The following is a 144,179-nucleotide window of genomic DNA, read 5'->3' as shown; positions in this document are numbered from 1 at the left end:
AAACAGTTCATACTGGTTCATGTGTTCCTTAGGCATTTCAGCCGCCACCTCAGCTAAGGGTCCACTGAGCTGTGGCCTCAGCTCTACCATGTATTATTCTGTAGAGATGCTGTACCCAAGGCAGGCCCTTTCGAAGTTTTCTGAGAAGGCCTCGGTATCATCGCCTGCCTTGTAGGTGGGGAACTTTCTGGGATGGGAAGTGGTACCTGGAGAAGGATTGCTAGGGTTTGTTGGTATATTCTGCTGAGCCTTTGCCTTCTCCATTTCCAGTGCATGCTTCCTCTCTTTTTCCTTTTCCTCCTCCACATGCTTCCTCTCTTTTTCCTTCTCCTCCAGTTCTTTGTCCCTTGCCTCCATTTCTTTTTCCTTTGCCTCCATTTCTCTCCTCTGGGCAGCCTCCATTTCTTTTTCTTTGGCCGCTTGTGCATCCATCTCCATCCGTCTGAGTTCTACCCATCTTTCATGTTCCTTTTGTCTTTTCTCAGCCTCAAATCTGGCTAATTCCAGCTTCTGTTGAACAGTGCAGTCTGTCATCCTAACCTCTCTGTTTTTAACTAACTTTACACTCGAGAGTTAGAAAAAAAACCAAAACAACTTGGCTTGTAAAATTTTGCTGTGCTGTCTGGATATCTTTGTTCTCTGATAGTGATTGTCAGCCTACAGAAAAATCTTTTAAAAAAACCCCTAACACCTTTTTCTCCAGGCAAATAGGCAGAAAATCCCTCTAGTTGCTCTTAGGTAAAAAACAACTTCAGGTCTGTGAAGACTTGTGAATTTCCCTGCAGGAGGTTAACTACCCTGCCTTGAGGTAGAGAAAACTCCAGCTCACAAAAGACAATCCCCTTTTGTCTCTGCTCTGGCTCCCAAGCAGAGAAAAAAACCTCTAACTGCTTTGAGCTTAAAACCTGCTTTCCGGCAGCCCAAAGGAAAAAAAAATATTTCTTTTTAAAATCTGTGCTTCTGGTTCAAAAAATCTTAAATTGATCTCAAAATGATTTCAAGTTAATTCTATTGCTCTGCCACCATGTCAAGGTTCCTTCCCCACTCTGAACTCTAGGGTACAGATGTGGGGACCTGCACGAAAATGCCCTAAGCTTATTTTTTCCAGGTTAGGTTAAAACTTCCCCAAGGTACAAACTATTTTACCTTTCGCCCTTGGACTTTATCGCTGCCACCACCGAACATCTAACAGATATATAACCGGGAAAGAGCCCGCTTGGAAACGTCTTTTTCCCAAAATCCTCCCCAAACCCTACACCCCCTTTCCTGGGGAAGGTTTGATAAAAATCCAATTTGCATAGGTGAACACAGACTCAAACCCTTGGATCTTATGAACAATGAAAAAGCAATCAGGTTCTTAAAAGAAGAATTTTAATAGAAGAAAAAGTAAAAGAATCACCTCTGTAAAATCAGGATGGTAAATACCTTACAGGGTAATTAGATTCAAAACATAGAGAATCCCTCTAGGCAAAACCTTAAGTTACAAAACGACACAAAAACAGGAATATACATTCCATTCAGCACAATTTATTTTATCAGCCATTTAAACAAACAGAATCTAATGCATATCTAGCTAGATTACTTACTAAGTTCTAAGACTCCATTCCTGTTCTGTTCCCGCAAAAGCATCACCCACACAGACAGAGAGAGACTTTGTTTCTCTCTCGCTCCAGCTTTTGAAAGTATCTTGTCTCCTCATTGGACATTTTGGTCAGGTACCAGCGAGGTTATCCTAGCTTCTTAATCCTTTACATGTGAAAGGGTTTTTCCTCTGGCCAGGAGGGATTTTAAAGGAGTTTACCCTTCCCTTTATATTTATGACAGGTACCAATACCTAAATGCCACATCTGTGCAATGGGGCTAATAAACTTTAATTTGTCTGTCTTGTTTTATTCAGACTGTATGTACAATCCACTGCCAAGTATTGCATGTTCCTTTCTGTGCCCAGTCCACAGAGGGTATAAATCTATTATGCTGCAACTTAAAGTGTCTTGGCTCTTTAGCTCAAGCTGCAGCAGTTCATGTGTCTAGCTCTGGAACCCCCAATGCATCACCCAGAATGGTGGCTTTTCAGGGAAAAACTTGTTTCTTGCTATGCATTTGTATAGCAGCCAGGACAATGGGGTCCCAATCTCAGTAGAAACCTGTAGCCACTACGGTAATGATAATTAAAGCTGAGTGCATAATTGATTTCCTTGTTTGGTTGGGGATTGAACCAAAACATTGGAAAATAAATTTGGTTCAGTTCAAACGAAAACTGATTTATTTTTTTTTTAGTTTTTTTTCTGCCCAAACAAAAAACAAAGAAAAAATTTCATATTGGGTCCACCGAAACGTTTTGTTGTAAAGTTTTCATATCATTTGTGGTTGTTTTTCGCCTTTTCCCCTTTTGTTAAAAAAATAGTGAAATTTCAAAACAAAAAGCCACCTTGAAATGAAGTCTAATTTTTGTTTCCATTTTTTTCAGCTGAAAATATTTGCCGAATTCAGCCTGAATTTGTGAATAGTTTTGGTGCTCCCCAAAATGCATTCTTCAGTGAATTTACTAATTAAAGAAAAAATTCACCCAGCTCTAATGACAATCCCCTCATTTAATGCTGTGACTGGGGTCTAACAGTTTTCTGAGAGATAGGGGCACAGGACAACTGCCCATCTATTACATTAGGAAAGGGATCACGTTTCACACACATTGTGAAGAGGAATAGAATGATCACCACTATCCCTAATTTCATTCCCATCATCCTGCATCGTCTTATCTTCCCCTGTATTTATCACTGCTCAGGCTGAACATAGGACAGTTTGGGTTCAGCCTAGAGCTGTAGTCATTCAAGATCAAGATTTCCCTTTTCTTAAATAAACAGCTCTAAATGTTGAAGAACTCCCAAGATAGTAAATAAAATCACTTACCTTTCCAGGAAGGCTCTGTTCCAGAATCACTGTCATTAGACTGGAAGATTTTTATGTGAATTTGATACATGACAGATCATTCATAAATTACTGAACATAAGAACATAAGTGTGGCTATACTCAGTCAGACCAAAGGTTCATCTGGCCCAGTCTTCTGACAGTGGCCAATGCCTGGTGCCCCAGAGAGAATGAACAGAACAGGTAATCATCAAGTGTTCCATCCCCTGTCTCCCATTCCCAGCTTCTGGCCAACAGAGGCTAGGGACACCATCCCTGCCCATCCTGGCTACTAGCCATTGATGGACCTATCCTCCATGAACTTATCTAGTTCTTTTTTTGAACCCTGTTATAGTCTTGGCCTGCACAGAATCATTGGAAATCCATATATACATAGACTTTAATATCTGGCTGTTACATAACACTTTTTTCCGTAGCTCAAAGCATTCCACACAGGAGATAACCCATGTAGGGAAACTAAGGCACAGAAAGGATAAGTTGCTTTCCAAAGATCACCCATCTCTGAAATCATTACAAGAATGAAAGCCTCCAGCTGGATATGCTTATTGAGAAATTTCAAATGGTTTGCATTGGGCTTGGAATTCTCTTTGGTGAATTTGCTTGTTTGATATTGGACACTGTTGTTTTCCATAGATCTGTAACTCTCTTGTGCTTTTTTAAGAGTAAGAAGTGTGTGGATAAGAAATTCCTTTGCTAAGCCTGTGTCTCCTTACTCTACTGACATGTTATTACTGAAGGGTGTGACTAGAAACCAGAGTTCCCACAGCCAGGTGGGCTCTAGGGGGAACATTCTAAGCAATTGGGAACTCAGGGGATCTGTGGCACTGCTTCTGGGGTGTAGTTGATCAGACTGCAAGGTCTCATTGTTCCATCCAGTGGTTGGATTCCATCGCAACAGACTGGTGTCCAGAGAGTAGTACTGGACCAGGCTGTGACTAGAGCTGAGCCAGTAATGGATTTTTCAGTTCAGGGGCTGAACTGGAAAAAAAAATCTCATTTGCTTCAAACCAAAGCACTTCTTTTTAAAATTTTTTTCATTGACTCAAAAAAACTAAAAAATACCCCAAAGTTCATATTGAATCAATCAAAACATTTTGGTCATTTTGAAATAATGTTTTTTTTCCCCCTGAGTTATTCATTACATTGGTCATTCTAGGTGTTTTCGCATTTTTTTTAAACTGGCTAAATTTGAAATCAAAAGGCCATTTTGAATTGAAAAGTCAAAACAGTTTAACTTTTACTCAAAAACATTTCAAAATAAAACATTCATAAAAGACAGTTTTGATTTTTTCTTATTTGACCGGAAGTTGGTAAATAGTTTTGGACTCTGAAAATGCATTTTTCTGCAAAAAAATAAACAATTCATCAAACAATTTTACCCAGCTCTAGTTGTGACAGCCACTTCCATTGTTAATTTCACCTTCAGTGTAAAAACTTCAAGGGTATGAAATCAACAGTCTCCTAATTAGCTCTTGCAGGTTTCCAAATTTCTCCATGCCCCTCTTCCCCACAGCCTCTTTTGTATTGGTGTCCGCGTGCCATGTAGATATGCTAGTAAGATGTTTGACACAGCAAAAAATCTATTTATCGTCTGGTGATGCCTAAAACTTTTCTTTTCTATGGAACTTAGTGCTGATCAAAACAGTTCTTTTAATAAGATCTCTTAAATTTTGTTAGTGTTTTTTAAAATGTTTGGAGACATTTGTATTGAAAAAAATAGGACTTGATCATGCAAAGATTTATGCCTATGTTTAGCTTCTCTTCTGTGAGTAGGCCCCATGATATCACAGTAGGAAAGTTAAACATGTGAGTAAGAACCAGGTGCCTTGAGGAGAAATTTATCATTTACTATCTATTGTTTCCCATTTTTGCAATAAGAAATTCTCAAGTCTGTTTTTTTGGTAAGAAAATTGTATTTTTTCTTTAAATTCACATAGGGTGACCAAAAAACCCCAAACCCATTTCTTATTGCAAAAATGGGAAAACATAAATGAAACATCAAAAATCTCAATGCATTAAAAAATTGTGAAAATTTCAAACTACCCTTCAACTAGTCCAAAACTATCAAAATGAAGCAAAATGGAGAACAATCTAGTTAGTTGATCAGAGAAGATTAAAGTTTGTCTTGATCAGAGAGTCTACTTGGGGAGAAGATTTCTGAGGGAGCTTCAATCAGGTAGGTGATGGTACAAATCCAATGGCTGGATGCTGAAGTTAGACAAATACAAACAGGAAATGAGGAGCAAAATTTTAACAGTGAAGGGAATGAACTATTTGTACAACTAAGGTTCCAATCCTGTCAATAGATCCCACTCATGAGAGTCTGTATTATAGGATCCTGTCTGTGCAGATTTACACTCGGTATGAATTAGTACAGTATCAAGCTGTAGCAGCCCCAGTGTTTAGATCTGGAAGTTCTTGGTTCAATCCCTGCTGTGCCACCTAATGGGACTACTCATGATAGTAAAGTCAACCATATACACTAGTGTTTGCAGAACTGGGATCTCACATGGGGATGCAGCAGATACTTCATCATTTGGAGTCTTTAAACAGAGATTGGACATCTTTGTAACAGGTACAGTCTAGCTCATTGTTACAGGAATAGCCAAGGAACGGCTGGCATTCTAGAGACTGCTACAGAAGCTAGCTGGTCGCATTGATCCCATATGGCCTTGGAATCTGTGATAATGATTGTTAGGATATAGATATTCAGGTCTGTCTGCAAAGGCCTGTACTTTAAGAATTTAGGTGTATTCTTATCACTTGGCTAGTTAGAGGTATAAAAGAAAGAATCAAAATCACTCTCTGGCAGTGTAAGGTCCTTCTCTTCCTGTGACAGTCTGAGGCCCTGTTCTTAGGTTAAGGCCTTTGGCTAAGCAACAGAGGCAGCCATAAGCTGGGAAGCGACCGGTCACATCCTCACATTCCAAACTAGTCACATTGAAAGAAGGTGCTATTGGGCTGTTAGGAATACAATCCTGTCCTGATAATGCCTGTCACCTCCAGAGAAAGGGAAGTGCCTAGAAAATGTAAAAGGAAACTTAGTTTGATAGCATCCTGTCTGGCAAGAACTCACTTATCAATAGCTGGGATGTGAAATCCTCACTTCTGTATTGTTTTGTCATTATAGTTCCCACTTTGCTATTGTTTGTCTGTGTAATCTCTGTCTGGTTCTGTGATTGTTTCTGTCAGCTGTATAATTAATTTTGCTGGGTGTAAACTACTTAAGGTGGTGGGATATAATTGGTTAGCTAATCATGTTACAATATGTTAGGACTGGTTAGTTAAATTTCAGGAAAATGATTGGTTAAGGTATAGCTAAGCGAACTCAAGTTTTACTATATAGTCTGCAGTCAATCAGGAAGTGAGTGGGTGGGTGTGGGGAGGGGAAATGGGAACAGGGAATGGGGGTAAGGAAATTGGAATCATGTTTGGCTAAGGGCAGGAATGGGAACAAGAACACAGGTGTAAGGCTCTGTGGCGTCAGAGCTGGGAAGGGGGACACTAAGGAAGGAAACTAGAATCATGCTTGCTGGAAGTTCACCCCAATAAACATTGAATTGTTTGCACCTTTGGACTTCGGGTATTGTTGCTCTCTGTTCATGCAAGAAGGACCAGGGAAGTAAGTGGGTGAAGGAGTAAGCCCCCTAACAATGATTTTCAATTTTTTTCACCAAATATGGTTTCATTTTCTGTGGCCAGCTCTGTGAATAACAAATATTTTTTCCCTTAAGCAAGGTGAGTTCAGTTTCTTACCTGTGACATTCAGGTACCAGTCTGCACTGAGAAATGAATTCTTCATCTGGACATCTGTCAAGGTTCCTTCCCCACTCTGAACTCGAGGGTACAGATGTGGGGACCTGCATGAAAACCTCCTAAGCTTATTTTTACCAGCTTAGGTTAAAACTTCCCCAAGGTACAAACTATTTTACCTTATTGCCCTTGGACTTTATTGCTGCCACCACCAAGCGTCTAACAGATATATAACCGGGAAAGAGCCCGCTTGGAAACATCTTTCCCCCCAAAATCCTCCCCAAACCCTACACCCCCTTTCCTGGGGAAGGTTTGATAAAAATCCTCACCAATTTGCATATTTCTCAACATGGTGTCCAGTCACCCAGGAGACTGTTTTGCTTAAATGTAAAGTACCTGCCTTGTCCCATTTTACCTATGTTATCTTCTGTAAAGATGGGCAGGATCTTACAGTCCAGCCGAAGAAGGAAAGCAGATATGGATTCACCAAGGGAAAGTCATGCCTGACTAATCTAATTGCCTTCTATGATGAGATAACTGGTTCTGTGGATGAAGGGAAAGCAGTGGACGTGTTATTCCTTGACTTTAGCAAAGCATTTGACACGGTCTCCCACAGTATTCTTGTCAGCAAGTTAGGGAAGTATGGGCTGGATGAATGGACTATAAGGTGGATAGAAAGCTGGCTAGATTGTCGGGCTCCACGGGTAGTGATCAATGGCTCCATGTCTAGTTGGCAGCTGGTATCAAATGGAGTGCCCCAGGGGTCGGTCCTGGTGCCGGTTTTGTTCAATATCTTCAAAAATGATCTGGAGGATGGTGTGGATTGCACCCTCAGCAAGTTTGCAGGTGACACTAAACTGGGAGGAGAGGTAGATATGCTGGAGGGTAGGGATAGGATACAGAGGGCCCTAGACAAATTAGAGGATTGGGCCAAAAGAAATCTGATGTGGTTCAACAAGGACAAGTGCAGAGTCCTGCACTTAGGATGGAAGAATCCCATGCACAGCTACAGACTAGGGACCGAATGGCTAGGCAGCAGTTCTGCAGAAAAGGACCTAGGGGTTACAGTGGACGAGAAGCTGGATATGAGTCAGCAGTGTGCCCTTGTTGCCAAGAAGGCCAATGGCATTTTGGGATGTATAAGTAGGGGCATTGCCAGCAGATCGACTTATGTGATCGTTCCCCTCTATTCGACACTGGTGAGGCATCGTCTGGAGTACTGTGTCCAGTTTTGGCCCCACACTACAAAAAGGATGTGGAAAAATTGGAGAGAGTCCAGCAAAGGGGAACAAAAATGATTAGGGGACTGGAACACATGACTTATGAGGAGAGGCTGAGAGAACTGGGGATGTTTAGTCTTTGGAAGAGAAGAATGAGGGGGGATTTGATAGCTGCTTTCAACTACCTGAAAGGGGGTTCCAAAGAGGATGGCTCTAGACTGTTCTCAGTGGTAGCAGATGACAGAACAAGGAGTAATGGTCTCAAGTTGCAGTGGAGGAGATTTAGGTTGGATATTATGAAAAACTTTTTCACTAGGAGGGTGGTGAAACACTGGAATGCGTTACCTAGGGAGGTGGTGGAATCTCCTTCCTTAGAAGTTTTTAAGGTCAGGCTTGACAAAGCCCTGGCTGGGATGATTTAATCGGTGTTCTGTCCTGCTTTGAGCAGGGGGTTGGACTAGATGACCTCCTGAGGTCCCTTCCAACCCTGATATTCTATGATTTTATGATTTATGACCTCCTGAGGTCCCTTCCAACCCTGATATTCTATGATTCTATGATTCTGTGATCTGTCACCACTTGCCATGTTCAAGCATTCACACTATTCTGCTCTACCCCACCCCTGAGCCTGAACTTGATGCATGAAAAGCTAAGGAGATATCCTTATCGGTGAACCTTGCTCTGTGCTGCAAGCGATGGAGGAGCATGGCCCAGCTTTAATTGTTTCCACTGAGCAGCCAAAAAAAGAACACTGGGCCCCCAGCCAAAAGATGCGTTTAGAGCAGAGAGCATGTGGTAATTTGATGTTTATCCCAAGACAAAAGAGAAGCCACCAGAAAAATATCAGGTCTCTTGTGTTAGACAGGAAAGTATCGGAGCTGCTTGAAAAGCACCAATTCTTTTTTCATGGGAAGTTTAGAAAAAGTGTCATTTTTTTCTAAATGTCCTCCAAAATTTTGTTGGTCTTTGAATGAAAAGCCAAAGACAAAGCTGCTTATTTATTTATTTATTTATTTATTCATTCATTGGCTTTTGAAAACCATTTTCAGTTTTTGGTTAAAACAATAGTTTGTTTTTAGAATATTGAAAATAATAATTAAAAAATCTTGAAACCTGAAAACTTACTGAAAATCAATCAAGTGATCAATCAATCAATAACCAAATATTATTTGGTTTCTGTTTTTTTGTCAAAATGAAAATTTTTCATTTATATTTTGGTTTCAAAGGTATTTTTCCTCAAAAAAATATGTTTCAATAAAAATATTTGAACTGACTAGAAAACAGGTTTGCAGGATGTCTCACCACAGCTGTAAGAGGATTTCACCTGGGAAGGAAACATGAGTGGCTGGGATATTGGATAACCAATCTACATAAGACGAGTCCAGGATTGTCAATCTGTCTGTGTGTCGCTCTGTTGAGTCAGTGTGACGCAATGGGAACAGCTACAAGAATGGTGGTGGGCTCCTTCTGTTCAGAATATCATCAGGTTCAATCATCACAGGGATTCGCATCTGTTCCTGTCCAGTTTTTTTAAGTTGTCAGCCATTTTTGATTTTACAAGTTACAGCCGTGTAACAGTACAGGCTTTCACCCAGTAGATGAATGAACAGGCTAACACCCAGAGCTTCTCTGAAAACCGAAGTGTTAGGAAATGCAATATTCCCTACAAACTATTGCATCCATATGACTCCCCCGCACACACATCCACCACTGTTTTATCTGAGCCTTCAAAAGCTTGAATGCTTTTATCCTCATCACACCCCTGTGAGGCAGGGTAAAGCTGTTATCCCCTGCACAGAAGCACAGAGAGGCTATGGGTATCTGTACACAGCCATAGCACCGAACATCCAAACCCAGGTTGACAGACTCAGGCTACCATGCTAAAGCTAGCTGTGTAGTCATTGCAGCTCAGGCTAGAGCTCAGGATCTGAAGCCCGCCCTGTCCCTAGGCTTCAGAGCCCAAGCTCCAGCCCGAGCCACAATGTTTAAAAAGCTAGTTTTAGCAAGATAGAGCCCCACAAACCGTAGTCTGTCAGCCCAGCTTGGAGGCTCACGGGCTGCCACTTCCTCTGTGGATGTACCCTAAGTGACGTGCTCGAGGCCATACAGGGAACCTATGGCAGGGCATGAACCCACGACTCCCAAGTGCTTGGCTACTCCCCTAAGCACCGGGTTGTCCTTCCGCCACATATTTCTAGCAACTGGGCAGATGCTCCAAGCTCCAGGATGAAAATGTCCAGGCTGCAATTGTTATTAGCAGCTGTGCGTGCTCAACCAGTCTGAGGATCAGGCCCCTAGGGGTCCTATTGCAGCTCACCTCCTCTTCAGATACTTAGTTAAGGATGTTTGCCTGTCTATATCTGGTGTCTCCCATCTGATTGTTAGGTTGTAAACTCTTTGGGGCAGGGACTGTCTTTTTGTTCTGTGTTTGTACAATGCCGGGCGCAGTGGGCTCCTGGGCCATGACTGGGGCTCCTAGGCATTACCGTAATACACCTAATAAATAATGTACAGCACCTAGCACAATGATGCACTCAGCCATGACTGTGGCTCCTAATGCAACCATAATACTAATAAATAGCATTCAGCACCTAGCACAATGGGGTCCTGGGCCATGACTGGGGATCCTGGGCCCTACTGTAATACACGTAATAAATAATGTACAGTGCCTGGGCCCTATAGTAGTAGAAATTATAATAATGAGTACAGAGCATTTCTGAAAATCTGTGCCTGATTAGGTGCTTAAATGGGTGCTGAGCATGTGAAAATCTAGACGTGCACATGATGAATATCTGTCCTCATGTTCCAGAAGCTGGGCTCCCAAAATCAGCGGACCCTTGTGAAAGTGCTGGGCTGATCGGTCTCTGTGCTTCCGTTCCCCCTCTGTACAGTGGGGGTAACAGTGCTTCCTCACAGGGGAGCTGGGAAGGTAAATACACGAGTGTGTGCCTCTGTTTTGCATGTCTCCGCAATGTGCCCAGACAGGATGGTTTTGATGGTCACATAAACAGTTTGTGCCTTGCCCCAAAGATGCCCAGGGAGTTTGTGGCAGAGCCAGAAACAGAATCCAGAATGCATGACTCCCAGCCACAAGCAAACTTGTCCTCCCTTATGAGCCTACAGAGTTCCACCAAACTCTTTCATTCAGTATCTTCAGCCATCAACAACAACAAAAAAATGTTTGTTTTGAAAATAGGATTTTTTTTAAAGAAACCCAAACATTTTTGCCTATAAATTTTCAGTCTCCGTCATTTTGCTGTAAAACCAGAAAATTTAGACAAGAATGAAAATTTTCTCCAAAAAGGATTGTTGTTTTGGTCAAAATGCATTTTTCAATTTAAAAAAAAGACTTGGCAAAATAATTTAATCATCCTACTAATTATGCTGCTTGTACCTCACTGAAAAACACAGGGCTGCACTGGAATTTTCCATGATTGGGTTCAAGCCAAAAGATGCTTTTTCTTTATCCTTTGTTTTGTTAGGACGTTCCTAGCAAAATCTCTTCAGCTGCTTTTATGTTCCACAATGGGGAAAAAAAGTAAGTTTCCTAATTGTGAACAATGACCTTATTGAGAACATTTGTCCTTATTGAGCAGTACTGTATGCTCATGGTCATTGTCTAAGGCTTCTCTACACATGAAAGTGATTCTGGAATAAGGTAAAGTGTGAATTTACAGTGGCTTTGCTATTTCGGAATAACTGCACATGTAGACCCTTTTCTTCCAAAAGAAGAATTCCTTTTTCTGTACTAGCTTAATCCAGACATTTCACTAATTTGGAAAAAGGCATTCATTCTGGAATAAAAGTGTCCACACATGGAGTTATTCTGCAACAGTTACAGTCCCTGTGTGGACAATGTGAACAATGACCTTATTGAGAACATTTGTCCTTATTGAGCAGTACTGTATGCTCATGGTCATTGTCTAAGGCTTCTCTACACATGAAAGTGATTCTGGAATAAGGTAAAGTGTGAATTTACAGTGGCTTTGCTATTTCGGAATAACTGCATGTGTAGACCCTTTTCTTCCAAAAGAAGAATTCCTTTTTCTGTACTAGCTTAATCCAGACATTTCACTAATTTGGAAAAAGGCATTCATTCTGGAATAAAAGTGTCCACACATGGAGTTATTCTGCAACAGTTACAGTCCCTGTGTGGACAAGCCCTTTCTTCAATACTGAAGAGAAGCCACTTTTTCTTCAAATCCCTCCTTAAACACACCTTTGCCAGAACCCTTTAAAACGTTGACTCCTATCAAGAGCAGGCTGAATTAAATAACCACTAGAGGATATATACAGAACCACTCCTCCCCCAGACAAGCAAACTTCACTGCCCCATCACTCTGGTATTTGTGCCAATCACCCATCCTTGATCCTTTGCCTCTCCATGGGGGTCCAGATCCTTAGCTAGTGTAAATGGCTGTAGCTCCACAGAAGTCCATAGAGCTAACCTGGATTTACACCAGCTAAATCTCCTCTCTGCTTAGTCTCCAATCTGGCAAATGTGCTTCATTTGATTTCAGTGGAAATATTTGCAGTGGTAAAGCTAAGCATGAACTGGTTAGGTGGTGTGTTTGCAGGATCAGGGCCTTACATCTTAACTGCAAACCTTTTTGTTTCATTTACTTTTGAATTGAAAGTTTGTTTTTGTTTCAGTTTTGGAAAGCAGAACTATTTTTGAAATTTCAGAGTTTAGAATTTTTTTCCTTCTCCCTTTTTAGCAACTGAATAAAAAACCAAATGATGTCTTGTTCCTCCCCCGCTCCCCACAGTTTTTCCTTTTTTTCACCATTCCAACTTTTCAATACTTCTCTAATTTTCGAAAAGTTAAGAAGTGGTAGAATCAGAGTTTCATTTTCTCTTTTGCTTCTGTAACTTTTCAAAAGTTGGAGATATTTTGAAAACCTAAGAGTGGAAGAAGGAAAAAAAATAGAAAAATAGGGGGAAAAACAACTGAGGAAAGGTTTCATTTTATTGCATTTTGTTGGGGTAAAATGGAGAGAGAGGAAAAAATAAAAATTTAAAAATTTGAAAACTTTCCAGGGTTTGGAGACCGAAATGAAATTTTTGATTCAAAACAAATTTAAAAAATATTCAAAATGGATTGAAACAAGTATTTCTGTTTGACTTGAAATGAAAATTTTATTTTGTTTAATTTTGAAAATTTCCCATGAAATATTTCAAATTAAAAATTTCAGATGATCATTTTTAGTTTGAATTTTTTTTGTGGTGGAAAAAAACAGCTTTTTCTACCATTTCTAACCCCTGGTCTGATATGATCTGGCAATTCCCATTAGTCTATGAAGCAAAGACATTTGTAACATTAACATGTAGATTACATGTTTTACATATTGGATTAATGTATTATTTCAAATGAACTGAGAGCGTCCTTCATGTATGCTATAGTCCTTTTATACCTACCATAGATTTTTTTTTGGAACTTACATTAGCTATGCATATGAACCAACATGTCCTTTCCACGTGGTCTGGAATCTCACTGCTATTGAAGAAATCAGACAGGTTAAATCTGTGTCACTCTTTATTTCTCCGTTCAATCAACAAATGGACAAGTTCTATTGTTCTGTATATTTTTAAGTTTCTTAAACATTTCTCCATCATCTCTGTGTCCTCTTTCCTATGGTTCAGGGGCCCACATACTTTCCTCAATCTCTAAAACACTTTTCCTCTAAACTCTTCATTTAAGCACATGTTGATCTGTGGGAAAATGAGAGGGAATCAGCCAACCCAATGCCAGTTGCCTTTAGCATCTCATAATGAAGCCTATACAGATATCTCAGGCAATTTATTGTTGAAAGTGAGGCATGAATTTGAGGGACACTGGCTAGACTTTCAGATCTCAGGCTGAGTTTGCTAGGTTGGAAGAGAAATTAAAACAAACGAATGACCTGCTCACAGATTTCAGATATTTGACATTTCAGCTGGGTTAGTTCATGTTGATTGGACACATAGTATATGAGTAATCCCATTGATATTAATGGAACTATCAATGTGCTTTAATCCAAGCACATGCTTAAGAGTTTTGCTAATCCAAGGCCTAAATAAGTGGTATTTTTTAAATCGAGTTTCTGGTTCAAATACTTGCATTGATTCCAAAATTTGTTTTCTTTGCCATTCCCTGATAGTAGCTGAAAATTCTCCAGTTTTGCAAACAGGAAGGTTGGGATTTTCAAAAGAGTTTAAAGAAGTTAAGTGCCCAAATCCCATTGAATTTCACTGCAGAACTCCCCTAAAGTCCTTTGAATGTCCCGCCCTAAATGCATTCTCTGCAATGTTAGCGAAAAGGCACTCAGGCACTGGCACTGTGATGAAGTGGGAATTTGGAACTGGCTGGAACCCATATCTGTGGAGAATCTGAAAAGGACAATGGGAACCCCACAATGACCAGAACATTCACACCTAGTGACCCAGAGGAAGGCGGTTTTCTCCCCATCTCTTGGCAGGGAAACAGAGAATGACCCAGGCTTGGGAACAAAGGGAAAAGTGTCCAGCCATGGGGTGAGTGCTGCTCATGGGAGAGAGACAGGGCTCTCACCTTGGACTGAAAAAGGAACAGAGACAGAGACTGAAATGGAGTCCATAGCAGCTTGACTGGCGGATGGCACTGGTTTGGCCAGATGGACTATATCTTAACCTGGGTTGCTGTGTGCTAACCTAAAGACTTCCAATGCGATGATCCAGCTGAGTAATAGACACTGCTTTGCAAACACGCCTGAGGTGCATTAGTCCCCAGGCGAGTACATCAGGGCCAGGAATCTATCTCAGTTGGACTCGCTGGGCAGAGCTAATGGTGTGAAACAGGAGTACTTCAGCCCAAGGGCTCAGGCTCACAGGCAGTGAGGCTGTGTGGCCTACCCTGAGGGAAAAGTGGACCGTTTGAGGGCCTGGAACACTGAAGGGATTCCTCCAAGGGACTGTTTAAAAGCAGGGGTGTAACATAGAGCCTGTGGATCTGTAACAGGCATAAATTAGAGTAGCCTTAGGGCTGCTCTAACTTACACTGGACTGTCACATAGTGCTGGCTGGGAAATGTTTCTTTTTCTTCTCTGCAGAAAAATGTTGGTTCTAACCGAAAACCTGAAAACTGAAAAATGACTCGGTTTTGAACAATACCCCCAAAATTTGTCATAAAAAAGAAGAAAATTTTCGCGAGTTTTTTCCCTCCATTTTTTGACACAAACATTTTGTAGCGAAAAAGTGTTGACTGGCTGCAGTGTCCTGCCCCCAGGAGATGTCCTGGCCCACATCCTCTTTTCACCGGGAATGTTTCTCTACAATTTATGCCCAATTTGCACTGGCTGTAAGTGATTAGACAAGGTGCCAGGCAGGGACTAGTATGGTTACAACCATGTACACTCAGGAATGTTAGACAGTAACCCGAATGCGTAGCTGCTTTCTGGAAGGAGACTCTCTGGAGCGTAGGAGAATTGGTCAGGGCATGGGACAGAGTTGAATGCAACTGAAATGATCCCCATTCCTCAAATGCCCACCTTGCTCCTGCCCCCCATCCCTGCCCTGACCCCTGACTCAATTACTCAAGCCTTGGCCAGGAGGGGGAAATTCAGCCCAGAGAAAGCTCCAGCATCAATAGGATTTGCTGAGAAAGCTTCTTTCCAGAGGGGAGTAACTCACTTACCATGCTCAGACGGGGATAAGATAGCAGCATCTCACTCTTTGTGATGAAGTGTAGAATAAAGCACATTCTGCACTGACTTGGGGTTTAACATTTCGTACCTCTCACCTGCTACTTCTTTGTCTGCTGGTTCCTTTAAACAGAACATGTACGTGTTAACAGAAAGCAACTGGGGCTGATCTCCTTCTGAGAACCGGTTTGAAAGCTGATGATTAGAGACACAGCCAAGCAGCCCTCTGGAAATTGATAACAAGTAATACAAGCAGTAGGTGGATGCCATACATTGGAATAACACTTACAGCCTATGTATAGTTAAGGATCCCAGAGCACTATGCACATTATAGTTCATGCAACTTCCACAGACTTGTCATTAGTAGAGACACTTTAACACTAGTGGTATGTCCCAGGCTATGCAGCAAGTTAATCCCCAAGATCTTAACTTCTGCTCTAACAACATCACTTTCCTGAGCTGAGACTAGAACCAGGAACCCTGACTCCCCATTCACCTTTTGCTAACCCCAAGATCACAGCCACCAATCAGAGCAAGAGAGAGAACTCAGGAATCCTGATTCCTAGACCACCTTGTTTTAGCTCCTGATCTGCACTCCCCTCCCCGAACCAGGAACAGACCCCTGGAGTCCTGACTCCCAGTCCCCTGTGACTCCAGATAGTAAGGGTAGGTAAGTCCCTATTCCAAAGAGCTCATTCTGCAAAATCACACATTGTGTCATGTAGTGCTAGGCGCTGTACAAACACAGAACAGAAAAGCAGTCTCTGTCTCCAAAGACATTCTAAACAAAATACAATCAGGGTCTATTTTTTTACAATAATGTTTTATGACTAAGCTATCATAGGTAGGGGTGAAGTGGGTGCTGGAGCTATGTTAGGTTTGAAACTTCTCAAAGTTCTACAATATGGGAAGAGCTATTGATGGAGGAACTATTAAGAAACTGGATTTTAATCTTTACATTAACACAAATATCCCCAGGAATATCCTCCCAAGATTAGAAATGCTCTAAATTAGGGATGAGACAGACAACACATGGAGGGAGGGACTTTCACAGGCACTGAAAGGGGTTAGGCCCAGATCATCAAAAGTATTTTCAAAGATTCATAGATTCCAAGGCCCGAGACCATTGTGCTCAGTCTGGCCTCCGATATAATGCAGGCCAGAAAACTGCCCCAAACTAATTCCCAGAGCAGATCTTCCCACTGATCTGAGTGGAAATTAGGAGCCTAAATATGTTTGAGGATTAGGATAAGGGCCTTAGCCAGTCCACTCCCCTTGAAATTGACTCCCAAAGGGAGCAGTGTGTCTAATTCATACAGCCAAGGGCCTGGCTGTGTTGTGTAGAAGCACAGCCTTCTTTTGCAGTAATTAAGGGCCAGTTTCTCTGATACCCTCACCCACGCTGAGTTGTTCTTTACACCATGAATCATCTCTTTGAAATCAAGGGGCTAGCTGCGGATCACAGCACTGCTCAGTGTGAGCAAGGGGACGGGAGGAATCTGTGCCTAAGACTCTGGCAGCTGCCCTCATGGTTGTGATGCTCGCTTTTTTGTGGTGTTGTCAACCCTTTCTCCATCCTTTCCTTGCAGACTTGCATTTCCCGGAGCAGCTTGAGAGAGTGATGTGTTACTAACATCATTTACCGGAACTGGCAAAGGGGCAGAGAAGGGCAACGGAAATGATGAAGGGTCTGGAGCAGCTTCCATACAAGGAGAGATTTAAAAAAACTGGTACTGTTCAGCTTCAAAAAGAGACGACATAGCGGGAATAGGATGGGGGTCTATAAAATCATGACTGGCGCGGAGACAGTGAATGGGGATGTGTTATTTACCTTTCACATAACACAAGAACTAGGGATCACCTGGTGAAATTAATGGGCAGCAGGTTTAAAACAAACAAAAGGAAGTATTTCCTCACAAAGCACACAGTCAACCTGTGGAACTCTTTGCCAGAGGATGTTGTGAAGGCCAAAAGTGTAAACGGGTTCAGAAAAGAATTAGATAAGTTCCTGGAGGATAGGTCCATAAATGACTATTAGCCGAGATGGTTATGGATGTAACCCCATATTCCAGATGTTTCTAAACCTCCAACTGCCCTGTTCTGTTCATTTCTTCTGAAGCATCTGGCATTGGCCACTGTGAGAAGACATAATTTTGGGCTAGATGGACAATTAGTCTGACCTAATATGGCCATTCTTAGATACTTACCATCTCATGGAAACATCCAGTAGATGAAGCATCTGGAAAAAGAATACTGTATTTGTAAACAATTTTAGTAGCTATGATACCTGTAAGTTAAAACTTGTCACAGCTTTACAAGTTTATTTAGTCCCAATTGTTGGCAATGGGCCACATCCACCATGACTGAATTGGCCTTGTTAGCACTACAAAAAGTAATTTTCCCTCTGTTGATATTCACCCCTTCTTGTCAGCTGTTGGGAATGGGCCACATCCACCCTAATTGAATTGGCCTTGTTAGCATTGACTGCCCACTTGGTAAGGCAACTCCCATCTTTTCATGTGCTGTAATATATATACTACTTACTATATTTTTTACTCCATGCATCTGATGAAGTGGGTTATAGCCCACAAAAGCTTCTGCTCAAATAAATTTGTTAGTCTGTAAGGTGCCACAAGGACTCCTCATTGTTTTTGCTGATACAGACTAACACGGCTACCCCTCTGAAAGGGCCCGATCCCCAGCTGGAAATAAAACGTGTGCATATTAACATGAAGCAAAGGGGCTGGTGTCTTTCTGAGAAAGCTGAGATTTAATGGCAGAACCCAGCTGTTCTGTGGAGAGGCCAATAATAATTCATCATTAATAAATACAACAGGTGACTTTCTAAACTGCTTTAATAAATAACGAGCACACTGTACAGTAGAGCAGGGCAAATCGTATCTGCCCAATACATTTTTGGCTTTTCTTTCTGTGCTTAGCAGAGTGATCACAAACTACTCCTGTCATTTACAAATTGACTCAATTTTCCAAAACATTAAGGAGATTTCGCAGGGGAGTCAAGGGCAGTCTTTGGATGCTGGCAAGAGCTGTCCAGGGTTGGGGTTTGGCCTTCAACTTCACAACTGGTCACACACATCACTGCTAGGTTGAATGCACAGACTTCCTCTGTGACCCGGGTCTGCCCTTGGTTTCCCTAAGCATCTGACTGCCAGATGCTGGGACTGGACAACAAGAGATGGATCACTTGGAAATTGCCCTGTTCTGTTGATTCCCTCGAAAGCATCTGGCATTGGCCAGTGTCAGGAGACAGAATACTGGACTAGATGGACCTTTCGTCTGACTCAGTGTGGCCATTCTTATGTTCTAATGATCTTGGGCAAGTTGCTTAGTGTCTCCGCGCTTCAGATGCCCATCTATACAATGGAGATATCAGCATTGCCCTACCTCACAGGGGGCTTTATCAGGACAAACACATCAAAGACTGTGAAGCACATTAAGAGCTACTGGGGAAAAGCGCAATATAAGAGCTACAAATTGTTATTATTGTTATAATCCACATTCAGCATCCAACATGAGTATTCAACATCGAACCTGCGTATTTGTGACTTTATCCACAGTCTGAGAGACTCATGCAGGCCAGCGTCAGAGCTGTGGGATTCAGGGATATAAAATGACATGAACATAGTGAAAATGAACCAAACCCCTGACACATTCATCTCTTTTTTTAAGTATTTGTCCAGCTCTAGTTTATATTGCAATTTCTTTCTGATAATTTCACAGCTTTATCCAAACCAGAATTAATTGAGTCCAAATATCCCTGTGGTTATTATCAGATGCTGGAGTATATTATTATACACACTATAAAAATGAACTGAGACATAGAAAGGTGACATGTCCCATATCACACAGCAATTTAATCGCAGAGCCATAAATAGGACATATCCCCAATCCCTGTAGTAGCTGTTAGACCAAATTTCCATGCAGAATCCTGCCCCCTTTGGTCTAATCGCTAGATCCCATGAGTCCTGAATCCCTGCTCCTCCCCACTAGACCCCACTCCCTTCTAGAGGTGGGGATAGAACTGCACCCTTTATGCTCTAACCATTGACACCACTCCCCTCCCAGAGCTAGAAACAGATGCCAGGAGGAGAGTTGGGTGAATAATGGATTTTTCACTTCATTGGTAATTTTGAAAAACAAAAAAGACAAGTAGTTTTGAGTGGAACCAAAACCACCATTTTTGGGGGGACTGTTTTTTTGGCAACTTTAAAGTTGAAAAAATTTCCATGCCAAAACATTTTGTTCATGTCTACCTTGCTCTGACCATTACAGCCCACTCCCGTCTCAGAGCTGGGCAGAGAACCCAGGAGTTCTGTCTCTCTGGCTCTACCCCTGCTGTAGCCACTAGACCCCACTCTAGTGAACCTATGGGACAAGGACTTCTTATGTAAAGCCCTGGTCAATAGCCCATTGAGGTCAATGGAAGTCTTTCTCCATTGGACTTTGGATCAGACCCTAAGTCACAAATGATACAATAAGGGGCCAATTTAAATATTTTTCTTTTACTAGCACTAAGGTAGTATAAGCAGAGGGTCGGGTGTTGGACATTTGCTAGGTCTTCCCAAGTTTGTAGTATGTGGGAACAGATATTGGGCGAGGACTTTTAATAAACAAAAATTTACTCAGTAACTCCCCCCCCCCATTTTTTTCATAATCACTGATACTAAACCCCCTCTAAATTAGCTGGACAAAACATTTAGGTCCTGATCCTGCAACTCTGACGCATGTTGGAGTTTTACCATGAATTTCAATGGGAGCAGGGTTACTTTAGCCAGGTAAATGTTTGCAGGGTTGTTGTAGCTGTATTAGCTCACCCACCTAGTCTCTCTTAGGCAGGTAAAATCATTGACCTGTGAATGCACAGTTTGTATCGTGATCATGAGCCTGTGGGAGGAGAAAACGCTTGTGAAATCCCCCACATTATTCTTTTTATTTTATTTTATTTTATTTTTAGTTAGTTAGTTAGTTAGTTTGTTTTTTTTGTGGGGTGTTACCCACCGACAAAATGAGCTCCAGACCCAACCCAAAATCCTGAAGATTCCTACCTGGGACCAGAGGCTATTATGGGAGAAGAACATAAGTACTGCGGTCCAGGGTCAGACCAAGGGTCCATCTAGCCCAGTATCCTGTCTTGGATGGTGGCCAGTACCAGAGCTTCAAGGGGAGTGTACAGAACAGGGCAATTTTTCATAGAATCATAGAATCAGAGAATATCAGGGTTGGAAGGGACCCCAGAAGGTCATCTAGTCCAACCCCCTGCTCAAAGCAGGACCAAGTCCCAGTTAAATCATCCCAGCCAGGGCTTTGTCAAGCCTGACCTTAAAAACCTCTAAGGAAGGAGATTCTACCACCTCCCTAGGTAACGCATTCCAGTGTTTCACCACCCTCTTAGTGAAAAAGTTTTTCCTAATATCCAATCTAAACCTCCCCCACTGCAACTTGAGACCATTACTCCTCGTTCTGTCATCTGCTACCATTGAGAACAGTCTAGAGCCATCCTCTTTGGAACCCCCTTTCAGGTAGTTGAAAGCAGCTATCAAATCCCCCCTCATTCTTCTCTTCTGCAGACTAAACAATCCCAGTTCCCTCAGCCTCTCCTCATAAGTCATGTGCTCTAGACCCCTAATCATTTTTGTTGCCCTTCGCTGGACTCTTTCCAATTTATCCACATCCTTCTTGTAGTGTGGGGCCCAAAACTGGACACAGTACTCCAGATGAGGCCTCACCAGTGTCGAATAGAGGGGAACGATCACGTCCCTCGATCTGCTCGCTATGCCCCTACTTATACATCCCAAAATGCCATTGGCCTTCTTGGCAACAAGGGCACACTGCTGACTCATATCCAGCTTCTCGTCTACTGTCACCCCTAGGTCCTTTTCCGCAGAACTGCTGCCTAGCCATTCGGTCCCTAGTCTGTAGCGGTGCATTGGATTCTTCCATCCTAAGTGCAGGACCCTGCACTTATCCTTATTGAACCTCATCAGATTTCTTTTGGCCCAATCCTCCAATTGGTCTAGGTCCTTCTGTATCCTATCCCTCCCCTCCAGCGTATCTACCACTCCTCCCAGTTTAGTATCATCCGCAAATTTGCTGAGAGTGCAATCCACACCATCCTCCAGATCATTTATGAAGATATTGAACAAAAAGGGCCCCAGGACCGACCCCTGGGGCACGCCACTTGACACCGGCTGCCAACTAGACATGGAGCCATTGATCACTACCCGTTGAGCCCGACAATCTAGCCAGCTTTCTACCCACCTTATAGTGCATTCATCCAGCCCATACTTCCTTAACTTGCTGACAAGAATGCTGTGGGAGACCGTGTCAAAAGCTTTGCTAAAGTCAAGAAACAATACATCCACTGCTTTCCCTTCATCCACAGAACCAGTAATCTCATCATAAAAGGCGATTAGATTAGTCAGGCATGACCTTCCCTTGGTGAATCCATGCTGACTGTTCCTGATCACTTTCCTCTCCTCTAAGTGCTTCAGGATTGATTCTTTGAGGACCTGCTCCATGATTTTTCCAGGGACTGAGGTGAGGCTGACTGGCCTGTAGTTCCCAGGATCCTCCTTCTTCCCTTTTTTAAAGATGGGCACTACATTAGCCTTTTTCCAGTCATCCGGGACTTCCCCCGTTCGCCACGAGTTTTCAAAGATAATGGCCAAGGGCTCTGCAATCACAGCCGCCAATTCCTTCAGCACTCTCGGATGCAATTCGTCCGGCCCCATGGACTTGTGCACGTCCAGCTTTTCTAAATAGTCCCTAACCACCTCTATCTCTACAGAGGGCTGGCCATCTCTTCCCCATTTTGTGATGCCCAGCACAGCAGTCTGGGAGCTGACCTTGTTAGTGAAAACAGAGGCAAAAAAAGCATTGAGTACATTAGCTTTTTCCACATCCTCTGTCACTAGGTTGCCTCCCTCATTCAGTAAGGGGCCCACACTTTCCTTGGCTTTCTTCTTGTTGCCAACATACCTGAAGAAACCCTTCTTGTTACTCTTGACATCTCTTTTTGATTTTTTGATTTTTGATAGCTCCTTCCCTGTCATCCCCTCCTGGTTTTTGGCAGTCAGAGGGTTAGTGTCGACCCAAGCATGTGTTTGCATCCTTGATCATCTTGACGAATAGCCATTGATGGGCCTATCCTCCATGGACTTATCAAGTTCATTTTTGAACCTGGTTATATTTTTGGCAATCACAACATCCCATGGTAATGAGTTCCATGGGTAAATTGTGCGTTGTGTGGAAAAATACTTCCTGCTTGTATTAAACCTGCTGCCTATTAATTTCATCAGGTGATCTCTGGTTTTTGTATTGTGGGGAAGGGTGAATAACAGTTCCCTATTCTCTTTTCCCACCTCATTCATTATTTTATAGATCTCTATCCTATTCCCCCTCTTAATCTTGTCTTTTTACTTACTGTGTAATTGGAACATCCAGCAGATGAGGCATCTGAAAAATAAATACTGCATTTATAGCCATTTTATTAGTAATTTTTCAGGTCAAATAGCATCTGAATTTTAAACATCTTGTCAATCCCTGTTATACGTGTGAGTAGTGCTGAAGGATTCAGACACCGTGGGGATGATATTTATAAAAAACTGCTTTTCAGTTCTTAAGCTCTGAGAGGAATAAATAGCAATTCAAACAATAAATCTACCATTTGAAGCATACATATGGGAGAGGTGATTTGGGGTCACTTTGGTATCTTTACTAGGAGGGCATCCAGTTCATGAAAAATGGAACCTAGGATCATGGATTTGGATTTGGCTCATGGAGGATTCTCCATCACCGACAATTTTAAAATCAAGTTTGGTAGTTTTTTCCTAAATGATCCACTCTAGGAATTACTTCAGCGCAGTTTTCTGGCTTGTGTTATACAGGAGGTCAGACTAGATGGTCACAATGGTCCCTTCTGGCTTTGGAATCTATGAATCTGTGACACATTGCAATGGAACAGAATAGGCCTAGGTAATGAGCTATTGTGCCATCTGCTTTTCAGCAGAAATCCCAGCCTCCAGCCACTGCTCCTAGACATGCATTATACCATGACTCGCAGAACATATTCATCCTCCAATCAAGGGTTAGAAATTTATTGATGATGAGAAAAAAAGTTTATACTGCAGGCTGATATTACAGTGTCCTGGACCTGTGAATTAATTAACAGACTGTACTCATTTTCTCAATGCTTTGCCTTGAAAATCCGAATATACCAGATAAATGGGTAGATCAAAGGAGTAAATTAATATGTTTGAACTTCATACTAATAAGCTTCCCTGCTGCAGTTTTGTCTGTGCTCTTATATGGATTTTGCTCCCTGTAGAAAATGAGAGAAAGGCTATATGAGTGAATGTAGAAAGTTACTTGTATTTACTGAGTTAAAACAAGAGAGGCCTGAGGTAAAGTCCCAGCTACCAATGTGATGCTTTGGCTTAGCAAATGTGATTGTGTCTCCCTCTACTGGCTGCTCCCAGTTTTTCCTTTAGCTCAACTGGACAGAATTATTCCACTGGCATTGCAGGGTGCAAACCTCAATGGTGTGTCTACAGTAGGTTACACAAATGCCTCTGATCTTCGGTGGAAGATGGACCTGGAATCCAAACCCAGGGCTGGACCTCAGTTTCACAAATGGCTCATATATTTTTAATAGATCTAAGCAAAGCCCTGGATTCAAACACATCCAGAACTTGGGGTGATCCAGATCTGAATTTTGAGGGCTGGACCTGTTTTGCTTTAAAATCTTTAAAATTGGATTTAAGAACATGCCAAAAAAATTAACTGACTGGGCCAAGTTTGTGGCCACATATGGTAATTCTAACCCAGTTGTCCCTTTTAGCAGCTGGATCATGACACAAGTTCTGAGGCCTTATTCTCCCCCAATTACCAGTGGGACTGAAAAGGAACTGCCTTGCACAGTCAGTTTTGTGGCTTATTTACCTCCTGGAAACCCTGGAAATTTTAGAGCTAGCTTCCCAAACAGGTAATAACACCTAGTGCTTATAAAGTGCTTTTCTTCAGGAGATCTCAAAGTGCTTTACAAAGAAAGACAGCATCTTTAGCCCCATTGTATAGATAGGGAAACTGAGGCACAGAGAGAGGAATGACTCACCCATGGTCACCCAGCAGCAGAACCAGGAACAGACCCTACAGCGTCTAAGTCCCAGGCTAGTGTGCTATCCACTAGGCAACACTGCCTCTCACTAGCTCAGAGCTACATGAGCAAAGACCACTATATCTGAGGGCGCTTTAGCTGGGAAAGGATCTTCACAGAGGGATTCATTTGTCATGGCCACCAGATTTCTAGTGGGGTTAATCCCTGACTTGAGTCATAATCTATCTTCTTTATTTTTCAGTTGTAATCAGTGTTTGCATGAAACAGCACCTTCAACTTTAGGGCAGGGTAATTCTAAATCAAATACTGTATTCCTGTAGCTACTGTGGGATGTGTTAAGAGATAGTATCCTCTTACCTTTGGTTTTTACATTGACATGAAGCTGAAAAGACAGAAAATGTTGGTGAAATGGCCTAAATGACTCGCTACAACATTAGTAAAGAAAAAGGGCAGAGGTGAAAGTAAGCCGGTACGCCCCGGTACGGTGTACCGGTAAGATCTGGTGCACCGTACTGGGGCAGCCCGGCTTTCCCAGGGGGCAATTTAAAGAGCCTGGGACTCCCAGCAGTGGCTGGAGCCCCAGGCCCTTTAAATTGCCTCCAGAGCCCCACTGCTGGAGCCCTGGGGTAGTGGCTGCAGGGCTCCGACAGCTATTTAAAGGGCCTGGGACTCCCCTGCTTCTACCGCCTGGGCCCTTTAAATAGCCGCCAGAGCCCCGCCGCCGCTACTCCAGGACTCCGGCGGCTATTTAAAGGGCCAGGGCGGTAGAAGAGGGGAGCCCCGGGCCCTTTAAATAGCCCCCGGAGCCCTGGGCTGCTTCTGCTACCCCGGTGGGGGGGGGCACTTCCTTACAGGGTGGGCTGGGGCTGGCTCTGACCCCCTCAACACCGCCCCTTCCGGGGGCCACAGCTGGCCCCAGAGTACCGTTAAGTCACTGGACTTACTTTCACCCCTGAAAAAGGGGAACATAAAGCAAACTAGGTATGGAGTAAAGAGGCAGGGTCTAGAGTTCTGACCTCATCTAGATTTAATCTAGGACCGTGTGTGCAAGTTTCAGGCCATGCCAGATTTTGATGAGAGTTTCACCAGCTGTTCTGATAAGAATTTGGTCCAAAATGTCACAAAATTCACAAGAGCAATTGGGCTTGTGAAATTTCTGATCTCTCAGGCTAAATCAGAGGCAGATCCCCCTTCTGGGTTAGGTTCTTTCCACAAATCAAAGCTGTAGGGACAGATTCCAAACTGGCAATTTGTGATCAAGTTACTTCACCTCAAAGCTACAGTTTATGCTGATTGCAGTTGGCCAGAATGCAACCCCTTCCTGGCATTCATCTTTATTCATAAATTATAAGCAAAATCCAGCGCAAGCCTCCTCCCTGAGCTTTTTTGCTCCCAGGCCTCCTCCACAAGGACCACTCAGTTCACACCCTAGGTCATCTCTTTCTAGAGCCAGTCCCACTTCTGTTCCATCTAGATGGGGTAAAAAGCCCAGTGCAACAGTGAATCAGAAAGATGCATTAATGTTTTCTAGCAGAATTTTTACCTGCTAACAGGTGGAATTTTCAGGCCAATGCAGCCAGAATGTTACAGGATTCAAATCCTAAACCCCTGAATTTGGGCTTTATTCAGATGTGAAGTTCTGACGTTGGCCCATCTCAAAAAGAAACGTACTGCAAACATTTAACAGTGATTCTATCCTGGCTCCCTGAGCCTGTTTGAGAACATTATGGAACCTGGGGATTTCTTATGAAGTTTGTCTTATCTACCTTCTAACAGGTGTAGGTGTTTACATACCTTTCGTTATTACTAGATACAGAACCAAGCACAGACCCAGGGTGGTAGGAATTGCAATTCCAAGTATCATTTGCAGTCCTAGAAAACCAAAGCAACATGAATATTTACAGAAAACAATAACATTAGGCTAGAAATAAAGGGAAAGGGAAAGTAGAATACGTTGAAGATGCTGGCCCCTCAACAGCCAGACCAAAAATAAGTATCTAATATTATAAAGATGTCTGTCACAGGCCATTCACTGAATGATAGAATGAATTTTTAGAGCGGCTCAGACACCAGAATTAATGTTCTGTGGGAAAGTCTAACATTTCAAAATTTGTTTTAATTCCAAATTGGAATAAAAAGCCCCAAATTTTAAATTTTCTGCAAAAAGAAAATTGCTAAAAAAATTGACCCTAAACTACAGAAATATTTTGTTTTGATAATGTTAAATAATTTTGTTTTTGTTAAGGTACAAGATAGGTTGAACCATTGTAATATATTCAACCTAATATTAAATACAAATCATATAAATAAAATATGTTAAAATCAATATTTATTTATATTTATACGATAATGTTTATAACATTATATAATGTGAAAGTCAAAATGATTCATCTGGGCATTTTCCCTTCAAAATGTCATCAGAACTGATACTTTCCCATGAAACATTCTGATTTTGACAAATCTGAATTTTTCATTGAAAAACTGTTCTGTATTTTTGTTTTGTTTTGTTTCAACCAGCTCTGTTTATTTTCATGTTCCCATTTGCAAATATCCTGAAATATGAGACCTTCACTATGCGATGCTGGGTACAGAAAACAAAAACCAAAACCCAAATTAAACTTTGACCTTTCCATCAGTAGTACCAGGAGTCTAGTGATTTATTGTTGGTTTCAACCCAGTCTGCAAAGAGCAAGGAGATAACCCGAGCTACAGTGCTACTATATCTGTCCCTGGTTCTGACGGGCACTTAGTACAGGTGGACGTTTACATTGTAACCCGGCAAAGTCAGGTGGGAGGCCTAAGGAGAATTCAGAAGCTGATGACTGGAGCGTGCGTGCCTTTCCTGACCCATTGAGTGGACAGAACCAATTCAGCAAAAACAACGAGGAGTACTTGTGGCACCTTAGAGACTAACAGATTTATTTGGGCATAAGCTTTCATGGGCTAGAACCCACTTCATCAGATGCATGGAGTGGAAAATACAGTAGGAAGATATATATACATAGTACACAAAAAGAGGGGGGTTGCCTTACCAATTCTAACGAGACAATTCAATTAAAGTGGGCTATTATCAACAGGAGAAAGAATTACTTTTGTAGTGGTAATCAGGGTGGCGCATTTCATCTGTTTCATCTGTTCAAATAGCTTGAAATGGGCCATGCTGATTACCACTACAAAAGTGCTAGACCTGAACGAATAATTTATTTTTGGTTTTGAGGGGAAAACTGAAAAATCTGGGGGGCAAATGGTTCAGTTTGAGCTGAAGCTGAATTTTTTTTTTGCTTTTTTGCTCTTAAACAAACAAACAAACAAACAAATTTCTTTTTGGTCAAATCAAGCATTTTTTTTCCATTTTTTGTTTCATTTTGGGTTATTTTTTGGTATTTTTCAACTCCTTTTTTTTTCTTAAACTAGCTAACTTTTGAAACAAAATGCCATTTCAAAATAAAAAGATGACATGAACCATTTCAACTTTTTTTTTTCAATTTTTTGGGGCTAAAACTGTTCACTGAGTTCGACTCAAATTTGCAGACAGATTCCGTGTCCCAGTGAATTTGCTGTTCACTGAAGAAAATTCTCCCAATTCTATTCAGCACCTTGGACAATGAGCCTCTGCAGATCACATGGACTTCATTTAGAGTTGTGAATATTCAACACTTTTGAAAAAGAATTTCATTAGTGTGATGATCAAAAAAGGGGCTTACACACTGTGGTGATGAGAATAGTATAATAACCTATAAAGACTAGAATAGCTGGTCAAGATTGCACAATTATTGTGGTGACATTTACAAAATCTGAGATTCTTTTCTGTGATTTTCAGGGATGTCCCAGTTACATTGTTTAAGTATGCTGTAGCTTAGCTGAAGTAAGTTCTCCATTTCCGGGTCTCTTATATAGCTATTCACACAAGTACAATGCAGGTATGAAGCTCTATCAGATCAGAAAGGCAGCATTTTACAATCACTTTTCTCAGGGTTAAACTATGACACAAAATCATGGAGCAGGTCCTCAAAGAATCAATCCTGAAGCACTTACACGAGAGGAAAGTGATCAGGAACAGTCAGCATGGATTCACCAAGGGAAGGTCATGCCTGACTAATCTAATCGCCTTTTATGATGAGATTACTGGTTCTGTGGATGAAGGGAAAGCAGTGGATGTATTGTTTCTTGACTTTAGCAAAGCTTTTGACACGGTCTCCCACAGTATTCTTGTCAGCAAGTTAAGGAAGTATGGGCTGGATGAATGCACTATAAGGTGGGTAGAAAGCTGGCTAGATTGTCGGGCTCAACGGGTAGTGATCAATGGCTCCATGTCTAGTTGGCAGCCGGTGTCAAGTGGAGTGCCCCAGGGGTCGGTCCTGGGGCCCTTTTTGTTCAATATCTTCATAAATGATCTGGAGGATGGTGTGGATTGCACTCGCAGCAAATTTGCGGATGATACTAAACTGGGAGGAGTGGTAGATACGCTGGAGGGGAGGGATAGGATACAGAAGGACCTAGACAAATTGGAGGATTGGGCCAAAAGAAATCTGATGAGGTTCAATAAGGATAAGTGCAGGGTCCTGCACTTAGGATGGAAGAATCCAATGCACCGCTACAGACTAGGGACCGAATGGCTAGGCAGCAGTTCTGCGGAAAAGGACCTAGGGGTGACAGTGGACGAGAAGCTGGATATGAGTCAGCAGTGTGCCCTTGTTGCCAAGAAGGCCAATGGCATTTTGGGATGTATAAGTAGGGGCATAGCGAGCAGATCGAGGGACGTGATCGTTCCCCTCTATTCGACACTGGTGAGGCCTCATCTGGAGTACTGTGTCCAGTTTTGGGCCCCACACTACAAGAAGGATGTGGATAAATTGGAGAGAGTCCAGCGAAGGGCAACAAAAATGATTAGGGGTCTAGAGCACATGACTTATGAGGAGAGGCTGAGGGAGCTGGGATTGTTTAGTCTGCAGAAGAGAAGAATGAGGGGGGATTTGATAGCTGCTTTCAACTACCTGAAAGGGGGTTCCAAAGAGGATGGCTCTAGACTGTTCTCAATGGTAGCAGATGACAGAACGAGGAGTAATGGTCTCAAGTTGCAATGGGGGAGGTTTAGATTGGATATTAGGAAAAACTTTTTCACTAAGAGGGTGGTGAAACACTGGAATGCGTTACCTAGGGAGGTGGTAGAATCTCCTTCCTTAGAGGTTTTTAAGGTCAGGCTTGACAAAGCCCTGGCTGGGATGATTTAACTGGGACTTGGTCCTGCTTCGAGCAGGGGGTTGGACTAGATGACCTTCTGGGGTCCCTTCCAACCCTGATATTCTATGATTCTATGAAGATGCCAGGTAGTGGAGAAGCAGGGCCAGTGGGTGTCATTGGGCCACTCTACAATTTCACAGATGTAGCTGTGGTCAGAAAAGGATGGCATGAAAACAAGAGGAAGCCCTGTTTTCATAGTCAACTCAAGTCAGTGCTCACCTGATGAGGAAATGCAGTTGGAGGCCGGCTGCTGCTGGAATGTAAAACTCAAAGCTTTGGGAGAAAAAATAAAGTTACGTTAGGGAAAAACAACATCATTTTTCCTTTCATCTGAAAATGATTCATAGCTGCAGAAGTTCCATAAGGTGCCAATTCAGTTAGGGTTGTGGATGAGGCTGGAGAATCCTTGCTTGGGCATTCCAGGAACTATCTCCCTGGGGACAACACTTAGATGCTATGGGGAAGCTTGTATGTCCTGTTTCATGGCACACAAACAGACAAATTAGATAAAGGCATAATACTCTTTGTTAGAGAGCTTATTCCTTCACTCTCCCACTTCCCTGGTCCTTCTCGCATGAACAGAGAGCAACAATACCCGAAGTCCGAAGGCGCAAACAATTCGATGTTTATCGGGGTGAACTTCCAGCAAGCTTAAATACAAGTTCCTTTTTCCTTATTTTCGAATCCCAATTTACTTCCTGTTTGCCCCTAATTTATACAGTAATATTCTTAGCTATACCTTAACCAATCATTCTACTGAAATTTAACTAACCAATCCTAACATATTGTAACATGATTAGCTAACCAATTATATCTCACCACCTTAATTAGTTTACACCCAGCAAAATTAATTATACAGCAGACAGAAACAATCACAGAACCAGACAGAGACCATGCCAATAAACAATAGCAAAGTGGGAACTATAATGACAAAACAATATAGAAGTGAGGATTTCACAACTACATCTATAAAGACATAAGAGTTTCCCAGCTGTGTCTATTGATGAGTTCTTACCAGACAGAAAACTATCAACCTCAATTTCCTTGTACATCTTCTAGGCACTTCCCTTTCTCTGGAGGTGATAGGCACTATCAGGACAGGATTGTATTCCTAACAGCCCAATAGCACCTTCTTTCAATGTGACTAGTTTGGAATGTGAGGATGTGACCGGTCGCTTCCCAGCTTATGGCTGCCTCTGTCGCTTAGCCAAAGGCCTTGGCCTAAGAACAGGGCCTCAGATTGTCACAGTAAGAGAAGGACCTTACACTGGCAGACAGTGATTTTGATTCTTTCTTTTATACCTCTAACTAGCCAAGTGATAAGAATACACCTAAATTCTTAAAGTACAGGCCTTTACAGACAGGCCTGAATATCTGTATCCTAACACTCTTGTTGGAAGTTTGCAACATTATACCATTTGTTTATTAGAATCCAGAACCTTAATACACAAGAACCAAAAATGGAGAGAGAAAAAGCAGGCTGCTCCCTGAGACAGAAAGGCGTAACTCACCCCACCTTGGTCTAGGCTGCCTCTTTGCAGACTGATTGCTGCTGGACCCAGATTGCACACTTCCCTACAGATCCCCCTACCTGCAATCAGGACCAGGAAACCCCCCTGACATTTTAAATGACAGCCACAATTTTAGCAGAATTTTCAATATGTCACACTAGGAACCACTAGTGCATTGGTCCCTCCACCTTGGTGGTTGAGCAAGAAGCCAAACTATCTTCATAAAAGAGTTAAGCTATAGAAACACAAGGGAGCCATTCCAGCACACAGAACAACAGAGAAGGAGAGCAGGGCCTTGCTCGTGCCTTAAGGGCACAGAACAGTTTCTGAGGCAAGCTCTCAGCTCTGCAGTAGCATATAACAGCTCTGTTTATGACAGGACAATTTTACTCATACTTTTCTTAAGGGGGAAACAAAGCCCAGTACTCACAAACAAGCCACAGACACAGTGTGAGAATCATTGGTGGAATCAGCATTCATTCAACTGCCTTCAAATTCTGCAGTGGCTTCTGCTCCCCAAGCACAAAGGGATCTGCTCTGAATCTTCTCCAAGTCCTTGGGTCTCAGACAAAGGAAAAGCTCTGTTCTGCAGTCTCCACTCTGTCTGATGCTCCTCACAGCCTAGGAGCTGCAGTCTCGGTGCTCTGGGTCACCTTCTTCTCTGCAGGAGTCAGGCCAATGGGAAGCCACAGCTGGTTGCTGCTGTGTTCTCCTTTGCTCCTTGAGGTTTAGATGCTCTCTCCAGTGACCTTTCTCTTCTGCTTCTCGGGTTTAGATAGGGGACGAGCTGCAGTGGCTCTCCGGGTCTGAATCATTGATGCCCTGCACCTGGCACTGTGTTTGCATCAGGGCAAAGAGCTACTAAAAGAGGATGGAAATGTTTCACATTCACTTTGTACTGGTGCAAATGATGGCACAAGGATCAGGATATCAGAAAATCAGGCTCCCGGTTCCCAGCCCATCTCTGCTCATTCTGGTCTAGGTAAAGGGGAAGCTGCAGTCCCCAACTGCTCTCCCTGTTCTCTTGCTATGGTCAAGCCAGCAAATAAGTGGTGGCTGCTCTCAGCTGAGTGGTTGTTTCTGTTCCTTTGCGCTAAAAAAGACAGAAAGCCACAGCCGCTCTGTGCTCTAGCGTCTCCGCTTCTCTGCTGTCTGTGTGAGCCAGAAAGGGATGCCGCTATCTCAGGATCGGATAGAAACAGCTTTTCACCATCAAGACTAACCAATTTATTTGAGCATAAGCTTTCGTGAGCTACAGCTCACTTCATCGGATGCCACAAGTACTCCTTTTCTTTTTGCGAATACAGACTAACATGGCTGTTACTCTGAAACTTTTCACCATCGAGACTGAGACAGGGGCTCCATTCGTTAGGGATCAAATTCCCCCAACGTCAGGCCCAGGCACCACTTAGATGCCGTGCCCATGACCTGCCAGCCTGGGCACATCTGTCAAGGTGGGAGCATCTCATTGGTTCATAGAGTGACACTCTAATATTCTCACCATTCTCTTCTAGTGACTTATTTACACAGAGTAACATTTGCTTCTATTTTGTGAGCGCAAGTTGAACAGGGGCTTCATTGAGCTGTGCCCAGTGACGCCCAGGGCTCTGGTTACAGCTAATTTAGCTCCCTGGAAGGGTATAAGTGGGTCCAGCTATTCCCTCCAGTGTGCACTGCCTTCTTTCCCCTCAAGCATTGCCAGGCATGACCTCAACATGGAATTTATTTTTTATTATTATTATTGCCACCCATTCCCTCAGCTCTGACAGGCCCTTCTGAAGTTCCACACAATCTTCTCTGGGCTTGGCTATTCTGACAAGAGTCACAGAGGTTCAGGCCAAAAGGAGTCACCAGATTATCCAGTTTGACCTCCTGTATATCACAGGCCACCAGCACCACCCAGCACCAGCACACTAAACCCAACAAACAAAATCAGATGAAAGTATTACAGTCTGCAAGAGACTTAGAAAATTGTGTGCCACAGGCAGAGAATAGGAAGGATAGCGGTGCATCAGTGCCCAAGGCTGCTGCAATGGCTGGGAACTGATTCAGTGAGAAATACCCAGATAATCCCAGCAAGTAACCCTCACCCCACACTACAGAGGAATGCAAAAACCAACCTCCCCCTCCCCCCCCCCCCCCCCCCCCGGAAATCCCTGGCTATCTGACCCAGGGAAAATTCCTTCCTGACCCGTACATGGCAACCTGCTAGACCCTGAGCATATTGTGCCATCTGCAGATTTTGCTACTTCACTGTTCACTCCCCTTTCCAGATAATTAATAAATATATTAAACAACAGAGGGCCTAGTACAGACCCTTTAGGCACCCCCTATTCTCCTTAGTTGATCATTTATTCCTATTCTTTCTATCTTTGAGCCAGTTTCTGCTCCATGACAGAACTTTGCCTCTCACCCAATGATTACTTAGTTTTAGGGAAAAAGAAAAGGAGTACTTGTGGCACCTTAGAGAAAATAAACTGGTTAGTCTCTAAGGTGCCACAAGTACTCCTTTTCTTTTTACGAATACAGACTAACACGGCTGTTACTTTGAAACCTTAGTTTTAGGGCTGTCAAGCGATTAAAAAGAATAATCAAGATTAATGACAGGATTAAAAAAATGTAATCACGATTAAGTGCGCGATTAATCAAGCTGTTAAACAACAATAGAATACCATTTATTTAAATATTTTTGGATGTTTTCTACATTTTCAAATATATTGATTTCAGTTACAACACAGAATAAAAAAGAGTACAGTGCTCACTTTATATTTATTTTTGATTATAAGTATTTGCACTGTAAAAAAACCAGAATAAATAGTATTTTTCAATTCACCTAATACAAGTACTGTAGTGCAATCTCTTTATCATGAAAGTTGAACTTACAAATGTAGAATCATATGCAAAAAAATGCATTCAAAAATAAAACAATGTAAAATTTTAGAGCCTGCAAATCCACTCAGTCCTACTTCTTATTCAGCCAATCGCTAAGACAAACAAGTTTGTTTACATTTGCAGGAGGTGATGCTGCCCGCTTCTTGTTTACAATATCACCTCAAAGTGGGAACAGGTGTTTGCATGGCACTGTTGTAGCCGGCATTGCAAGATATTTATGTGCTAGATGTGCTAAAGATTCATATGTCCCTTCATGCTTCAATCACCATTCCAGATGACATGCGTTCATGCTGATGACGGGTTCTGCTCAATAACAACCAAAGCAGTGCAGACCACTGCATTTTCATTTTCGTCATCTGAATCAGATCCCATCAGCAGAAGGCTGATTTTCTTTTTTGGTGGTTCAGGTTCTGTAGTTTCCACATCGGAGTGTTGCTCTTTTAAGACTTCTGAAAGCATGCTCCACACCTCATCCCTCTCAGATTTTGGAAGTCACTTCAGATTCTTACACCTTGGGTTGGTTAGAAATCTCACATTGGTACCTTCTTTGTGTTTTGTGAAATCTACAATGAAAGTGTTCTTAAAATGAACATGTGCTGGGTCATCATCCGAGACTGCTATAACATGAAATATATGGCAGAATGCGGGTAAAACAGAGCAGGGGACATACAATTCTCCCCCAAGGAGTTCAGTCACAAATTTAATTAACACATTTTTTTAACGAGCATCATCAGCATGGAAGCATGTCCTCCAGAATGGTGGGCCGAAGCTCCATATGATTGTTTATCATATCTGACAAGTAAATACCTTGTAATGCCAGCTACAAAAGTGCCATGCAAATGCCTGTTCTCACTTTCTGGTGAAATTGTAAATAAGAAGAGGGCCACACTATCGTCTGTAATTGTAAAGAAACTTGTTTGTCTAAGAGATTGTCTGAACAAGAAGTAGGACTGAGTGGACTTGTAGGCTCTGAAGTTTTACGTTGTTTTGTTTTTGAGTGCAGTTATGTAACAAAAAAAATCTACATTTGTAAGTTCCACTTTCACAACAGAGAGATTGCACTACAGTATTTGTATGAGGTGAATTGAAAAATACTATTTCTTTTGTTTATCATTTTTACCGTGAAAATATTTGTAATAAAAAATAATATACACCTTGATTTCAATTACAACACAGCATACAATGTATATGAAAATGTAGAAAATCATCCAAAATATTTAATACATTTCAATTGGTATTCTACAGTCCAATTAAAACTGCGATTAATCGCGATTAATTTTTTAAATTGTGATTAAATTTTTTGAGTTAATCACGTGAGTTAACTGTGATTAATCAATAGCCCTACTTAGTTTCTTTACTAACCACCTAAAAGGGACTTTGTCAAAGGCTATTGAAAGGCCAAATAAATTATATTAATTGGTTCTCCTTTATCCACTATCTAGTGGATTAGAAAGACATGCTTTTCCATTGCAGAAGCCGTGCTGGCTAGTCCCTACCATGTCATGATCATGAAGATGGCCTATAATTCTATTTCTAATGATCATTTCCATTCCAAGTAAGGCTCACTGGTCTATTGCACCTGGATCATCTAAATGTAAATGTATACATCTAGGAACAAAGAATGTTGGCCATACTTATAGGATGTGGGGGCTCTTTCCTGGGAAGCAGTGACTGAAAAAGATTTCAGGATCATGATGGATAATCATAGAATCATAGAAGATTAGGGTTGGAAGGGACCTCAGGAGGTCATCTAGTCCAACCCCTGCTCAAGGCAGGACCAACACCAACTAAATCATCCCAGCCAGGGCTTTGTCAAGGCAGGCCTTAAAAACCTCTAAGGATGGAGATTCCACCACCTCCCTAGGTAACCAATTCCAGTGCTTCACTACCCTCCTAGTGAAATAGTGTTTCCTAATATCCAACCTAGACCTCTCCCACTGAAACTTGAGATCATTGCTCCTTGTTCTGTCATCTGCCATCACTGAGAACAGCCGCTGCTGCCTTCTCCCAGCGGCTGCCTTCTCTCTTTAGGAGACATCCAAGACTGGAATAGTAAGGGTGCTATTGGATTGGCAGAGCTGTGTGGAAGAAAGTTGCAAAAGTCCTGTTTCCCAATAACACCATATTTTGTCTAGTTCTACTGCCAGATTTTTTTTGAGAGCACTAAATTAACTTGCCCTCCCTTTCACCAAATATATGCTTTTCTAATGGTTCCTCAAATGTTTTCTTGCCTTCAAAAATGTGCTTTTCTCTGCTGGACATCAATTTCTCCCCGTTCATAGAATCATAGACTATTAGGGTTGGAAGAGACCTCAGGAGGTCACCTAGTCCAATCCCCTGCTCAAAGCAGGACCAACACCAACACCAGCAGGACCAATAATCAGCTGAACATGAGCTCCCAGTGCAATGCTATGGCCAATAGGGCTAATGTGAACCTTGGATGCATAAAAAGGGGAATCTTGAATAGAAATAGAGAGGTTATTATACCTCTAAATTTGGCGGCAGTGCGACTGCTGCTGGAATACTGTGCCCAGTTCTGGTGTCCACAATTTAAGAAGAAAGTTGATAAATTGGAGAGGGGTCAGAGAAGTGTAGCCCAGTGGGCCAGCTTACCTGTATTATATTCACTGCTTTGTTATTCTGCTTTATTATATTTAGTAGTAATGCAAGGAACCTACAGGCTTTGATCCTGTAAGACTTGGCTTTAGTAGATAGTGTGAGTCTTGAGGCCTATAACCTTTGGCATAGATAAACTTAAGTAACTCATAAGTTATAGGGAACTGAAAGTGGCATGCCAGAGGGGGAATTTTGTCCAGAATACTGACATCAGCCACCCACAGAACATAACTGACACCAGCACAGAACATCACTGACATCAGCATCCGGAAGGTTCCGGACAGAATCTCTGACCGCAAAGGTGCTATGACAGCAAATTGACATGTATGCTAATAGGGTAACATCATACAAATACTAATCTATAGAAAACGGACATCTTAAGGAGAGGAAATACAAATAAGGACCTCTATTGAATATGCATTGGACGTGGCAGCGTCAGCATAACCTACTATAAAAGTAACATCTCAGGGGCAGCAGATAGGTTGGAGAGATGGAGACCTTGGGAGGGGCCACCGGGGAAGATAAGGGTGTAAGTATGGCCGTCCAAATGTACTTTCTGTATTATCTCTATTTGCCTTGTTGAGTTTAAGTGTGCGTATAACTTTGCTAAATTATTAATAAATTATATATTTGTATCTATATAAAGAGTTCCTATAGTGTGAGTGTTGCACCTGTGCACATCGGGGTTCCCAAATTACATGATAATTTTACAATAATCTTACTGGGCCTGATCTTGGGACAAGAACCTGTTAATCCTCAAGTTACAATTATATATACCCAACTTTGGGTCAGGCTACAGAAGAGTCCTGAGAATTAGAACACATGCCTGATAGCGAGAGACTCAAGGAGCTCAATCTCTTTAGTTTAACAAAGGGAAGGTTAAGGGGTGACTTGATTACAGTCAATAAGTAACTGCATGGGGAACAAATATTTACTAATGGGCTCTTCAATCAAGAAGAGAATGGTCTAACACGATCCAATGGCTGGGAGTTAAAGCTCGACTAATTCAGACTGGAAATAAGGTATAAATGTTTAACGGTGAGAGTAATTAACCATTGAAACAATTTACCGACGTTTGTGGTTGATTCTCCATCACTAATAATTTTTAAATCCAGTTTGGATGTTTTTCTGAAAGATCTGCTCTCAGAATTATTCTGGGGAAGTTCTCTGTCCTGTGTTCTACAGGAGGCCACACTAGATGAACACAGTGGCCCCTTCAGGCCTTGGAATCTATGAATCTATGATCACAATGGTCCTTTCAGGTCTCTGTTGTGTCCTGCCCAGGGGCGATAATTTGCTGCTCTTTGAGGACCTGACCCTGAACCCATTGAAGGCAGTTGAGTCTTTCCATTGATTTTAGTAAGCTTTAGATAAGGCCCTGATTTATCAGCTTACTCCAGAAACGCCTCTTTTGACCCCTCCAGGTCTGACGTTGCCTCTGTGGTACCTGAAAAGAGTGGGTGTCTTCCCAATGTTGAGCAGTATAACCCCCCAGCAGCAGGGTGCATGTTTTGTCACAGCAGAAGGGAGTGCAATCCAAGAATTAACCAAGTGTTTTATCTTCTATGGGCCAAATGCTCAAATGGAAGAAACTGCTGAAGGGGAAAATACTCAAAAGGACAAAAGTGGTGAAGCGCCAATGAAATCAATAGAGATATATGTTTTTTACATAGCAGAGGAACTATGAATATGCTCATGTGTTCGGAACTGGGTGAAAGTTTTTTGGGGGAATAGTACATAAGCTGAAAAAATGCATTGGGGGCACTGAAACTATTCATGAATTTGGATTGAATGTGGCAAATACTTTTGGCTGAAAAAATGGATTTTTTTTAAGAGTCAAAGCAGTTTGTTTCAACCATTTCAAAATGAAACATTGTGTCTTTTCACTTCAAAATGACATTTTAATTTGAACTTTAGGTATATTTATTTTTTAAGGGGTGGAAAATCACTTGAAAACTAAATTAAATAAAAAACCAAAAAAAAAGTTTAATCTCCAGTAAAAAAACACCTCAGAATTAAAACAAAAAACAAAAAAACAAAAATAACCCTCACCCCAATTAGTTTAGTTTCAGATTTTTCATTCCGTATAGTTCTGGATGTTTTCTATCCAAAATGGAAAACAAACAAACAAACAAACCCAACAACAACTTTTTTTTTTTGCTTTGGTGAAAAAAACAAAACAAAATCAGCTCTGGTTCAAAATAACATTTTAGTCTGGTTCCTGAGATGAAAAAAATCAATTATTTGCTCAGTTCTGTACACATTACTGCACAATACTTGTTTTTCTTTTTTAAATTTTATTTTATTTTGCATATATTGAAAGAAAGGAAATTGAAATTAATAGTTGTATAGAGACAAAGATAACAAAAAGAAAATTCTGACTCATATGATCCAATAATAAAGCGAGCCCTCTCATACATTACAGTTCAGCATACATGTAAGAGAAATACAATTAAGATTTATAATACAGCACCATCTATTTACATCAAACTCACATTCTCCTTTTGCACAGGAGAAACTAGTCTGAAATTGACACACATCCTCATCCCCAGTTAAGAAATCAGGTAGGTTAAACTCATGTTGCTCTTTATTTCTCTCTTTGAAAACCAAAAATTCTGCATATTTCCAAATTTCTGAAACATTCCTTCACTGCCTGAGTGTCCTCTTCTTTCCTCTTCTGCTGGCTCTGACAAATTGAAATCAATCTTTGAAAAAACTAAACTGAGACACTTATCTTCCAATATCCTGCACCTCTCATGGCCTGTACAAGTCTACAGGAAAATGAGAAGGAAACATGGAAAACGTATTAGCCACCTGCAGATCTCACACCATTGATCCCCAGGGAATTTCACCCTAACCCAAACAAAACACACCGTTGATTTAAGTGAAGGTTGCTGAGAGAAATATGATCTGTACAGCCTGTATTCCAGAGACAGAATGTAAATGTTACAGGCTAAATTGTGACTTGGACTGGACACTGGAATAGGGGACGAAATGGACTCTCAGACCCCTGCAATGGCTGTCTGGACACTGGTTCCAGGCATGCAAAAATGAGACAGAGAGAGATGGTGCCACCCACCTGCCTCAATGGGTAGAAAACTGGATGGGGCCGGGGTGATTGGGACAGCCCCAGTAGAAAGGGGGAGGAGAGCACTCGCTTCAGAGGTTCTATCCACCTCTTGGCCATCCGGGGACAGAGGGAAGTTGATTGGTCCCTTGCTGTCGCCTTTGGTTAATTTAAGCCCTAGCCTGGGCCATGTGAAGACTCTTTTTACTCAATTTCAGCAGCCCCAGCCCCACCCCTGTAATGGTAGTTTCAGAGTTGTGTCGTGCCAGTGCTGTGGGTCTGACCGATGGCCTGTTTGGGGATCAGGAAGGAATTTTTCTTCCCATCAGGCCAAATTAGCAGAGGCTGGTGGGATTGTTGCCTTCCTCTCAGGAGCCTGTAACCATTACACTGTAACCACTTAAAATGCCTGGTGGGTGAGAGTATGGACGACATGGCAGATAGTTACATATCTGATAATTGTAATCAGATAATTGTAATCAGATAATTGTAATCAGATAATTACATTACATTACAATTAATGTAATCAGATAATTACATATCTGGTGAAATGTATACGAGTGTTTAAGACCCTTGCTGAGTCCGGGCTGAGGCCGTGAGTGGAGTGGATCACTTACCATTAACATATAGCGGAAAGGCAGATTCATACTTCTGTTTGGAGTGACGTGTAGAACGAGGCACATCCTCTAGATCAAAATTTTGATAGATTGGCTCCGGGGCTTCTTTGCCCTTTAAATCAATGGGAGCATGTTAAACCGGGTGCAAAGGTGCTATTTTCTGACTGAAATGCTGTCAGAAAGCTGAGATTTAAAGGCACAGCCAAAGTAGCTTCTCAGAGAGTGATCAAACATACCCATTATTAAATGGGAATTGGGAATTTTGTTAATTGATCATAACTAAATAATGAACATACTGGGTGAAATACTGGTTCCACTGAAGTCAATGGCAAAACTGCATTGTGACTTTCACTTGAGGATCTCAGAATACTGTACAAACTATAGATAATCAACCCCAACAAATCCATGTGTACTTTATAACTAGTCAAATCTGACGCTGGCAGCAGATGCTTCAGGGGGAAATGGATATTACACAGACCAACCAACAGTCCTCAGAGATGAATGTACTGTTTCACTTTACACATTGCAAGCATCTCCATTGACTTCAATAGGACTGCACACACAGCATCAAGTTAAGCATGTGCATAAGAATTTGCAGGATGGAGGCCTTAGGTTCTAAGCTCCTCAACTTAGTGGCCATCTGTTTGTTGTGTGTGTGTACAGAGCGTAGTTTAATAGGATGCTGATCAATGCCCGGAGCTTCAAGGCATGACTGCATCATTGAACTGTCCAGAAAACTGAATTTTTGGTTCTTGGGAAATTGAGACATTCTGAAATTTCTTTTTGTTCAAAACTGGAATGAAAAGTCAAAATGGGAAAATTGACCAAGACACTAAATATCTGAAATTTTTCATTCCAGAAATATTGAAATGGCCTTATCAAAATGCTTCATTTCTGAAAGGCTGGAATGATTCATTGTGACTTTATCATTTTGACTCTTATATATAATATAATATAATATAATATAATATAATATAATATAATATAATATAATGTCTAAATGCCTAGACTATTATTCTATTCTATTCTAACATAAAAGTTGAAACCATAAAGTTGAAACACATTTTTGACTATATTGAAATGAAATGTTTTGATAACATTCTCTCAAAAATTTCAACATTTCCATGAAATATTTTGATTTTGTTGAATCAGCATTTTCTGATGGAAAACTGTCCTGTCACAAAATTTTCAACCAGCTATAATAATAATAATAAAAATGAAATCCTGCAAGAGGCAGCTAGGAAATAATCTGCCCATAGGGAAAGTCTCTTCTAACCCCAATTGTTCCAGGATGGTTGATGCTCTGAAGCAGGCAGCTATATTTCTTCAAAAAGTCTTGGTGATTTGTAAACCCTGAGTACTGTAATTCTAGGTGTCCTCGTTAACCAGATAAATAGCCAATCCTTTGGTGAATCCAGCTGAATTCAGCACAGAAGGAGATTCTTCTCTATACAGATTGTATATTTCTTGCTTGAAAAATGAAATAAGAATATATAGTCCTGCTGTGGTAAGTGAAAAAATCTCTGTGGATAAGTACTATTTATTGGAGAGGAGGGAATTCAATCTCACCTAACCTGTTGTCTTCATACATGTTTGAAAATGCCATCACTAAGATCACCCAAGATCACCCTGTAGATGTATTCATTAGTAAATTAACATTTCCATCTATGAAGCATTGGCCACAAAATGGATATCAATGTTAATAATTTTTGTATTAGTCACGGAAACCCTGGTAATATACTAATACATGTTTTGGTAGCTTGAGGAATTATAGCAGGGTGCTATTTTCTTGTTATTACAGTAGGATCATTTTTACATATCTAAATAGCAAGAGATATAACTCTAAACTGCTTAATTTCCCTGAATACATGATATCCCAATGGAAAACAGGTTTTCTGTCCTATGGAAAATTTTGAGACTTCATCCAGAATCAAGGTGAAAAACAAAAATTTTGCAGATTTTTTGTGACACACAATTCTAGGGAAACATTGTTTTGGGGCAAACAAAACGTTCTCTTTCAATAAATCTGAAACACTTTGTTTCAATTTTGACCATTCTTTATATTTTTAATTTTGTGTATAATTTCTCAAACGAAAAAACAGTTTCACAAACTTACTGTCTCTAATTATATATCTGCACAATGCCTAAGGGCTCTGATCACAGCTGGGAAATATATGGAAACAGGAAATCATTGCTGTGTAATATGTCAGACTTTCAGTGTATCATTATGGCATAACAGCACAGCATAATCACTTACCATGCCATGGGAATATGCAACCCCATTGTTATCTGTAAAAAAAGGTCACCATCTATAACAATTTTCGTTATAACACGGTTTCTGGTAAGGTTTTGCTGTAAGGAGCTTTAAAAAGTGAATTTGTCCCCTTACAATACATTTAACTGGTGTCTCAGCAAATGTAATAGGCACAACACAGTTCCCAAAAATATTTTTTTAAATATTTAAACTCAGAGCTGATTACTGAAATCAACCTGTTGAGCTATACATCTGGAAGCGGTAATTTGGGATGGATTTGTACTCCAGACCTGATTTGTGCCAGATGCACATTCATAGAGAGCTGCTTCTGAAATCAGTTATAATCAACATAGCTTTAAAATGGCAATGTGGCCCAGAGAACTGGTCGCTACAGTTAAAATCAAGAGACCTGGGATTATTCCTAGTTCTTCCGCTCAGCTGCTAATAGAGAGCAAAATAGGATGTTATGTTTTCTAATCAGTGAGGAAAGCATTAGGTACCATGCTGATAAATTAAGTACCGAGGTAGACAGAACCATTGGTAGTTAAAAATTGCTGCTGGTGGAAATAATTTCCATACTTATTCCAATATGTGCTCTTAACTGACTTGTCAGAGATCCTGGCCCCTGAAGTACTACATAAACTTCACCAAACTCCCCATTCCTTAAAAAACCAAACAGCAAATGCATCTGTAGCTCAGAGCAATAAGTGATTAATGTGTCTGATTTTCATACCCGTGTACTGATCTTCAGTGGGATTATCGTTCCTCTCACGGAGGCTTTGCAACCTAATAAAAACAAGAGAAACGTTGCACAGGTGAACAGGAGACATGAGTCATATTTAAAGTCTAAAATAAGAGATGGACCTGGCTCAAAATCCTGAAATTCATGCAGACTGAACATAGAGGCTGTGGTGAGTTAGAATCCAAATCTGCATCCACATCTGAACTGCACAAGTAGTCCCTGTCTCATCAGGATGCTGAATGAAACCCTGCATCCAAGCAGTACAAGTACCACAGTCCCAAACTATGGAGTGAATTTTGAAATTAAGAGCCATCTCTCTTTAAGAAGTATATGCAAGAAAAGTGACACAGAGGCTGCTATAGAGCCACACACAGCCTTAGCAATTAGTTGGTTGGAAAATTCAGTTATGTTGAACTGGAAAGGGTTTCATGGGAACAGAGTGATCAGGTATTATTCCTGCTGGTAATAGCTCACGTTAACTGATCACTCCCGTTATAGTGTGCATGGTAACACCCATTGTTTCATGTTCTCTGTGTATATAAAGAAAAGGAGTACTTGTGGCACCTTAGAGACTAACCAGTTTATTTGAGCATGAGCTTTCGTGAGCTACAGCTCACTTCATCGGATGCATAGCATATCGTGGAAACTGCAGAAGACATTATATACACACAGAGACCATGAAACAAAACTTCCTCCCACCCCACTCCCCCGCTGGCAACAGCTTATCTAAAGTGATCATCAAGTAGAGCCATTTCCAGCACAAATCCAGGTTTTCTCACCCTTTCCCCCCCCCCCCACACACATACAAACTCACTCTCCTGCTGGCAACAGCCCATCCCCCTTTGAAACCCCTCTTTATAATGCGCATGATAATCAAGGTGGGTCACCTCCAGCACTAATCCAGGTTTTCTCACCCCCCCCCCCCACACACCCCCCCCTTCTCCAAAAACCACACACACAAACTCATTCTCCTGCTGGCAACAGCTCATCTTACAATGTGCACAGCAATAATCCAAGAACTTGGATTATTTTTTGGAGAAGGGGGGTGTGTGTGTGGGGGGGGGGGTGAGAAAACCTGGATTAGTGCTGGAGGTTACCCACCTTGATTATCATGCGCATTATAAAGAGGGGTTTCAAAGGGGGATGGGCTGTTGCCAGCAGGAGAGTGAGTTTGTATGTGTGTGTGTGGGGGGGGGGGGAAAGGGTGAGAAAACCTGGATTTGTGCTGGAAATGGCTCTACTTGATGATCACTTTAGATAAGCTGTTGCCAGCGGGGGAGTGGGGTGGGAGGAAGTTTTGTTTCATGGTCTCTGTGTGTATATAATGTCTTCTGCAGTTTCCACGATATGCTATGCATCCGATGAAGTGAGCTGTAGCTCACGAAAGCTCATGCTCAAATAAACTGGTTAGTCTCTAAGGTGCCACAAGTACTCCTTTTCTTTTTACGAATACAGACTAACACGGCTGTTACTCTGAAACCTGTGTATATAAAATCGTCCTACTGTATTTTCCACTGCATGCATCCGATGAAGTGGGCTGTAGCCCACAAAAGCTTATGCTCAAATAAATTTGTTAGTCTCTAAGGTGCCACAAGTACTCCTGTTCTTTTTGCAGATCACTAATGGAGCTAATCTCTGTCTTTGTTCACACCCCTTTTAAACTGCAACTCTTAGAGTTGGGGACTGTCATACTCTGTGTTTGTACAGCACCAAGCACAATGGGGCCCAGCCTGTTTGAGGCCTCTAGACACTGTTGCAATAGACTCCTTTTCTTTTTCGAATACAGACTAACACGGCTGCTACTCTGAAAAAAGAACAACCATATAATTAATGATTAATAATAATATGTAGACTTTAAACTGTCTGGAGCAGGGACAGTCTTCTCTGTTATCTGTGTGTTCAGTGACCAACACAAAGGGATCCTGATTTCATGAATGAAGTCACTAGCTATCAAGCATTATCATTACCTCAGATACTATAGTGATGGTGGGGAGCCATAACATAATCCAGGTAGGCAGCTGAAGTACCATATATATCCCACAACAGCATCACCATTTAGAGGGCTGCTGTAAGTACCAAACCCTCTGACTTGGACACAAGTTGATATATTACGTGGGAGTAATCTCTTTCTGTCTGTAACGTGAGAGGTATGATGGAATTACCCCATTCTTACCTTTCCTTTTTTCTTGTAGTTACAACTAAAAAAAAAAAAAAACAAATTAGAAAGGTTTAGAGAAAAATTCTTTGCCTCTCCCCAGAATATCAATGAGAGGGAGAAGAAGTTAAACAAACTACTTAAGGGATAAGGAGACAGGGGTTTGTTTCTGGAGTTCTGTTAAGATTTAGGTTAGGGTTAGGTGAAGAGATCATCAGAGCTTATCAGAAAAAAGTGGAGAAGAATTCACAAAGTCTTTTAGATTTTTTCCTGATTTTTTGAAATATAAATTTTTGAAATTCATATACTTTCATATGACCTTAGAGTTGATAGAAAAAATCAAGAGAAAAGTTTTGTGAATGTTTTTCTAGTTTATGTGGATTTTCATCCAATTTTTGAAATTTGAAAAATATTGACCAGCTCCCAAGTTCAGACTCAAAGTCAGTTCAGGGCTAGTGTCTAGGCTCAGGGTCAGTGGTGAAATCTGACAAGCTGCGGGTCAATTTTGGTCTCAATTGTGCAAGTCTCTCAAAATCAGTTGTTCTTACAAGATTTCTTCCATGTCAAGCTAAATCCAAATCACATCCAGAAAATATATCTCAAGCCAAAACTGTAGGTGCAAATTATGAAGAGGAGGTGATAAATTGTTCTCCATGTCTGTTAAGTAAAACATGAAGTAATGGTCTTAATCTGCAGAAAGGGTGGTCTAAGGTTAGGTTTTAGGAAAACTTTCTAACTCTAAGGATAGTCAAGCACTAGAATAGGTTACCTAGGTAAGTAGTGGAAGCCCCTCCATCGGAGGATTGTAAGAAGAGGTTAGATAAACATCTGCCAGGGATCATCTAGGTTTACGTGGTCCTGCATGGATGGACTAGATGATCTTTTGAGGTCCTTTCCAGACGTATGATTCTAAGTTCAGAGCTGGGGTTTAACCCCCGTTTTGCTCTCTTTACCCTTGTCAGGGTTCCTTCCCCACTCTGAACTCTAGGGTACAGATGTGGGGACCTGCATGAAAACCTCCTAAGCTTACTTTTACCAGCTTAGGTTAAAACTTCCCCAAGGTACAAACTATTTTACCTTTTGCCCTTGGACTTCCACTGCCACCACCAAACATCTAACCGGGTTTATTTTTGAGAAAGCGTTGTTTGGAAACGTCTTCCCCCCCCAAAATCCTCACCAAAACCTTGCACCCCCCTTCCTGGGGAAGGTTTGAAAAAAATCCTCACCAATTTGCATAGGTGACCACAGACCCAAACCCTTGGATCTTAAGAAAAATGAAAAAAGCATTCAGTTTCTTACAAGAGGAATTTTAATAGAAGAAACAGTAAAAAGAATCACCTCTGTAAAATCAGGATGGTAAATACCTTACAGGGTAATTAGATTTAAAACATAGAGAATCCCTCTAGGCAAAACCTTAAGTTACAAAAAGCCACAAAGACAGGAATATCCATTCTATTCAGCACAGCTTATTTTCTCAGCCATTTAAAGAAATCATAATCTAACGCATATCTAGTTAGATTACTTACTAAATTCTAAGACTGCATTCCTGTTCTGTCCCCGGCAAAAGCATCACACAGACAGACCCTTTGTTTCTCCCTCCCTCCAGCTTTTGAAAATATCTTGTCTCCTCATTGGTCATTTTGGCCAGGTGCCAGCGAGGTTATTCTAGCTTCTTAACCCTTTACAGGTGAAAGGGTTTTTCCTCTGGCCAGGAGGGATTTTAAAGGTGTTTACCCTTCCCTTTATATTTATGACAACCCTCAACGTCTGAAAGGGTTCACATTTCAGGTTCATATTTTCTATATGGCAATTATTTAAATGTTATTCTCTTCAGGTTTCCCATGTCTGAGAACACCATGTGAGGTGGGAATCTCTTTTTTATGTCTTTTGTTTGCCTCATATACCTGTTCATTTGTGAATAATGTGAGGTTTCCATGTTTACATACCTTTCTTCTTCTTAAGGTAATACACCAGGGGCAGAACAAGAGCCAAAATCACACCCACCAAAACAGGAATTGTAATTGCCAATATTGTATCATTTTCCAGTCCTAGAAAATAAAAAGAACATGGATACTCACATTGCATTAGACAACAAGGGAGAGGAAGGGCAGGAAAAACTTGATCAAGAGGTGCACATTTTTAAAAGTCAGAGTAATTAACCACTGGAACAATTTGCCAAGGATTGTGGTGGATTGTCCATCAGTGGCAGTTTTTAGGTCAGGATTGAACACTTCCCTAAAAGATTTGCTCTAGTTGAAACAGGAATGACTTCAGGGAGGTCCTATGGCCTGTGTTACACAGGAGGTCAGATGAGATGATCAAAATGGTCCTTTCTGGCCTTCTGTAATTTATAAGAGGTGGGGAAGGTTGGTTTTGTGGTAACCAGTGGTTGGGGAAAAGGTTTCTCTGTGACCTTGAGCAAGTCATGTAATGTACGCTGGGCCTCAGATCCCTCAGATCCTGTAAAATGGGGACAATATTTCCCTACTTCACAGGGATGATGTTCTGGTACAGCTCTTTTAGAGTCCCTAGGAATCAACCATGAGGGAGAGCAGCAGTAGAAACAACATCTGCTCTGGCTTAGGGTGACTACCCACCGTGCACCAAACTGTCTAAATGGTGCTTAGTAAGTGGCATGCAGGGAAAACCAGCCTTTTAATATTCAAGAAAACGAGAGGCGAGTAAAGAGAAAGGAACATGATACTCAGGGCTTCTCTGCATTACAGAGCCGTGGCCAGTGTAGCTATGCCAGCAGCATGCCCAGTGGAGACACAGAATGAGCTGATAGAAGGACAAGCTGGGTGAGGTAATATGTTTTATTGGACCAGCTTCTGTTGGTGAGAGACATGCTTTCGAGACACAAAGAGCTCTTCTTCAGGTCTCTCTACTCAACAGAAGTTGGTCCAATAAAAGATATTACCTCGCACACCTTGTCTTTATAATATCCTGGGACCAACATGGCTACAACTGCACTGAATGCTGACAGAAGTCATTCTTCGGCTGCTACAGCTACACCACTTCCCCGAATGACAGGCTGACAGAAGCACACTTTTGTTGGCGTAGTTGCGTCTACACCAGGGTTTTGCCTGCATCACTAGGTTGACTGAGGTTTGTGAATTTTTCACTTTCCTAGCTGAGATGGTTGTGCCGGCAGACCTTTGTAGTGTAGATTAAGTCCCAGAATGGGCTCCAGCCTCTTAGCCCACAATAGAAATTACCGACTGTGTCAGAGTAAATACAAATCAGTTACCTTGATAAAGCAGATTCTCAGTCGTGCTGCTCCTGGAACTGGCACCTGCGCAGATAGTGCAAAAGCAGAAAATAGTTGGCATGAGAACAAATGGGGATAAAGTGGCCAGGAACAAATTCAGACTGGAAATGTGAAGAAGGTTTCTAACCATCAGAGGAGGGAGCCCCCCAATGAGAAGAGTGGGGGGCAAACACGGTCACTAGTTCAAAGACAGAGCTTGGTAAATTTATGAAGACGATGATAAGATGGGGTTACCTGCAATAGCAGGAGCTAGATTTGCTGTGGAAGTAGGCCCCTTCTAGTCCTGTGCCCCATGTTCCTATGAGTGACCCTCCTTGGAAATGCTAAGCCAGCCCCTTAACCCTTTCCTTATCTTAATAGGGGTGTTTCCAGATGAGGCAGAGGAACTGAAGAAATGTTTTGTAGCCTCAGGCCATATTGACTTTATGCTGGATTTCCTATAGTGCTCAGGGCAACAGGGGAACTGCCCCCTCAGCTTAGGAGAGTCCGGGTTGCCGGAATGGGCTAGATTTTCAAAACAGCACAGCTCCCTTTTAGGCACAATAATAAGTGGCCTGTTTACCAAAAGAATGAAGCTTATTGGGAGCACACTGGGTGCTCACCTGTCCCCACGTGACCAAAGTATGTCCCTAAACATCCATATTTACAACATGTTAGAGCTGCTCTAATGTTTTCCCCTGAAAATGTTTTTTCTTCACAAAAAATGCCTTTGTGACCAAAGTGAACATTTTGAAAGTGAATTATTTCCTTGTTTTCCAATGAAAATTTCATCATGTTTGAGTTTTGGTAGAAACTGTCATTATTTGGTAAAAAAAAAAGATAACTGAAACCAAAAAAACATTACCAACAAAATCTTTGATTTCTGTTTTTTCATCAAAAAACTGGAAAAGTTTCACAGGGAATTTTGAAAGAACTGAAAAGTATTCAAAACTATCTGTAAAAAAATAGTTCACAGTAAATTTTAATTTCTGATAACAAACAAGTGCAATGTTTTATCCTTTAAGTAATTAGCACTGTCTTACCTGTGACCTTCAGATACCGAGCGACGCTTAGCAGAGATTTTAACACCTGGATATTGTCATTTCTGGACATGTATCCACAGGAAATATTGCCTGAGCTGCCAGCCACGCTGTAAGCTAAATCATAAGAGAATTTTCCTCTCCTGGCTTGCAGCCTTGAAATTTCCATCCCATCCTTACAAAAGAAAACAATGGAGACAGGGGCTTCTGCAGGGATTAAACATCTGCCACTGACAGTGTCCCCCTCATTAGCAGAGATTGTCCCCAAGAACATTTCAGCGGCAGGAAGCGTGCCTGGAAAAATAAAAACTCAGTGACTCATCGTCCTTAAATAGTTCATTTTCACATAATCAAGGGTCCATTGACATGTGTGAGTGCAGGATCACACTCTGCTAGAATTACTGGACCAATTGTCAAAGAGAAAATCTTTAGACTGAGATTTTAAAAGTAGCCTAAAGGACTTAGGTACTTCAAACGGATTGGAAATTGGGGGCCAACCCCCCCCCCCCCCCCCGGTCTCTTTAATGGGGTTTCCTTTGATAGCAGGGGATTGGAGGCCATGACTCCGGAGGATCTTTCCAATCATATGTCCAGTGTTACTAAATACCTTTGCCGATCGGGCCCTTAGGTTCTTTGGGAAATGCAATATTCTACTTTAGTTTTATGTCCCAATCTTGCAATGAGCTGTGCAGGGGCAGCCTTCTGCACCTGTGTGGAGTCCATTGACATTAATGGGACCCCATGAACTTCACAGAGTTCACAACGGGATCTGGAGCTTATCTGGCACTTGGTCAAATTTTACTCACACTGGAGAAACCTCACTGAGGTTAACTGAGTTTCATTAGTTGGTTTTACTTCTGCAGCTGCTTTGAGCAAGCACTCACCAGAAGAAGTGCAGCTGGAATCCTGCCATTGCTGTGAGGCAAAGCTCAGAGCTTGGGAAAGAAAAGCAAATGTATTTTAGGGAAAGGAAACGAAACAAAAGAAGAAACATTTTCTTTTATTTTCAAGGTAGAACTTCCCTGAAGTGCAAATGAAATGAAATTTATGAGTAAAACTAAGTTGCATTAAGATATTTCACACCCACTGTCTGTTCTTTAGAAAGTGTAGCTATTACACTACATCTAGAATTAGTCACATTTTATACATGTTGATCTTTTAAATTAAATGTTTAGTCTTGTTTTTTACAAAGAGAAATACGTTTCTCCTCATCCTTTTCAACAGAAAATTTCTCATTATAATGTCCAGTAAGTTAATCATATCATCAGTTAAACTAAAAAGACTTTAACTAGACAAAGAGAAAGATAAGATGGATACAACATCTATGTTGGTACTTAGGGCTGGTTGAAAAATTTCCACCAAAACTGTTCAATGGAAAATTGGGATTTTAGCTCAATGCAAATTTCTGCAGAAAATGTGTTCTTTCGACAGAAAATTTTGACTTTCATGAAAAACCCAAAAATCTGAAAATCCAAACTTTTTCGGATAAATCTTTTTGGTGTTGGTGTTTTGTTTTTCAATGAAATAGGTGACATTTTACATGGAAACTTTTGACAAACATTCTCTCTCTATATTGTTTCATTTTATGTGGAATTTTTCCACCACATCCACCCTGCAAAAAGCCAAACAACCCCCAGCTCTTGTCACCATGGCACTAATCACCATGGTACTTGATTGCTTCACGTACATCAAAAACACCCTTTTCAGGAAGGGAAGAACTGTTTTGTAGCCTATGCTCTTTTCCCTTACCTTGCTCTAGGGAGCCCTGCTGGGAGTATAAGATATTTTCTCCTTCATTTTGGTTATGGTGGGAACGTTTACCAAAGAGGAGGGGCCCAAAGGTGAACAGACTGCATAGTTCTCTGATCTCATCCCACAGAGTCCCATCGCCAGAAAATGCCACGTCTCCAGCTCGACCACACTCTGCCCTGGGCTAGTTGTCCCAGGAAGCATGGCTCCCCTGGAGGGTGGTGGATGGAGAAGCAGCTGAGGATATAGCTGGGACCTGCTCCACTAGTGGTTTTGAAGACAAGCCTGTGGCAGGCACTGAATGCAGGCTGGGAGCCGGGTTGGGGCACTGGAGTGGAGGTGATGTGCTCAGGACAGCCCATCCCACAGAGGAGGCAGATGCTCTATTCTGCCCAAGCTGGAGCCTTTGCATTTGGCTTGAGGGTCAATGGAACAAATAGACTGAGCCAGGCCCATGTGAGCAGCTGCATCCAGCCTGTTCAAGCCTCACCTCACCCTGTTTCTAACTGGTGACTTTTTAAACTCTGCATCGCAGAGCGTCCCAGTCCATTGTGCAGGGTCAGCCTCTCGTTTACACTGCGGCCCTCTAGCAGGCCCCAGGGGCCCCAGAGAGATGCACCTACTCCTGCTTCACAGGCTCCTTGCACTCCAGAGCAGTGTAAAGGGGCATTAGTGTAAAGCAGAATCCAGGCTATGGCAACCTGTAAAAGGGCCTGAGTCTGCCCTCACTCACAGCAGTTCTGTTCTAGTTTAATTCCACTGGGCCCAATCCTTCATCACCCTGCATCTGGCAGAGTTCCCATCCCGATTCAGTGTACATAATCCCATAAAGGGGCGAGGCAGCTGCAGCTCCTGGCTATCAGCGGGGCGAAGGAGAGGGGAACCAGGCTGAAACTCACCATGCATCGTTTCTCAGAGCTCCACACGCACACAACACAGCCAAGTGTCACGATACTCACAGAGAAGCCACAGCCACTGTGAGAGAAGCCCTGTGAGATTCGCCATCGGCTGCCCAGCCCGAGAACTCTGGAGTGGTCTCTGCTCCCCACGGCAGGGCCTGCGTCCTGCTCCGGCTCCTCCAGAGCATCACAATGTGGAGAAAGTGCAGCTGCTCTGAGCCCTGCTCTGACCCGCCTCTGCTTTTCCGGTCGTGGGTGGATAAGGTGCACCTCAGCTCTCTGCTCTACACTTCCCTCTTCTCCTGGAGGCTTGTGCAGCTCAGCAGCAGCCTCTCCACCCTGCTCCCTTGAGTGGGTGTAAGAAAACCCACAGTTTCTTCCCACGCTGACCTCTCTCCTTCTCGTTGGGGTGAGGCTGCGGGGATGCTGCTGCAGGCCTGAGCTCTGAGTCTGCTCTTGCTTATAACAGTTTGGAAGGAGAATGTGCAGTCTCTCTCTCAATCCCTTTCAGCATGGTTGCGGTGGAGAGCTCTCCACATACAGGCTATTTCTACTCCTTTAGGTTGTCATGAGAAAAGAGCTTGAGTCGCTCTCTGCTCAGGTGAGTCCACTTCTGCTGCCGGCTTATATTGTCTGTGGCCTACGTCCCCCACTCAGACTAAGAATAGAAAGACGCTTACTGCCTTTCACTCCATGAGACTCACATGGGCTTTCTCACACCTGAATCCTTTGAGCATACTGAGCTTGGGTCTCCTTTTGTTCTCCCTTATATAAATCAGAAGTAGCTTGAAATCGAGATTGGACATTTTGCTAAAAGAGATGCTCTAGATCAAATAGGAATTAATTCAGGGAAGTTCTATGGCTTGTGTTATACAGGAGGCCAGACTAAATGACTGGACTCTATCCTGAGAAGCAGTGACTCTGAAAAGAACTGGGGAAGGGGAGAAAGAGGGTGGATAATCATCTGAACATGAGCTCCCATGTGATACTATATTCAAAAGAGCCAATGTGTTCCTGGGATGCATAAACAGGGGAATTCTGAATAGCAGTAGAGAGGTTATTTTACCTCTTTATTTGGCACTGGTGACACTGCTGCTGTGTCCAGTTCTGATGCCCAAAATTCAAGAAGGATGTTGATAAATTGGAGAGGATTCAGAGGAGAACCAGGAGAATGATTAATGATTATAAAACCTTCCTTACATTGATGCACTCAAGGAGCTCAATCGATTTAGCATAACATGAAGAAGGTTAAGGGGTAATGGGGTAATCCCAGTCGTTAAGTAGCTACATGCGGAACAAATCAGGTCTTCAATCTAGCAGAGAAAGAGATAACTTGATCTAATGGCTGGCAGCTGAAGCTAGACAAATTCAGACTGGAGATAAAGTGTAAATGTTTAAAGGTGAGGGTAATTAACCACTGGAACAATTTACCATGGGCAGTGGTGGATTCTCCATGACTGACCATTTTTAAATTGAGATTGGATGTTTTTCTAAAATATCTGCTCTGGGAATTCAGGGAAATTCTCTGGCCTGCGTTATACAGGAGGTCAGATGATTACACTAGATCCTTCTGGCCTTAGAATCTACGAATCTAGGGTCACAATGTTCTCTTTGGATCTTACAATCTATGCACTTCATGTCACCATTTACTCCAGTGGAAAGTGAGCTGAGAATGCTTGCAAACCACTCTGCATGCCCTGTGCACAGGGATAAATAGTGAGTAGGACTGGTCGAAATGTTTCTAATGAAACATGTTTCCCAAGAGAAAATGCGATTTTTGGCAAAATCAAAAAATTCTGCAGGAAAAGATCAATATTTGGTGGAGTTTTCTGTCATTAGGAGTGAAGTTGACAATAATCTCTGTGTCCACCTGAGCCACTGCAATGCCTCCTGGTTAGTGGACTAGCAGCACACTGCTGTATAAGTCTTCTTGTTCCTGCCCTACCCCTTTTCCGAGCAACTACCTGCAAGGCCTTCAACTAACTGCTACCTAGCCCCCTTGAGACCCAGTCCCTGCATCCTTGCTTGGGTCTTACTCATTGTTCCTGGCACTACAGCTTGTCGCTGTTCCTGAAACCATGATCCATGCTCTGCTCCTTGCTTCTGCCTCCTTGCCCTGACCCCCACTGCTGAATCCATCGTTTTCTCTTGGTGTGACGTCTGACTCTGGTTTAATCCTTGGCGTGGCTTTGGATTCTTACTCTGGCTTTGATCTTTGGCATGGTGTGATGGAATAGACCTCATGTATTCACACCTTACACACCATTGTAATAATTATTGTACCAAGTATGCCTTGTAAGTTATCACCTGAAAACTCAGAAATTGCCAGTCACTATTGTCCTGGTAAAATATGTGTGGCAACATTGTATATGAAGTGATAAAATTCCCCTGTATGGTGTAATCCTAAAACATGTTCCAGACCCCATAGCCCTGCCCAAACAGAAGTCGGCAAACAGATCTATCCTAAACAAAGGAATGTGTACTTGCCTTAATTTGCATGTAAGCAGTAAACAGAGTCATAAAGCAGGAAGGGAAAACAAAGGAAGCTCAAACAGGTGAAAAAACCAGCAGGGAACATCCTTCTACATAAACTCTTTGTCTCCTGCTTGTCAGATGGAAATGTTTTTTCAAGCGAGAGGGACAAACACCCTAAAGCACCCATTTCTCTCTCTCTACCTATCTCATTCTCCACACCTGAGAGACAAAAGAAAACATCCATTGGACTTTGGGGGAAGGGGTCCTGACCTGAGAGTTTGGTCAGTAATCTGGTAAAGCATGTTGTGAAAAACTTTGCTTGAATCTAATAAAGTTTGTTAAGTTAGAACTAGTAAACATTTTATCTTTATTTTTCTAGTAACCATTTCTAACTTTTATGCCTCATTACTTGTACTCACTTGAAATCTGTCTCTTGTTTTACTGTTTTATCTAATCCGGTGTGTTTAAATTGAAGTGTCTGGGTAATGGAGTAGTAAAGTGTCAGGTATTCCGTAAAGGAATAATGGATTTTATATATTTGTACTGTCCAGGAGAAGGCTGGGAAGTACAGGACATACATTTCTGGGGGAAGATCTGCCTGGGGGAAGATCTGGTCAGAGGGTGTGTTGGAGTCACTCTGCAGCATAACCAAGTCTCCTGAGAGCCAGGGTGTAGCTGTCAGGCTGCAGTTACACACTGGGTGTGGCTTGCACACTGGAAGGCTGTTTGTGAGCAGCCCAGATAGGAGCTACTGCAGCAAGGCATTGTAAGCCACCCAAGGGTGCAGGGCAGGGGGTGACATAGCCCTCCACTAGTCTGGATTGTACCCCAGTATGTCACACATGGTTCTGGCTCTGACCACTAGATCAGATGGCCTTGACAGTGGCTGCACTACATCTCCCATGATGCACCTGAGTCTCTCCCTGTGGAATCCTATGGGGCTGAGGGTTGTTGCCTTCCTTGGAATGAGTACTTGGCTTGATTTCCTAAACTTGCAGACCTCAGGCCATCCTCCAGAGACCAGAGCTGCCCTTGCAAAATCCCTGAGTTTCTGTCTATCTCTGAGGCCATTGGTCTGTCCGATCAGCTCCACTGTAATTACTGCCTGGGATTCCCTAGCTGGAGTTTTCCCTGCTACCCCCGATGCACAGCATGGGGGCATGCAAAGCACCAAGTCAGTCTGCACTTTCAAGCTAACTCTCTGCAGGGTAGATAGGTCAATGTGAGTTCCCGCTGCCAACCCTGGCACTCATACATCCTTGGCTCTGGATGACAAAACAGCACAGAAGAACCAATCAGTTGCACATCCCCAAAGCTTTTATCCCCTCCTCCTCCTTGTGCAGAGGGGACAATCTGGCTAAAACAGGCCGAGTTTTAAATGTGGCCCTAAGTGTGTACTGTGGGAACTGAAACCTTTGCATTTCCTGGTGGCTTAGTGCTTATAGCTGTTGCAGTAACATGGCTGCTAGTTCTTTATTTGGCTGATCAGGCTTTTCAGATTCAGTCTAACCCCTTTTCTCGTAATCTTGCTGGGCTCCACCACAGCTGTCTCACTGTGGCTTCCACTGTAAGAGGCTACCCTGGGAGAGGCCCCCTGAATGCCTCTCTCCTAAGAAGCAGAGCTGGGTTTCCTGAAAGCAGCAGTTGCTCAGAGCTCTGCAATAAGCTCAGCTCAGGATAGACAACAAGTGTGAAAAATTGGGGCGAGGGCTGGGGGATAATAGGGTCCTATGTAAGACAAAGCCACTAATATCAGGACAGTACCTATAAAATCGGGAGACCTGGTGACCCTAGTTTAGGAAGAATTTATCAGAGAGAAGGAACAGTTTTATTGTCTGCCTAATATAAACCCAGGGAAGGTGTTTTTAGCGATCTTGAGGACAGCTGAACAAAACATTTACATTAAAATATTTTATAATGGCTTCTTGACCAAATTTGGGTAGAGATTTTCCCTTTTTTGGATAGAAAAATGTAAAAGTGAAAACTTTTTGGTAAAAAAAAAAGTGTTGTTTTCAAGCACAGCATTTCCCCAAGAAACTAAACATTTCTTTCCTGAATATGTGTGTGTGTGTGTGTGTGTATTTGAAAACTGGAATCTTTGGGAGTTTCAGTGTTTCCACTGAAGCTCTGAAAAATATTTGTGGGGAAAAAAATCATAATTTCTCATAAAAATAATTTGAGTGTTTTTTTCCAGATCGGATTTATAAAACATCTCTCACCTTGTCACTCAGGGCTGGGTCCTCGAAGGTGTTTAGGTATTTAATGCCAATTAGAATCTGGGGCTAGATGCTGTCTCAATGGATGCCACCATGCTGCACCCATGACCACATTACTCCTCCCTAATAGTAGGAATAAGGACCAAAGGGAACCTCACAGCTAATTCCCTTGGGTGAGATTTCCAGTGCAGTGCAGGGGTTTGCTCTGTGGTTTCAAGGGAGCTTAAAGAAGTTTGATGTATATGGGAAATTTTGATAAATCCTTTTTTAATTGAAATCAAAATGTGCATTTGAAAATTGTGTTGGAACTATAGGCAGTGGTAGAGGGTTTCCTGGTCCTCCTTGCAGGCAGAGGACTCTGTAAGAAATAATTTGATCAGGATAAGTTTGGACAAAACCAGCCTACAGCAAAATGGGTTGGGCTGTGCTTCAATGCCTTAGGGAGCAGCCTGCTTTGTCGCTCTCTGTTTTTGGTTCTTGCATGTTATTGTTCTGAATTCTACTGAATAAAGTCATGTTACTTTGAAACCTTCCAGAAATAAGATTTGTATTTGTAATCTAACTTCTCTGTGTGTGTGCTGTTAACATAACACAAAACTATTTGTGAAACAGGTTCTGACAACAGGAGTTGACAAATCTCCCAATTAAAAAAAAACTGTTTTGGGGGTGCACTTTTGAAATTGTTAAAATATTTCATTTTGATATTTTCAAAATGAAAAAATTCTGGTTTTCTGATCCAAAGTGGCTTTGTGTTTTGCCATTTAAACTAATTAGACTAAACATATGGTTAGAAAAAATTTCAAAACTGAAACATTTTGAAATTATTGAAACAAAATGTTAGATTGACTGGAACAAAAAAAATGTTTTCAAATATTTTCAAGATTTCAACCTTTTTTCTCAATTCAAGACGGAAAAGAATTGTGAACTCTTGAAAATATTTGAGGAACAGCTCTAGTTCAGTGAGCAAATCCTTTTCCAATTTCAGTGCCTAACTCCTACATGCTCCTTTGAAACTCCCAATCTTCCCCCAGAACAGCAATGTCAGAGTTGTGGTTAAATCCCCAGCATTTCACTGAAGACCTCAACCAAAGATGCCAGCACTTAAGAGCCTGTCTCCACAGACACACACATTATCCCTCCACCTCTCTTTTATAGATTCTAAGGCCAGCCGGGACGCCGTCATAATCTAATCTGACCTCCTGTATAACACAGGCCAACTAGTGACCTGGATGCATAGTCACTGGTTGCCAATAATCCTGAAGTTTCTGTAAAATTGTAATAGGCCTGCCTTCCATATTGGAAGAGAAGGTTGAAGGTCTGGAGCAACAGGTATCGACCCTGCATTGCATAAAAGAATGTGAAGATTTCCTGGACAGACGTCAGGATATGTTTCTACGGGCACAAGGTTCTGAAGATTCAGAGCAGGCTGCACAGCGGGGACAGGAGGCCAGTGAAGAAATTTGGCAACATGTGACCTCCAGAAGAAGAAGGGGGAACGTCCATGTGCCAGCAACGCAGATACAGCTAAGTAACCGTTTTCATGTTCTCTCCACAGGTACCATTACGGGGAATGGCCCAGGTGATATGTCTGGGGGAAGGGAGCAGAAGGAGACTCCGCCAGTTGAAAGGCATGAGATGCACTGTCCTAAGGTTGGGGGTTCCACGACCACCACTCCCAAGAGAAGAAGGCGGGTGGTGGTGGTCGGGATTCTCTCCTCAGGGGGACCAAGTCATCTATCTGCCACCCTGACTGGGAAAGCAGAGAAGTCTGCTGCTTGCCAGGGGCTAAGATTCTCAATGTGACGGAGAGTCTGCCGAGACTCATCAAGCCCTCGGACCGCTACCCCTTCCTGCTTTTCCATGTGGGCACCAGCGATACTGCCAAGAATGACCTTGAGCGGATCACTGCAGACTACGTGGCTCTGGCAAGGAGGATAAAGGAGTATGAGGCGCAAGTGGTGTTCTCGTCCATCCTCCCTGTGGAAGGAAAAGGCCGGGGTAGGGATCGTTGAATTGTGGAAGTCAATGAATGGCTACGCAGGTGGTGTCGGAGAGAAGGCGTTGGATTCTTTGACCATGGGATGGTGTTCCAAGAAGGAGGAGTGCTAGGCAGAGATGGGCTCCACCTAACAAAGAGAGGGAAGAGCATCTTCGCAAGCAGGCTGGCTAACCTAGTGAGGAGGGCTTTAAACTAGGTTCACCGGGGGAAGGAGACCAAAGCCCTGAGGTAAGTGGGCAAGTGGGATACCGGGAGGAAGCACGAGCAGGAGCGTGTGAGAGGGGAGGGCTCCTGCCTCACACTGAGAATGAGGGATGATCAGTGGCTTATCTCAAGTGCCTATATACAAATGCACAAAGCCTGGGAAACAAGCAGGGAGAACTGGAGGTCCTGGCACAGTCAAGGAATTATGATGTGATTGGAATAACAGAGACTTGGTGGGATAACTCGCATGACTGGAGTACTGTCATGGATGCGTATAAACTGTTCAGGAAGGACAGGGAGGCCAGAAAAGGTGGGGGAGTTGCACTGTATGTAAGGGAGCAGTATGACTGCTCAGAGCTCAAGTATGAAACTGCAGAAAAGCCTGAGAGTCTCTGGATTAAGTTTAGAAGTGTGAGCAACAAGGGTGATGTCGTGGTGAGAGTCTGCTATAGACCACCGGACCAGGGGGATGAGGTGGATGAGGCTTTCTTCTGGCAACTCGCAGAAGCTACTAGATCGCATGCCCTGGTTCTCATGGGCGACTTCAATCATCCTGATATCTGCTGGGAGAGCAATACAGCGGTGCACAGGCAATCCAGGAAGTTTTTAGAAAGGGTAGGGGACAATTTCCTGGTGCAAGTGCTGGAGGAACCAACTAGGGGCGGAGCTCTTCTTGACCTGCTGCTCACAAACCGGGAAGAATTAGTAGGGGAAGCAAAAGTGGATGGGAACCTGGGAGGCAGTGATCATGAAATGGTCGAGTTCAGGATCCTAACACAAGGAAGAAAGGAGAGCAGCAGAATACTGCTCCCTTACATACAGTGCAACTCCCCCACCTTTTCTGCCCTGCCTGTCCTTCCTGAACAGTTTATATCCATCCATGACAGTACTCCAGTCATGTGAGTTATCCCACCAAGTCTCTGTTATTCCAATCACATCATAATTCCTTGATTTAAGTTTAGATATATTTTGAAAAAATGAGGAAAAAATCTATACTTTTTTTTTTACTTTTTTTACCACCTATATCTGATACCCACAGTAAACATGAAAATTTAACCTGAAGATTTTATTTTCTGCTTCTCAATAACCTAATAATAACTAAAACACTTTGACCAAACTCCAGCAGAGTCATTACTAAATTTCACTTACCAACTAAATTTGACTTAGCGCAGATATTACAAAGGGAATGTCTGAAAAGCAGCACAGCATAAAGGGATAAAGCTCCACATGTCTGCCAGGATTTTCTGCCTACACCTGTATGATATTATGGGGCAGAAAGGAAATGGAATAAAAGTGTTCTCAGGAATGTACTAGGACTAGAGACATAGCTGGAAAAGGCAAGAGTGGAGCTAATAGAGAAATGAATTGATCAACTGTCACAAGACAAGGAAAGGGGATGAGACAAAGAAAGGGCTTGACTTCAAATGGGGTGGCCATATCACTACTGGGGAGGAAGATAATTCAGGCTTGAAGATGATGTAGGTGAAAATGTTACTTTAGAAGGTGAATCTCAGACAGCAAATGACCAGCTATAGGAAGAGTTAAATGCCCTGTTGATAGGCACCATCATGGCAGACAAAAATGCAGAGAACCTCTCCCCCAGGACTTAACTGTAAATAAACGAGATAAATGTGATGAATTTACTGTATCTATGTAGCAGCTAGAGTTTTGAAATTTCTAGGAGTCTTATATACAGGGATAGGGGGCATTTTGGGGAAAATTCAGCATGTTACAAAGAAGAAACACACTATCTTCACACATGGAGACTTTACCTTTTTTCTTTCTTGATTTATTGTTTTCATTAATCTAAAGTACAGGTAATTCACCTAAAGTACAGGTGATGTTGTTTCTCTACAATACCGGAAAGTCCATATTTTCCTGCTCTTATGAATACACTGTTTTAATTCCTGGCCTTCGTAAAACTAAGGCATTGTCTATGCTGGTGGTGGTGTGTTGGGCACATGTAGCTACGCACCACAGTGAAAAGCAGGCTGTGTCCGCACTGCAGTGTGTAACTACACATGGCAGTGAAAGGTTCTGGCAGCGGGGAGCCAGTGAGACACTTGGTAACCTATGCACATCCTGGGTGTGGTGTTCTGTCCTATCTAGTGGCACCGAGATGAGAGAGAGAGAGAGAGAGAGAGAGAGAGAGAGAGAGAGAGAGAGAGATTGATGAGTCTGCTCTATAGCTTTAGCTAACAGCTGTATGGTTTTTACATCATGCATTAGAAGTTCATGCATTTATCTGCAGAGGTCCCAGGTTCAATCCTGCCTGCTGACGACTGGGGTCTGACGGTGTTACGAGTAGGGGCTTATCTGGGATATCGACTGGGAAGCCTCTGAAGCTCGGGATGTGCTTCCTCAGCTAGGCAAAGTATGTAACCCACACACCTCCTGGGTGTGGTGTTCTGTCCCATCGAGTGACACTGAGACCACTTACAGAGAGAGATTAGTGAGGCTGGTCTACAGCCTTAGCTAACAGCTATGTGGTTTTTCACTCATGCAGTAGAGGCTCATCCATTTAGCTGCAGAGGTCCCAGGTTCAATCCTGCCCGCTGGTGACTGGGGTCTGTCAGTGTTACAACTTCACTGCTAAAAGTAGCAGTGCAGATGTGGGATGAACTTCTTGGGCATGAGGAGAGCCCTGTAGGGAATATATCCTAAGATTCTGGTGTGTCTTTACTTGCCTAAACAGAGCCTCACTGACCACATATCTATTTATACCTGTGCTAGCTTGGCGTGAAATGTATGTACTCACTACCATGAGTACAGAAATAGCCTAAGTGTTTGTGAAAGCCAAATATCTGTCAAATTTTGGTCACTACATGCAGATCAATGCATTCTGCACTCCCAGAAACTACCTCCATAATGTATTTTGATTATATTAAAAATCTCTGTTTAGTTTCTCTCATCTGCGGACTCCTCTTGTCTTTTGGTTAACAGTTTAATTGTGTTTCTTTGTAGCAATTCAGGCAATACAGGAGAAATTTGGTAAGTGTTTCATTGGAATAGTTTCAACCAGCTCTAGTCTTTAGTTTAGCATCCTCCTGGTAACAGAGACATCCCAGCCTACTGGCCCCTTGGTGGTGGCCAGCCCCCAACTTTGTCATTTTTTTTCAGGTTTGTTTTCCCCCTCTGTATTCATAGATAGATTCCAAGGCCAAAAGGTATCATTGTGGTCATCAAGTCTGACCTCCTGTATCACATAGGCCAGAGAACTTCCCCAAAACCATTTCTATAGCATCACTTTTAGAAAAAAATCCACATAGCTCTTTTTATCTCTTTTTCCATAAAGAAGGAAATGCAGTGCTGTCAAGGTTCCTTCCCCACTCTGAACTCTAGGGTACAGATGTGGGGACCTGCATGAAAGCCTCCTAAGATTACTTTTACCAGCTTAGGTTAAAACTTCCCCAAGGTACAAACTATTTTACCTTTTGCCCTTGGACTTTCGCTGCCACCACCAAACGTCTAACCGGGTTTATTATTGGGAAAGAGTTGTTTGGAAACATCTTTCCCCCCAAAATCCTCACCAAAACCTTGCACCCCCTTCCTGGGGAAGGTTTGATAAAAATCCTCACCAATTTGCATAGGTGACCACAGACCCAAACCCTTGGATCTTAAGAACAATGAAAAAAGCATTCAGTTTCTTACAAGAAGAATTTTAATAGAAGAAACAGTAAAAAGAATCACCTCTGTAAAATCAGGATGGTAAATACCTTACAGGGTAATTAGATTCAAAACATAGAGAATCCCTCTAGGCAAAACTTAAGTTACAAAAAGCCACAAAGACAGGAATATCCATTCCATTCAGCACAGTTTATTTTATCAGCCATTTAAAGGAATCATAATCTAACACATATCTAGCTAGATTACTTACTAAGTTCTAAGATTCCATTCCTGTTCTGTCCCCGGCAAAAGCATCACACAGACAGACCCAGACCCTTTGTTTCTCCCCCCTCCAGCTTTGTAAGTATCTTGTCTCCTTATTGGTCATTTTGGTCAGGTGCCAGCGAGGTTATCCTAGCTTCTTAATCGTTCCCTTTATATTTATGACAAGTGCAAAACAACCAAAGCAAAACACTATATTCATACATCAAAAAAGCTGAGAACTTTAAAGCATGCAAGTCAGCCAGTCAAATCCTAAAGAATCCAGGGCTAGATTTTAAAAAAGTATTTACTCTGTAAAGACACAGATAGGCACCTTGACATTTCTGAAAATCATGCTAAGTGCCTCACTCTCATTGAAACCAATGGGAATTAAACACCTAACCTCTTTTCAAAATCCGACTAGGTATCTAGTTGCATCTTTAGGTGCTTAATATCATTACGAATCTGACTCTTATTCTCTTATTACATTATTTTCACTCAGGCAAATTCCCATTGTTTAAATGCAACATGGACTTCAAGATTTAGCCACCGTTTTTGCATAGTTTAATTAGTATGAGGATGTCATTGAATATACCATAGTAGATATTCTATTGCAGCTAATATGGCAAAAAGATAAATGTTTAGACCCAATCCTGCAAAGATTTAGACACATGCTTAAATTTGTACACACACTGAGTTGTTCCATTTAACACAATGGACTCACGGTGTCTAAAATTAAGCATGGATGTAGATTTTTGCAGGTTTGGGGCCTTAGAACCTGACCCTTACTCACCTAAGTCTATTTTACTTGAGTAATTCCATGTAGGGAGTAAAGATTTCCTACAAAACAGAATTAACAAGGGAATAATGAAGAACCTTGATGTAACGATCTTTTTCCATTTCAGAAAAAGCCATGGCTGAGCTGGGTGAGTTGAAAGACCATGTTTAATATTACACAGCTTGTATTATTTCAATGTAAAATAAGCCATATGCTATAGCTGAAATTCTGAATTCTCTTTTTTTGTTGTAGACTTCAGGAGGGCTCGTAACAATGCAGGTAAGATGCCTTGTATCTGGAATTATACACAGGTTATTTTCTCCCAGAAGTTTAATATTTTGATTAAATATTTTTGGTGTCCTGAGTTCTGAAAGGAGGAATAAAGAATGTCTGCTCAACAGCCCTGAAGAGCAATGTGACTGGGATTTGACTAGGCACCTAGCTGCAGAAGAAAGGGACAATATTTGTTGATAAAAGAATTGGTGACTGTAGTTGAGCGAGTAAGGACAAATAGTTTAACAGTTGAAAAAAGGAGTTTCCAGTCTACTGAAACTATTCACGAATTTGTGTTGAGTTAGCTGAAGAATTTCAACTTCATTGAAAAAGCCAAAATGTTTCATTTCAACCTGAAAAATTTTGTTTAGATGTTCAGGCATTCTGACAAAAACAAAGGAAAGGAGGACTAGATTCACAAAATGGCTGAAGGGGGAGGCCCTTGTGCCTCTCTTGTAGGCTATAGCCTAGTGGTTAGGGCACTCAGCCTGGAGGTAGGAGACCTAGGTTCAGTTGCATCCTTTGCTTGTTGAGGATTGTGGATGCAAGCTTGGGTCCCCCATGTCAGAGGTAGCTGTTCCACTGTGGTAGCTGTTCCACTTATAAATAATTAAATAGTAATTGGATGTGGGACTTTAACTTGGGACTCCTAGATCCTAACTACTGAGCTATAGTCACTCCCACTCTCTTTCCCTGGTCCATTAACACTCCATTGCCATCATGAATGACTATGAATTGCCATTGTGAAGAAAGTTCTTAGGGCCCAGTGCTCCTGGCATTACACATGTGAGTAACTCTATTGGTATCCATGGATCAGGTGAGTAATGGAAGCAGAATAGGGACCTTCATTATTTGGCTCCCGTTCACTTCAAGGGAAGTTGCATGGCTAAATACATTTTCCTGAAGAATCTTTTGAAATGTGATCCATTCCTTTAATACACATCTGTTTTTTCTGTTACACAATTCACATGAGCATTGCTTATTTATTTTATTCATATTTTCGAAAGCCCCTGTCTCTAGGTACCCTATGTCACAGTTCAAGGCCACTGCACTTTTATGTCCTCTCCATTGTCCCTTGAGGACACCCTCTCAAGGCTCCTGGCTTCTCAGCCATCAAGATGCTTGTCCAAAGACCCATGTCTCTCTCCCTCCTGACCAGAGATTCTGTAGACTGCACAGTTCCCTGCCTACACTGTGTTATTCCCAGCAAGCCAGACTGCCTGAATAGGCCAGCATCTGCACTTTGCTTTCTCCTTAGAGTCTATGAACAGCTGTAATTGCTCACAGCCAAAAGTTACCACACAGCTCTTTCTAAGCAAGCACATTTATTCTTAAGGTTGTCATTACAGAGACAACATTTAAAACAATAAAAAGACTCTGCAAATAGGCTAATAAACTTACTAGAGGTCATCCCAACTTTTGCCTCTGGCTTTGGTTGGTGATCAGTCATTCAAAATGCACAGGAGTTTTCCAGTGGTTACAAATTCAAAACAACCTTAATTAAGAACTAGCACATCCATAAATCTCCTTTATACAGCAGGGGGCTTTGATCCTGAGTCTCTGGGAACAGATAATCAGCAGGCAAATGGTCCCTGACTCTGGGTGTAGCTTCAAAAACCTAGATTTTTGCATAGCCAGAGGTGGGGAATTTCCATTCACCTTCCCCTAGAGATTCCCCAGGCAAACCACTTGAACTTGTTTGTCCCAAAAGTCCATTCTTGCTTGGCACATTGTTCAATACCGATCTCTGAAATTCATAACACTTCCCAGGGTTCACCTCACTCTCCCCCCTGTAGAGGTTACATGCAATCCCAGCCCACAATAATACATAATCTTTGCATATAATGCAATGGATTCCAAAGATACTTAAACTTAATGCGATAAAATTTTTCAAGGACATTGCGGAAAACTTCCATCTCTCTCACATCGTACAACTAGAACTGTGCAGGAAGCCAAATTTTCATTTTAATGGCAAATACTGACATTTAGAGATTTGGTTTTGTCTTGTAATGGTTTTGTCCTGTAAAGAAAGAATCATATTTAAAAATCTTCTGTGAAATGAATTTTTTAAAAATTGTTTTGGGTTAGTTGAAACCTATCCTTTTGATAAAATATTTCATTTTCATTTTGATTTTTAAAAGTTTTTATTTTATGTTAAAATTTACATTATAAAATGAAAAGATTTTGAAAGGGAAAATTATTTTAAGACAAATATCAAAATATTCCATTATAAAAATGCTGAAGTGGAAAGTGCTTTATGAGCTTTTTTTATTTTCAAAAACAAAATTTCCTCAGAATTGCAGAATTCCACATTCCTGCAGAAAATTCAGAGTTTGATAAACTGGCATTTTCCAATGGACAAACATCTTGGACTTTCAGAAAGGTCCCTCACCAAAGGCTATTAAGCAAAGTAGACATTCATGGGATAAGAGAGAAGGTCCTCTCATAGATCAGTAACTGGTTAAAAGACAGAAAACAAAGGGTAGGAATAAATGGTAATTTTTCAGAATGGAGAAAGGTAAATAGTGGTGTCCCCTGTTTATGTACTGGGGTATGTACTGGGACCAGTACTGCTCAACATATTCATAAATGATCTGGGAAAAGGGGTAACTAGTGAGATGGCAAAATTTGCAGACAGTACAAAATTACTCAAGACAGTTAAGTCCAAAGCAGCCTGCAAAGAGTTACAAAGGAATCTCACAAAACTGGGTGACTGGGCAATAAAATGGCAGATGAAATTCAGTGTTGATAAATGTAAAGTAATGCACATTGGAAAACATAGTCCCAACTATATATACAAAATGATGGGGTCTAAATTAGCTGTTATCATTCAAGAAAGAAATCTTGGAGGCATTATGGATTGGTTTCTGAATTCATCCCCTCAATGTGCAGTGGCAGTTAAAAAAGCGAACAGAATGTTAGGAACCATTAGGAAAGGGATAGATAAGACAGAAAATATCATAATGCCACTATATAAATGCCTGGTATGCCCACACCTTGAATGCTATGTGCAGTTCTGGTCACCCCGTCTCAAAAAAGATACATTAGAATTAGAAAAGGTACAGAGAAGGGCAACAAAAATGATCAGGAGTATGGAACAACTTCCATGTGAGGAGAGATTTAAAAGACTGGGATTTTTCAGCATGGAAAAGAAAGACTAAGAGGAGATATAATAAAGGTCTATAAAACCATGACTGCTGTGGAGAAAGTGAATAAGGAAGTGTCATTTACTCCTTCACATAAGACAAATACCAGGGCTCACTCTATGAAATCAATAGGCAGCAGGTTTAAAAGAAACAAAAGGAAGTAGTTCTTCACACATAATGTACAGTCAATCCATGGAACTTGTTGCCAGGGGATGTTGTGAATGCCAAAACTATAAAAGGGCTCAAAAAAGAGCTCGGTAAGTTCATGGAAGATAGGTCAATCAATGACTATTAGTCAAGATGGTCAGGGATGGAACCCTATGCTCTGGGTGTCCCTAAACCTCCAACTGCCAGATGCTGGGACTTGATGACAGGGGATGGATCACTCAAAATTGCCCTATTCTGTTCATTCCCTCTGAAGCACCTGGCATTGGCGACTGTCAGAAGACATGATACTGGGCTAGATGGACCATTGGTCTGACCCATTATGACTGTTCTTATGAGATCAGAGATTTCTTTACTCCATGCCCATGGCTTTTACTATGGGAGGAGATGATTTGGGCCAGGAGTGTTTGTTAATTCATGCTATAACTATCCAGGGCTGTATGTGCCCTTGCTATTACATATATTAATACATATATTACGTATGCTCTTGTTCTGGGCAGTTGTAGTGCATTTTGCTGAGATATTTAATATTTTGTTTGTTTCTCTACCGTGTCTTTAATTTTCTTCACCAGCTTTTATATTTGTTTATTTCAGTGAGAGTTACTAAGTCTCTAGTTACTGATGAAATGAACATTTTCATTCCTCCCTCCAGTTAACATCACTCTGGATTCTGACTGTAAACATCCCAAACTCTCAAGGATAAAAATAGGGTCGTTTCCATGGCAGAGAAGAAAGCCTGCAGGGATTTGATAGTGGTGGCAAATGAAGGATTTTCAGAGAAGAAACAATACTGGGAGGTGGAGGTGGGGGACAAGCCAGAGTGGGAGCTGGGAGTGCTGACTCAGAATGAAAGAGGGAAACTGAAAAATGAGAAGATGGAGAAACCTCCTGAGAAGGAATACTGGCGTTTGCGGCTGTCTGAGGGTCAATATCATTGTAGTTGGAAAAGTGACACAATCACCTCTGAGGATAAAAAATGCCCAGTGGTTGGCATTTTTCTGGACTGGGAAGAGGGAATTATCTCATTCTATAATGTAGAGCTAATGTGCCCTGTTCTGTCCATCACTCAAGAGTTTCAGGGAAAACTGTACCCATTCTTCAATCCTGGCAGTGATAAGCAATATCTAGGAATCTGCCCTGTCAGTGTCCCCAGCCCCTTAACCTCTCTCTGAAATCAAACATTGGATCTAATAGTTATGGGAATTTTAAATTCACTCCATCTGAGGAGAGAAGACACAAGGGGAACCAGAAAACCTGAACCAATATAGAAGAAAGGGAAGGGTTTAATTAGTTAATATGAATCTGAGAGAAGGAGAGAGAGAGAAAGGGGGAATGGTACAATTTTGACATTTTTGAAGATGGCCCAAAGGCCGAAACAGATACTTCATAACCCCAACCCAGGCAAATTGCCAGTGAAATGACCTGAGTAAAAACTACGACTGGTCAAATGGACCAATAATTTTTCAGTAAATATTGACTTGAATAAAAAAACGAATAAAGAAGGGCTGTGCTTTTGTCCATTTTGTGTTCACTTTCATCAGGTATCTAGTGAACAAATTTACTATCAGCAATGTTAGTGGAAATGATAAAGTATAAGCAAAGATGACAGAATATTGTTGGAAAGTAAATTTTGAATGAGTAAATGCAAATATGCACACCAGAAACCTGATGTCAAATGATATGATCATCTAGGGCACAATGCAGCAAAGGCCATCCCTCTTCAGCAAAATTTAAGACTATACTTAAGTTCCTTAGACTTTAGTGAACCCTAGTGCTTTGCAGAATAGGGATGGTTTGCTGAACCCGGGACCCAATCAAGACAGAATGCTTATCCTTCCAAACAATTCTAACCAGGGCAGCTCAAATATCAAATGTCAGTTACTCACATTGAATAGCTCACAGCCAAGAATTGTTTTATTGCAATTATTTGGAAAATAACTCTGAATAGTGAATAGGTTTGTGAAAAGTGAGAAATGCTAACAGATAATTCACCAATAGAAAAAGATATAAATATGTTACCTTCTGTGCATAATTTGCTCAGCACTACTACAGACATTCAAAACTGAGCACTATCTTTACAGCGGTGGTTCTACCCCTGCCATGGTTCTGGCCCTTTTTAACCCAGCGGGCCAGTCATTCAGAGGGGAATAGTCTGCATCCCGTGTAGGAGTGTAGTTTGGAGTGCTAGATCCCTGAGCACCAGGGAGTCCTAGCAAGCAATCTGCCCCCTTCAGCAGAAAATGACTGTGAAGATGAAAAAAAACCCATATAATTTCTGGTAATTTTTTAGCAGAAAACATTTGATTTTTTGACCAAAATACGGTTGAATATTTTCTGGCCACAAACTGGGAAATCTTTCAGTTTTCGATGAAAATGTTCAGTTTTCATATTTTCAGCATTCTGGTGAAAAATCAGAACTTTTCTAGGAAAGCAGACCTTTTCTATGGAATGTTTTGTGTTTTCAAAAAGTTCATTTTTTATTTAAAAAATGTTTTTATGGACAAATTTTGGTCAGCCCTTCTCCCAGCATTCCCTCCGGAATTTTGCAGCCCTGCATTTCCCCTGTCTATACATGTTGTGTGCATTACACAATCAAGACTTAGTGGGAAAGAAGAGACCCTAACCTCCCCTCCTTGCTTAGCAGCAAAATAGAGCTCAGCATCTAGACCTGTATTTGCATTTGGGGAAGAATGCATTAGATTGGGATTTCCAAAGGGATTTAAGGGATTTAGGCAAGCAAATCACATTTCCTTTCTGTGCCTTAAAATAAAGATTTCCATCTGTTACCAATCCTTTCCCAACAAAGTGTATTAAAAGAAAATACTAGAAAGAACCAAATTTAACTATAGCTGAAACAGTTTAGTCCATTTAATTGGAGTGATTTTGAACAAGGTTGGTTGCTGTATTGGAAACTCTACCAGGGAGCAAGTGCATCCTGGAAGGGTTATATACGGATAAATTCTGCTTAACAGAGACACAAGTACCAAAAATTCTGATGAAGAGGATGCATTCACCCACTGCTGAGAAGAAATGAGTTATTTTACATGTTGTGAAATTTGACATATTTTCTCTTGAAGAAATAAACTGATAAAATAAAAAAAACATAAAATGAATCAGTGTTTCATTTCTTAATAGCTTATTTCTGACAGCTGTTTTGCAAAGTTACAGAGTGCAGAAAAAAAATCATAGGAAAAAAATAAACAAGCAAACAAACCCTATACCTCACTAAATCAGTCTATTGCATTTAGTGGCAAAAAAGGGGAAAAGAGAAAGAAAGTGGAAGAAATAGAAATCCAAATGTTTGATTTTTTAAAGATGTTCTGGTTATTAAGAAATGGAACAGTTCAATTTGAAATGAAACAAAACCAAATATATGTTTATTATCCCTCATGATTACATCATGGGGATTTTTTAAACAAATAGCCTTCACAACATACAAGACTTTTAAGTATAAAAAGGGAAAATCTACTGTCTAAAATTTATCCCCATGAGTCACCAATAAATCCTGACTGGAAACCAGTTTTAGGCACCTGTCTCTGACAGAGGGCAAGGCTTAGCGCACATCGCTCACCTAGGCCTCCCCCACTGGCTAGTTTAAACGAGGAGCCACCTAGTGCATGGGCTTTTGGGAATCTCAGTTTAAGGCATGTCCCTCCCTCCATTTGTTGAATGTGGATCCTGGATGCCAGACTCCGACTTTTGGATTACAGTGATGTTCTAGAAGCCTAACACACACACACACACACACACTTATTCCCCCACCACGAGACAGTCACAGTCCCCTGCCCTGTCCCCAGAAATCACTTATTGCCCCTTCCCCAAAATCAGTTGTTGCCCATTACCACCACACTCCAAAATCACTCATTGCCCCTCCCACCCCCAAAATTGCTCACTTCCCCCCAACCACCCCAAAATCACTTACTGCCCACCACTCACAAAAATCAGCTCCTGCCCCTGCCACCGTAACACTGCGGCAGCTGCCCTGCCCTGTGTCTATCTCCCCCTGGCTAGTGCTGTCCCTGGCATTAGGACCAGGGTGCATCTGGCTCTGGGCTGGGATCTCTGCGGTGGGCAGTGGGTCTGAATGCCTTTCCACATGGTGGGGGATGCGGGGGTGTTGCATGGTGTCGGGGGTCTGCATGGGATGAGTGTGTGTGGGGGCTGTATCTGGGCAGGGCCTGCTGGGTACAAACTGGCCCCTGCAGCCTGTGGGACCCGGACCAGAGCAACGGGTGGAACCAGCCCAAAGACACATGGGGATGGGTGGTTCCATGTCAGGTGGCAAATGGCAGTTGGTTGGGGGAGGGGCTGATGTCTCAGCCTGGCCCTGGGGGTGATGGGGGGAGGAGCTGTTGTCTAAAGCCAGCTCTGGGGATGACGGGGGGAGAAACTAGTGTCTCAGCCCAGCCCTTTTACTTTTCACTAATGTCAATATTGTGATCATTGCATAAACCAGCTTTTCTTATTTAGGGTAACTGGAAATAGGAAGATTGACTGTATCCACTCCGACAACACAATTTGCTACTATAGCACAGTATGAAGGGGTAACATCCTACTGGTCGTGATGTGACATATACTGTGGTATGTTCTTGTAATGGTCAGTGTATTAACCCTGCTGTCTTAGACAAATTACAATTTTGTTAACCAGGGCTTGTCTACACAAATTCCCGTTGTAGTCTCAGGTGAATGAAGTGTTAAATTCCTGTTCTAGCAGCGTTGTACTTTGTTCTTTGAACAAGGAAGTAACTGATATTTGCGTTGGGTATGTTTGTGAAGTCTTTGGCGTGAAAAGTACTGCAGTAGCCACACATAAATTGTACTACATGGTCTGATTCTTCAAGGCTCACTCATAGGGACTTTCAGTCCTTACTTCTACAATACTCCCTCTTTAAATAGGGTCTTATACCAGGTGCATGACTGTCATCTGAGTAGATATTGAGTCAGCATTTCTGGGGGAAAAATACAGCAAATTTGAAGTTTGAGTTTGAAGTTGAATTTTTTTTCTTTTAAATGGTTTTTGTGTTTGTGAAAAGTTCTCATTTGAGCTTAGGCACTGACTCCATGGGTGCTCCAGGGCTGAAGCACTCATGGTAAAAAAATAGGGGGTACTCAGCACCCGAGGACCATGGACCCGCCTGCACTCTGCCCTGAGGCCCTGTCCCCACTGGGCCTGTTCCTCCATGGCCCCACCCGTGCTGCGCCTCTTTCTGCCCCTGCTCTACCTCTTCTCCCAATGCTCCCACCACTTGCTCCTCTCCGCCCCTCCTCCATCACTCGCCCTTAAGGCAGTAGGGGGCAGAAAGGAGGCACTTGGGGGAGAGGGCAGAGCAGGGGCAGGAAAAGGCAGAGTAGGGGCAGGGCCACTGGGGAAGAAGCTGAGTGGGAGCGGGTTCTCGGGATAGAGCACCCACTGGCAAAACCAAAAATCAGTGCCAGTGCATTTGAGATTAATGGAGACTAAATTTCTTTATAATATCTGAACAGAAATAATAAAGGAAGAAGCACAAATTCCCCAACCGAGATCTAGAGAGACCACTTTGGGGAATGTTACGTCATGTCTATATAAGCCCCGTCCCACAAAGGACCAGATTACTACTCATTTGCTTTTTAACTTTTTCATGGGAACATTTTTCTATCAGAAACTTGTCTGGGACAATCAGCATAGCTCAGAAGAGTCATTGAATGGTGCTGAATTTATGTCACCCACAGCTTGGCCTGCTTTTGATCCATGCAGCGACTGACAGGTGAAAGTGTCCCGGGTTAACTAAATATCAGATGAATTATCTTTTCTTCCCTCAATCTGCTTCCACAAAAGATAATTTTAGCTTAGAGTTCCACTGTTCAGGAAAGTAGAAGTGGCCATGTAAAATGAATGCAGTTTTGTGCAGAGCTGGCCAAAACTCAAAATTTCCATTCCATTGTAAATTCTGAAATTTTGAAAAAAAATAATTTTGATTTGGAAACATAACTGGAAAATTTGAAATTTCTCACATAAAGGAAATTCAGAAAAACATTTTTTTTAAATCAAATGGTTTTGATTCAATTTTCCCAATATGAAATAGAGCAGCTGAGTGCTCTCAACTCCTGGAGTCTCCCTGGGCTGCATGGGGAGCCACCCCAGAACCATGGATCCTGGAAGCCCAGACTCTCCTGAAACTGGTGAGGTGTGCTGTTTCCGTGAAATATTTTGGTTTTGACGTTTCAACATTTTCTGATGCAGCCCCACTGTAGAAAAATTCCTGACCAGCTCTAGTTGTGTGTAAACCTCATGCTACAGTTTGTAATGTTTTTTATTTCCCTTAGCAGAGAGTTGGATGGATAATACTGCAATCACTTCACAATGACTGCATGGATCAAATCAATCGCCATCCCATTTGTTTATATAATTGGGAAATGGCTTTGGGGTAAGAGCACCGTTTTTCCTAACTACTGATCAGGAAATAAATGTATACATTGCTGCCCATGTAAATCGTGTGTATGGAAACCATGATGCAATCTGAAGAGGGGAAACCCAAAGAGAATTTGGGAACTCTTATGGCATTGAGCTGGGATTAACATCATTGTGTTCTGGAGCCTGTCTACCTCCCTGGTTGTTTTTACATGATCTCAGGTGTGTGTAAAGTCTCAGTGACCCTGCTTCATTAAGCAGGGGGATTAACCATACTCCATGTCTGTTACACAATGCTTAAGTTCTCATTAGTCACCCTCCTCAACCTATGAAAAAGTACAGAGAGCTGTATATCAGGATGAAAGCACAGTGACACTGATGCTTAGATGGGACATTTACCCCATCCAGGAGTATTGTTTGAAGAAGCCTAAAATAACAGAATAATTGTTAACATTCCAAAGTGGCAAAAAGATTGTTACACTCACACTTCACACAATGGTGGCCAGGTACAATTGCTTTTCCTGTACTCAGGGACTTCTCCCTCCTACTTCTTACAGAGGCACAAGCCACCCGAAAGGGTTGGGAAGAAAGCAGGACAATAACTAGGCTTAGATTTTTATCTGTAAATGTTGATAAATGTCGATTGCTCTGTACGCACACAAGCCAACGAAAAATACTTCCATCGCTGCTAAATATTCAGAGATACAAAGTAAGAAATTGGAGTTTGATTTCAGGTTACACTTTTGATATATTCTGTTGTCAATTGTGTTTTAATGTTTATAAACTTTAACTTTTTGAATCCCAGAATATACTGTCATTAAATAATAGTCTGGCCTGCCCCCATTCTGTGCCCCTCCATAATTTCCTGCATCTGTGAACATTTAAATTGATACAAATAAAAAAATTCTTAAAACCCACAAGTCTGCAAAACTCTTAAAATTTCAATAGAAAAAAATGATAAAAAATAAACATTGATATTATCCATCAAAATTATTTTAAAAAATTGAATTCTGCCAAGTCTAACCCTAGCTCTGCTGTCCACCTCCCCATGCTGGCCAGCCACTGAGAGGAGAACACACTGTAACATCTTTAATGACGGCACAGGCTCCTGCTCTGCCTGGAGCTTCAGGGGGGACTATGCATCCTGCACCGACCCCTGAGAAGTTCAGTCTGCGCCACCTCATGCTCAAATCTGTGCATAGCTGAGCTACTAGTGAGAACCTCAAATGCTCTCTCCATTCTGAAGGGGGATAATTAGGTTAGATGAGGTACATTTCTACCATGAAACATAATACTGCTGTTGTGTCTCAGTAATTGTGTCTAGTTTTTCTTTTGTTCTCTCAACACCAATGTCAAGCCTTTGAAGAAAATCGATGATCATGATTTATTTTCTTTCTTGCAGATGGTTTTACTGTCACTGTACACGTTGATCCTGCAATTGCCTTGGTTGGACAAGGTGTGATGTTGTCCTGCCAGCCCGGAGGCCACAACCCCACTAACGTTCAAGTGCATTGGTATAAATGGGAAAGGAGCAAAAATATGACGTTATATTTTTACAACAGCACAGAAAATGGTACTGAGCTGGGCCACGCTGGGGACAAGCACAGGAGTGATGCTCCTAAAGGACAATATGAGAATGGAGTCGTTAGGGTGAAGCTTTTTCCAGTGCAAGTAGAAGATAGTGGGCAGTATGTGTGTGCGGTGACAAGCGATGGTGTCTATCAAGAAGCTATCGCCCAGGTGATTGTTGCAGGTAAGCATGGAGATGTTCATACAGAAGTGTTGCTGGCAGTAAACAATGCTGCACTTAACACAGTGGCACTGATTCTCCGTTGAAGTGCACTGTGTGTGGCCAGCTGTATTTCCATTTAATCCTTTCCTCCCAACATGGAGGGCTCAGCAGCTGGCAAGGGAAGGAGAAACAGCATCTGTTGTAGATGAACACACATGTGTGTGCAATGTTATGGGAGGTGGGCAGAGGAAGTGCTGGACTGGGAAGGAAGCGGAGAGAAGTGCAGGACTGGGAGTCAGGGAAGCTTCAGCAGTTTGGTGTCCATCTCGCATAGTATATGCAAATTATACCCAGTGTATGCACACAACATGAACACATCATGTACATCTTTCTCTGGCTTTTTGCTAGTGGCATGTGCAATCCTCATCCACCTGCCTTGTGTGTGCTGCTGTTGCACAACAGCAATAAAATGAATAAAGCGCAGGGGCAAAGCTGGGCCATTACCTCCCATCACACGCACATGCACCCAGGCAATAAATTACAGAGTCCTGTGGGACTGTGAGGTCATTGTCAACCTGTGGTTTGTACGCACTGCCCCTGATTCTCAGTTACACGAAGGCCCTTTTACAGAGAAATGAACCGCTGACATTACCCCTTGTACAGAGAAGGTTCTCCTTGGCCAGTGTAGCTCTGATGTAAGGGCTCTGCAGTGGCCTTGCTTCCGGACGTGGTGTAAGGGGCATGTCAGGGCTGTGGGAGAGCGGCTAAATGCTAATAGGGGTATGGCTGGAGCACACTGTGCTTTGGCTATGCTCTGCTTCCCAGGGATCATAGGGGACCATGGGAAGCAAAGTGTAAGTTAGAATAGCCCTAAGGTTGCTATGACTTACATTGGGACCTAGCAGAGCCCCTGAATGAGTCCAAAATATGGGGAGCACAAAGGTGGATCTCCCCTTTTCTGAAAATACTGTTTCCTTATTGACCTTCTACCATCCCAAAAGTGAAGCTGTCACATACATACGATGGAGTCATGTCTAGATACAGTTTGGGATCAGCTTGTGAAGTGTTTGGTGATCTCTTGAGGTGGAAATCTCTCTGCATGAATTTAAGATATTTGGAAATGCAAAATTATAGTGTAGATTCAATAGGTCATGGTGACTGTAATGATAGTGGTGATTATTCAACATTAGCACTCTTTGTTTGGTTTGTAAGCTAGTTCTTCAGCCTGTTTAAAATTTTCTGAAATTGGTTTTCACTCTAGGTTTTGGATCTGCACCTCGCCTAACTATAGACCATCAGCGGAATAATTCAGTCACTCTGAGGTGTACGTCCCAAGGGTGGTACCCACAACCTGAAGTATGCTGGACTGACAGCACAGGACAAAACATAACTGCTATGGCTGAAACAAGAATCCAAAAAGATGTGACAGATCTGTATCAAATCCACAGTACGCTCAGGGTAGCAGATATTGCTTCTGACACTATCTTATGCACTATAAGAAACCCCTTGCTGAAGAGGCACCGCAAAAAAGTTATTGCAATTTCAGGTAAGAGATGCAGTACTGTCAAAGTAAATATTCCTGCTGTTACTTACGAAATCGGGCTAAACGCATCTGCCTTGTGGCCAACCATGTCACTCAAGGCTTGCCTACATGGAGCACCAACACACATTATTGGGGTGTGATTTCTAAAGTGCATTAATGGGTTGCACGTTAATTAGTCCATGTAGACATCCAGCTGGTACTCACTAAAGTTTCCCTGGTGTGCTTTACTGTATTATTGTTTGAAACAGTAATATGGTAAATCACACTAGGGAACTTTTAGTGTGCATCATCAAGGTCTACACAGACCAATTAATGCACAACACATCAGTGCACTTTATTAATTACACTTCTGTAGTGCCCATTACCCCACTGTGTAGACAAGCATTTGGTACAGCATAGTGAAGACCTGTACAACTTAGCATTTCTTTTCAAATACTATCCTTGAGATCACCAAAGATGTAAAAGATAGTAGAGCTCTGATTCTCTTTTCACTTATCTGTGTGTATAGTAGGAGTGACCCCCTGAAGCTAATGAATTTACACTATTGTAAAAACAGTATAAATAAGAGGAGAATTAGGGCTGCCTCTTTTTCACTCTCTCTCTTGCACATTAATATGAGGCATTATGTGCTGCTGGTACAAATATAACCCCCTGAACATTTTTCAGGTTTCTTTGATGTGGAGGCAGAATATGACATAATTACCACTGTAATTGGAGAAAATGCCATTCTTCCCTGCCGGCTGATTACGAAACATCTGCCTCCTAGCATGGAGTTGCAATGGAGGAAAGTTGGACCTGGAAAGGATAAGCTAATCTATTTCTATCTCTATGATGAAAGCAGCCCCCTGGTTAATTCTTATCCACAGAGTGACAAATGCCCAATGAGCTATTTGTCTCCAAATGGAGACAATAGCAGAGAATGGCTCAGGAAGGAATATGAAAAAAAGGCAGAAGTTTTTAAAGGAAAAGAGTTTGGGAAAGGAAATATTTCTCTGAAACTGAATAATATTCAGGTGGAAGATGAAGGGAAATATGTATGCTCTGCCTCAGCCAACTTTTTTCACAGAGAGATCATCATTGAAGTCTTGGTTATAGGTAAGAAAAGCCTGGAACTGGAGAAAGCAAATGTAGCAGAACTCTGTTATTCTATCTCCCCAAGAGCCAGCATGGGTTTGTCCCTTATCTACAGCACATTTTCTATTGCTTTGTCTATTATTGCTTTAAAACTCCTAAATAATGGAGTTTCCACTTCTTCCATTGGGAAGCTACTACATGGTCTAATGCATCTCACTGTGAGATCAGTTTCCTGTTTTCAGAAGTGATTTCAGACTGTCTGCTGTTAGAAGAGGTATCAATAATAATCACTCTCCCCTTTATTTTCCTTTAAAATGCCAATTCTTGGAGCTGTATTAGTAAATCTATTTCCCAAAAATTAAAGGGATGTTAGAGTGAAATTTAAACTACTTTTTAACAAGCCTTTTTGAAGTATAATAATAATAAGAAGAAGTAGAAGCCATAACAACATACAATCAAAGAAATGTAGGGCTGGAAAGAACCTCAAGAAGTTATTATGAGAGTTATTATGGCAACAATTTGTTTACAACAGAGAACAGATGTTTTTCTTTCCACACTCAGGTTGAAAAAATACATTTTATTCCATGAGGATAAAATTTCCAAAAGTGGCAAAAAGATTTAGGATCTTGAGTCCCATTTTCAAAAGTTACTTAGTTGTTGTCTACACAGAGGCACTCTGGAAAATTAATCCCAATTAACTAAAATTTGAATGTAAAGTGGATTAGTTAAATTTCATTAACCCCCTGTGTGGACATCTCTATTCAGAATTAAAGTTGCCTGAATTCGATTTGTGAACTAAGCTAAATCAAATTAAGGCCACTTTAATTCTGAATAAGAACATCCACACGGGTTTACTGCAGTTTAACTAATCCATTTTAAAAGTTGATTCAGATCAACCTTCCTGAGTGTTCCCAAGCAGACAAGCCCTTAGATACTTTGGAGACTAAATCCCATTAATTTTTCAGGAGACTTAGGCTGGGTCTACACTATAGATCTATGTCAGTATAACTATGTCACTCAGGGGTATGAAAAATCCACACCCCATGTGACGTAGTTATACTGACCTAACCCCCAGTGTACACAGTGCTGTGTCGATGGAAGAGCTTCTCCCACCAATATAGTCATTGCCTCTTGGGGAGATGTATTAACTATGCCAATTAGATGTAGGAGTGTCTTAATTTAAATGCTACAGCAGCGTAGCTGCATCGGTGTAGCTGCACCAATCCTGCATTTTAAGTGCAGACCTGCCCTTAGGCTCAGAAGTACATAAATCACCTTTGAAAGTGGTTATTATTATTATTGTTATTATTATTATTATTATTATTATTATTATGATTATTTGTGCGAGACAGACAGGCTAAGAAAGAGTCCCTGACCCAAAAAGTTTATAATCAAATAGGCAAGTCAGACAATGGGTGGAAGAAAGGAAGTGTTATAATTCCCATTTTATAGAAGGGGAACTAAAGAACTGAGAGTAAGTGACTTGCCCCAAGTCGCACTGGAAGTCTGTGGTAGAAACAAGAACAGAGCCCAGATCATCTGCATCCTAGTCCAATGAATGCCTTAACCATAAGCCCATCCTTCCTTTCTATAGAATTCTGATCAGTTTTAAGATATTTTTAAAAAATACTTTTTACCTATGGAGCAAGCACTAGAGCAATGGTTGACCCATGCCATCCTTGTATGAGGAAATTTCTAATACCAGTAACCAGCTATTTTTTTGTTACTGTCTATAAAAGGTTATTATGAAGTAACTGTATCTAGGAAGGGAAGTGCTGGTAAATTGTATAGTCTATTGCTAAACCACACTTTGATTCGGTATGAAATATATTCAAAATACAAAATAACCAATGTCAGTCAGGTTGATTGCTAAAAGTCAATAATAGTGTGGCACAGGAAGAAAGGTTCAATGTGGTACCTGTTTTGGGGACGCTGTCTCATGCATTGTTGTTAAATTTGCCTTACACATTGTGTTTCCAAAGTTACACATTTCAGCCTGGAGTATTCATAAGATGATTTTACAAGTTAAAAAACTCTTTACACATCACTAAAATCCAACCCAACAATTCATCCCAGGTCCTTAACTAGCTGTTTTGTATCTCCCTTATCTTTGTTTTGGATACAACCATTCCAGGTACCAGTCTCCTGCTTGTATATGGGCAAAACATTACTGTGTTTTGCCTTTGACAAGTTTCTTATTTTCTAATGCCAAAACTGAAGTCAGCTTTTAAGTATTATAGGATAGTTAGCATTAATGAACAGGATTATAAAAAATACATACGTCAATTCTGGGCATGTAACTACGAGAAATGTGTATACAGTATAATGTTATACTGAAATTGTGTGCTTAATGAATATTAAGATGTGGTATCAATAATAATTATTGACAATGTGATATATAGAGAGATAAATTATTTGTACACTGATGGGAGCTAAGATTTTCTCTTGGTGGAGTACATTCTTCTTAGTGAAAGCTTGTATGGGCAAATTCTGCCCTTACTTAAACCCCTGTAGCACTACAGACTTCAGAAAGGTCATACAATAGTAAATGAGAGCAACTTCTGTGTTCTCAATATTTTACCCAATGTGTTTATGTTAAATCACTATTAAAATAATCCACCAGCATACACAAACACCTTTTTTGGTATAAAAAGGAAACTGATTTGGGGTAAAGCAGTGAATAAATATCCAGATGTCATGTTGCTGAGATCTCTTAGCAATGTGTCCTTCCTGAACATTTTCTTTTCCATTTCTCTGCACTAGAAGATGTTTTTTCATTGTGATAAGGAAGCCTTTCTTACAGGGTTAGGGGATAAACCATCTCTGCAAATGGATCAGAAGGAGAATGTATGTAGGTATAGATGTAAATCAGGAGGATGGTATCAAAAACCTAAAGTCCTTTGGAGGAATCCCAAAGGGGGAAACATAACCTCAAAGGCTAAGACAATCCTAAGGGAGGATGACCAGAAACTTTTCACAGCAGAGAGCTCCATTACTGTGCCATGTGTGACCTCTGAGGTTACCTGCACCATCATCAACACAGAATTAAAGGATCTCAGAGTAGCAGCCATGTTAGTCTGTATTCGCAAAAAGAAAAGGAGTACTTGTGGCACCTTAGAGACTAACAAATTTATTTGAGCATAAGCTTTCATGAGCTAAATGAGCTGTAGCTCACGAAAGCTTATGCTCAAATAAATTTTTTAGTCTCTAAGGTGGCACAAGTACTCCTTTTCTTTTTACAGAATTAAAGATCAGTCAAGAATCAAGCACCCACCAGTTTGCTATGTAACTTTTTTATACCAAGCTATTTTTTTCACTTTGTTAATTCTTGTTGCTAGTGTTTACAGGCTATTCCAGGCATACAATGGGGTTCTTGTTCTATTTGGCCCTTATGTATTACATTATCATGCCTACCAATAACCATGGAGGCTTATATTCTGAGCTGTCTACTTAGGTCATCTCTATCTCCATCCCCAACCCCTGGTCAGTTCGGACTTTGTCCTTCAGGATGCTGAATGCTTTATGCAAGTCCAGCATCTTCTTGCGGAATCACTGTCTAGTGAGAATTGTTTGCTCCTTAGCAGTTGAGGCTTCAGTTGTCAGCATGATATTTTCTGGAGCTGCCTTCCATGAGGTGATATGAAATGGTCACCTAAGAATATGATAAGAAATCATTATATTACCACATTCAATTTGAACCCACAGTTGCTCTGGCTTGAAGCAGTCCAGGTCTCAGGGCAAAAGCAGAAGGGCAGCTTTGCTGTAAACAGGGCATACTGCACAGAGGTGTTTCAGTTGTTCAGGGCATAACAGTCTAGAGGCCAGACACCTATGCTTTCGCACACCACAGCCTAAAGGGTAGTTTTAATTGCTGGTCCCTCCTGCTGGAAGGTCAACTGGTTGCAAGGTCCGCATTCCTGGCTTCTCTGGATGTGGCCAAGTCAGCTGCCAGAGTCATGGTAATGGCAGTTACCATCTGTTTCTCATCATGGTTTCAGTCATTGGGGATTTCTGTAGAAATACAACAGACCATTGAAGAGCTCCCCTTTATGGATTGTAGTTTATTTTCTTTGAAGATGGATACAGCATTGCCAACACTAAAAGATTCAAGGGCACTGCTGAAATCCCTGGGTTTGTGTACACTAGCCCTGAGAAGAACAACATTTTTTTCCTCAGTTTCAACCAAGGAGGCAGATGACATGTCTAGATAGGCAGATCAATGCAGGTGGAAGCACATGCAGCAAAGGAGGAGCCCCTGTGCCATCCACCTCTGCTGCCACTTCCTCCTGGCCCACTCTCTGTCCGTCCCTTCCCTACTTTAATCTAGCTGTTTCACAAACATTTTTTATCCATTCATGTAATTTTGTTTTCTGAATTGCTCATCTGGAAACTTGAACTCACTTATCTATGCGTTGATGGATCTAGATGTTATTGAACAGATACAAAAGCAAATACACAAAACCAAAGGCTGAGAGTAGCAAATGAGTTAAGATGGAATTGTAGTTTTCTCTTAGTGTGTGGAGTTAAAATTCAGAATAAAGAAATATACAAGATACACTGGTTCTTGAGGGGCCAGGAAGAAGTGGGCTTCAGAAGAGGGTTGGAACAGGTAGAGGATTCTGTAACTCTAATGTAATATATTGGCGTACAGCAGGTTACTGTCATTTAACTGCAAATAGAGTCCTGTGGCAATTCCACATATTTTCTTTCTTTTCCTGCCATCTTATTAACATAACCTATTTTTTTATGAGCAGAAGGTGGCAATTGAACCCCCTTCTTCCTACACAAAATGAGTCCTTCATGTGCCTTTTTGCTGAACTATGCCAGGGTTAGTATGGCAGCCATCTGTTAATGACAGAGAACAGCGATATGTGTCCATCTTTTCACACTAAAGCTTATTTTTGGTTTATTTTTTTCTTTTAAAGTTTGTAAAGTGTGATGGGTTATTCAGGGTGAGAGATACTATGTAAAGGTGCAGTGACTGGGGATTTGGCTGGAGCTCAGTCTTTCCCTTTGTGGAGCACATTCTGCTCAGTGTAAATATTCGGGGCAAATTCTGCCATCCATGCAGAACTATTAGCTTCACTGAGGTTGTAAAGGTATAAATGAGAGCAATACTTGAACCTTCATCTTTGTTCAGGCAGAGCAATTTCCCATTGTTTCCACTGGGATTTATCTTAAATCATATTAACCAAAACATTCACTCTTCGCTTTGAGATGAAACAGTGAACAAATATGTAGATGCCCCTGAGATCTTTTCACACTGTACCCTCTCTGAGCATCTCTCGGCATTGTCAGACATGCATCCATTGTGATAATGCTGCCTTTTTTACAGGGGTAGGGAATGAAACTTCTTTACAAGTGCATCTGCAGAAAGTTTGCAAATATGAATGTAAATGGAAAGGGTGGTATCCAAAGCCCATGGTCTTCTGGAGAAATCACAAAGGACAAAGCATAAACTCATTGGCTGAGATAACAGAAGTGCAGGACGAGCAGAATCTTTTCATGGTAGCAAGCACCATTGCTGTGTCATGTGATACTCCCAAGGTTACCTGTGCCATTGTCAACACAGAATCGGAGATGATTCAACAATCAACTGCTCAAGACTTTGGTATGTAACTCTGTATGTTATTATTATTATTCCAGAAAACTTGCCCTCTTCTGAGCAAGTGTTACTGCCTTTTTTATTTGGTCTATGGGGCATCATCCTGCCTACTAACAAACACAAATCTTTACATTCTGAAGCTTAACTCATATCTATCCCCAAATAATTCATCTGTAACAAGTGAGGACTCTATTCTTCAAGATGCTGACCACATGTCTGTGACCTGCTCAGCACCCTCAACTCCCATCATATCATCTTGCAGTGTTAGTTTTGATTGTGGCTGAGAATGGATTAAAGGGGCAAATGGACGCTCTTGAAATCTATGGGAGTCTAACAGATGAAGGGCTTGCAGGATGATCACACCACAGCATGCAGTGATTCTGATGTAGAACTGCATCTGCACTCCTCTCAGATGTGACTGCGTTTCTATGATGGGTGAGGCATTTCTACTTCGAGAGGGATTTGTTCAATCTCATTGAAAGTGTTGCAGCTTTTGCCAGTCAGGATAGAATTTGGCCTTTCCTCTGTTATGGGGTCACTCAGGATGAGAGATTGCTTAGTGGGTGCACACCAAGGATGGGTAGCTACCTGCCAACAGTTTCATCAATGGTCTAGGAAAGGAGCTACTGGAATAGTACATACATGTATACAGTCGGATCAGAGAGCGGCTACAACCACTCTTCCCATCACCTGTGTATTTCTTTCTCTCAAAAACACATACACTCTCACACACACTGCCCTCAAAACCTAGAGCTTATCACCAACACCAATTGCTTAAACTTTTTGGGATGAATTTCAGCCATATTTATGTACCCAGATAAGTGACCTCATTTTCGGAGTTGTTGAGCCCATGCATATTCCATTGAAGTCTATGGGAGCAGCATGTGCACAGCACTCAAGAATATCTGCTTTTATTTTGGAAAAAGAAAAGGAGTACTTGTGGCACCTAAGAGACTAACAAATTTATTTGACCATAAGGGTTTGTGAGCTACAGCTCACGATGAAGTGAGCTGTAGCTCACGAAAGCTTATGTTCAAATAAATTTGTTAGTCTCTAAGGTGCACAAGTACTCCTTTTCTTTTTGCAAATACAGACTAACACGGCTGCTACTCTGAAACCTTTTATTTTGGAGTACTAGGGCTGGTCAAAATTTTTTCCATCAAAACTATTTTTGGTAGAAAATTGGGGTTTTGACTAAATTAATTTTTGTGTTGAAAGTGTCTGCTTCCCTCTAACTTTTTCGATGTTTTATTAGACACCCCAAACTTAATTTTTTTCAGGCAAAACTGCTGATTTTTTTAACAAAATTGGGAATTCAGAATGTTCACAAATGCATTTGTGAATATTTTATATCTGAGCTTCAACTTCCACGGTATATTGGTTAAATAACTCAGGTGGTATTGTTTATGTTATGTGACTAGATTATTCATGAGACAAGGTGGGTGAGGTAATATCTTCTATAATATCCTCTATCTACCCAATTACCTCCTTTAGTGCCAGTCTCCTTACAAGTTTTGATGGACATGCCTGGGTTCATCTGGATCCCGCCTCCAGCTCAGCAGTGTGTAACTTCTTTGTTTTCTTCCTGTATGAATTTATTTGGTCCCCCTCACACATTCCTGCATTCCTGGCAAGGTCACCAGGGCAGCTAAGAAGGAACATTCTTACCACAGAGTAACTCCCACTTACATGCCAGATAGTTGGAGTCTCCCAAGAAATAACACAAACGCACACAACATATTCAACAAAGTAATTATATTAAACAGGAAGTAAATATAACATAACTGGGTAAAACCCTACTCTCCAGGTCACAGGTGCCCATACTGATAATATCCATGAATTTCCCCAATCAGACCTCATTTTTGTATCCCCATACTGATAATACCCATAAAAATTAGAATCCTGTTAGTACGTGTACTTTGTAGGGGCCTTTGATGACCTGTGACCACGATATCTTCTGTGCAGCAGCAGTTCGCGATTGGGCTAACTGGGCTCAGTGCAGCCCAAACGACTCACATGTGGGATAAGGCGGTAAGTTCCTCCACATGTTTAATAGGCAGCAGGTAGTGAAATCTCCAAACCCTTACCCCCTGGCTTGAGGACACAGTTCAGGGACTAGGGGGTCTCCCAAACAATCTCCCTGACTATCTAACTAAAGGATGGTGCACTCACAACTCCATGAATGATCCTCAGGTTCAGAGATGGATCTGGCCTCCTCAGTCACAGCAGAGGGGCTGATGATCGCTGCTGGCAGGAGTTGGGCTGCTTCTGGTCCAAGGATTTCCCCTCACCACAAAGGGGTGCAAGGCTCAAGGTGCAGATTATAACAGCTCTCCTAAAATCCTCACTTAAGTCTCCCACCCTAGCGCTCAGACACACTCACAGCAGGAGGCAGCCCTGAACCAACAGCCAGAGCAGAGGTGCCATGTGGTGACTGCTTTTCCCTAGGGAGCTGAAAGGCTAACTCAGCCTGGCTGGGTGGTAAGTTTTCCCAACAGAACTCTACAGACCTGGAGTCACCTTGAAGAGGGAAAGGACCAAGCTGTGGGATTTTGCTGCCAGGTGCCCAGATGCCAGTTCTCAGGGGACTCTGCATGCAGGCCTGGGACTCACCAGCCCCCACAGCCAGTCCCACCCTTTCTGTGGCCGACCCCAGACTCCTCAAAAATGGCTCCTCCCCTCTCCAGGGCTCCCAGGGGAGGGCATCTCACTTCCTACGTGTAAGGTTAGCTTTTTTTCCTGGGCTTTCACTTGTCAGTCATTTGACTCTTCCCCCTCCTTTCTCTCAGACACTGCCACTCCTCTGAGCAGGCAGACCTGCTACTCTCCCCACACTGACAAGGCTCCTGATGCTCTAAATAGTGTCTCTCTCTTAGCTGCCAACAGACTCTGAATCTGCCATTGGCCCCCCTTCCTCTCAGGGACAGTGCCTCTCCCTGAATTACTAGCACACAGAGCCCCAGGAACCTAGGTAAGCACCTTGGCGGTTACACTTTTATTGTACCATCTTCTCTTGGTGAGAGTTTTCGAGCTCCATAGAGCTCTTCCTCAGACCTGTCTCTCTCACCAAGAAGTCATTCCAGTAAAAGATATTACTCACCCACCTTGTCTCTCTAATATCCTGGGACCGACACAGCTACAACACTGCATAGATGATTTTTGTAAAGTGATCAGCACAGGGCATATTTTCAATATAAGTGGTTCTGTAATTCCAAACACACTTTATAATAAATATAAGAGCATTCAGCTTTAAAATTTGTTTTTCCTGAGTATTCATACTAACTTGAAAGTTCTCAGAAAGGAAACATGAGAGGGTTGAGACCATGGCCAAATCCAAATTAGTCTTTAAATTTGAACAAATACATGTGAAATATTCTTCACAATTCACTCATCTTTAGTGATAGCCCATCATAATACCAAAGATAAATAGGCTTGGTAGAATTTGATTTTTTATTGTTTTACAATTTTGATGTATAATATCAATGTTTATTTTTAAGCAATTTTTATTTTTATCATTTAAATTTTCATAGTTATGCAAAATTATGGATTTTAAGGGGTTTTTAGATGTTTACCTATTTAAATTTTCACATTTAGGGAAAATTATGGAGGGTTCAGAGAGGGGGTGTCAGACAATAATTATTTAATGACAGTAGATGTTGAAATTCAAAAAAGATAGAGCTTTATAACCATTAAAGTACAAATTGTGAACATTGTATGTCAAAATATACCAAGTAAAATATCCTTATTCAGACTCTAATAAATTCTCAAGCAACATTTTTCTTACTTTGTCTATTTACACATTTTTATTATTATTGGTAGAAATGTTTTCCCTCAGTTTGTTTGTGGACGATGAAACTGAAGTTTATTGACATTTGTCAGTAAAAATAGAATCCTTCGAAACCTAAAGACTAGCTACATGGCTACAGACATTTGGAAGAGACACCCTCCATCATGAGAGTCAGGTCTCACACAGAACTAGAAGAACGATAAATATTCTAGATGAGGGCCAGTTCACTATGAAGTGAATTGGAGGTTATTAGAATACATAAGATTGGGAATGCAGTTCTGTGTGAAGAAAAAAAAAAACATTCTGGGACTGGCTGTTTAACTCATTTATAAGCTTAATGTAAATGTTCACAGTGTAGTCTGATAGAGCAATTAGCAACAGAAAAGTAAGTACATGTATTTTGGATTTTGTTGTAATTTCCTGGGACACTGAAGGAAGGCCTCTATTATTCCATATGAAATATATTCTCTCTCATTCTCTATCAAGGTATAAAGACAACTGTACTTTAGAGAATGAGAAAAAAGTCCATCATTGTTTAGGTCCAAAACTGTAACTCCTAGAAATACCTCCCATGTTTGAGGCTACATTGTGGTGATAGTAACATGGTCTATCTTTCAGTAGGTTTCTTAATCTGTTTCTTGCTGTTTATTGCTGTGACTGTCGAACGTTTTTTTGGAAAATGCAAAAGTAAGTTAACTTATTTTTTTGTTTGTTTAATTTGCATGAAGTGTACATTTTTAACAGTGATGGTGATTAACCATTGGAACAATTTAGCAAGGGTTGCGGTGGAGTCTCCATCCCTGACAATTTCTAAATCAAGATTGGATGTCTTTCTAAAAACTCTGCTCTGGGAATTATTTTGGGGCAGTTCTCTGGCTTGTGTTCTACAGGTGATCAGACTACATTATTAGAATGGTCTCTTTTGGCACTGGGATCAATGGAAAAACTGTCATATTGCAAGTGAATGAGGTTAATTTTCCTTGAAAGAAACAAGGAGAAGCTGACTGAAAGCAGCAGAGAGAACACAATGCTGGTCAAATTTACTGATAGCAAAACTACTGGATCTAAATATTTGTCCACATGAACCTCACTGAAGGTGACTAATTCATGATGTTCATGATGTTTAAAATACAATTAGTGAATTTTAACATGAACGAAGTACATTGATCAATTTTAATCTTTTACAGGCCAGTTCCAGAATGTGATTGGTGAGTTTGGTCTCATTTCTAAGCAGTTGCACTCAGATTTTGTTTGCATTTTCTATTTGGTTCATTGAAAAAATGTATTTACTATCATTTAAATTCTCCACACTAGTCGCTCAATAATCCACTTTGCAGGAGGAACTCAAAAACAAACAAACAATCAAAACCCCAAAACCCTTTCACTGTAGGGCTCAGATTTTGCAAATGCTCAATTGGGTGAAAGCTCATTTTACCCACCTGAATAGTCCATTGGATTAAGTTTACCAAATGCTGGTTTTATTTAGTCTTTATTGGCACAATAAACATGAAGAACATAAGAACGGCCACACTGCGTCAGACCAATGATCCATCTAACCCACTATCCTGTCTTCTGATAGTGGCTGGTGCCAAAGCGAATGAACAGAACAGGGCAATTTATCAGCATTACCTGTTGTCCAGTCCCAGCTTCTGGTAGTCAGAGGCTTAGGGACACCCAGAGCACGGGCTTGTGTCCCTGACCATGTTGTCCAATAGCCATTGATGGACCTATCCTCCATGAACGTATCTAATTTTTTAAAAACTTATTTATACTTTTGGCCATCACAACATCCCCTAGCAATGAGTTCCATGGGTTGACTGTGTGTTGTGTGAAAAGTACTTCCTTTTGTTTGTTTTAAATCACCTGCTGCCTATTAATTTTTTCAGGTAATCCCTAGTTCTTGTGCTATGCAAAGGGGTAAATAATATTTGCCTTTTCTCTTTCTCCACACCATTCATGATTTCTTAGATCTCTGTCATATTCCCCCTTTGTCATCTCTTTTCCAAGCTGAACAGTCCTAGTCTTCTAAATCTCTTCTTGTATGGCAGCTGTTTCATACCCTTAATCATTTTTGTTGTCCTTCTCTGTACTTTTACCAATTTTAACATATATATTTTTTAGATGGGGTGACCAGAACTGCACACAGTATTCAAGGTGTGGGCATACCATGGATCTATATAGTGTCATTATGTTATTTTCAGTCTTATTATCTATCTCTTTCTTAACAGTTCCTAACATTCTGTTAGCTTTTTTGACTGCTGATGCATATTGAGCAGATGTTTTCCGAGAACTATCTATGCTTTTGAGAATTTTATCTGAGTTACATCTGAATAAGACTTATGGGTTTGGCCAAATGTAAATTGAGGGTGCTCAGTACCTCACAGAAGCAGGCAGTGACACACAGAGCTATCAACATAAGCTGCCTACCTAATCTAACTCTCTTTTTTGCAAAAATATTTTTCACACATCTTTTTCTCCTCCTCCCTTCTTTCTCTGTGTTGTGGCTGGGAAAACTACATTTGCTCTGGAACCAGTGAGATCTGAGGCCTTCTCGCCTGCTTCAGAGGCAGCTACTTGGTCTTTTTACAGCTGCTGCTCTCACAAGTTCAACATGGTGGTTGACCATTTCATTGTTCATGTGGGAGCCCTCAAGAGAGATCTTGCTGTAAGGTTGACAAGTGTATTCTGTCTCACCTTGTGCACATATCAAAAACTTCATCAAAGATGAGTCTTGATCTGGAATTTGACTCAGGATTTTATGGGATGCCAATGTGAAGTACCAGGGTCATGAGCTCTCAGTGACCAGCTTTGTTTCAGTCTTCTTCAGGATCACACCTGCAGAACACTTGTGTACAGAAGAAGGCAAAAATATGTATTTATTCAACTCTGTCTTTCCATTGCAGACCAAGTGCAGAGGGAAAGAGGTACGTTAGTATTGATTTATGTAGCCTTCTAAGCAGGCCAATGTTAAATGGTACATCTGGTGGACTGTGTGTACTTTACATTTATTGACAAGAGCGCAACTCTCTCTCAGTGTAGTCCACTGTACTGCACTGGTGAATTCATCCCTACTGTAATTCCAGTGAAGTCAGTACAGTTAGAAAAAGGAAGGATTAGGTTGCAGCATTTTTTCAAAGTATTTGGGATATTCCTATTGGAACAAATGTAATGTCATTAATTCCCAGAAAGAGGATAACTATGAAGGTTGGATTTCACCTAACCTTTGCATAGTGCTGGGCATCACAAAATGGGGAAGAGATGGCCAGCCCTCTGTGGAGATAGAGGTGGTTAGGGACTATTTAGAAAAGCTGGACGTGCACAAGTCCATGGGGCCGGACGAGTTGCATCCGAGAGTGCTGAAGGAATTGGCGGCTGTGATTGCAGAGCCCTTGGCCATTATCTTTGAAAACTCGTGGCGAACGGGGGAAGTCCCGGATGACTGGAAAAAGGCTAATGTAGTGCCAATCTTTAAAAAAGGGAAGAAGGAGGATCCTGGGAATTACAGGCCAGTCAGCCTCACCTCAGTCCCTGGAAAAATCATGGAGCAGGTCCTCAAAGAATCAATCCTGAAGCACTTACATGAGAGGAAAGTGATCAGGAACAGTCAGCATGGATTCACCAAGGGAAGGTCATGCCTGACTAATCTAATCGCCTTTTATGATGAGATTACTGGTTCTGTGGATGAAGGGAAAGCAGTGGATGTATTGTTTCTTGACTTTAGCAAAGCTTTTGACACGGTCTCCCACAGTATTCTTGTCAGCAAGTTAAGGAAGTATGGGCTGGATGAATGCACTATAAGGTGGGTAGAAAGCTGGCTAGATTGTCGGGCTCAACGGGTAGTGATCAATGGCTCCATGTCTAGTTGGCAGCCGGTGTCAAGTGGAGTGCCCCAGGGGTCGGTCCTGGGGCCGGTTTTGTTCAATATCTTCATAAATGATCTGGAGGATGGTGTGGATTGCACTCTCAGCAAATTTGCGGATGATACTAAACTGGGAGGAGTGGTAGATACGCTGGAGGGGAGGGATAGGATACAGAAGGACCTAGACAAATTAGAGGATTGGGCCAAAAGAAATCTGATGAGGTTCAATAAGGATAAGTGCAGGGTCCTGCACTTAGGATGGAAGAATCCAATGCACCGCTACAGACTAGGGACCGAATGGCTAGGCAGCAGTTCTGCGGAAAAGGACCTAGGGGTGACAGTGGACGAGAAGCTGGATATGAGTCAGCAGTGTGCCCTTGTTGCCAAGAAGGCCAATGGCATTTTGGGATGTATAAGTAGGGGCATAGCGAGCAGATCGAGGGACGTGATCGTTCCCCTCTATTCGACACTGGTGAGGCCTCATCTGGAGTACTGTGTCCAGTTTTGGGCCCCACACTACAAGAAGGATGTGGATAAATTGGAGAGAGTCCAGCGAAGGGCAACAAAAATGATTAGGGGTCTAGAGCACATGACTTATGAGGAGAGGCTGAGGGAGCTGGGATTGTTTAGTCTGCAGAAGAGAAGAATGAGGGGGGATTTGATAGCTGCTTTCAACTACCTGAAAGGGGGTTCCAAAGAGGATGGCTCTAGACTGTTCTCAATGGTAGCAGATGACAGAACGAGGAGTAATGGTCTCAAGTTGCAATGGGGGAGGTTTAGATTGGATATTAGGAAAAACTTTTTCACTAAGAGGGTGGTGAAACACTGGAATGCGTTACCTAGGGAGGTGGTAGAATCTCCTTCCTTAGAGGTTTTTAAGGTCAGGCTTTACAAAGCCCTGGCTGGGATGATTTAACTGGGACTTGGTCCTGCTTCGAGCAGGGGGTTGGACTAGATGACCTTCTGGGGTCCCTTCCAACCCTGATATTCTATGATTCTATAATTCTATGATATGCCAGCAGATCGAGGGACGTGATCGTTCCCCTCTATTGGACATTGGTGAGGCCTCATCTGGAGTACTGTGTCCAGTTTTGGGCCCCACACTACAAGAAGCATGTGGAAAAATTGGAAAACGTCCAGCAGAGGGCAGCAAAAATGATTAGGAGGTTGGAACACTTGACTTATGAGGAGAGGCTGAGGGAACTGGGATTGTTTAGTCTGCGGAAGAGAAGAATGAGGGGGGATTTGATAACTGCTTTCACCTACTTGAAAGGGGGTTCCAAAGAGGATGGATCTAGACTGTTCTCAGTGGTAGCAGATGACAGAACAAGGAGTAATGGTCTCAAGTTGCAGTGGGGGAGGTTTAGGTTGGATATGAAGAAAAACTTTTGCACTATGAGGGTGGTGAAACACTGGAATGTGTTACCTAGGGAGGTGGTGGTATCTCCTTCCTTAGAAGTTTTTAAGGTCAGGCTTGACAAAGCCCTGGCTGGGATGATTTAGTTGGGGATTGGTTCTGCTTTGAGCAGGGGGTTGGACTAGATGACCTCCTGAGGTCCCTTCCAACCCTGATATTCTATGATTCTATGATATGATAGGAGCCAGATTTCAAATACAGCATGAATTTGGATGAAGATACTATGAAAACAGTGATCCTACACTGTGAAGAATAGATAATTTTGCTTGATGGTACAAGAGATAGTGAGAGAGTGAAATAGTGGCTATATATGTATAACATAAAACAAGTATTAAAGATTAAATACTCCATCATATGTGGCTCATTAAATAAGGCTGATTCATGCCATTCATTAAGTTAAGAATTCAATCAGCGAATTGTAATGTTAAACCAAATTTCCAATGACAAAATGCACATTTTGAACTGATTTAATCTGTTGCAGAGCAATCCCGCAATGACTATGGTAAGTTTGCAATGATTCTAAGCAGATGATCTCAGATATTTTTCTCTTTCAGAAATGTATATCCTCTTTTACAGAGCTGTCTAATTGATCTAGTTGCCTAGATCCCCTGGGATGTCACCTGATATACAGGGATGCCACTGAGTCAGACTATTCTGCCAGCCTGGGCCCCCTTTTACCTGGTCTTGCTGGGCTAGCTTTTCCAGCCAAGCACACAGGCAGGGCCACACACAGCTTTACAGAGAGACAGAGATCCACTCTGGGAAGGCTCAGTTTAAGGGGCTTGCCACAGCCAGATGTCCACCCCCCTTAGAATACAAACCCAAAATTATACGAAATTCGCCTCTTCCCTCAATGTGGAGGAGGGTATGCACAACTTCTTGCCCCCCAACCCCTAGTTAAAAATCACACAAACTGGGTTATATTGTAAACCAGAAATAAATTTATTAACTATAACAGGTGTATTTTAAGTCGTTAAGGAGGTAGCAGAAAGAACAAGGCAGATTACTAAGAAAATAAAACAGAGCATGCAAACTAAGCTTAATACACTAAAGAAACTGATTGAATGTAAGCTCTCACCCTAAATGTGATTCTAATAATCTTATTCACAGGCCAGATGCCCTTCTAGCCTGGGTCCAGTTCTTTCCCCCAGTTCAGTGTTAGTTGTTTCCAGCAGTCATCTTGGATGGGGTAGGAGGGGAGAACTGATGACCTGGATTACTTCACTTCCCACCCTTAAATAGTATTTGCATAAGGTGGGAGTCCTTTGTTTCCTAGTTTGACACACACACACCAGCTTCTCCTGGAAAAGTACAGAATTCAAGATGGGTTCCAGTACCAGGTGACATGGTCACATGCCTCTGTTGGGCCCCTGTGGCTATTCTTCACAGGCTGACCCACAAGTTCACAGGAAGACTAAGCTCTTTTACAATCCATTGTCTCTTGCTGGTTGGCCATCAGCACTGTCCAGCTTTTTCATTATTGTACCTGAAGTGTTAGCAGGGGGTGTCATCCAAAGTAGCATAGTTGAAATATAGACACAGAGTCAGTATTCCTAATTTCAGATACAGAAATGATACAGGCATACAAATAGGATAATCATATCAAGTGCATTATAACCTTTCCAATGATACGTTATGTCATAAATATAAAGGGAAGGGTAACCCCCTTTAAAATCCCTCCTGGCCAGGGGAAAAATCCTCTTACCTGTAAAGGGTTAAGAAGCTAAAGGTAACCTCGCTGGCACCTGACCAAAATGACCAATGAGGAGACAAGATACTTTCAAAAGCTGGGAAGAGGGAGATCATCAAAGGGGTCTGTGTCTGTCTGGGTGAGGCTTTTGCCGGGGACAGAACAGGAATGGAGTCTTAGAACTTAGTAAGTAATCTAGCTAGGTATGTGTTAGATTATGATTTCTTTAAATGGCTGAGAAAAGAACTGTGCTGAATAGAATGACTATTCCTGTCTGTGTGTCTTTTTTGTAACTTAAGGTTTTGCTTAGAGGGATTCTCTATGTTTTGAATCTAATTCCCCTGTAAGGTATCTACCATCCTGATTTTACAGAGGTGATTCCTTTACTTCTATTAAAAGTCTTCTTGTAAGAAAACTGAATGCTTTTTCATTGTTCTAAGATCCAAGGCTTTGGGTCTGTGGTCACCTATGCAAATTGGTGAGGATTTTTACCAAACCTTCCCCAGGAAGTGGGGTGCAAGGGTTGGGAGGATTTTGGGGGGAAAGACGTGTCCAAACTACGTTTCCCAGTAAACCCAGTTAGAGTTTGGTGGTGGCAGTGGAAATCCAAGGGCAAAGGGTAAAATTAATCTGTACCTTGGGGAAGTTTTAACCTAAGCTGGTAAAAGTAAGCTTAGGAGGTTTTCATGCAGGTCCCCACATCTGTACCCTAGAGTTCAGAGTGGGGAAGGAACCTTGGCACCTTACAAGAGTTATCTTGCATAAAGCATATCTTAATTATGTCATATTCCTACCACAAGCATATTTTCATAAAGAATATGGAGTATAACTATGCTTCCAGAGTAATTCAAATTTATAAGAATCCTTCTCATTGTGCCTGTATCATCCTGAATTCATACTCCAGCTTCAGAAGACTTAAAAATTATCTCCAGTCATCAGTGGGACAGACACAACTGAATAATGTAACTGTCCTAATGTTCATCAAGACAATGCCAGGGAACAAGATGTAAATAAGATGGACAGTTTCATCCAGAAAGCTACAGTGAGACATAATGTCTTTAAATTGGGACATTAATTAAGACAGCTTGTAGGTGATTGCAATAGTTTTAATATAATGTAATTCATGATAATGTAATTATGTAGTTCATAACAATTTAATCATTATTAAAATAGTAAAGATAGCAATGACAGACACATTCAATAATTAGAATAGGTAAGAAGTATATAAATATGCTGAAAATAGCCTCCCCCCAAAACTGGCAGAGTGCACCACCACCCTGCTCAGCACACACACCTCTTCAATAGCACCCACCTGCCAAAAAAAAAAAAAAAAAGGCAGTGCCTATAGAACAGGAGAAAAACTCTTCCATTATTCACATCTGTGTCATTCCTTTTCAGACCGACTACGGATGGAAATGGGTAAGTTTGACTTGATTTATGTAGGTTTCCACTCAAGTAGAAAGGGATGGAGCATATAATGGAATTATAGGTGCTTCATATTTGCTGATCAAAGCAGTGCTCCCTTTCAGAGCAATCCACTGCACAGCGGTGGCCAAGTCCATCTCTGCTGTAACTTCAGTAATGTCAGTGTAGTTACACCAGGGAAAAATAAGCCCCAAGGTTTTTTCTGCAATCTTGTTATAATCACAGCTAACAAACCCCTATCCCAACTCACTCCCTCCTCCCATTTAAATCATTTTTTTACTAAAGAAAATTGTGTACTCTCTTTTTAGATCAACTGCAGAGGGAATGGGGTAAGTTTACATTGATTTCTGTAAGCTTCTACTCAAGCTACCAAGACAAGGAAAAGTTATTGAAGCTGTATTGGTCCCAGAATATTAGAGCAACAAGGTGGGTAAAGTAAAGTCTCTCATTGAACCAGCTTCTGTTGGTGAAAGAGACAAGCTTTCAAGCTTACAGAGAGCTCTTTTTTTTTCAGATCTGGGAACAGCTCTGCAGAACATTTCTGTGTGAGCTTGAAAGTTTGTCTTTCAACAACAGAATTTGGTCCAATAAAAGATATTACCTCACCCACCTTTTCTCTCAAAAAAGCAAGAATATATTTGTAAAAATGTGTTTATTTTATCTCAGCTAAACAATGTGCCCATGTGCAAGCTGTGAGTACCCTGCCAATTATTTCAAAATACAAAATCAGATAAAAATTTCACTCCTTCTGTCTGATAACATCTCAACATATTGGTGAGTTCTGAAGCATGCTCTGAAAGTTTGGCAATCCATGCTATTTCAGACCTAGGTCAGGAGGGTATTCCAAAGCCCCAGGAACTTTATATTAAGGAGATCTAGCCTCAGCTTCTTTGCTGATTGCAGCTGTGGCATGACATGAAGGAATTGTACGTGATATATATTTATTATCTAGAGTGTTGCTCCATATCAGTGGAGTCTACTACACAGCAGTTGCAAAATTCATCCCTGTTGTGAAGTCAGTGTGATTATAACAAGGATGAATTAGATGACAGTTTTTGCAAAACTCCCATTGGAACAAATGTTGGTTTATTTAATTCTTAGCAAGAGGGCTAATCCATAGAGTGGATTTCTGCTAATCTTTGCATAATGTGCTAAACTTTGATCATATGAGAAGCAAATATTAAATACAGGTGGGAGAGGTAATTAATGCAGTGACCATGGTATATTGTGAAAAAAAATTACATTTTCTTGGAAGACATGAGAAAGAACCAGTGATGGGAACAGCAGGATGGTGATAAAATATATACATAGCACAAAATATTTGGCCCTATGTGGGTCATTGAATAAGGTTGATTGGTGCTATTCACAAAGTTAAAAATTCAGTCAGCTAAATGTATTGTTAACCAAACGTTCAAGAACCAAAAATAATAATAATCTAATTTAATCTGTTGCAGTCCAATTCTGTAATGATTGTGGCAAGTTTGCATTGATTTGTAAGTAGCGATATTCAGATTTTTTTTTCTGCTTTGCAATGTATAGCCTATATTTCTAAACTTTCTACTTATTGACTTACTTATTCTGTCTCATTTACCTCAAAATGTCCAGCAGTTTCATGTCTAGAGTGTCTGATCACCTTACAAATCACCACTCTGATAAAGTGTCTCATATTGTCTATATGCCTCCCAGAAGCTAGCAGGCAATAATTATTAAACATTTTTTTGCAAATTTCCTACTTCTCTCTTTGTTTTCCTTTTTGCAGCTGTGGGAAAGCCAGGCTAAATGAATGGGTTGTCCACTTGCTCTGCATTTTGAAAATTGTGACATGATTATCACAGTTCAGGGCAACTCTCCCTGTATTACCCCTCTGTGGTCTCTTGAGGGCTCATCAGCCATCACCTCTCTAGGGCAGAGATCTGTGTCTCTCTCCCTCCTGACTGGGGTTTGTCCAGGCTGCACAGTTCCCTGCCTACAATGTGATATCCCCAGCAAGCCAGACTGCCTAAACTGGCCTGCATCTGTACTTTGCTTTCTCTTCAAAAGCTATGTGCAGCTGGAATTGCCAGCAGGCACCAGTTACTGCATAGCTTTTTATTTGTAAACACATTTCTTTGGAAGGTGAAAGCATTACAGATAAAACAGTGCAGTAAGATATCCCAAAGATATTTTAGGAAATTGCCATATCTGTCACAATAATATTCATGGATGACTGGTATGAGTAGAGGATGCAGGGGGACCTAATTCCTTATCCATCAGCATCCTGAACCATTACGCTTTTCCTGCGCCTTTTTATAGCTCCCACCTAACAGCCACCTTTGCCAAGTCATACTATGTAGAAAACATTTGTTTACAGGATAGAACAAAAACTCTGCTGTTACTCAAAGGTGTGTCATTCCTTTACAGCCCAACTGCGGGGGGAAATGGGTAAGTTTGGTGTGTTCAGGGTGTGATATCGCCTGTTTTCTTTTATCTGTGGGATGCAACCTTAAACAGCTTAAGTTAGTTAACATAATAAAATTGTTTGTTTGTTTACATTTCTTCTTGTTTTCAGTAACCCAAATTTAATACACAGATTAAATTAGTTTGTTTACAATGTAGTAGGGACCAAGTCTTTTATAACACAAGCTATACCTTTGCAATCTATTCTGTGAGCAGGGCCTGCCTCTTGCTCACAACTTAACTTTGCTTTATAGCAGCAAGATTTTAACTACTTTAGCCCAGGCCTCAGGCCTCATACCAGGCCTTTGATACCTGGGCTTATGGTTGATACATGGGCTTATGTTTCAGGCCCTCTTCCTACTACACCTTCCACTGATGTAGAGATGGAGCTCATGATGGACTTACATTTGCTTTATATTTGCTGACTGGAGCACCCCTCCCTCACAGAACAGTCTGCTGCACAGCCGTAGCCAGATGTATCCCTGCTGAAAATGCAGAGCTTCTAGTGCAGTCTCACAGTAATTTAAGCCTAGGGTGACCAGGTGTCCGGTTTTCGACTGGAACGCCTGTTTGAAAAGGGACTCTGGCGGCTCCGGTCAGCACCGCCGACCGGGCCATTAAAAGTCCAGGCAGTCTAAGGCAGGCTAATCCCTATCTGTCCTGGCACTGCAGTGCACCCCAGAAGTCCGGCTTTTAGGCTGGGGTGGCCACAGGGCTTCATGCGCTGCCCCCTCCCCGAGCACTGGCTCCACACTCCCATTAGCTAGGAACCGCAGCCAATGGGAGAAGGGGAGGGTGGTGCCTGTGGGCGAGAGCAGCGCGTGGAGCCTCTGCCCCCACACCCCAGCACCCGAACATGCTGGAAACTTCCGGGGCACATCGTGGTACCAAGACAGGTAGGGACTAGCCTGCCTTAGACCGGGTGTGCTGATGACTGGGAGCCACACGAGGTAATCCTGTGCCCCAATGCCGAGACCCAACCCCCTGCCCAGCCCAGAGCCCCCCACCAAACCCGGAGACCCCTCCTGCACCCCAAACCCCTCATCCCAGGCCCCACCCCAGAACCCACATCCCCAGCCATAGCCCTCACCCCCTCCTGCACCCCAACTCCCTGCCCCAGCCCAGAGCCCCCTCCCACACCCTGAACCCCTCATTTCTGGCCTCACCCCAGAGTCCACACCCCCAGTTAGAGCCCTCACACCCTCCCTCACCCCAACCCCCTTCCCCAGCACAGTGAAAGTGAGTGAGGGTGGGGGAGAGCGAGCCACACAGGGAGGGGGAATGTAGAGAGCGCGGAGAGGGCCACGGGAAGGAGCGGGGCTCAGGTGTTTGGTTTTGTGCAATTGGAAAATTGGCAACCCTATTTAAGCCCTAATCATGAATTAGGCCTTTCTAAAAAATAAAGAAAAAAATTTGCTGTCTTTGTATAACTCTCACCTAACAGACATCTACCCCCTCTCAACCTCTATAAAAGAATTTTTTTGAAGAAGAGGGAAATTATTTTCTTACTCAAATAGTTGTCATTCTTTTGCAGACGAACAATGGAGAGAAATGAGTAAGTTTTCATTGATTTATATAGCCTGCTACTCAAGCAAAAGAAAAAAAAGAGAGGCTATATGGTGGAATTGTGGATGCTGTGTATTTGTTGTTTAGAAATGTGTTCTATCTGAAAACATTCCACTGCATAGATATGGCTAAATTCATCCCATCTGTAACTACAGTGATGTCAATGTAGTTATACTTGGGTAAATTAGCCCCTAGGATTTTTGTAAAACTCCAACCTATTTTTTCCTGCATTTGTATTCAGACATTTACAGTGTGTGTGGGGGTAATTATTTCATTAGTCATATGCGTAATATTGCCAACAGCCTCCTATCCACCCACAGATTTGAGAAGGAATCTTTAGGAGCAGCAGTATTTGAATGTCCAGCAACAGTAAATTCTCCAGAAGGACCTAGAGGTTGATAGTCAAATTCAGTACAGTGCTTCTGTCCATGAATCCTCCTTCATTCTTAATTATCAGGAGGGGGTAAATAAAGCAATTTAAAAGATGCTTGAAGAAAAGGACAAAAATCACATACTTACTCAAGTTTCAGAGTAGCAGCCGTGTTAGTCTGTATCCGCATAAAATAAAAGGAGTACTTGTGGCACCTTACAGACTAACAAATTTGTTATTCTGTAAGGTGCCACAAGTACTTCTTTTCTTTTTATAATTACTCAAATGTGTGTCATTCTTTTACAGATGAGCTTCAGAGACAAAGGGGTAAGTTAGCACCGAATTGTACAGCTTTCTATTCTTGAGGGGAGAGAGGATATTGGCTAGAAATAACTATATTATTGTTGAAGGAACCAAGGGCAGCAGTGATGAACTGGAGGGAGATTTGAGAAGTTTATTGCAGCTGGTACTTGGGTTACATTGATCATTATTCATCGGGGGATTGTTGGGAGTGGCTGTTATTTGTGCTGGGTTGGGAGTGTTAGATTGTCACAGGAAGCTACAGTTTGTTACCATTTTTGACACATCTGCTGGGAAATCTATGAGCTTCTCCTGGGGAATGTCCTCTCAAGGGGGATGGGTTTCCCAGCTCACAGAGGAGATAAATTGTGCTGCCTGAAAACCTAAAAATTGAAGCCAAAGCAGGCTCTATCCATGGATCCTGGACCATCCACAGAGAGATTCTTCTCCTTCAAGTGTCCTCTGCATACTCTCACTCATGGGAACACTCCAGACCGGTGCAGCCCTGAACAGTTGAGTTCTAGCTAATCATAACCATTGAAGTGCTCGTGCACCTCCCTCACCCCTCCCCTCAGTGAACTTGGAGCATTCCAGGGCCAGGGTACAAAAGGGGCAGTGAGCTCCTTCTCACTGTGACCAGATGAATAGTTTTATGTGGAGCTCAGGAATACTTTTGCATCCATGATTAGTGTGTAATGTTAAAACATAGGTTATCAAATATTTAGGAATTAGTTAGCATTTAGTGATAGGAGATTAGATAGTTACTTGAACGGAAATGAAGAAGAAACCCAGTTTCAAAAGGTGTGCATCTTGTCTAGCGGTGTTCCCAGCATCAGATACATGTTTAGGTGAAGGACACTCACCCTCCAAGTGTTCAGTTTGCTTTACATTTACCAAGAGAGAAAAGAAAGAAAGACAGAATAGGCTTCAGGCACTTATGTTCCAAAACCATCTGGAACTGGGACAGGACAAGGTTCCAGGAAAGCTCACAGACTAGCATTGACTTCCGATGAATCTACAGGTAGGAAAAGTAAACCATCTTCCTGAGCCCATAATACTAAAGGATCCGGAGGTCAAGATCAGAAAAAGAAATTGTCTGAGGTGTCAGTCTCTAGGACTAGAGCCAATCCTGTTAATAACGACTGGAAGGGCAAGGCAGGCATGAGGATTCAGCGTGAAGTGGCATTGGCCTCTCTGACAAAAGCCAATCCACAGGGGAAAGACTCTTCTGAATCAGATATGTTTAAGGAGCTGAGCAGTGATGTATTTCCTCCTGGGAAGGTGAGGAGACATTCCTGCTCAGATCCAATACTCTCTGATATGGATGAGTTGGTCAAAAAAGGAGGAATAAGGAATCAGCAAAGCCAGGGAATACTATGTTGCTCGAGACTGATAGTGGTGTTGTACTGTAGCAGACAGTAGTTGAGACACAGGTGCATAGTTAGGATCCGTCCCCAACTCCACTAAAAATTGTATCAGTTATACAAATGAAAAGGAGGATGTGCTGAAAAAGGCTCAAACGTGTGTTTCTACAGGAAGGGGAGGTCATGTAGAGGAATTTAAATTTTCTTCTCTCCTTCGATCACCTAAACCACCTTCTGGTTTCCCAGAGAAATCCCCCCAGCCCCAATTTCTCTTTTTCAGCCAAAGGTATTGTTATCTCTGGTTCCATCTGAACCAAGAATATTCTCACATCAGAGAAGGAAAATGAATCGTGGACTGGATCCATAGAGGGATGGAAAGAGAGAAAGAGAGATAGTATTATGGGCACATACACCTATATATCTCAGATCCATCCGGGCATATATATATTTTGCTGGATCCAGATGTGGGCTTCGGGCCTAACTGGCAATTACTACCTTGGATCCGAATGTCACAATGGCCTTCTCCAGTAACTTACCAAGAATTCCCTATGTATGGGAATAGGTTTTCTCCAGTTAGACACAGAAATGAGCACGTCCCAGATCTAAATGATATGGATCTGATAGAATACATAAGCCCTGCTAAATCTCCTACAACAGGGAGGGATTTTTTATCAGAAGAAGAGGAATCAATGGAAGTGCAGAAGTCAGATCCAGACTCTGGAGAAATGACATCCCCAGATGAGCATGTAGGGGACAAGTCAGTCTTGTCACCTTCAGAAGATGTGGTGGCATCCCATGAGTTAGTGGATCATATGGAAAAGACATTGGATAGTCCTTAGTTTCAACTGAGGTATCTTCTCATCCTGTATTTGATATACTGGGAGCAGCTGCTAGACAAAGAATTACACTTCCCTTATTGGAAGGATTGTGCACCTTTTGATCTTTGTAAATCTCCCTTTACAACCAATGAACTGGGAGATGGGATCCCTCATCTTCTCAACTTTTATTGAAGAAGGCTGAAAAACTGTACTAGTTTCCTCAGAAAGTTTGGTTATGTTCCACACCCACCTATATCCCAATCCATTTTTTGCAAAGGTGGCTTTTCAGAGGTCAAGAGGTGCTCAATCACACTCTGCTCCCTCTGATAAGGAAGGGAAAAGTGTAAATGTCATTGGTAGGAAGACCCTTTCTTCTACCATTTTAGCAATTCAAATTTCAAATTATGAAGCTGACAAAGCAGGTTATCAGAACCAGCTATGGGGGGAAAAGCTATCTTTTATCAAAGTTTTACCGGAGGAAGATCAGAGACCAGCAATTGCTCTACTTACAGGAGGACAGAATGTCACTAAACATCAATTCAGAGCAGCATTTCACTGTTCAGATGCTTCTGTTAGGGCAATAGCTTCATCCATCTCTTTCAGAAGGCATGCATATCTTATGTCAGTAAGCCTGTCTCTCAACACTAAGATGAAGACTGAAGACCTTCCCTTTGAAGGGGAAAGTCTGTTAAGTGTACAGAAAAATGAAAAATGTGAGAGCTACAGGTGGGTCTCTGGGTTTCTTTACTATGCTAAGAGATTGTGTACAGATCCAGTGTTTAGATATTAAAGATAGTATTTTCAGCTTCATTGATTCCTTACCAGTGTCAGAGGAGGAATTATTATCCTCTGCCTCAATTTCATGCCTCTCCACATCAAGAGCAGAGGAATAAGTCTCATAAGCTTGATAATAAAGACGGGAAGCTTATGATAGAATCATAGAATATCAGCATTGGAAGGGACCTCAGGAAGTCATCTAGTCCAACCCCCTGCTCAAAGCAGGACCTAATCCCCAACTAAATCATCCCAGCCAGGGCTTTGTCAAGCCTGATCTTAAAAACCTCTAAGGAAGGAGATTCTATCACCTCCCTAGGTAACCCATTCCAGTGCTTCACCACTCTCGTTGTGAAAAAGTTTTTCCTAATATCCAACCTAAACCTCCCCACTGCAACTTGAGACCATTACTCCTTGTTCTATCATCTGGTACCACTGAGAACAGTCTAGATCCATCCTCTTTGGAACCCACTTTGAGGTAGTTGAAAACAGCTATCAAGTCCCCCCTCATTCTTCTCTTCTGCAGACTAAATAATCCCAGTTCCCTCAGCCTCTCCTCATAAGTCATATGTTCCAGTCCCCTAATCATTTTTGTTGCCCTCCGCTGGACTCTTTGCAATTCTTCCACATCCTTCTTGTAGTGTGGGGCCCAAAACTGGACACAGTACTCCAGATGAGGCCTCACCAATGCCGCACAGAGGGGAATGATCACGTCCCACGATCTGCTGGCAATGCTCCTACTTATACAGCCTAAAATGCCATTGGCCTTCTTGGCAACAAGGGCACACTGTTGACTCATATCCAGCTTCTCATCAACTGTAACCCCTAGGTCTTTTTCTACAGAACTGCTGCCTAGCCACTCGGTCCCTAGTCTGTAGCAGTTGTGACAGAGTTGGGCCAGATGGCTATAGGAGAGTAATAGAGGGCAGATATATTAGCCCCAGGCTAAGTAGGTCCCTTTTCCCTGAGTAAGGTTACAGGGAAGGTTCCAGAACAATCAGGAACCTTCTGGAGACAATTAAGACAGATTGATTAGAACACCTGCAGCCAATCAAGAAGCTGCTAGAATCAACAGCGAACAGCAGAGCAGCTAACAAAAGGAGTTTGCCTCGGATCTGCCTGAGAGGAGGTACGCTAAGGGCTGCATTAAGGAGGCTGTGTTGGTGAGTATCTGAGTGTTTGTTGTGAGGACAGTGTGACTGTGTGCTGTATGCTTGATTGGTTGTTTGAAAAGGGCGGGAACTGGGTGTGCTCTGTTCCAGGTGAGCCTTAAGTGGGCCTGGCTGCATAAAAAGCCAGTCAGTTGCGAACTAGCTGAGCAGCGAACAGCAGAGCAGCTAACAAAAGGAGTTTGCCTGGGGAGAGCCCACTGAGGCTTACATCTTGCCGGATTCTCTGAGTAATTACTACAACTCCTGAGGAAGCTCATAGAAGGTAATATGGATGGGGGTATTCAGCTGTTGTGACCTGCACTGGATGTGCTATGTTTGTCTTTCTTCCACAGGATAGATGCGACTTTGTCTGTACAAAGTTCAGGCTGGTCTCCATACTGGAAGAGAAGGTTCAAGGTCTGGAGCAACAGGTATCAACCCTGCGTTGCATAAGAGAAACTGAAGATTTCCTGGACAGATGTCAGGATAGGCTTCTACGGGCACAAGGTTCTGAAGATTCAGAGCAGGCTGCACATCGGGGACAGAAGGATGGTAAAGAAATTTGGCATCATGTAACCTCCAGAAGAAAAAGGGGGAAAGTCCATGTACCAGCAGGGCAGATACAAGTGAGTAACCGTTTTCATGTTCTTTCCACAGGTACTAATGCGGAGAGTGGGCCAGATGATACGTCTGAGGGAAGGGAGCAGAAGGAGACTCTGCTGATTGGAAGGCATGGGATGCACTGTCCTAGGGTTGGGGGTTCCACGACCACCACTCCCAAGAGAAGGAGGCGGGTGGTGGTGGTCGGGGACTCTCTCCTCAGGGGGACTGAGTCATCTATCTGCCACCCCGACCGGGAAAACCGAGAAGTCTGCTGCTTGCCAGGAGCTAAGATTCGCGATGTGATGGAGAGACTTCCGAGACTCATCAAGACCTCAGATCGCTACCCCTTCCTGCTTCTTCACATGGGCACCAATGATACTGCCAAGAATGACCTTGAGCGGATCACTGCGGACTATGTGGCTCTGGGAAGAAGGATAAAGGAGTTTGAGGTGCAAGTGGTGTTTTCGTCCATCCTCCCCGTGGAAGGAAAAGGCCTGGGTAGAGACCGTCGAATCGCGGAAGTCAACTAATGGCTACGCAGGTGGTGTCGGAGAGAAGGCTTTGGATTCTTTGACCATGGGATGGTGTTCCAAGAAGGAGTGCAAGGCAGAGACGGGCTCCACCTAACGAAGAGAGGGAAGAGCATCTTCGCAAGCAGGCTGGCTAACCTAGTGAGGAGGGCTTTAAACTAGGTTCACCGGGGGAAGGAGATCAAAGCCCTGAGGTAAGTGGGGAAGTGGGATACCGGGAGGAGGCACGAGCAGGAGCGCGTGAGAGGAGAGGGCTCCTGCCTCATACTGAGAAAGAGGGGCGATCAGCAGGTTACCTCAAGTGCCTATACACAAATGCACGAAGCCTGGGAAACAAGCAGGGAGAACTGGAAGTCCTGGCACAGTCAAGGAATTATGATGTGATTGGAATAACAGAGACTTGGTGGGATAACTCACATGACTGGAGTACTGTCATTGTTGGATATAAGCTGTTCAGGAAGGACAGGCAGGGCAGAAAAGGTGGGGGAGTTGCACTGTATGTAAGGGAGCAGTATGACTGCTCGCAGCTCAGGTATGAAACTGCAGAAAAACCTGAGAGTCTCTGGATTAAGTTTAGAAGTGTGAGCAACAAGGGTGATGTTGTGGCGGGAGTCTACTATAGACCACCAGACCAGGGGGATGAGGTGGACGAGGCTTTCTTCCGGCAATTCACAGAAGTTACTAGATCGCAGGCCCTGGTTCTCATGGGAGACTTCAATCACCCTGATATCTGCTGGGAGAGCAATACAGCGGTGCACAGGCAATCCAGCAATCTTGACCTGCTGCTCACAAACCGGGAAGAATTAGTAGGGGAAGCAAAAGTGGATGGGAACCTGGGAGGCAGTGACCATGAAATGGTCGAGTTCAGGATCCTAACACAAGGAAGAAAGGAGAGCAGCAGAATACGGACCCTGGACTTCAGAAAAGCAGACTTTGACTCCCTCCGGGAACTGATGGGCAAGATCCCCTGGGAGAATAACATGAGGGGGAAAGGAGTCCAGGAGAGCTGGCTGTATTTTAAAGAATCCTTATTGAGGTTACAGGGACAAACCATCCCGATGTGTAGAAAGAATAGTAAATATGGCAGGCGACCAGCTTGGCTTCACAGTGAAATCCTTGCTGCTCTTAAATACAAAAAAGAAGCTTACAAGAAGTGGAAGATTGGACAAATGACCAGGGAAGAGTATAAAAATATTGCTCGGGCTTGCAGGAGTAAAATCAGGAAGGCCAAATCACACCTGGAGTTGCAGCTAGCAAGAGATGTTAAGGGTAACAAGAAGGGTTTCTGCAGGTATGTTAACAACAAGAAGAAAGTCAAGGAAAGTGTGGGCCCCTTACTGAATGAGGGAGGCAACCTAGTGACAGAGGATGTGGAAAAAGCTAATGTACTCAATGCTTTTTTTGCCTCTGTCTTCACAAACAGGGTCAGCTCCCAGACTACTGCACTGGGCGGCACAGCATTGGGAGAAGGTGACCAGCCCTCTGTGGAGAAAGAAGTGGTTTGGGACTATTTAGAAAAGCTGGACGAGCACAAGTCCATGGGGCCGGATGCGTTGCATCCGAGAGTGCTAAAGGAGTTGGCAGCTGTGATTGCAGAGCCATTGGCCATTATCTTTGAAAACTCATGGCGATCGGGGGAGGTCCCAGATGACTGGAAAAAGGCTAATGTAGTGCCCATCTTTAAAAAAGGGAAGAAGGAGGATCCGGGGAACTACAGGCCAGTCAGCCTCACCTCAGTCCCTGGAAAAATCATGCAGCAGGTCCTCAAGGAATCAATTCTGAAGCACTTAGAGGAGAGGAAAGAGATCAAGAACAGTCAGCATGGATTCACCAAGGGCAAGTCATGCCTGACTAACCTAATTGCCTTCTATGACGAGATAACTGGCTCTGTGGATGAAGGGAAAGCAGTGGACGCGTTGTTCCTTGACTTTAGCAAAGCTTTTGACACGGTCAGCCACAGTATTCTTGCCAGCAAGTTAAAGAACTATGGGCTGGATGAATGGACTATAAGGTGGATAGAAAGCTGGCTAGATTGTCGGGCTCAACGAGTAGTGATCAATGGCTCCATGTCTAGTTGGCAGCCAGTACCAAGTGGAGTGCCCCAGGGGTCGGTCGTGGGGCCGGTTTTGTACAATATCTTCATTAATGATCTTGAGGATGGTGTGGATTGCACCCTCAGCAAGTTTGCAGATGACACTAAACTGGGAGGAGTAGTAGATACGGTGGAGGGTAGGGATAGGATACAGAGGGCCCTAGACAAATTAGAGGATTGGGCCAAAAGAAATCCGATGAGGTTCAACAAGGACAAGTGCAGAGTCCTGCACTTAGGATGGAAGAATCCAATGCCCCGCTACAGACTAGGGACCGAGTGGCTCGGCAGCAGTTCTGCAGAAAAGGACCTAGGGGTTACAGTGGACGAGAAGTTGGATATGAGTCAGCAGTGTGCCCTTGTTGCCAAGAAGAACAATGGCATTTTGGGATGTATAAGTAGGGGCATTGCCAGCAGATCGAGGGACGTGATCATTCCCCTCTATTCGACATTGGTGAGGCCTCATCTGGAGTACTGTGTCCAGTTTTGGGCCCCACACTACAAGAAGGATGTGGAAAAATTGCAAAGAGTCCAGCGGAGGGCAACAAAAATAATTAGGGGACTGGAACACATGACTTATGAGGAGAGGCTGAGGGAACTGGGGATGTTTAGTCTTCAGAAGAGAAGAATGAGGGGGGATTTGATAGCTGCTTTCAACTACCTGAAAGGGGGTTCCAAAGAGGATGGCTCTAGACTGTTCTCAATGGTAGCAGATGACAGAACGAGGAGTAATGGTCTCAAGTTGCAGTGGGGGAGATTTAGGTTGGATATTAGGAAAAACTTTTTCACTATGAGGGTGGTGAAACACTGGAATGCGTTACCTAGGGAGGTGGTGGAATCTCCTTCCTTAGAAGTTTTTAAGGTCAGGCTTGACAAAACCCTGGCTGGGATGATTTAGTCGGGGATCGGTCCTGCTTTGAGCAGGGGGTTGGACTAGATGACCTCCTGAGGTCCCTTCCAACCCTGATATTCTTTGATTCTATGATTCTGTGAATTAAGGCAGGCTAATCAGGTCACCTGGGTTTTAAAAAGGAGCTCACTTCAGTTTGTGGTGTGCGTGTGAGGAGCTGGGAGCAAGAGGCACTAGGACCTGAGAGTGAGAACGCGGAGGACTGAGGAGTACAAGAATTATCAGACACCAGGAGGAAGGTCCTAAGGGGAGGATAAAGAAGGTGTTGGGAGGAGGCCATGGGGAAATAGCCCAGGGAGTTGTAGCTGTCACACAGCTATTCCAGGAGGCACTCTAGACAGCTGCATTCCACAGGGCCCTGGGCTGGAACCCGGAGTAGAGGGCGGGTCCTGTTTCCCCCCAAATCCTCCCAACTCCTGGTCAGACACAGGAGGAAAAATGGCCAAGTGAGGGCTGCCGTGAAGCTCCAAGGCAAGCAAATCCACCAATAAGAGCAAGACCCACCAAGGTAGAGCAGGAACTTTGTCACACAGTGCATGGGATTCTTCCATCCTAAGTGCAAAACTCTGCACTTGTCCTTGTTGAACCTCATCAGATTTCTTTTGGCCCAATCCTCCAATTTGTCTAGGTCCCTCTGTATCCTATCCTTACCCTCCAGCATATCTACCACTCCTCCCAGTTTAGTGTCATCTGCAAACTTGCTGAGGGTGCAATCCACACCATCCTCGAGATCATTAATGAAGATATTGTACAAAACCGGCCCCAGGACCAACCCTTGGGGCACTCCACTTGGTACTGGCTGCCAACTAGACATGGAGCCATTGATTACTACTCGTTGAGCCCGACAACCTAGCCAGCTTTCTATCCACCTTATAGTCCATTCATCCAGCCCATACTTCTTTAACTTGCTGGCAAGAATACTGTGGGAGACCGTGTCAAAAGCTTTGCTAAAGTCAAGATATATCATGTGCACTGTTTTCCCCTCATCCACAGAGCCATTTATGTCATCATAGAAGGCAATTAGGTTAGTCAGGCATGACTTGCCCTTGGTGAATCCATGCTGACTGTTCCTGATCACTTTCCTCTACTCTCAGTGCTTCAAAATTGATTCCTTGAGGACCTGCTGCATGATTTTTCCAGGGACTGAGGTGAGGCTGACTGCCCTGTAGTTCCCCGGATCCTCCTTCTTCCCTTTTTTAAAGATGGGCACTACATTAGTCTTTTTGCAGTCATCCGGGACCTCCCAGGATCACCATGAGTTTTCAAAGATAATGGCCAATGGCTCTGCAGTCACATCCGCCAACTCCTTTAGTATCCTCAGATGCAACAAATCCGGCCCCATGCACTTGTGTTTGTCCAGCTTTTCTAGATAGTCCTGAACCACTTCTTTCTCCACAGAGGGCTGGAGCTTTGTCATATGTGATTCCTAAAAGGTCTCAGATTTAACATGAGGGGGGATTTGATAGCTGCTTTCAACTACCTGAAAGGGGGTTCCAAAGAGGATGGCTCTAGACTGTTCTCAATGGTAGCAGATGACAGAACGAGGAGTAATGGTCTCAAGTTGCAATGGGGGAGGTTTAGATTGGATATTAGGAAAAACTTTTTCACTAAGAGGGTGGTGAAACACTGGAATGCGTTGCCTAGGGAGGTGGTGGAATCTCCTTCCTTAGAGGTTTTTAAGGTCAGGCTTGACAAAGCCCTGGCTGAGATGATTTAACTGGGAAATGGTCCTGCTTCGAGCAGGGGGTTGGACTAGATGACCTTCTGGGGTCCCTTCCAATCCTGATATTCTATGATTCTATGAGGACTTGGAGTTGCAAACCAGTCCAGGCAGACATAGTTTATCCTCAGTTTGGGATTGCTGCTCTGGATTTAAAAGATAGATATTTCCATGTATCAATAAAACCTTGTAATTGGAAATAGCTACATTTTATGGTGGGAAAGGAGCATTTGTAGCATAAGGTTCTCCCTTTTGAACCCAGAATATTTATAAAATCCCTCTCTGTCATAGAAGTATACCTAGGAAGCCAGGTATGTTCGTGTATCCATACCTGGATGATTCACTAGTAAGAGCGTCATCCAGGGAAGACCTTTACTGCATGTAAAACAAATGTGTTTCCTTTTTTGCCAGGTTGGGGTTACAAATAAATTGGGAGAAATAAAATATAATCCCATCTAAAAAGATCATCTTTATCGGGGGCAATACTAGATTCAACTATGGCAAAAGCTTTCCTTCCAGAGGAGAAATTTATAAAGATAAAAAGTCTATAAATCTCCGATTTCAATTCCTCAACAACTAATAATTGTTTTCTGTGCTTGTTGGGTCTATTGGTGGCAACTATATGCTCATCTTCATGTGAGAGATATGCAGCACTGGTTAGCAATACATTACAGACCAGTTTTAGACAATATGTGTCACAAATTAGTAATTCCACAGCAGGTGTTGGCATCATTAAAGTGTGGACAAATGTTCAAAATTTGTGAAAAGTATGCTTTTCAATTCCCCTCTTCTGTCATTAATACTTACCTCCAAAGCATCCACACATTTGAACAACAAATTGTTAGCCAGAGCTAATTGGTCTCCCCTACAGAAAAGATTCTTCATATCAACATGTTAGAGTTGAGCTCAATCAGACTGGCTTTAAAGTAATTTCTACTTCAAGTCTAATGCAAGGTAGTTCAAGTGGTAATGGTGTTATATTATCTGAATAAGCAAGAGGAGACGCATTCCTGACATTATGCAGGGCGGCAATGACCTTTTGGAAAGTCCCGAGGTTTGTCCAATAGCAATTCATGTAGCAGGGAAGCAGATCACTCCTGCAGATTGCCTGAGTACGTCAACATGTCAGAAGCACAAATGGTCTCTGAAAGACGAAATAGCAAAACATCTCTTCATTTTATGAGGCAATCTGACAATAGACCTCTTTGCATCCAGCAGCAACAGAAAGTATCAGAGATTTTGCTCAAGAGCACACAGAGACAGGGAATCAATACTGGATGCCTTTCTAATACACTCTGGTCAGGGCTTAATACTTCCCCCCATTTCCCCTCATTCAGAGAGTGATAAACAAGATAAGACAGGGCAAGGCCAGGGTAATTATAATAGTGCCTGCATGGCCCAGACAACAATGGTATCCAGATTTAATTCACCTGTCAAGAGGACTAATGGAGCTTCTGCCACTGATGTGGTGTCACAACAACATGAAATGGTTTATCACCTGGATCTTCAAAGTCTGTCCATCTAACAGTTTGGGGAGTAGGACTCTGGGAGTGCTAGAGAAAAGCTATTCTTTAGAGATGAAAAATGTACTGTTGTATTCCAGAACAGTCCACACGAAAATGTTACAGTTATAAACGTAAAAGATTTTTACTGTGGATTGCCATGTATGGTATATATCCATATACAGCGCCCATTAGTTATGTTTTACAGTATTTATTGTACCCCAGAAAGCAAAGCTCTCTCTGTCCTCAGTGAAGTTTAATATTTTCACCATAATCAGCATATCACATAACTGTGGAGGGGAAAACATTTTTTTACTAATAATATTGTTAAAAGGTTCTTAAAAGGCCTTAATAATTTATATCCTCCAATAAAACACCCTATGCCATCTTGAAATTTAAACATAGTGCTCTCACAATTGATGAAACATCCATTTGAGCATTTAGGACTCTGTAATTTATTTTATTTGTATGCTAAGGCAGTGTTTTTAATAGCCAGTAATGCTGCAAGGCATGTAAGTGAATTGCATGCATTAATGGCTGATCCCCCATTGACTGCTTTTTCAGGAGAAGAAGGTGGTTCTTCATATACCCCCAAAGATTTTACCAAAAGTGGTCTCAGAATTTCATATAAACCAATCTATAATTTCACTGGTTTTCTTTCCCAAACATCATACTCAGCATGGAGAGGTTAAATTACATAATCTGGATGTTAGAAATACTTTAACATTTTATTAGGTAGGACCAAAATACCTATCTCAGTGAATATGAGCCTGTATGAATACGACTGAATCATACCGCTGCTCATGAATGAAGTTAATAAATCAAGTAGCCAATTGCAATGTTAACCACAAATTCCAAAAACAAAGACATAAATGTTAATCGAATACATTTTTTGCCAATTTCAAAATGAAATTGGTAAATCTGCATTTTTAAGCAATCTCTCAGATTTTTTATCTTTCTATATGCATTTTTAATAAAAGTGTATATCCTATATTTCAAAATTTTGCTTGCAGGAGAGAAGACAGAAAGAGGTTTTGAAAATAGCAAAAGAGGGAGGGACAGGATACCAGTTTTAGTAATTTAATAAAATCTTAAATTGATAAAACAGTGTTTGCCTGATGTGAAAGTGAATCTACAGAGTTGATGTTGCAGCATTTATTTCTTTTTCAATAACGCTCAAGGTGAAATTTAGTCTTTCTGCGTGGTTTCTGCTCCATTTCAGTCAGAGAACACACAAAGCTCAACTGTAGACATACCATGAATGATTTATTTAGGGAGACATAGGGAGAGGGCAGTTTCTGCAATTGCTTAGGAACAGGGAGCTTTTCACTGTGATTGGGACAGACTGGCACATGTGAGTAACTCAGTATTGTGCAAACATAGGATTCTGAGTGTTTCTCAGTTGGCTTGAGGGCATTTCTCCCTGGTTAATCTGGGTAATTTCTGCTGCTGGGTATCCATGGGGGTTGGGCATTTATCAGTGGGAAAGGGTCGAAGGGGTTTGGTAACTGTGTTGGTAACTGAAATGCTGTCAGGTTGGCCATATGTCAATATAAAAAGTGAGAATAGTTGTCAACTTGGAGCTTGTTCCTGCTGTCAGTGAAATCAGTGGCAGGAGTCCCATTGATGCGAATGGGGCAGGAATGGGTCCCGAATATGAAAAGACAGTGCATTTATTGGCAATATTTTTTTTTTGCAGGCCAGCTCCAGGTGGAAAACAGTAAGTTTGTTCTGATTTCAAGGATTTGGAGGCGGAAGGTCAAATATTTCCCTATTGGTGAATTTCTTTAAGAGGGTGATAATGAGAGATCTTCTCAGTTGTGCATGAAAGGGACTCAAGGAGGTTCCCTCACCTGAGACAGAACAAATTGAGCTTCATTTCCTTGGCGACCATTGAGATAACTAGTAGATAACTAGATCAAGGCAAAATGTGTAGTTACTAGAATGCATGTCATTCCTTTGCAACCAAGCTACAGAAGGCACTAGGAAAGTGTAGATTGATTTTTTGCAGTCTTCTCATCAACCAGAGGTGAGAGGCAGTTTACAATGAGACTGCATTGAATCTGAGATTAAGCAGACAAAACTTCACATGTGACTCCCATTGTACAATATCAAATACAATCTCATTTAATCCTCAGATTGTTTTTCTGGCAGGAAACAAAGTATAAAGTTTTTTGCTGCTATGATATATCAGATAATTTAGAAGATCCTTTACTTAGAAAATTAGTGACATTCTCTGCATCATTTCTTTTTCAGCAACTTTCCAGCCGATAATCCGTAAGTCAAAGTTGCCTTTTCAGTACTTCCACTCAAATCAACAAGTGTCTGTGAGAAAGTTTTTCAGTCTTTCCTTAATGATGTCCTTCATCCTGCTGGCCACAAAAGTGTGTCATTGTCTTGTCTGTACAAAATCTTAATTCAGCACATGGTAGGCTCTGAGTAAGGCTGCTTCTATTCTGTGATTTTTTTTAAAAAAAACCTCTATTCATTTGTTCTTCCAGTTTCAATATCAAAAATGGTCTTTCCAAAATACAAGGGACTGTTCTGAGAAACTTTGGGGCTGATTTAAAGCCCATCAAATCCAATGAAAAGTCTCACAGGACCTAATTTATTCACTGTATGTAGGTAATTCTTGCTATTCCATAAATTAAGTATTGACGTAGTCAATGGTATTGAGAACCTAATTTTCAATAACAAAAAAAAATACAAATTGTGATAATTTTTATTCTTTTGCAGAACAACTCCAGTGTGACAATGGTAAGTTTGCTCTGATTTCTAAGCAGCTGCACTGAATTTTTTTCTTTATAAGTCCACTGTACATCCTCTATTTCTGAATCTAAATAAAATCCTGTAAATATTCCATTGTGTAGCAGAGTTTAAGAACAGATACTGCACTGTTACTGCACTCTGAGTTATGTGAGCTATCCTTCCCCATTTAAATAGCCCCTTTGTCAAATACAGATTTTTCTCCATTTTCTTTAATAATGCCGTATTGTATCAATTTGTTTGTTGAGAAATATATAAAATACTGATGCTTAAAGTATCCAAGCACCTTAAAATCATCACTTTTATTGTATAAAGCCCATCATGTTGTCTAGATTTCTCCTTTCACTCCTCCAGGGATCAGATACATCCCTTCATTTTCCTCTTTACAAATTTGATTGATAAAGGTAATAATGTTGTTGTAATAGATGTCTATAAGGCATTTGACTTGATGCCACATGACATTTGGATTAAATAGCTAGATGAATATAAAATTAAAATGATATACAATCAAGATGACTAACTGATAGGTTTCAAAACGTAACACAAAATCCTTAGAGAGTGGGTGTTTTTCAGTGAGGTCCCACAGACATCAGTTCTTGGCATTACTCTATTTAACATTTTCATCAATGGCCTGGAAGATGGGAAGATTATTACCCTTCCTATCCACAAAGAAGCTTCACCTTCACTAACGGTACATCTACATTGGAGCTGGAGGTGTAATTTCCAGCTTGGATAGACATAACTGCACTAGTTCTGATTGAGCTAGCATGCCAAAATTAGCAGTGTAGTCATGTCTGCATGGGCAGCAGGATGGGCTAGCTGCCCCAAGTACATAGATAATTTTTCAGATGAGATTATACTGTTGGCAGCTAGCCCCTCACACTGCTGTCACTGCCACTCTTACACCTTTATTTCTAGTACACTAACACAATCAGAGCTAGCAGAGTCATGTCCACCTGAGCTGTGATTTACACCTCCAAATCTAGTGTATACATACTATGACAGAGTTACGTAGAATGTACAGGATCTAGAACACTAGATCATATGACTGGTTAGTGAAGTCCAGTGCTGGAAGTCCATCAGTTAAATCATTCTTATTAATAAGAAGGAAAATAATGCTCATAGCAACTTATGGAATAATGATGATGGTTGACTTGTGGGACTGGGTGTGTGGTAGACATAGTTCCTTATGCTCTAGTGTCCTGCATGCATGCATCCTTTGTTGCAGTTTTGCTATAACAGGTTAAACAGCTCCTTATCCTAAGTTACCCTGCATAGAAAAAAGAAAAGGAGTACTTGTGGCACCTTAGAGACTAACCAATTTATTTGAGCATAAGCTTTCGTGAGCTACAGCTCACTTCATCGGATGCATCCGATGAAGTGAGCTGTAGCTCACGAAAGCTTATGCTCAAATAAATTGGTTAGTCTCTAAGGTGCCACAAGTACTCCTTTTCTTTTTGCGAATACAGACTAACACGGCTGTTACTCTGAAACCTGCATAGAAAGCATAGTTTACATTATCTAGAGAGCACATGTATTTTATTCAAATGTATGTCTTTCATTTGCAGAGGAACTGCGAGAGAAATGTGGTAAAGTTTGTACTGATCTGTATAACTTTATTGTGAAGCAGGGAAGGGATAGAGCATCTCATGGAATTGCATCTGCTATATAGTTGTCTTGACCATACATCCTCTCAAAATAATATACTACCTATCAGAGGCCAGATACATCCTGTCTGTAACTCCAGTGAAGTCAGCTGAGTTACACGAGGGAAAAACTGGACTTTGATGAAAACTCCAATTAAAAGAATATTGATTTGTTTAATTCCCATGGAGTGGATTACTGTCCAGATTAGGTTTATCCTAATCATATGTAGAACTTGATATAATTGAGAATAGATTTCAAATACACCCTGAATCTCATGTGAGAACCTGTGTATTCAGTAGCCAACTTACATTGCAAAAGAATGAGGATAATTCTTCTAGCAGTAAAACAGTAATGACAGGCCAAATATAGAATGGGAGAGTGGTTGAATATACAGATAGCACAATTCATGGACCAAAATATTTATCTCACTGTATATGAGTTTGTATGAATATGGCTCATTCATACTACTGCTCATGAATAAAGTTAATAAATCAAGTAGCCAACTGCAATGTTAACCACGGGTTCCAAAAACAAAGACATAAATGTCGATCAAATATATTTTTTTGCCAAAGAATTTGAGAGTGAAATTGGTAAATTTGCATTTTTAAGACTCCCTCCAATTTTTAATCTTTCTATATGCATTTTTAATAGAAATGTATATCCTATGTTTCTAAATTTTGCTTGAAGGAGAGGAGAAAGAAAGAGGTATTGAAAGCAGCAAAAGAGGGAGGGATAGGATATCAGTTTTAATAATGTAATACAATCAAAGCCCATCAAATCAATGAAAAGTCTCACGGGGCCTAATTTGTTCATTGAATGTAGGTAATTCTTGCTATTCCAGAAGTTAGGTATTGACATACTCAATGGTATCAAGAACCTAATTTTCAATTAAAAAAAATGCAAATCTTGATTAATGTTTTTCTTTTGCAGAGCAACTCCAGCGTGAAAACGGTGAGTTTTTCCAATTTCTAAGCAGGTGCACTGAGATTTTTCTTGTTAACTCATCTGTATATCCTATATTTCTAAGTCTAAATAAAAGCCCCTAAATGACCCATTGTGAAAGCAGAATTTAAGAAAAGATGCTGTTCTGTTGATGTGTGAATCTGCAAACGTTGAGTAGCATGAGGTATCCTTCCCTGCATAAATAGTCCCTTTGAAGATAGTTGGGCAAATACAGAATTTTCTCAGTTTTTTGTAACATAAAACATGTTCGTATCCACACTTCTACCTTAGTAAGAACTGAATAAATATTTTAAGGATGCAACCCAAAGCGGTCTTGTACTTAATATACTTGATATATAGATTCATACATGTTGATTTGTACTTAACTTTTTCTTTAATAATTTGCCTTAATGGTAGGTATACCATTAATGATTTATTTTGGTGGCACAGGGGAGATTTTCTTAAATTGCTTTGGGACAAGGAACTTTTTGCAGTGTTTGGGAGAGACTTTCACATGTGAGTCACTTAGTACTGGGCAAAAGTGGGATTCTGAATGGGTTTGAGTGCATTTCTCCCCTGTTAATCTGGATTCTTCTGCTTATCGGTATCAGTGTGGATTGGGCATTTATCACTGGGGGAAGGCCAAAGAAGTTTGGTAGCTGTGTTGGATGCTGGAATGGTGTCAGGTCGGCCATATGACAATATAAAAAGTGAGAATACTTGTTTACTTTGAGCCTGTTCCTGCTCTCAGGGAAATCAATGGTAGGAGTCCCATTGATGTCAGGGGAACAGGACTGGATCCCCAATATGAAAAAAAGTGCATTTATTGAAAATATTGTATTTTTTTCATCCCGGCTCCAGGTGGAAAACAGTAAGTTTGCTCTGATTTCTAGGGTTTGGAGGAGGATGGTCAAGTAATGCTTTCTTGGAGAATTTCTTTAAGAGGGTGATAATGAGAGACCTGATCATTTGTGCATAAAGGGAAGTCCAGGAGATTCCCTCACCTGGAACAGGAGAGATTGATCATTATTTACTGGGGGTCTATTGACATGACTGGTTTACACAATAGGGAAAATCTGTAGTGACTTCAAATGTGTTTCATTCCTTTGCAACCAAGCTATTGAAGGCACTGGGAAAGTGAAAAATGATTTATTGTAATCTTCTTACCAGGCAGAGGAGAGAGACAGCTTACGATGAGACTGCATAGAACTGAGATTGAGCAGACAAATCTTCAGATCTGAATCCCATTGTACAATATTAAATGCAATTGGGTTTAACCCTCAGTTTGTTTTTCTGGCAAGAAATAAAGCAGAAATTTTTCTATTGCTGTGATGTGTCTGATAATTTGGGAGAGCCTTAAATTAAAAAAAAAAAGTTCTCTGCCTCATTTAGAGAAAAACTCTGTGTTATTTCAACTTTTCTTTTTCAACCACTCTCCAGCAGATAATCTGTAAGTCAAAGTTGCCTTTTCAGCACTTCCACTCAAATTGACAACTGTCTGTGAGAAAGTTCTTCCATCCATTTCCTGAATAATTCCCTTCCTCCTGCCAGTCACAAAAGTGTGCCATTGGCTTGACCATGAAACAACTTTTTGCAGCATGTGATAAGCTCTGAGTAAGGCTGCTTCTATCCTTTGACATTTTAAAAAATTGTACTGATTCGTTCTACCAGTCTCAATAGCAAAAAAGGTCTTTCCAAAATACATTGGACAGTTTTGAGAAACTTTGGGGCTGATTCAAAGCCCATGTAATCCAATGGAAGTTCTTACAAATCCCAATTCTTGCTATTCCAGAAGTTAAGAACTGACATGGTCAATAGTAATGAGAACCTAATTTTCAATAACAAAAACAAAATGCAAATCTTGATCAAGTTTATTCTTTTACAGACCAAGTCCAGCGTGAAAATGGTAAGTTAGCCCTGATTTCTAAGCAGGTGCACTGAGATTTTTCTTTTTAACTCAACTGTATATCCTATATTTTTCAGTCTAAACAGAAGTCCCTAAATTGTCCATTATGTAGCTTTTAAAAAAAAAGATACCACTCAGTATGTGTCCAATTCTGCCAACTTTGAGTTACGTGAGGTATCTTTCTCACATAAATAGTTGCTTTGAAGATAATTGGTCAAATACAGAATTTTGTAAGTCGTTAGTCATATAGAACATCCATTCACATCCACACTTCTACCTGGGTAAGACTTGAACAAATATTTTAAGGATGCAACACAAATCTGTTTCCCTACTTAATGTACTTGAATTATAGATTCATACATTTTAATTTTTTACTTTTTCTGTAATAATTTGCCATATTATATCAATTTGTCTATCTACAGATATAACATACTGATGCTTACAGTATCCAAGCACCTTAAAAATAATCACTAGTATCATATAAAGTCCCTCATGGTGTCTAGGTTTCTCCTTCCACCCCTGGAAAGGGATGGCACATCCCTGCATCCTCTTCTCTAGATGTTTGTTTGATAAAAGTAATAGTGTGGATATAGTAGACTTCTGTATGGTGTTTGACTTGGTAGCACATGCCATTTGGATTAAAATACTAGATCAATATAAAATTAATGACAGGTTTCAGAGTAACAGCCGTGTTAGTCTGTATTCGCAAAAAGAAAAGGAGTACTTGTGGCACCTTAGAGACTAACCAATTTATTTGAGCATAAGCTTTCGTGAGCTACAGCTCACTTCATTGGATGCATACTGTGGAAAGTACAGAAGATCTTTTTATACACACAAAGCAAGAAAACCTTTTGTAGTGGTAAACACCCATTTTTTCATGCTTTGTGTGTATAAAAAGATCTTCTATACTTTCCACAGTATGCATCCGATGAAGTGAGCTGTAGCTCACGAAAGCTTATGCTCAAATAAATTGGTTAGTCTCTAAGGTGCCACAAGTACTCCTTTTCTTTTTATAAAATTAATGTGACACACATTAAATGGATTTAAAGCTGACTAATTCGTAGGTCTCCAAATGTAACTGCAAACATGGAATCCTCACAGAGTGGGTGTGTTTCTAGTGTGGTCCCACAGGGATTGTTTTTTGGCCCTACTCTATTTAACATTTTCACCAATGATCATACCAAAATTAGCAGTGTAGTGACATCTTCAAGGGCAGAAGGATGGGCTAGTTGTCTCCAGCACGTACCTAGTGTTTCAGATGGGATTGTATTTTGGGTGGATAGCCCCTCACACTGCTGTCACTGCCATGGTTACACTTTTATTTCTAGTACACTAGCTGAATCACTCAGACAAATGAGGCTGGTTACAATTTGCAGGAGATAACGCTGCCTCCTGGCTCTAGTGCAGACATACCCTGAGAGAGTTACATAGACTGTACAGAATCTCGAATGCTGGGTCCCATGACTTGTTAGTGAAGTCCAGTGCTGGGGTTTAATCCATCAGTCAAAATACATTTTTATTAATAAGAAAGAAAAACAATGCTCATAGTAATCTGTGGAATGATGCTGATGGTTGACTTGTGGAACTGGATGTGGGGTAGACACATGTCCTGCACATATGAATCCTTTGCTGCAGTCTTGCTAGGCAAGGCTGAGAGCTTCTTAATGAGGCTTTGATCCCTAAGCCCTTTAGCAGCCATCAACCCTTTAACCAGGGGGCCAGGGCTTTAAAAAGCCCACTCCTAAGTGACCAGAGGAGTGAGTGAACAGGACCGGCTAACAGGATTTTTGCGAGGGAGTTGAGAGGGGAAGTGTGAGGGAGTCTAGTTACACTTAACATTCTTTAAACTGCTTTAAACTTAAAACCAAAAACACCCCCTGATAAAAACAAAAAATCAACAAAGGAATGAGCTTCAGGAGTAAAAAGAGAATGCAGGCAGAAGCCCAGCAACAGAGTGGGGGCTATCCAGTTTATTGCACCCAATGCAGCATATATGATTACCTGCCTGATGGGCAGGTGGCATATGTGTGCATTCGATGTAAGGAGCTCCTGGCCATCAGAGACAGTGTACAGGCTTTGGAGACTAGCGTGGCTGAATTGGAGGAGCTAAGGGAGACAGAAAGGTACATGTATGAGGCTTTCCGGGACACAGTAGAATGGTCCCACTCCTGGTCTGACAGCGTCTGTGCTGTTGAGGAGGATGGATGTCTCAGGGAAGGAGAACATCCAACTAGAACAGAGGAAAATGATCCGATAGTTGGGACCCTCCTTACAGATGATGTTGCAGTATCCTTTCACACTGAGGATACCTCTCCAGGAGAGGGAACTCCAGTTATAAGAAGAGACAGGTAATATTTATGGGGAATTCAATCATTAGAAACATAGATAGCTGGGTTTGTGATGACCAGGAGAAACGCATGGTGACTTGCCTGCCTGGTGCGAAGGTTGCAGATCTCTCGAGATATCTAGATAGACTTATGTGTAGTGCTGGGGAGAAGCCAGTGGTCGTGGTACATGTAGGTACCAATGACAAAGGGAAGGATAGGAGAGAGGCCCTGGAGGCCAAATTTAGGCTGCTAGATAAGAGATTGAAGTCCAGGACCTCCATGGGAGCATTCTCTGAAATGCTTCCAGTTCCATGCACAGGACTAGTTAGACAGGTAGAACTGCAGGGTCTCAATGTGTGGATGAGACGATGGTGTAGGGAGGAGGGGTTTAGATTTATTAGGAACTGGGGAAACGTTTTGGAAAGGGGGAGCCAATACAGGAAGGATGGGCTACACCTAAACCAAAATGGAACCAGATTGCTGGAACTTAAAATTAAAAAGGTCATAGAGCAGTTTTGAAACTAAGGACTGGGTGAAAGCCGACTGGTGCGGAGGAGCATGTGGTTCGGACAGAGACTTTCCTTGGGGAGCATCTATTATTGGAGATCCTCTATATCCTAGTAAGGAGGAGAGGATGGAAGATGATAAAATACAGGTTGGATCTGATGAGAAACAGTCAAATGAAAAAGAGTCCCATTCAAGCACATCATGTAATGTCAGACAGCTAAAAAGTGAAAAAATTTTAAAGTGCTTATATGCAAACGCTAGAAGTCTAAATAATAAGATGATTGAACTAGTGTTTCTCGTATTAAATGAGGATATTGATCTAATAGGCATCACAGAAACTTGTGCAATGAGGATAATCAATGGGACACAGTAATACCAGGGTACAAAATATATCAGAATTACATAACAGGCCGTGCTGGTGGGGGAGTGCCACTATATGTGAAAAAAAGCATAAATCAAATGAAGTAAAAATCATAAATGAACCAAATTGTACCATAGAATCTCTATGGATATTAATTCCATGCTCTAATAATAAGAATATAGCTGTATGGCTATATTACCGACCACCTGACCAGGATGGTGATAGTGACTGTGAAATGGTGAAGGAGATTAGAGAGGCTATAAAAATAAAAAACTCAATAATAATGGGGGATTTCACTATCCCCACACTGACTGGGTACATCTCACCTCAGGACGGGATGCAGAGATAAAGTTTCTTGACATCTTAAGTGACTGCTTCCTGGAGAAGCTAGTCCTGGAACCCACAAGAGAAGAGACAATTCTTGATTTGGTCCTAAGTGGAGCACAGGATCTGGTTCAAGAGCTGAATAGAGCTGGACCGCTTGGTAATAGTGACCATAATATAATTAAATTGAACATCCCTGTGGCGGGGAAAACACTGCAGCAGCCCAACACTATAGAATTTAATTTCAGAAAGGGGGACTACACAAAAACGAGGAAGTTAATTAAACAGAAATGAAAAGGAACAGTGCCAAAAGAGAAATCCCTGCAAACTGCATGAAAACTTTTTAAAGACACCATAATAGAGGCTCAACTTAAATGTATACCCCAAATTAAAAAACATAGTCAGAGAACCAAAAAAGTGCCACCCTGGCTAAACAACAAAGTGAAAGACGCAGTGAGACGTAAAAAAGCATCCTTTAAAAAGTGGAAGTTAAATCCTAGTGAGGAAAATAGAAAGGAGTATAAACTCTGGCAAATGAAGTGTAAAAATATAATTAGGAAGGCCAAAAAAGAATTCGAAGAACAGCTTTCCAAAGACTCAAAAAGTAATAGCAAAAATTGTTTTAAGTACATCAGAAGCAGGAAGCCTGCTAAAAACCAGTGGAGCCACTGGCTGATCAAGATGCTAAAGGAGCACTCAAGGACGATAAGGCTATTGCGGAGAAACTAAATGAATTCTTTGCATCAGTCTTCATGGCTGAGGATGTGAGGGAGATTCCCAAACCTGAGCGATTCTTTTTATGTGACAAACCTGAGGAACTGTGCCAGATTGAGGTGTCATTAGAGGAGGTTTTGGAACAAATTGATAAACTAAACAGTAATAAGTCACCATGACCAGATGGTATTCACCCAAGAGTTCTGAAAGAAACTCAAATGTGAAATTGAAGAACTAACAACTGTTGTTTGTAACCTATCATTTAAATCAGCTTCTGTACCAGATGACTGGAGGATAGGTAATGTGATGCCAATTTTAAAAAAAGGCTCCAGAGGTGATCTCGGCAATTACAGGTAGATAAACCGAACTTCAGTTCCTGGCAAACTGATTGAAACTATAGTAAAGAACAAAATTGTCAGATACATAGATGAACATAATTTGTTGAGGAAGAGTCAATATGGTTTTTGTAAAGGGAAATCATAGAATCATAGAACCATAGAATATCAGGGTTGGAAGGGACCTCAGGAGGTCATCTAGTCCAACACCCTGCTCAAAGCAGGACCAATCCCCAATTAAATCATCCAAGCCAGGGCTTTGTCAAGCCTGACCCTAAAAACTTCTAAGGAAGGAGATTCTACCACCTCCCTAGGTAACACATTCCAGTGTTTCACCACCCCCTTGGTGAAAAAGTTTTTCCTAAGATCCAACCTAAACCTCCCCCACTGCAACTTGAGACCATTACTCCTTGTCCTGTCCTCTTCTACCACTGAGAATAGTCTAGAACCATCCTCTCTGGAACCACCTCTCAGGTAGTTGAAAGCAGCTATCAAATCCCCCCTCATTCTTCTCTTCTGCAGACTAAACAATCCCAGTTCCCTCAGCCTCTCCTCATAAGTCATGTGTTCCAGACCCCTAATCATTTTTGTTGCCCTTCAATGGACTCTTTCCAATTTTTCCACATCCTTCTTGTAGTGTGGGGCCCAAAACTGGACACAGTACTCCAGATGAGGCCTCACCAATGTCGAATAGAGGGGAACGATCACGTGCCTTGATCTGCTCGCTATGCCCCTACTTATACATCCCAAAATGCCATTGGCCTTCTTGGCAACAAGGGCACGCTGCTGACTCATATCCAACTTCTCATCCACTGTAACCCCTAGGTCCTTTTCCGCAGAACTGCTGCCTAGCCATTCGGTCCCTAGTCTGTAGCGGTGCATTGGATTCTTCCATCCTAAGTGCAGGACCCTGCACTTATCCTTATTGAACCTCATCAGATTTCTTTTGGCCCAATCCTCCAATTTGTCTAGGTCCCTCTGTATCCTATCCCTGCCCTCCAGCGTATCTACCACTCCTCCTACTTTAGTATCATCCGCAAATTTGCTGAGGGTGCAATCCACACCATCCTCCAGATCATTTATGAAGATATTGAACAAAACCGGCCCCAGGACCGACCCCTGGAGCACTCCACTTGACACCGGCTGCCAACTAGACATGGAGCCATTGATCACTACCCGTTGAGCCCGACAATCTAGCCAACTTTCTACCCACCTTATAGTGCATTCATCCAGCCCATACTTCTTTAAGTTGCTGACAAGAATACTGTGGGAGACCGTGTCAAAAGCTTTGCTAAAGTCAAGAAACAATACATCCACTGCTTTCCCTTCATCCACAGAACCAGTAATCTCATCATAGAAGGTGATTAGATTAGTCAGACATGACCTTCCCTTGGTGAATCCATGCTGGCTGTTCCTGATCACTTTCCTCTCATGTAAGTGCTTCAGGATTGATTCTTTGAGGACGTTCTCCATGATTTTTCGGGGACTGAGGTGAGGCTGACTGGCCTGTAGTTCCCAGGATCCTCCTTCTTCCCTTTTTTAAAGATGGGCACTACATTAGCCTTTTTCCAGTCATCTGGGACTTCCTCCGTTCGCCACGAGTTTTCAAAGATAATGGCCAATGGCTCTGCAATCACATCCGCCAATTCCTTTAGCACTCTCGGATGCAACTCGTCCGGCCCCATGGACTTCTGCACGTCCAGCTTTTCTAAATAGTCCCTAACCACCTCTTTCTCCACTGAGGGCTGGCCATCTACTCCCCGTGCTGTGATGCCCAGCGCAGCAGTCTGGGAGCTGACCTTGTTCGTGAAGACAGAGGCAAAAAAAGCATTGAGTACATTAGCTTTTTCCACATCCTCTGTCACTAGGTTGCCTCCCTCATTCAGTAAGGGGCCCACACTTTCCTTGGCTTTCTTCTTGTTGCCAATATACCTGAAGAAACCCTTCTTGTTACTCTTGACATCTCTTGCTAGCTGCAGCTCCAGGTGCGATTTGGCCCTCCTGATTTCATTCCTACATGCCCGAGCAATATTTTTATACTCTTCCCTGGTCATATGTCCAACCTTCCACTTCTTGTAAGCTTCTTTTTTATGTTTAAGATCCGCTAGGATTTCACCCTTAAGCCAAGCTGGTCGCCTGCCATATTTACTATTCTTTTGACTCATCGGGATGGTTTGTCCCTGTAACCTCAACAGGGATTCCTTGAAATACAGCCAGCTCTCCTGGATTCCTTTCCCCTTCATGTTAGTCCCCCAGGGGATCCTACCCATCCGTTCCCTGAGGGAGTCGAAGTCTGCTTTCCTGAAGTCTAGGGTCCGTATCCTGCTGCTTACCTTTCTTCCCTGCGTCAGGATCCTGAACTCAACCAACTTATGGTCACTGCCCCCCAGATTCCCATCCACTTTTGCTTCTCCCACTAATTCTTCCCGGTTTGTGAACAGCAGGTCAAGAAAAGCTCCCCCCTAGTTGGCTCGTCTAGCACTTGCACCAGGAAATTGTCCCCTCCGCTTTCCAAAAACTTCCTGTATTGTCTATGCACCGCTGTATTGCTCTCCCAGCAGATATCAGGAAAATTAAAGTCACCCGTGAGAACCAGGGCGTGCGATCTAGTAGCTTCTTCGAGCTGCCGGAAGAAAGCCTCATCCACCTCATCCCCCTGGTCCGGTGGTCTATAGCAGACTCCCATCACTACATCACTCTTGTTGCTCACACTTCTAAACTTTGCAAGCCTCACCAATCTACTAAAATTTGTTGAGGGTGTCAGCAAGCATGTGGACTAGGGGTATCCAGTGGATATAGTGTACTTAGATTTTCAGAAAGCCTTTGACAAAGTCCCTCATCAAAGGCTCTTAAGCAAAGTAAGCTGTCATGGGATAAGAGGGACAGTCCTCTCTTGGATTGGTAACTGGTTAAAAGATAGGGAAAAAAGGAATACACGGTCAGTTTTCAGAATGAAGAGAGGTAAATAGTGGTGTCTCCCAGGGGTCTGTACTGGGCCCAGTCCTATTCAACTTATTCATAAATGATCTGGAAAAGGGGGTAAACAGTGAAGTGGCAAAATTTGCAGATGGTACAAAACTACTCAAGATAGTTAAATCTGAAGCAGACTACAAAGAGCTTCAAAAGGATCTCACAAAACTGGGTGATTGGGCAACAAAATGACAGATGAAATTCAGTGTTGATAAATGCAAAGTAATGCACATTGGAAAGCATAATCCCAACTATACATATCAAAAGATGGGGTCTAAATTGGCTGTTACCACTCAAGAAAGAGATCTTGGTGTCATTGTGGATAGTTCTCTGAAAACAACCACTGAATGTGCAGGAACAGTCAAAAAAGAGAACAGATTGTTGAGCATCATTAAGAAAAGGACAGAAAATAAAACAGAAAATATCATATTGCCTCTGTATAAATCCATGGTATGCCCACATCTTGAATAATGTGTGCAGATGTGGTCGCCTCACCTTGAAAAAGATATATTAGAATTGGAAAAGGTTCAGAAAAGGGCAACAAAAATGATTAGGGGTGTGGAACGGCTGCCATATGAGGAGAGATTAATAAGACTGGGACTTTTCAGCTTGGAAAAGAGACGACTAAGGGGGGATATGATAGAGGTCTATAACATCATGCCTGGTGTGGAGAAAGTAGATAAGGAAGTGTTGTTTACTAATACTCATAACACAAGTACTAGGGGTCACCAAATAAAATTAAGGTTTAAAACAAACAAAAGGAAGTACTTCTTCACACAACACACAGTCAACCTGTGGAACTCTTTGCCAGACGATGTTGTGAAGGCCAAGACTATAACAGGGTTCCAAAAAAAACCCCTAGATAAATTGATGGAGGATAGGTCCATCCATGGCTATTAGCCAAGATGGGCAGGAATGGTTTCCCTAGCCTCTGTTTGCCAGAAGCTGGGAATGGGTGACATGGGATGAGTCACTTGTTGATTACCTGTTCTGTTCATTCCCTCTGGAGCACCTGGCATAGGCCACTGTCGGAAGATAGGATACTGGGGCTAGATGGACCTTTGGTCTGATCCAGTATGGCCATTTTTATGTTCTTATGTTCTTTTAACACAGACCAAAGAGCCCCTTATGCTATGTCACTCTGCATAGAAAACATTATTTCACTGTATCAAGAGAATACATGTACTATATTCAAATGTATGTCATTGCTTTGCAGACCAATTGCAAAAGGAAAGGGGTAAGTTTGTATTGATCTCTATAGCTTTATTCTTAAGCAGCAGAGGGTTAGAGGATCTGATGGAATTGCATGTACTGTGTACTTGGCCACACTTCCTCTTCAAAGAGTATATTACACACCAGAGGCCAAATACCTCCTGTCTGTAACTCCAGTGAAATCAGTGGACTTGCACCCGGGAAAAACGTGGCTTTGATGAAAACTGATAATAAAACAATATTGAGGTTCTTATTTTCCAGGAAGTGGTTTACTGTGCAGGGCAGCTGTGTTCTAATCTTTATCTGGAACTTGATATTATTGAGATTAGATTTCAAATTCACCCTAACTCTGATGTGAGAACCTGTGACTTACATTGAAAAGAATGAGGATAATTTTGTTAGCTGAAAACAGAGAAGCCATGATGACGGGCTGAGAGCAGGGAAGAGAATGCAATGGTGGTTGAACATAGAGATAGCACAAGTTATGGATCATAATATTTATCTCATTTAATATGAGCCTGTCTGAATATGGCTGATTCATATTACTACTCATGAATCAAGTTCATATGTCAAATAGCCAATTAAAATGTGAAACAAATTTTCAAAAAACAGACATAAATGTTGATCAAATATAATTTTTTGCCAAACAATTTGAGAATGAAATTGGTAAATTTTAGGGCTGTCAGGCAATTAAAAAAATTAATCTCAATTAATCACGCGATTAATCGCTCTGTTAAACAACAATAGAATACCATTTATTTTAAATATTTTTGGATGTTTACTACATTTTCAAATATATTAATTTCAGTTACAATACAGAATACAAAGTCTACGGTGCTCACTTTATATTTATTTTTATTACAAATATTTGTACTGTAAAAAACAACAAAAAAATTTTTTTCAATTCACCTAAGACAAGTACTGTAGTGCAATCTCTTTATCATGAAAGTTGAACTTACAAAAGTAGAATTATGTTAAAAAACTGCATTCAAAAATAAAACAATGTAAAATTTTAGAGCCTACAAGTCCACTCAGTCCTACTTCTTGGTCAGCCAATCACTCAGACAACTGAGGTTGGCTACAATTTGCAGGAGATAATGCTGCCTGTTTCTTGTTTACAACGTCACCTGAAAGTGAGAATAGGTGTTCGCATGGCATTGTTGTAGCTGGTGTTGCAAGATATTTATGTGCCAGATGCGCTAAAGATTCATATGTCCCTTCATGCTTCAACAGCCATTCCAGAGGACATGCTTCCATGCTGATGATGGGTTCTGCTTGATAGCAATCCAAAGCAGTGTAGACTGACGCATGAGTCAGATGCCACCAGCAGAAGGTTGATTTTCTTTTTTGGTGGTTCAGGTTCTGTAGTTTCCACATCAAAGTGTTGCTCTTTTAAGACTTCTTAAAGCAGGGTCCACACCTAATCCCTCTCAGATTTTGGATGACACTTCAGATTCTTAACCTAAATTCTTAAACAAGTGCTATAGCTATTTTTAGAAATCTCACATCGATACCTTCTTTGCATTTAGTGAAACCTACAGTTAAAGTGTTCTTAAAATGAACATGTGCTGGCTCATCATCCGAGATTGCTATAACATGAAATATATGCAGAATGCTGGTAAAACAGAGCAGGAGACATACAGTTCTTCCCCTAGGGAGTACAGTCACAAGTTTAATTGACACATTATTTTTTTAACAAGCATCATCAGCATGGAAGCATGTGCTCTGGAATGATGGCCGAAGCATGAAGAGGCATACAAATGTTCAGCCTATCTGGCATGTAAATACCTTGCAACACCGGCTACAAAGTGCCATGCGAATGCCTGTTCTCACTTTCAGGTGACATTGTAAATAAGAAGCAGGCAGCAGTATCTCCTGTCAGTGTAAACAAACATGTTCATCTTAGCGACTGGCAGAATAAGAAGTAGGACTGAGTGGAGTTGTAGGCTCTAAAGTTTTACATTGTTTTGTTTTTGAGTGCAGTTATGTAACCAAAAAAAATCTGCATTTGTAAATTACAATTTCATGATAAAGAGATTGCTCTTCAGTACTTGTATGAGGTGAATTGAAAAATACTATTTCTTTTGTTTATCATTTTTACAGTGGATATATTTGTAATAAAAAAATAAAGTTCCAGGCTTTAAAAGATGTCTCATTTGTCGGGAGGCTATCCTGGTCAAGAGGGACATTCCTGTTGTATCCATTGCCTGGGGGACACTCACATTTCCCAGACATGTAATTTCTGTGCCTCCCCCAAGAGCAGAAGTAGAAAAAATTGAAAGATCACACTCAAACTTCACATGCCTCAAGGTGTGGGTCCTCAATGGTTCGCAGGAATAGAGTCTGCTTGCTCTGAAGAGGTATAGCAGGTGTTGTTGAACGGTAGGAAAGAATCCACCTTAAATATTTACCTTCAGAAGTGGAGAAGATTCACTCATTGATATGAACAGCAATCATAGAATCATAGAATATCAGGGTTGGAAGGGACCTCAGGAGGTCATCTAGTCCAACCCCCTGCTCAAAGCAGGACCGATCCCCGACTAAATCATCCCAGCCAGGGCTTTGTCAAGCCTGACCTTAAAAACTTCTAAGGAAGGAGATTCCACCACCTCCCTAGGTAACACATTTCAGTGTTTCACCACCCCCACAGTGAAAAAGTTTTTCCTAATATCCAACCTAAATCTCCCCCACTGCAACTTGAGACCATTACTCCTTGTTCTGTCATCTGCTACCACTGAGAACAGTCTAGAGCCATCCTCTTTGGAACCCCCTTTCAGGTAGTTGAAAGCAGCTATCAAATCACAAATCACATCCCTCGATCTGCTGGCAATGCCCCTACTTATACATCCCAAAATGCCATTGGCCTTCTTGGCAACAAGGGCACACTGTTCACTCATATCCAACTTCTCGTCCACTGTAACCCCTAGGTCCTTTTCTGCAGAACTGCTGCCGAGCCATTTGGTCCCTAGTTTGTAGCGGTGCATGGGATTCTTCCATCCTAAGCGCAGGACTCTGCACTTGTCCTTGTTGAACCTCATCAGATTTCTTTTGGCCCAATCCTCCAATGTGTCTAGGTCACTCTGTATCCTATCCCTACCCTCCAGCATATCTAGCTCTCCTCCCAGTTTAGTGTCATCTGCAAACTTGCTGAGGGTGCAATCCACGCCATCCTCCAGATCATTTATGAAGATATTGAACAAAACGGGCCCCAGGACCGACCCCTGGAGCACTCCACTTGACACCAGCTGCCAACTAGACATGGAGCCATTGATCACTACCCGTTGAGCCCGACAATCTAGCCAACTTTCTACCCACCTTATAGTGCATTCATCCAGCCCATACTTCTTTAACTTCCTGACAAGAATACTGTGGGAGACCGTGTCAAAAGCTTTGCTAAAGTCAAGAAACAATACATCCACTGCTTTCCCTTCATCCACAGAATCAGTAATCTCATCATAGAAGGCTATTAGATTAGTCAGGCATGACCTACCCTTGGTGAATCCATGCTGACTGTTCCTGATCACTTTCCTCTCGTGTAAGAGCTTCAGGATTGATTCCTTGAGGACCTGCTCCATGATTTTTCTGGGGACTGAGGTGAGGCTGACTGGCCTGTAGTTCCCAGGATCCTCCTTCTTCCCTTTTTTAAAGATTGGCACTACATTAGCCTTTTTCCAGTCATCTGGGACTTCCCCCGTTCGCCACGAGTTTTCAAAGATAATGGCCAATGGCTCTGCAATCACATCCGCCAATTCCTTTAGCACTCTCGGATGCAACTCGTACGGCCCCATGGACTTGTGCACGTCCAGCTTTTCTAAATAGTCCCTAACCACCTCTTTCTCCACAGAGGGCTGGCCATCTACTCCCCATGTTGCGATGCCCAGCGCAGCAGTCTGGGAGCTGTCCTTGTTAGTGAAGACAGAGGCAAAAAAAGCATTGAGTACATTAGCTTTTTCCACATCCTCTGTCACTAGGTTGCCTCCCTCATTCAGTAAGGGGCCCACACTTTCCTTGGCTTTCTTCTTGTTGCCAACATACCTGAAGAAACCCTTCTTGTTACTCTTGACATCTCTTGCTAGCTGCAGCTCCAGGTGCGATTTGGCCCTCCTGATTTCATTCCTACATGCCCGAGCAATATTTTTATACTCTTCCCTGGTCATATGTCCAACCTTCCACTTCTTGTAAGCTTCTTTTTTATGTTTAAGATCCGCTAGGATTTCACCGTTAAGCCAAGCTGGTCGCCTGCCATATTTACTATTCTTTTGACTCATCGGGATGGTTTGTCCCTGTAACCTCAACAGGGATTCCTTGAAATACAGCCAGCTCTCCTGGACTCCTTTCCCCTTCATGTTAGTCCCCCAGGGGATCCTACCCATCCGCTCCCTGAGGGAGTCGAAGTCTGCTTTCCTGAAGTCCAGGGTCCGTATCCTGCTGCTTACCTTTCTTCCCTGCGTCAGGATCCTGAACTCAACCAACTCATGGTCACTGCCTCCCAGATTCCCGTCCACTTTTGCTTCCCCCACTAATTCTTCCCTGTTTGTGAGCAGCAGGTCAAGAAAAGCTCCCTTGTTCTCCCTGCTTGTTTCCCAGGCTTCGTGCACTTGTGTATAGGCACTTGAGGTAACCTGCTGATCGCCCCTCTTTCTCAGTATGAGGCAGGAGCCCCCCCCTCTCATGCGCTCCTGCTCGTGCCTCCTCCCGGTATCCCACTTCCCCACTTACCTCAGGGCTTTGGTCTCCTTCCCCCCGGTGAACCTAGTTTAAAGCCCTCCTCACTAGGTTAGCCAGCCTGCTTGCGAAGATGCTCTTCCCTCTCTTCGTTAGGTGGAGCTCGTCTCTGCCTAGCACTCCTTCTTGGAACACCATCCCATGGTAAAAGAATCCAAAGCCTTCTCTCCGACACCACCTGCGTAGCCATTCATTGACTTCCACGATTCGACGGTCTCTACCCCGGCCTTTTCCTTCCACGGGGAGGATGGACGAGAATACCACTTGCGCCTCAAACTCCTTTATCCTTCTTCCCAGAGCCACGTAGTCTGCAGTGATCCGCTCAAGGTCATTCTTGGCGGTATCATTGGTGCCCACATGAAGAAGCAGGAAGGGGTAGCGATCCGAGGGCTTGATGAGTCTCGGCAGTCTCTCCGTCACATCGCGAATCTTAGCTCCTGGCAAGCAGCAGACTTCTTGGTTTTCCCGGTCGGGGCGGCAGATAGATGACTCAGTCCCCCTTAGGAGAGAGTCCCCAACCACCACCACCCGCCTCCTTCTCTTGGGAGCAGTGGTCGTGGAACCCCCAACCCTAGGACAGTGCATCTCATGCCTTCCAATTGGCAGAGTCTCTTTCTGCTCCCTTCTGCCTGCTCATTCTTCCCGCTCCGCTTTTATAAAATACCTCCTGAAATGAAAAAGACAGGATTGTCTGACTTCTGTTAGAATCCACTTGGTGGCCATAAGGCCTTTCACTCCCCTGTTGAAGGGTTCTCAGTGTTTTCTTACCTCACAACAGTGAGATTTATCAAAAGATTGGGGAACCTTTTCTCTTGGATGAAAGAACCCTCTCCTGTTTGGGATCTGAAGTTGGTACTCAAATGTCTCAAGAGACTTCCTTTAAACTGATAGCAACCTGTTCCTTCTTTAGCCTATCTATGAAGATGTCCTTTCTAGGGGCCATCACTTCTATTCAAAGAGTTGGGGAAATAGGTGCATTAATGGTGGATCCACCTTTTATGGTTTTCTTGAAGGACAAAGTTTCATTATTCCTTCACCTGAAATTCATACCTAAGGTGTCATAAGAGTTTCACATTAACCAACTCATCCATTTTTGTCCCCTAAACCACACTCCACCACCAAGTATGCTATAGTACACACACTGGATGCCAGGAGGGCATTAGTGTTTTACATGGACTGGACCAAGCCATTTAGGAAGTCTCCCATGCTGTTTGGGTCAATTTTGACTCATCTAAAAGATTCACAGTTTCTAGTAAGAGGCTCTCTGGATGGCTTTCTGGATGCATCATTTCCTGTTATGAATCTCTCAATATGCAAACTCCTTCTAGGGTACTGGCCCTTTCAATGAGAGCTCTTTCTAGTTTCATGGTGCTGCTTAAGAACATTTCCATTGCTGACATCTTCAAGGCTGCAACTTGGACTTCAGTGCATGCCTTTTCCAAACATTATGTTGTATGATCTTCCAGATCATAGGCTACCTTTGGGAATGCAGTCTTGTCCACAGTCCTGACTCAGAGCTGAAGCTCCCCACTCCAGTTGGGGTAATGCTCTGTAGTCACCTGAAGTGGAGCATCCACAGGTACGCTTCTTGAACAAAAAGAAGAAGAGATTACGCAACCTGTTGAGTCACTGGAGTACTTTGAGGTGTGTGTCCCTATAGGTGTTCCCCACCTGCCGTTCTTCTCTGCTTCTTCCTCTCTATGGGACTTTGAAGTGGGGGAAGAACTGAGAGTGGTTTGCCTGAGCAGCCCTATATAGCCTTGGTGCAGGGCATGATGTTGTGTAGAGCACATGCGCAGGCCTAGCAGGCACTGCTACTGAAAATCTCCAATTAAAGGCACATTGTCACGTGCACACTTGAAGTGGAGAACCCACAGGGGGACACATCTTGAAGAACTCCAGTTACTGCACAGGATGATAACCTCTCATTCTTGTGCCTATGCTATTTAACGTTTTTATCAATGACCTGAAAATTGTAAGATTATCCCCCTTCTGCTCCACAAAGAAACTTCACCTTAACTAATGGGGCATTTACACTGGAACTGGAGAAGTAATTTCCAGTTTGGATAGACATACCTGCACTGCCTTTGATTGAGCTAGAATGCCAAAAGTAGCAATGTAGTTTGACCTCATTTGTATGCAATGTCTTGGAACAAGTTTTGAAAGAAAGTAGTTAAGGACATAAAAGTTAAGGGTAATTGGGATAAAATACAAATACATGGTTTTACAAAAATGTAGATCATGACAGACCAACCTGATCTTCTTTGAGAAGATAACTGATACTTTAGACAAGGGAATTGCAGTATATATATTAGTTAAATTGGCTAAAATGGGGATTAATATGAGAATTGAAAGGTGGATAAGAAAGTGGTTAAAGGAGAGACTACAACAGGTCACACTGAAAGGTGAACTGAGGTTAGTAGTGGAGTTCCTCAGGGATCAGTCTTGGGACTAATCTTATTTAATATTCTTACTTTCTGACCTTGGCACAAAAAGTGGGAGTGTGCTAATAAAATCTGAGGATGGCACAAAATTGGGAGGTATTGCCAATATGGAGGAGGGCTGGAATATCATACAAGAAGATCTGGATGACCTTGTTAACTGGAGTAATAGAAATGGGATGAAATTTAAAAGTGCAAAGAGCAAGATCATTCATTTAGGGACTAACAACAAGAATATTTGATATAAATTGGGGACGTATCCGTTGGAAGTGACAGAGGAGAAAGATCTGGATGTTTGTGTTGATCACAGGATGACTGTGAGTTGCCAATATGATGTGACTGTGAAAAAGGCTAATGCAGTCCTAGAATGCTGCAGGTGAGGTATTTCCAGTAGAGCCAGGGACGTGGTCCAACCATTATTTATACAAGGCACTGGTGAGACATCATCTGGAAAGTTGTGTGCCATTCTGGTCTACCATGTTTCCCAGGTGTCTGTCTGGTGGGTCTTGCCCACATGCTCAGGGTCTAATTGATCGTCATATTTGGCAGAGACCCTGGGGGGATTTTGCCTTCCTCTGCATTATGGGGAACACTAGCATGTTTCATTTAATGTAAATGATGGATTCTTTGCAACTTGAACTCTTTAAGCCATGACTTGAGGACTTCAGTAACTCAGCCAGAGGTTAGGGGTATATTACAGTAGTGGATGGGTGAAGGTCTGTGGTCTGCAATGTGCAGGAGGTCAGACTAGATGATCACAATGGTCCCTTCTGACCTTAAAGTCTATGTGTCTGTGTAATCAGTGGTCATGAAAATCTAATTTTCAACCACAAGGAAATTACAAATCTTGATCAAGTTTATTCTTTTTCAGAACAACTCCAGATTGAAAATGGTAAGTTTGCTCAGATTTCTAAGCAGCATGATTGGGATTGACAAGTCCCAATTGACATACCTATAGTTTCAGATGGGATACTACTTTGGGAGGCTAGCCCCTCTCACTGCTCACACTGCTGCACTTACAGTTCTATTTCTAGTGCGCTAGCTCAATCAGAGCTAGTGTGAGCATGTCTACCCAAGCTTGGAATTACACCTCCTAGCTCTAGTATAAACATGCCCTAAGAGAATGACATCTGATATAAAGGATCTGGAACACTGTGTCACATGACTGGTTAGTTAAGTCCAGTGCAGGCTTTTAGTCCATCAGTCTAAATACATTCTGATTAATAACAAGGAAAAAACAATACACATAGAAACTTATGGAATGATAACCATGGTTGACTTGTGTGAATAGGTGTGGGGTAGGCCTAATTACTTACAGTAATGTCTTACACATATAAAACTTGCTGTAACACAGGCCAAAGAGCTCCTTACCCTAAGTTATCCTGAATAGAAAATGTTAGTTCACATTATCTAGAGGACACATGTACTTTATTCAAATGTATGTCATTCATTTGCAGACCATAGTCAAAAAGTAGCTATTAATGGTTTGCTGTCAAACTGGGATGATGTATCTAGTGGCATCCCAAAGAGGTCAGTCCTGGGTTCAGTACTATTCAATATTTCCATTAATGACTTGGATACTTGAGTGCAGAGTATGCTTATAAAATCTTCAGATGATACCAAATTGGGAGGGGTGGCAAGTATTTTGGAGGACAGAATTAGAATTCAATACAACCTTGACAAATTGGAGAATTGGTCTGAAATCAACAAGATGAAATTCAATAAAAACAAGTGCAAAGGTTTTCATTTAGGAGGGAAAAATCAAATACACAGCTACAAAATGGGGAAAGACTGGCTAGGTGGTAGTACTACTGAAAAGGATCTGAGGATTATAGTGGCTCACAAATTGAATATGAATCAACAATGTGATGCAGTTACAAAAAGGATTAATATAATTCTGGGGTTGATTAATAGAAGTATTGTATGAAAGACACAGGAGGTAATTGACCCACTGTACCTGGCAGTGGTGAGGCCCCGAATGGAATACTGTGTCCAATTCTGGGCCCCACACTTTAGGAAAGAGGTGGACAGGTTGGAGGGAGTTCAGAAGAGAGCAACAAAAATAATAAGAGGCTTAGAAAACCTGATCTGTGAGGAAGGGTTAAACAATTGGACGTGTTTAGACTTGAGAAAAGAAGGCCAAGAGGGAACCTGATAACTGTTTTCAAATATGTAAGGATTGTTATAAAGAAGACTATGATCAATTTTCTCCATGTCCACTGAAAATAGGACAAAAAATAATGGGCTTAATCTGCAGCAAGGGATATTTAAGTAATATGTTAGGAAAAACTTTCTAACCATGACAGTAGTTAAGCGCTGGAATAGACTTCTAAGAGTGACTGTGGAATCCCATCATTGGAGATTATTAAAAACAGGTTGGACAAACACAGCTCACAGATGGTCGACATTTACTTTGTCCTGACTCAGCATAAGGGGCTGGACTTGATGACTTCTTAAGACCCCTTCCAGGCATACATTTCTGTGATTCTATGAATCGGAGCTAGCATGGGTATGTCTACCTGAGCTGGAAATTACACCCACAGCTCAAGTATAGACATGGTCTGAATGATTCATTTGGGCAGGCATGTGGGGAGGGAGTCTTTCTGAAGTGGCTTCAGGGACAGGGAGCTTGTCAGCATGATTGGGATTGACAAATCCAGATGAGTAATTTATCAATGGTCAAAAGTGGGATTCTGAGTGTTTGAGTTGGTTTGAGAGCATTTCTCCCTTAGGAAATCTGGGTATTCTCTGATGGGAGTTGCAGGGATTGGGCGTTTATCAATGGAAGAGGGCTGAAGGGGTTTAGTAGCTGTGTTGGGGGCTGGAATGGTGTCAGGTTGGGCATATGGCAATATAAAATGTGACAATTGTTAACTTGGAGGCTGTTCCTGCTCTCAGTGAAATCAATGGCTGTAGTCCTACTGATGTCAATGGGGCAGGACTGAGTCCTCAGTATGAAAAGAAAATGCATTTATTGACAATATTGGCTTTTTTTTGCAGGCCAGTTCCAGGTGGAAAAGAGTAAGTTTGGTCTGATTTCTGAGGTTTGGAGGGGGAAGGTCAAATATTGGCCTCTTGGTAAGTACGGTCGGTAGGGCTTCTTTAAAAAGGTGATAACAAGAAATGTTTTCACTTGTTCATGAAGAAACAGTCAAGGAGAGTTCCTCATCTGGGACAGAACAGACTGAGCACTATTTACTAGGGAACAATTGAGATGACTGGTTTACACAACAGGGGAAAATATGTAGTTACACAATGGGTGTCCTTCCTTTGCAATCAATTTACTGAAGGCACTGAGAAAGTGTACATTGATTGATTGTAGTCTTCTTTTGAAGCAGAGGAGAGCTCAAGAAGAGACTGATCTGAACAGATATTAAGCAGGCCAAAATTCCATTTATCCCATTGTACAGAATCAAATATAATCTGGTTTTACCGTTAGTTCCTTTGTATGGCAGGAATCAAAGTAGAAAGTCTCTGTTGATGTGATATATGGGATAACGTAATAGATTCTTTAGTTAAAAAAAAAAACAAGTTACATTCTCTGACTCAGTTTGGAGAAAACCTCTGAATGTGTTATTTCAACATTTCTTTTTCAGACATATTCCATCAGAAAATCCGTAAGTCAAAGCTGACTTTTAAGCCCTTTCACTCAAATATGTAGCCTCTGAGGAAGTTTTTTCATCTGTTTTGTAAATATTGGCCTTCCTCCCACCGGTCATCAAAGTATCATTGGCTTGGCTGTACAACATCTTAATTCAGCATATGAATGGTTCTGAGTAAGGCTGCTTCTGTACTGTAACTTCTCAAAAAATTCTACTCATTTTTTCTTCCAATCTCAATAGCAAAAATGATCTTTCCACAATATGTAAATGTACATACATTTTATGAGGAAATTCAGGGTTGACTCAAAGCCCATCAAAGCCAATGAAAAGAATCACATTGATTTTACTTCGCGTTAGATCAAGCCCTGAACGTGGCTAACTCTTGCTATTCCAGAAGTTAACTATTTGTGTTAAGAAGAAAACAAAGAAAGAAGAAGAGGGACTGCTACATACTGAGTATGGGGTGGAGATTAAAGAAAATCTAGGCATGGCACAACACCTAAACAAATACTTTGCCTCAGCTTTTAATGAGGCTAATGAAGAGTTTAGGGGTCGTGGCAGCGTGGCTAATGGGAACAAAGATATGGAGGTAGAGATTACCACATCTGAAGTTGAAGTCAAACTCAAACAGTTTAATGGGACTAAATCAGGGAGCCCGGATAATCTCCACCCAAGAATATTAAAGGAACTGGCACATGAAATTGCAGGACCAGTAGCAAGGATATTTAATGAATCTGTAAACTTGGGGGTCAGAACCTATGACTGGAGAGCTGCTAATATAGTTTCTATTTTTAATAAAGGGGGGAAGTGCTGTGGGAAAATACAGGCCTTAGTTTGACCTCATTTGTAGGCAATGTCTTGGAACAAATTTTGAAAGAAAGTAGTTAAGGACATAAAAGTTAAGGGTAATTGGGATAAAATATAAATACATGGTTTTACAAAAATGTAGATCATGACAGACCAACCTGATCTTCTTTGAGAAGATAACTGATAATTTAGACAAGGGAATTGCAGTAGATATAATCTATTTGGATTTCAGTACGGCATTTGATACATTTCCACATGGGAAATTATTAGTTAAATTGGCTAAAATGGGGATTAATATGAGAATTGAAAGGTGGTAAGAAAGTGGTTAAAGGAGAGACTACAACAAGGTGAACTGAAGTTAGTAGTGGAGTTCCTCACGGATCAGTCTTGGGACCAATCTTATTTAATATTCTTACTTTCTGACCTTGGCACAAAAAGTGGGAGTGTGCTAATAAAATCTGAGGATGGCACAAAATTGGGAGGCATTGCCAATATGGAGGAGGGCTGGAATATCATACAAGAAGATCTGGATGACCTTGTTAACTGGAGTAATAGAAATGGGATGATATTTAAGAGTGCAAAGTGCAAGGTCATTCATTTAGGGACTAACAACAAGAATATTTGGTATAATTTGGGGACGTATCCGTTGGAAGTGACAGAGGAGAAAGATCTGGATGTTTGTGTTGATCACAGGATGACTGTGAGTTGCCAATATGATGTGACTGTGAAAAAGGCTAATGCAGTCCTAGAATGCTGCAGGTGAGGTATTTCCAGTAGAGCCAGGGACGTGGTCCAACCATTATTTATACAAGGCACTGGTGAGACATCATCTGGAAAGTTGTGTGCCATTCTGGTCTACCATGTTTCCCAGGTGTCTGTCTGATGGGTCTTGCCCACATGCTCAGGGTCTAATTGATCGTCATATTTGGCAGAGACCCTGGGGGGATTTTGCCTTCCTCTGCATTATGGGGAACACTAGCATGTTTCATTTAATGTAAATGATGGATTCTTTGCAACTTGAACTCTTTAAGCCATGACTTGAGGACTTCAGTAACTCAGCCAGAGGTTAGGGGTATATTACAGTAGTGGATGGGTGAAGGTCTGTGGTCTGCAATGTGCAGGAGGTCAGACTAGATGATCACAATGGTCCCTTCTGACCTTAAAGTCTATGTGTCTGTGTAATCAGTGGTCATGAAAATCTAATTTTCAACCACAAGGAAATTACAAATCTTGATCAAGTTTATTCTTTTTCAGAACAACTCCAGATTGAAAATGGTAAGTTTGCTCAGATTTCTAAGCAGCTTCACTGATTTTTTTTTAACTCAAATGTACATCCTGTATTTCCATGTCTAAATATAAGCTTGTGACAGGGACTCGTCCACTCACTCCTTGTGGCTTATCTGGGGAATTAGCTCTGCCACCTGGTCTGGCACTCCTTCCTGCAGTTACTCAGTCAGTTGTTCCCCTCAGTTACTCCATTGCCCCTCATGTTCCAGGAGTGGAAGCACTGTCCTCCCCATAGCTCACCCCTCATGCTAAATCACATTAAATATTTCCCCCCTTCTGGGGTATTGAAAGTCCTATGGGGCAAACTGTCCATGGCAGTCCACTCCCCACTGCCTGATCTGTGCCACTCCACCAGTGGCTGGTAGGGGAACCTGGGCCCACTCTCTACACCGGGTTCCAGTCCAGGAACCCTCAACCCAGCAGTTCTGGCTTTACTCTTCCAGTCCTCACTGCTCTTTCCCTGTATAGCTTCCTACTCTCCCCTTACAGCTTCCTGCTCTTCCCCTTTGTATCAGGGAGTGCAACTGCAGTTTTCCTCCCCTAGCATGCCAACTTACTCTCTTTATAGATCCTGCCTGGCTCCTCCCTCCCCTCCCCCCAACTGGACTTCATGTGCAATTTGGCCCTAGCACGCCCTAGGTTTCTTTCAGGTGCAGCCTAATGTTAATTGACCTAATTTATCCATTCGATCCTTGTGTAATGTGGACACCCCATCACAAAGCCCCTAAATAATCCATTATACAGCAGACTTTAAGAAAAGATGCTTCACTGTAGGTGTCCGATTCCACAATCTCTGAGTTGCATGAGAGATCCTTCCGCACATAAATAGTCCCATTGAGGAGAATTGTCAAAATGCAAAAATCTCTTGGTATTTATTCATGCAAAACATCCATTCACATCTCAACTTCTACCTGAGTCAGACCTGAAAAAGACTTAAAGGATGAAATACAAATCTGTGTCCTATTTAATCTACTTTTATTTATAGATTCATACATTTTAATCTTTACTTAATTTACAAATAATAAGTACCATACATGGAGAACAGGAATAACTGCCTCTTCAGTCTCGCAGAGAAAGGTATAACATGAGCCAATGGCTGGAAGTTGAAACAGTGAGGGTGATTAAATACTGGGAAAATTTACCAAGGTTTGTGGTGAAATTTAGCAAGGGCCATGGTGTATTCTCCGACAGTGGCAAGATTTAAATGAAGATTGGATGTTTTTCTGAAAGATCTGCTCTAGGAATTATTTTTGAGGGTGGCCTGTGTTACACAGGAGGTCAGACTAGATTATCAAATAGGTCCCTTCTGGCCTTGTAATCTATTATTCTCTCTTCATTCTCTGTGTTGGGGCTATGGCAAAACCAAGTTAAGCAAGTGGCTATCAGACTTGCTCTGGAAGTGGTGAGATTTGATGCTATTCTCACCTCCTTCAGAAAGCAGCTCTAAAGCCAGTTGCCAGTGGTTCTAGCTGATGCTTTCATAGTTCCCTTGGAAAGTGGTTCCTGAGGGAAATTGTACTGTCAGACATACAGAGCCATTAGATACCATAGCAAGCAAGGCCTTATATATGAGGGCCAAAATCTGACCTAGGATCCTGTGGAGAGTGAGCGTCATGAGTGAAACACCACATTCATGACCTTTGGGGGACTAGTGTTGCTGAGGAGACAGGCTGATGTGTTCTGGACCACATGATGTTTTTTTAAGGTTGATGTGGTCGTTGATCCTTGGATCAAAGTCATCTTCTGATAGAATATGGTTCAGCCTCCTAGACAGTCACAGAGGTTAGGAGGAGTTTTTAGCAGCTGTGCATACTGGAGTGTTCATTGAGAATGAGTTCAGAAAGAGCCAGAGGCTGCAAACTGAGTGCTGGGCTTTAGTCCATCCATCCTACTTCATTCTGAGTAATAAGAGGGCTAAGTAGCACACTTTGAAAACAGTGAAATGCTGATCAGAGCTGACTTGTGCGAATGGGGCATGTGGATGGAATTTGTCCTTACCTCCTCAGGAGTCTGCATCCATAATCAATTCACTGCATCATCCCTGTAGCTCATACCCTGCAGTCACCTACTCCATATTGTATGCCATAAACACATTTGTTTAGAGAAAAGGGCTAAAGCGATGTTGTTACTCAGTTGTGTGTTATTCCTTTGCAGAGCAAGTACGGTGGGACAGGAGTAAGTTTGCATTCAGTTACGTAGCCTTCTACTCAAGCAGGGGAGAGTCAGCAGGAAGGGATGGAATCGTCACCTAGTGAGCTGCCTGTAATGGAGTGCTCACAACAATGAGGAGTCCAGAAGGAATCGGAGGCTGTGAACTGACTTGATACTCAATCCATCGATCCTACTTCATTCTTAATAATAGGAGGGTAGAGTGCTGATCATGGTTGACTTGCATGGCTGTGAGATGGAGGAGGAACTAAAGCCCAGATCCACAAAGGGACTTGAGCATTGCAATGCTGGAGATTGCAGCACCTAACTTATAGGTTCCTGGCCACCAAATAGAATCCACAAAGCCTAGGCTGCCTATATAATGCATGGGGAGAGAAATGCTCTTCAGTATGGGATCCACACAGGACAGCATAATAGGCGGGGATGTGCCTAAGCTTGTTGATAGCAGAGGCCGAGGTGAGGGATGTATCCTAAGCCCCAGCCTTCTCCGGGAGGTAGGCACCAATCTCTGCTTGGGATCCACGGCCTGGATTCCTCTCCTGGAGTCAGGCACCTAATCCATTTCTTGTAAGAATGGCATGGGGCACATCTAACTCCATGTGAAATTGGCGGGGGGCGGGGGGAGAAGGAGGAGAA

At 42.0% G+C, this 144,179-nt stretch overlaps 2 protein-coding genes, 1 long non-coding RNA gene and 1 pseudogene across 3 annotated transcripts; 3 read left to right on the top strand and 1 right to left on the bottom strand.

Annotated features, from left to right (window-relative positions):
- Positions 1-38,262: 38,262 nt before the first annotated feature.
- LOC119564934 lies at positions 38,263-51,010 on the bottom strand. The gene is made up of 9 exons (XM_043534776.1): positions 50,962-51,010; positions 50,081-50,371; positions 49,038-49,082; positions 47,734-47,835; positions 45,806-45,830; positions 43,624-43,676; positions 42,894-42,925; positions 40,637-40,748; positions 38,263-39,723 (listed from the first exon to the last, which is right to left on the bottom strand). The coding sequence occupies exons 2-9, from the start codon at positions 50,349-50,351 to the stop codon at positions 39,707-39,709; spliced, it is 657 nt and encodes a 218-aa protein (XP_043390711.1). The 5' UTR covers positions 50,352-50,371; positions 50,962-51,010; the 3' UTR covers positions 38,263-39,706.
- Positions 51,011-54,460: 3,450 nt separating this feature from the next.
- On the top strand, positions 54,461-70,162 carry LOC122463698 (annotated as a pseudogene).
- Positions 70,163-75,775: 5,613 nt separating this feature from the next.
- Positions 75,776-78,833, top strand: LOC122463697 (butyrophilin-like protein 2). Its single transcript, XM_043534878.1, has 3 exons — positions 75,776-75,989; positions 77,230-77,514; positions 78,178-78,833. The coding sequence occupies exons 1-3, from the start codon at positions 75,776-75,778 to the stop codon at positions 78,831-78,833; spliced, it is 1,155 nt and encodes a 384-aa protein (XP_043390813.1).
- Positions 78,834-84,147: 5,314 nt separating this feature from the next.
- On the top strand, positions 84,148-93,755 carry LOC122463630. The gene is made up of 5 exons (XR_006287174.1): positions 84,148-84,196; positions 88,596-88,664; positions 89,165-89,185; positions 90,881-90,901; positions 93,735-93,755. It is a non-coding gene; the product is annotated as an uncharacterized LOC122463630 (long non-coding RNA).
- Positions 93,756-144,179: the final 50,424 nt, after the last annotated feature.

The sequence above is a fragment of the Chelonia mydas genome, chromosome 23 (genome assembly GCF_015237465.2).
Source record: "Chelonia mydas isolate rCheMyd1 chromosome 23, rCheMyd1.pri.v2, whole genome shotgun sequence".
In the NCBI taxonomy this organism is placed as follows: Eukaryota; Metazoa; Chordata; order Testudines; family Cheloniidae; genus Chelonia; species Chelonia mydas.
The sequence above is the reverse complement of the archived record's forward strand: the minus strand, read 5'-3'. Positions and strand labels throughout refer to the sequence as shown.

Bases quoted from the DNA above. Each gene is read 5' to 3' on its own strand.
- LOC119564934 (XM_043534776.1), bottom strand. From the start codon at position 50,351: ATGTTCTTGGGGACAATCTCTGCTAATGAGGGGGACACTGTCAGTGGC. The intron at 42,926-43,623 runs GTATGAAAATCA...CTTTTTTTACAG, and splicing joins CACTGAAGATCAGTACACGG to ATAACAATGGGGTTGCATAT. The intron at 40,749-42,893 runs GTAAGTGATTAT...ATTGATTTAAAG, and splicing joins TTGCATATTCCCATGGCATG to GGCAAAGAAGCCCCGGAGCC.
- LOC122463697 (XM_043534878.1), top strand. From the start codon at position 75,776: ATGACGTTATATTTTTACAACAGCACAGAAAATGGTACTGAGCTGGGC. The intron at 75,990-77,229 runs GTAAGCATGGAG...TTTTCACTCTAG, and splicing joins CGCCCAGGTGATTGTTGCAG to GTTTTGGATCTGCACCTCGC. The intron at 77,515-78,177 runs GTAAGAGATGCA...AACATTTTTCAG, and splicing joins AAAAGTTATTGCAATTTCAG to GTTTCTTTGATGTGGAGGCA.